At 39.0% G+C, this 144,179-nt stretch overlaps 3 protein-coding genes across 5 annotated transcripts; 2 read left to right on the top strand and 1 right to left on the bottom strand.

The window, feature by feature from the left end:
• Positions 1-26,177: 26,177 nt before the first annotated feature.
• Positions 26,178-46,424, bottom strand: CZH9orf85 (chromosome Z C9orf85 homolog). The gene is made up of 4 exons (XM_085213051.1): positions 46,255-46,424; positions 37,504-37,610; positions 31,499-31,612; positions 26,178-28,257 (listed from the first exon to the last, which is right to left on the bottom strand). Exons 1-4 carry the CDS (start codon positions 46,354-46,356, stop codon positions 28,041-28,043), a joined length of 540 nt encoding a protein of 179 aa, XP_085069177.1. The 5' UTR covers positions 46,357-46,424; the 3' UTR covers positions 26,178-28,040.
• A 78-nt stretch (positions 46,425-46,502) lies between these two features.
• Positions 46,503-63,071, top strand: ABHD17B (abhydrolase domain containing 17B, depalmitoylase). Of its 2 annotated transcripts, none has more exons than XM_085213050.1 (4): positions 46,503-46,685; positions 52,309-52,783; positions 60,518-60,697; positions 61,574-63,071. In XM_085213050.1, exons 2-4 carry the CDS (start codon positions 52,317-52,319, stop codon positions 61,791-61,793), a joined length of 867 nt encoding a protein of 288 aa, XP_085069176.1. In that variant the 5' UTR covers positions 46,503-46,685; positions 52,309-52,316; the 3' UTR covers positions 61,794-63,071. The 2 variants fall into 2 exon arrangements, with proteins under 2 accessions (XP_085069176.1, XP_085069175.1); XM_085213049.1 differs by having other exon boundaries at positions 46,504-46,880.
• A 19,582-nt stretch (positions 63,072-82,653) lies between these two features.
• On the top strand, positions 82,654-129,882 carry CEMIP2 (cell migration inducing hyaluronidase 2). 2 transcript variants are annotated; one of them, XM_085213018.1, is made up of 24 exons: positions 82,654-83,218; positions 94,678-95,014; positions 99,745-99,885; positions 100,422-100,983; positions 103,635-103,804; positions 105,163-105,351; positions 109,279-109,448; positions 111,925-112,134; positions 112,525-112,730; positions 113,277-113,346; positions 115,937-116,065; positions 117,098-117,186; positions 118,660-118,791; positions 119,291-119,326; positions 120,044-120,199; positions 120,309-120,486; positions 120,998-121,213; positions 121,923-122,131; positions 122,631-122,816; positions 124,008-124,227; positions 124,765-124,863; positions 126,027-126,175; positions 126,923-127,029; positions 127,653-129,882. In XM_085213018.1, exons 2-24 carry the CDS (start codon positions 94,690-94,692, stop codon positions 127,847-127,849), a joined length of 4,146 nt encoding a protein of 1,381 aa, XP_085069144.1. In that variant the 5' UTR covers positions 82,654-83,218; positions 94,678-94,689; the 3' UTR covers positions 127,850-129,882. The 2 variants fall into 2 exon arrangements, with proteins under 2 accessions (XP_085069144.1, XP_085069143.1); XM_085213017.1 differs by lacking the exon at positions 82,654-83,218 and adding an exon at positions 83,647-83,782.
• The last annotated feature ends 14,297 nt before the right edge of the window (positions 129,883-144,179 follow it).

Below are 144,179 nucleotides of genomic sequence, written 5' to 3'. Positions count from 1 at the left end.
ACATATTTGAACCTTTGAACCCTGAGCCATTTCAAGCCCCTCATTACAACAGCCTGTGGTTAGATGAACTTTAGATTAAGATACAGAATTTTTTTCACTAACTTGAGGAGAAAAGGGGAAGGTAGAAGAGAAAAAGCTACTCATGTCTTTCACATGGGAAATAAAATCTTTTTTTCTTAATAGAAGTTCCAAAAATGAATGCAACTCTTGTAATGCAATTCTTTCAACTGCAACCACAGAAGAAGTCTGAGTAAGACTGCATTTATTGGATTTATGGATGGTATGATGAATAGTACAATGAAGAAGGACCAAATAAGCATTGCATTTTTTTTTCTTCCTGAAAAAATCAACCCTGCATCCTTGAAGAAATGGAAGGAAAGTTTTACTCCTTAATGTACTTTCTTTCTCCTTCAGAACTCTAGATATAACTGCTTATTCTTTCTTCCCCGGTTAACATCTATATAGCAAGACATAGATATTTGAGGAAGTATTTTATATTTGAAATACAGTGTTTGATAGGTTAGGGAATGCTTTCTGCAGTAACAAATCACCTTCTAATTACTGAACATATAATATATGTTTCCAAGTCATTCTTCTATTTCACAGTAACATCATTTTAAGTGTAGTTTTTTGTTTGTTTGTTTGTTTGTTTGTTTTTAATTTAGCTAACAGTTTGAGAAGCATCAGTGGATTTCAATTCTGCTGTTGGTAATAGGGAAGGTTAGTCCTCTTATGTCTTATATCAGGTCATAAAAAAAGCTATGCTGAACTTCAAAAGGCCCTCAACATTGCATATGTACTAGATACTGACACTCACAGGCCATCTCACTTCGTAGGCTGGTGTTTAATGGAGCCAAGCTGACTGCCACTAGTTGAAACCCTGGCTTTGTATATCCAGCCAGTCCTCCTGAAGATTTATTAAACACTAAATGTTGCATGGATATTCAAGAATCTAAAGCATTTATATATATATATATATTTGGATCCTTGCCTTCCTTCTCAAATCAATATATTTTATTGGGTCATGAACTTGTTCTTCTTATTCAGTATAAAGAGAATGGAAAAGCACTTTGCCATTTACTATCTCTAACTAGATGGAAATCAGAGTCATTAATGCTGCTGTGATGTTACATATCGACTATCACATTCCATGATCATCCACTGTATACAGGGAATCTCTGTAGGAAGTAGCAAAAGAGACATTCTGCATAATATAAACCCTAAGTATTCATACATTATGCAAATATTTCAGTAATCCATATAGCACTGCCTCTATACAAAAGAATAAGCAGCAAAAATAAATTGAAAAAATCTTTTTTTGTTGAATAAAAAGTAGTTAGTTGGTCTTTCATCTCGACTTGGAAGTTAAAATAAATTGGCTTTTGCTTGTAATTTCCAGCCAAACAATCTCTTTGTATAAAAATTAAAAAAAAATACAATAGAAATAAAGGTTATATACCTCAATACGTGCTCAATTCAGTAAAATACCTTATTTATTTCTACACAAAGTTTATACATGACTGCTTTTGACATGTCCGACTGCTGATCTCCTTTGAATACAGCTGACCTATACTGTGTGTTTACATGACTAGCTTAGTCATATTTTAATAAATGTTCAAACCAGCAGGACTCAGTATGTGAAAGTTATTACCCTTTTACAGAGTCACGGAGTCACAGAATCACAGAATGGTTGAGATTGGAGGGGATCTTTGAATGTCATCTGATCCAATCTCTCTGCTCAAACAGGGTCATCCAGAAAAGGGTGACCAGGCCCATATCCAAGTGGCTTTTGAAAATCTCCAAGACAGTAGACCCAACAACTTCTCTGAGCAACCTGTTCCAATGCTCCATAACTCACACAATGTAGAAATGTTTCCTGATGTTCAAATGCAGCTTCCTGTTCTCCTGTTTGTGCCCATTGCCTCTCGTTCTGGCACTGTGCACTATTAGAAAGAGCCTGCCTTTGTCCTTTCTACAGCCCCACTTCAATTATTTATAGACTTTGATGAGATACTGCTTGAGCCTTTTTTTCTTTTTCAGGCTAAATAGTCCCAGGTTTCTCAGTCTTTCCTCGCAGGAGAGGTGCTCCTGTTCATCAGATGTCTCTGTGGGCCTTCTGCGGACTCTCTAGCAACAACTCGTCCCTCTTGTACTGGTGAGTCCAGTACACAACCTTGTACCCAAGCTGTGGCCCCACCTGTGATGAGTAGAAAGGAAGTAGTAACCTTGGAGGGGAAAGTAGAACAGTTCATGTCATTATTAAGGAACAGTGGGAGGAGTTAGCTCATAAATTCAGGAATATTGTCGTGCTGCATAGTCAATAGCAAATCCCAGTTGAGATCTTAAAGACAGATACTTCCTGTTGTCTGTTAAGTCCTGCGTTAGTTTTGTACTTATTTTTATTAGAAACGCTAAGCTTCTTCCTATATATATATCTATATATCCTATATATCTAAAACTGTTATCATTCCAGATTTAATTCTATAATAATGTTTATTTTTTATAATTTATTTTTTATGGTAACATAACAGGAAGGACTTCCAACTCTAAGGATTCTATAATTCTATGATTCTACTGACATCAAACATCTGACACCACCTCATAAAGTTCATGTAATATCGATTTCTGTCTTCAAGCTAGCTAGGATTCTTTAATTCAATCTTTCTTTAAGGGAAAGGCTTTTCCTTTTAATTTCTACCATTATTGTATTCAAAGACATCTCTTAGATGAAATGATCAAGATCTCTTAGTTTACAGCTGAATTAGAATTCTTCACGTACAGATACAATTCTCTCCATGCACCAGTATGATGAGAACACAATGATTGCTGTTAATTATTAAATATAACAGGAATATTTGACTTATCTTTTTTTGTTTCAATTCATACAATGCTAAAACTGTAAGTAGGTGTCCCAGCTATTATTACTGTATTGCTGTTTGTTGTTATACAGATTTTCAAACTTAAACTTTTTCATCAATACTCACCCATTTTTATTTGCTTCAGTTACTACAAGGAGAATGGTAATAGAGATCTGAATATTCCCAAAACATTGTATTCAGATACAAGGCCTCTGTAACTCAGTATTAGGCTCCTAACAGCATGTGTACTTCCAGAAAGAAGCATGATGCAGGGTGAGATGGAAATTTTTGTGCCAAGTCTCCATTACTAGAGATGCTATAGACTGCCAGCATTCAAAATGCTATAGTAAAGGGCAGAGCAGACAAGCTTTCTTTGCTACTGCTCAAGAGACAGCAGATTTGTGAACTGTGAATGAATTCAGTATTGTGTGTATGTACAGTGTATGACATGTATGATACCTTTGTTCATCTTACACTTTTTAGTAGGCAATGCATATTATCTTCAAATTTTATGGAGTAAATTACTTCCATTTGCTTGAAAGAAAGTGAAGAAAAACATTTCACCATTTTTTTTTTCCCAATTTCTTATTACCAAAGCACTCAGAGGCTAGATGGAAATGGATAAGGCCCATAAGCATGAAAATGCATACTAGTTGACCGTGTTTTCCAGAGACTGCACTAAGTCTGTTTTATGCTACTGCCCTCAAAGTTGCAGTGCTGTGGCTACAGACGTGTGTCAGGCTTTCCATCTGTTTTATCCTGCCTCGTGCAGAGGCCAAAGAGACAGAAACAGGTCCTTTTTTTATTTGTTTAACTGCCAGAAGGATAAATAGTTGCAACTGCTAACATAATAAACATAGAAACTGAATGGACCCAGAGCCATTTTGTTTGGTCAGCAGTGTGAGTTTCCATGATAACAATACCAAGAAAAGGTTAACTATTCAGATTTAAATAAATTGTTTTCATAAAGATGTATTTAAATAATCATCTACGGAAAACTTAGCGGTGTTCCCAAAAGATTTCATTTGTCTATATATACAAAAATTCAAACCCAGATCTGGCCAGATACTTCATAACATTCAGGTTTGTAGCAGCAATGCTCTGTTGACGAAATATAACAGTGCTTATCAGCTCATGACAAACTTTTCCGTGGTTTATTCTTCTTATTTACTGATCGTATTAATAAGTTGCTTGAATGAGAAGAATTGGGAAAAGGGAGGAGAAAGGAGATGATGGACAGAATTGAATTGAAATCATATTTCTAAATGGCTTTGCTCATGTTAATCAGTACAGACAGTTTTCTTCCATGCTTCTTCTGCTGGGGAAACTTCTATCATGCCCCAGCTACCAGAATTTCCACAGTAGTTGGAGTTTCGTACCTTCTGGAGAACAATTATACATAATGTGAGCCATCTGCAGTGTTAGCGTAATGTCAAAATCTGACCCTGCTGTCACTCCAGTGATAGCCTAGTTTTGTAAATGCCCAGCATGCAATCTAGCCTTTCTTGAAATAACCAGTTCAGTCTGCAGTACTGCCTTTATTATTCTGCCAGCATAACATTATTCTACATGAGGCCTTTTAGCACTGTTGTCTGCTTTGGATGACGCATGTCAGTGCTCATTTTGATGCAGTGTTGTGTCAAATGGCAAAAAAGTTTGGCAAAAATAAATCACATTGTGTTCCTGCTTATCTTCAGGTATCAGGAAGACTGCAAGTGACTGGGCTGGAACTCTGAGTGACACTCAGTTTGGTGCAGTAAGTCTGGTTCCATGAGTTGAACTATCCCAATTACAGGCCTGCAAATAATGCAGTGCACCCTCAACCTAGTTGCATTTGACTAAACTAACATACATCCCCAAGGACTTTGGTCTTGTTCAGTGAGAAGTTTCACAGCTAGATGAATGAATCATGTTGCTTATTGAAGCAACAGAGCTGATTCTTTTGAATTGCTGGTGTTATATATGTATAAACTGCATGTGCAAGTACAAAGAATATGAATATACAGCCATATTAAACATATTAAATTATGAAATAACTCTACAGAGCTTTCTAACTTTCCCAGGGAAGCACTCATTATAACGAAGTGTGAGAATTTATCCGGTAGATATTCTTATGGAGTAGAGAAGAGAGGCTCAACACATCAACTGATTCCAGAGGTGTGTCCCTCATCTGCAATGGTATCTTCCCTAAAATGCTTCCTCTTTTAAGCCATTTTTATGCAATTTTCTTACTTTCAGGCGGAACTTGAATGACTCTAGTCATACATGCATTTTTTGTCCTTGATGTAAAATCTTCTTGCTTTGCTTTTAAAGACATAAGTTTAAAAGTTCAGAGCACTTGCTCAGTGGGGGGGGGGGGGGTTGCACCTTGGAGGTTGGTAGCCTTTGGAATGGAGGTGTGTTTTGGTATCATAATGAGGTTACAATGAGCAAAGTTCACCCAGGGACATGTTTCTGATAATTAAAAAAAAAAAAAAAAAAAAGGAAATTGTTGGTTTAGGGTAAAACTGTGCAGTTTATCAGTTTTATGGTACCACCTAATTCCCATCCCTTCAATGTTACCACAGTAACATTGCTGTAACACTCTGGTGTTTCCAACTCCAAGGCTGCAGGTTGTGTTGCCTAGGGAACCATCATAAAACAGATTCTTTGCACACTCGCTGTACTCTGCACTGGAATTTTCCTCAACCCTGTACCATCTCTTAAGAGAGGAACATCCCAACAAGTCCCCTCCAATAGTTATTCCACATCCAGGAGTTAACCAGATACTTGCAAGGTCCTGCTTGAACATCTACATCCATGTTTCTTTAGAGGTATTTTTTATTGGTCATTTGAAACTGAACAAACTGAAAGCATTGTATGAGAGAAGGCATATGAAAGCACTATGAAAAAAAAACCAGACAAGTCTTTCTTTCAGGATAGGGTAATTTTGTCTGAGTCTCCTGTGTCTCAGCTCAAGCTGCTGCCTCTTACCTTCCCACCCCACACCACATACAGAGCTCGCTGCCTTTCCTCCATCCCCTCCTAATGATGCCAGGGCTGCTGCTGGGTGCTCCATGGCCACACCTGCAGCCATTTCCCAGCTGAACAGGCCCCACTCTACAGCTTCACCTCACGCAGCAATGGCTTCCAGTCCCACTGCCCTGGGACCTCCTCTCCCCTCCACCCAGTTTGGAGGTGTCCTCCACCCTAGTCTGCAGTGTCCCAGCTCTGATACGAGCTCTGGGGAGCCATGGCTGGTGCCTGGCTGGAGCAGCAGCAAATCATCCCAAAGTCTCCTCTTATCCACCAGGATTTTACTGCAGAAGGCAGTCAGGTGGGACAGGCATGATTTACTCTCATTAACTTGTATTGGTTGCTCCCAGTCACTGTCTGCTCCCTTATGTGCACATGGGTTCCTTGAACTGGGACTGAAGGGAGGCTGTCTGGCCTGTGGTTCCCCAGGTTGGCTTTTCCCTGTTTCTGAAGGCAGGTGAGACATTTGCCATTCTCCAGCTACGTGCAGCTCCCCTGAACTCCACAGCACTCCATTGCATACCCTCATGGAGGGTAGCAATACAAGGGTGTCCACTTACACAGGTCCCAGAGACATGTGTAACTCCAGAGCTCCTAAACAATCTCTGATTCAACCATCACCCCAATTGCTATTTTCTCTACTTCTTGAGCCATGTCACTAACTACCAAAGCCTAGCAGACCTTGTTAGTGATGACAAAGACCTTGTCAGTGTATGCTCTAAGTCACACATCCTATACTGTAATGCACTCACAGTTTGCTTGATCAGCCTTTTTTGACTAATGTAGCAGTAGAATCTCTTGTTGCCCTTAACATCCCTTCTAAATCTCAGATGCATCTGAAATTTGGCTTTTTTGACTCTATCTCTCCATGCCTTGGTAGCGTTTTGTAATTCCTCCTTTGTAGTTTCTCCTTGACTCTCATCCTGTCTGCTGCTTTTTTGCACTGGAGCTAACTGGAAGGTCCTACAGCTGGCTTCTTGAGATATCTTGTTTTCCTGAGAACTGAACATCCTTGTACTTGGAGTATGCCATTCACAAAGGCCAGCTAGATTTTCTGGGTTCCTTTGCCTTTTGTAGATCCTGCCTATGGAATTCCGCATACAAGTTCTTTGAATAAGGTAAAGCATGGTATTGATTTTCAGTATCTGTGCTCTGACACTCACATTCCTGCTTATTGGGAAGAAAAGCTATTAATGCCAGATACATGTTTGAGTCCTTTTTTAAAGGCTGGACCAGTGATAGTATCTGCAAAAGAATGCCATCTTCATAAGACTTGGCTTCATACTTTTCTGTTCCTGGAAGAAAAGAAGAACACATTCTGTTTCTGAAGAATTATTTTCTGTTTGTTCCTTTCTTTTTTCCTATAAAATCAGTCCAATTTGCAGTGAAAAGCGTGTCAAAAAGGAACATCTATGCAGAACATTAAGCCCAGTCATTATTTCCAATCAGGAAAATATAAGTGCATTTATTTGTCCTTCACAGGAAATTTCTGTGAAATAATCAATCGGCTAATTTTCTACTATTATCTCTGCTAAGTTTATGTAGGAAACAGATCTGTGCTTTATGCTTTCTGGAGTGTCTGACGTTATATAGCCACTGTTTAGGTAATGTTAATTTACTACAATTGAATAAAAGACACACTGAACTCATGTAATTTGTCAGACTGACATTGTCCTCTTTAGTTTTATTTTTAACACAAAAGCAGACAGTCTTTGGGAACTATCACTTTCCCCCTGTTCAGAGCTTTACGAATGAGCATGATCTTGCAGTCTTCAAACTTTGGCTTGGTTAAAGTAGAGTGGCAGAAATGTGGGCCATCTCTCTTTGAAGATATTCAAAAGCTGTGTGGACAAGAGCTTGAGAAACCTGCTGTAAGGAATCTGCTTGAGCACAGGTGTTGGAGCAAATAGTCTCCAAAGGCCTCTACCAACCTCAGTCTGTGATTCTGTTATATTGTATAATGGGGTCTTTCCAGGTGGCTTGGACCAGTGAGGTTAGAAAGCTGTGTGCAGTAAAACCAAGGATAATTTTTTCTAGTTACAATACATGAAGCACATGTTTCATGACACATGGGAGCTGTAGAAAATTAATGCTATCGATAAAAACTGTAAGGTGATGAGGAATTAGTTGCAGGAGAGAGAACTAAGGACTGAATTAATAGATCATCTTTCAGGCTAGAAAGATGTCAGCACTGGAACTAAAGTTCTTTTTCTTTTCTTTCTATTGCTTAATTTTTCCATTTAGCACTATTTCTCAGAAATTGTGCTTGCTGATACTTGATGACAATTAGGAGGAAATATGATTCTTAAAAACAGAAGTTTAAATTCAATATAGTTTAGGACTACATGAGAAGGAGAAGATAATGAAAAATAGAATGTTTATGAACTACTAAAGTACAAGCATGAAAAAGACACAAATGAGCATTGAATATGGCAAGAGATGTGTTTTCCAAGAAGAACAGGAGCACCTTAGTGATACTGTCTGGAAGGACCTTGACTCTACATACTGGTCATCAATTTCAAGAAGGAAATTCTCATACAGCAAACAAAATTTAAATTAGATGTATGGAAACAATTCTCAAGAAAGATGATCAAACATCGTAACAGCTTGCCCAGGAAGGATGGTCTCCACCCTGGAGACAGGCAAGCATCAACTGGGCATGGTTCTGAAGTGTTTAATCCCAGAAGACTTTGCACTGTGCATGAATTTGGATCAGATGGAACCCACCATTCCTGTCCAAAATAGATTGTGCTGTGCTTCTGGAAATGGAGACCATCCATTAAAAGATTATGACTGACTTGGCAAACTAAAAAGGCAGAAGTTGAAAGCTGTGATTTTGTCCCATTTTTGTCTATACCTGGCTGTTGACTGTGGAGCATCATGTATCACTTCAGCTGCTGCCTGCCAAGGAATCAGCTTAGTGGGAAGCATGAGCACAGAGCCCAGGGGAAAACAAACAGAGACAGCTGACATGGTCACAGCAGTTGTGCAGCGTGCAGGCCTGCATTACAGCCTTGCTGTTGCTAGTCACAGATCTCATGCTTTCTGCTGACCTTGGAGGCCTCAGGGCTCACACTTGTCAGGTTTGCAATGTCTGAACTTTCTGTGACAGGTAGCTTTGTTTTATTTGTTCACAAAAGCAATTTATTTGAGTGTTAATGACTAATTTGTTTTACTTCTGTATAGTAAAACTACAGTTTTATACAGATAATAGCAACAAGCATTTATTTCAGGCAGAATTAAGTATTTTCACCTCCAACACAAAGACACAGCATAGTGAAATGCAGGCCTGGTTTTATAGCAAAAGCCTTGAGAAGTAAGACACAAGATGTGGTCCAAATTTATACAGACATGAGCTTGGCACTGGGAACAAAACAAAACAAAACAAAACAAAAAAGCAGAAAGTGACATAAGTAAATAACAGCATACATTTGAGGTAGCAGGCTGCAATGGACCACTGAATACAGGTGTAAAAGACAGTAGTAGTAAACATACAAATTACCTCAAGTGAATCTTGCAGAGAGAAATTAAAAACCAACAGCATCAACCAGGAGGCTAACATCATCTGGTATTGCCCCTTCTAGGGGCTCAAAGCTATTGACTTCAAGACGCAGAGGAGCATTGGAAACATGAGCATAGCATCAGGAAAGCAAGAGTAGTGAATACAAACCATACATAACAGTTTCAATTGTACTATTACCAAGAATCTTCTATATGGAAGTTTCCAACTACAATATTATTCTTTCGTTTTCTGTAATAATTATATCTCCATGACTAATGGTTTTGAATTAGTCTGTTAAAATTTCCACCATCCTAGTTAGATTTTTCTTTTTTTTTTTAGTTTACTTGTACATAGGATATACTTCCTCTTTGGCCATAAACAAAATTTTGAGAATAAAGCCCAACTGGCTGCAAGGGCACAGTGGATGGACACATCTCAGAGAGTCATCATGTTGGCCACTGCAGGGGTGTTGTGGGAAATAGGGTCTTTGCTTATAGCTGTGCTGTAACGGTGCTGATGTGGTGCTTGGAGAGGTCTCCAGCATGACCATCAAGCATCAGCACCATCCAGCCTCCATTAGGCAACTTTTGCCTTTTTTTTCAGTTCTGGAAGCAGAGTCAGAGAAATGTCTCAATAAATCAGCATGATTGTACCAGTATAATTGTATTATTCAGAAAAAATTACAGTTAGACCAGCTAGGCTGATTACCAGCACTTCTGATAGCAATAGTTTTTAGAAACCAACTGCAAGATTAAATTACAATAATGTAACCATGGTAGTCAAAATATTAGTCAAAAAAACAGTTCATATTCTGTTAATTCCCTGAAAGATTTGGATATTGGAGCATAACACTGGAAAATAAATCTGTAAATGCTGATAAAACAAATTGTAAATGACATTGTTTGTGGGAAGAAGGTTTGTTCTTCAGACATTCCCAGAGGTAATATATATCTCTGATTCCTGACAACATAAGCAGTGGGCGGAGAGAGTGGTTAACCACCTGTGGTGTTATGTGAATTTTGGTGGCAGCAATTGTTACTATTATGTGAAAGTGGAAGGATGTAATGGGATTGGGCAAACCACAATTTGCTTTTATTCATCTTCAACTAATTAGCAATCCATCAACTGCTAAAAATCAAACACTAATCAAATACAGTGGATTAATTCTTATGTATCCTATTCCTTTTATGCTTCTTTTCTGGCACTGATGTTCACAGTCTTTAGATCTCTGAGATGAGAATGACCTGGCTAAAATATTTTGATGAAAGAAAACAGAAACAAATTTGGTTAGTTTGGTCCGAAAAACATTGTCCTTTTATTTTTGTAGATAAGAAACAATCCATTTTGGCACTTCCAGAAACATCTCATTTCTTTGCCAGAAGGGTGTTACCTATTAGATGGCATTTCCCTCAAAAAGTCATACCCTGAATGTCCTTGCCTTGCTCAGTCTCACAGTATGTCTTGCTGTAAGGCAAACACAACTAAGTTACTACCAGGTCTTGATGCTATAAGAGAGTATTCCTTCATTAAGAAAGGGTATTGAGCCATGCAGATGTTTCTGCTGAAGTGAGGCTGTGACTTAGATAAATGAATTTCAGACCAGTCCAGATCCAACCTGAGAAAAAATAAAGCTTTGCCTAATTTGAAGCTTATATTATGGTCAAGAGATTCCATAGAAAAGGAAAGAATAAAAGCTCTCCTTCCTACCAAGACACGTTCTCCAGAAATCTCCCACAGTCTAAACTCAGAAGAGCTTGATGAAATGCTAAGTAGAACAGGAGCATGTGGAGTTTGCTTAGAATCTAGCACACATTTTCTGTATTTATATCTTTTTTCTCTGACTCATTCTGTTAAGTGTTTTCTCATCAACCAGCCATCTATGTTTGGTGGAGAATAAGATACTCCCATTAATTCAAAGACTGGTGTTGTTCTTATGTTTTTAGACATCAGATACGATCAGGAAGTATAGTTAAAATATATTCCATATCTTAGAAAAAGGTATTTTACAGTTCCTAAAAATTATTTTCAGCTTTGTTCAAATGGAGGGAGGAGACCTGAGTCAAACACATTTGTCCTCTATGCAGAATGACTAGAACAGCTACAGGCTAGGGGATTTAAATTGTTATGTATTTGAGTATCATTTGAAATTAAGGGAATTGGTTACGATATCTTTTGACAGATGGCATACAACTGAAAAGCTAAATGACATGTATGTTTTCTATTCACGTTTCTGAATAATGAAGAATAAAGCAACCCTGTCATCTCCAAAGCAGTCCTTGCATTACAAACCAAACAAGAAACTGTTTTTCCAGGCAGATGGCTTCTCTCACCTGGTGACATAAATAGTGCTGTAGCTCAGTGACATGTGCTGCAGGAGGAAGGCTTAGCTGAAGTCAAGAAATGAACTATCATGAAGCAGCAAGTATTTGGAGAGATTACCTTCATTTGGGGGCTGGTAAGCTTTGGCATACTTCCAAAAGAATGAGAGCTCAATTTACAGCCGTTGTTTTAAACACCACTCATGCATTTCCAGTTTTACTCCAGAGTGGTTTTGTGCACTGGCAAGGGGAAGGGATGACCTAACCAGTTTGCTCCTGCTGCCTGCCCGACCACTGGTCTGCTGTGCCCACTCCGGCCAGCCAGTGCTGTGTTTGCAACACACATGGGGAGAAGGAAGGACAGTCTTCCTCTTTATCCTCTTTACCTAAAAGCCTCCACTCCCCCCCAAAAAACCACACTGATCTCCTTTCCTTCCCAGACACAAAATCCTTCCTTTCCAGTGAAGAAAAGATAACATGCTGTGTTCCTATTAGTTAAAACAATAAAACTCAATTTTTACCCTTGGTCCTGACAATATCCGTAACACTGCAAGCATTGTGTGAAATTTATAACTGCTTCAGGAAAAGATCTTATAGCTAGCAGGATCCTTTGTTCATTGCTCATCTTGCACCAAAATCCAGTAGTAGGCACCCTCCCTAACTCTGGTGTTAATGCATTTGCAGCCCTAAGGAGATGAACCATTTCGCCATTTAAATGCAATATAGATTAAAACAAGAGGAAACCTTGGTTTCCTTTTTTGTTTTTCAGTTCAGTCTATATTTAAATGCAAGCTCCCTCTTTGTCTGAGTCTTTGCTTTGTTTAATGAGCTTTAGTCCAGGGTGAATTTTTGCACTTTTCAAAAAGGGCTATACTGAAATGACTTGAATAAAATGTGTTGTGCATATATATACAAGAATATCACCACGAAACCTTCATTCTAACCTCATTCCCAAGGGTTTTTTTTTTTTTTTCCCCATCTTTCAGAATTTTGTAGGTAGTTAAAGACTTGAAGTATTCTTTGAAAAATTACTTTGGAAAATGGTATCACAGCTAATTTCATCATTGTATTTCTTCTTTCTGTCAAGGTAATTTCAGATAAGTGAGACTTTGAGAATAACTAACAGCAACTGAAAAAAAAAGGTGTGTGTTTGATGTTGAGATAAAAGCAGTTTTATACAAAAGCCCTTTTTTACACTTTTCCAAGAGTTATACAAGTCATAGTAAGAAGAAAAAGAAGGAAGGTATTTTCCCATAACTGGATCTTGGCCACTGTATTGATCCAAGGCCAGCTAACCAGGAAGAATGTTTGCTGCATTAGTTTTGTTTGCCAGAGCTGCATAATTGGAAACATTTGGGTGCATTTTCTATAAATGTTTTTATTACCTGTTATAAAGATCAGATATCCAATTCTCCTCTTGCTAAGTGAGAGAAACTTTGGAAACCAGCTCCTTCAGCTACCTGCTGCCCCCAGCTGCCGTCTCTCAACACTTCACCTTCCTCCTGCCCTCTACTCGAAAGATCCCTCGTCGCAGCGGTGCTCCTGAGGTGCTTTTCGTGTCAGGCACAAACCTACTGAGTGCCCACTAACCCCAGATGCCTGTCAAAAATGATTTGGCCAGCTTGAAGGGTGTACCAGTGAGCTCCATGTTTTGAGGCATCAGTACTGCCTGGGAAAGGAGCGCAGGCTCGCTGGCCATGCGGGTGCTTTTATCTTGTACTTTGGACTTGTTTGGTCAGCTTTTCTGCAATTTACCATCAGAATTCCCGTGTAGATATGAGATTAGAGATAATCTGTTGCATGATACAATAGCTCCAGTTTAAAGCAAGGATTAATTATAACAAGTTTTCTGTTAGCATTGAGTTGCAAAGTTTATTTTGGCAATGTAATTGTTTTGTGGGGTGAAAGAGAGCAAAACTGTGAACAATGACAATTGCAGAGTCTTTGCATAAGTTAAGCTTTTGCTATCACCATGGTTACTTACTTCTAAGCCAGAAACAGAAAAGGAACACACTGTTAATTTCCTGGAAGCAGCCCATCCCATTGAAACCATGTTATGTTTAGAGTCAGCCTCACCTGGCTTTTAAATCTATTCAAATGAATGAGCCTGCTTTAAATGTGGGGGAAAAAAAAAAAAGAAAAAAAGAAAAAAAAATACAGAAATTAATGTTCCTGAGCTCAGAACTAATAACAAGAGAAAAAGAAAACAAGCACAACCAGTTGAACCTTTTTTTTTTTTAAGTTGACACAAGAATCATTTGATTTCTTTTTCTTGTGATGAAATCTGAATCCAAAGAATTTTCTTCACCAAGTGTCGCAAACAGAAACAAACTACACTATACTGCACTCCAAAGAGAGAAGCTAAGATACATTTATTGATACACTAGTGTTATACATACTGACATATCAAAGCTTAATTGTAAATAAGGCAGTGACTGAATAAGATTTGAGGTGGCTGTATACACATAGATATTGACTGCACAGAGGGTAGGGTAAACACACTCATACAGAAGGCCTTCCCATTGAGTCACAATGTTCAATGCGGATCCCTTTCTTTTCTAAACTCCTTGAACCAGGCACATAAGGAGCCTATGTGCAGCTGGATCCATATGTAGTCCCAGGCTTGAGGCAATGGTTTATGTCTGAGGGTTGTGTGAGCACAATCTAAGACACAATCTTAGTGAAGCTAACAAAGCTTACAGTCAATCTAAGATGTGATCTTAGCAAGGCTGATCAAGCACAAAACAATCAATCAGTCACTTACTGAGGATCTCTGTCAGCAACTTGTCCTGACATTAAGGTATAAAGGATCTTTGTTTAGTCATAACCTCAATAAGCATCACTGCTCGAGAGAAGATCTTGTCTTGCAGCTCATTACCATGCAGGAGAGCTCAGAGGCTTTTGGGCTGCTCACAATTAATGGGATAAGATGATTGACTCGTAGTCAGATGTTGCTTTTTATGTTCATGCTCCATCGGTTCTGTAAGACCCTGCCCCCAACAGTCACCCTAAGTTTGAGACAGATTTGTGGTTGTTAATCTATTTTAGCAAGAGTCTTATCAGTACTGTTGTTTTGTCTACCTGTGCAAGGCCCTGTGTGCAAGGCCAACGGAAGGATGGAGCAGAGGGAAGGAGAGGTGGGAACACACTGTCATACCAGGCCACAAAGACTCTTTAAACTTGTAAAACTTCTGGTGCATGGGGCTTTTTCTAGGCCTTCTACAGTGATGTGTTCACTCTTGTGCCTTTCAAACCAGGAAAAAATTGCTAGTAAATAAGTTAACATCTGGAAATTATGATTAAGAGAGTGTTCATGAAGTGTGAATAAACAGTGTTTCTGTTTATTAATTTATCTCTCTCAGCCAAAAGAAGGACTTTTTTTTTCTCTTCTGTCACTTGCTCAAATTCTAATCAACTCACTCCTACTTAGGAAGAAAAGGAGGTGGTTATTCTTGGAAAGGAGCTTCCTCCCACCTTTATTCTTCTTGAACTTAAGAAATTCCTTGACTCCAATTTTTCAATAGCTTCTGGAAATTCCTATCCAAAAATTGAAAGCAATTGGATTGAAAAAGTTTTGATCAAGAAATTGAAAGTTTCAACCAATTCATGCAAGCACCAACAACTTATTGCAATTGCATCATCAGCTTATTTGCATGCATTGTGGGTACCTTACCATTATGAATGTCTGAAACTTAGTACTGAATAACATTGTCATCTTGCTTTCCTAGTTAGGAAACATTTTACAGAGGAGAACAAACTGCCTTTAACTATTAGTTGTCCGAACAGCTATATCATATAAACCATTTCCTGCTAGACCATGCTGGCAATATGCAGGTTATTGCTGCACAAAATGATGCAAGGCAAAAATGTGTCTAGGTCTGTAGAGAGATATATTTTCTTTTATTAGATAAATAAATCAGTGATCAACCAATAGGAATGTCTGCCATTTGATAATCAAAATTGGTTCTCTTATTCATATTACTATATTTAAACGAGGAAGAATGTGCAGAAAGGATTTTGCCGTCTTAAATCCCATTCCTACAAAGTCACATAATATTTCTTTACAAACCAAGACTTGCTCTATTCTCACACACTTGAGATGACAATTGTTATGTTCCGTACACAGTATATTTATGTGATGACCTGTCCTCCTACCTGCATGCCTTCTTCAAGACAAGAAGCACTGTGAATCAAACAGTTATCCCTTGAAGAAAATCTTGGAGAAATCAAGGGACCTAATCAACAGAACTGTCCATTTCAAAAACCATTAAGAATGGTGTGATACCACCAAATTTATTTTGTGATAACAAATATTTTACCTAATTTTCATATCAACAATTTTATTTGTATATCTAATGCTAATTTTGACACTCTTATGCTTTCCTCTACATAACAGAAGAGTTCTCAACAGCTGTATATTGCTGGTGTAACTAACCCAGTCACCGCATTAAGTACAGTTAATGCAAGTGACTCATGAGTGGAATTGAGAATAAAAATGAACATTTTGTCTGCTGTGCCTTCTCTGAAAAGCAAAACAGCAAGAAACTATCTTTTGTCTTAAGCGAGTCTTAGACTTTTTAATGGTTCAACTTAAAACACCTTCCAACATCTAAGAACACTGATGCCCACCCCCGATATGATGATACAAATATAGAAATACTTTTCTGCTGTTGCCATAGAAATGATTTTGGATCACAACATAAAATTATTGAGGAATTTAGAGAAGATTTGACTGATGCTGTTAAATTTAATCTACTTTGCTTTCAGTGCATGAAATTCAGCAGAAAGAATAAATCAACTCTCTCTGCATTAAGCCATCTAAAGGGGATGATGACGACTGTCAGGACAGTAAAAAGTTGTACAGATTGTGACAGTGTCCCTGCTATCCAGAAGGACCTTAACACACTCCAGAAGTGGGCCTGCAGGAATATAATGAAGTGCAAGGTTTTGCACTTGGGTCATGGTAACCCCAGACACATATACAGACTGCGAGAACTCCTTGAGAATGGTGGAGAAGGACTGGGAGTACTAGTGGATGAAAAACGTAAGATGAGCCAGCAATGTGCTCTTGCAGCTTGGAAGGCCAATGGTATTCTGGACTGCATCAGAAGAGGGCTGGCCAGCAGAGACAGGGAGGTGATTGCTCCTCTCTACTTTACCCTTGTGAGACCCCATCTGGAGTACTGCTTGCAGGTCTTGGGCCCCCAATACAGGAAAGTTGTGGAGCAACTGGGGAGAGTCCAGAGGAGAGCCACAAAGATGATCAGAGGGCTGGAGCACCTCCCTACGAAGACAGGCTGAGGGAGCTGAGCTTGTTCAGCCTGGAGAAAAGAAGGCTGCAAGGAGACCTTATTGCAGCCTTCCACTATTTAAAAGGGAATTATAAACAGGAGGGGAGTCTTTTACAAGGGTAGTCAAGGATAGATAGGACAAGAGGGAGTGGTTTTAAGCTCAAGGAGGAAAGGTTTAGATTGGATGTTAGGGGGAAGTTCTTTACAGAGAGAGTGGTGAGGTGCTGGAATAGGCTGCCCAGAGAGGTTTTGGATGCCCCATCCTCGGACGTGTTCAGGACCAGGTTGGATGGGGCCCTGGGCAGCCTGGTCTAGTATTAAATGTGGAGGTTGGTGGCCCTGCCTGTGGCAGAGGGTTTGGAGCTTGAAGATCCTTGGTGTCTCTTCCAACCCAAGCCATTCTATTATTCTGTGATTCTATGACTCTATGATTCCATGATTCTATGACAGCTGGATAGCACATGAGGGTGGTAGGAAAGTCTGGTCAGCAACAGCAGACAGTCTCCTTCTTGGAGATCTTTTTATCTGCCCCTCCCTGAAAAACAGAAAACATGGTTAAAATAGCAGAAACATCCCACTCCACTCTGCTGCCAGTTTTGCACCATCAGAAGATCCATCCTTTGACTCAGCTGCCATGGGACTTGGCTCAGAAGTGAGAATTTGCTTCAGAAGTGAATATTTATTATATGAGTTTGTTGGGTTGGAAAGAGGTTTAAACAAAATTCTGAGAGCTGAGGCCTCTGAAGCAATAGCTCTTCCTCTGTAACAGCTTTACATCAGAAACATGACTAGTTTGGATAAACAAGGTTGTTACCATTTGTGAGCAAATACTTTTGTGAATCACAACATTATGCAACATTATGCTAATACTCCACATGTACATGAAGCCTGCTCTGTAAAGAAAAAGTTGTTCTAAATGTGGACAGTTGAACAAGGCTCCATAGTCAAAATAATCCCTAGCACAATGCAAATTTTAAAAAGCAAACTTCGTATAGCATTAAATTTAGTACCAAACTCCCATTGATTTTTATACAGTTTGGATTTGTACCAGGAAAAACCATTCGTACTTCCCAGAACAAAAAATATTTTGCTGTACTGTTCTGTGAAGCACTATCCAGACCTGTCATACTAATTAAAACAACACATCAGTGAATGCTCTTATGCACAGGGCTTATTGTCAGAGAATATGAAATTAGTAATAAAAGGAATAACGAAAGAGCTCAGTAACTGGGCAGTAAATAGTTCTCAGATTTCTAATCTCAAGCACTTATGTTGCAACTTGTCCTGCTCATGACTACTCTTGTATGCATAATTCTCCAGAAGGCACACTCCCACACGATTCAGGAACTTCTAAAGCAGAAAATACAAACCACCTCCTTCCATAGACTAAAATATCATTCTTTGATTCTAAATATTCAAATGATGAACATACAGAACATTATGGATATTTTTTTCCAGAGCCTTCAAATACACAACTAATGTGGAATAGGACATTATTCATCGTTTTGTTGTTGTTCCTTTTGCTGTCATTGTTGACATCTTTCTTTCAAGAAAGGATTTGCTTTTCATGAATTTTATCCCATAGTGTATACAGCAACTAACTTTCAGTGAAATACAGGCATTTCATCAGTTTGATATACGTAGATCCCTGTGTGCATGCTCACAAATTTTCTTACAGATTTGCTAAATCTGTGTCTTGAAATGTATGTATTAACAATGCTACAGTAATCTGTATTTTTGGTACTCAGAACTGAGATTGCTGTAATGTAGAGACAATTCAGATAACATACTCAGTTAAAAGGCAAACTGGATCTGGCCGGGGAGGAATTGTCTTCATAGCAGCCCATATGGAGCTGTGCTTTGGATTTTTGTCTGATTCTCTCAGTAAGACACCAATGTTTTGATCATTTCTGGTTAGTGCTTGGATATATGAGAGGCTTTTACTCTTTCCTACTCTGTCACTCTGCAAGAAGTAGTCTGAGAGGAGACACAGCCAGGAGTGCTGACTCCAATTGGCCAAAGGGATGTCCCATTCTTTATGATGCCATGCTATTAATGAAAGCTCAAGGAAACGAGAAAGAAGGGAAGTTATCTTTGATAGTGTTTGTCTTCTGAAGTGACTTTTCACTTGATGGTGCCCTGCCTTCCAGGGAGCTGCCAACGAGAAGCAGTGAATAAATGCTTTGCTTTTTCCTCACTTGCTTCCCATCTTATGCGTTCAGTTAAGATGTTTTTTTCTTAATCCACAACTCTTCTCACTTTCCTTTTACTTTCTCCCCATCCACAGGACTTTAGAGCGAGTGCGGGGCTGCATGGCCATCGGCAGTTAGCCAAGGCTGATCCACCATGGGAAGGCAAGTGCTTATTTAGACAGAAGATAGCATGAGAAATCAATATTACTCTTTTTTCACTTCCTCTTGTTCTTGGCTAACTGAAGATTATTTTATTTTCTTTCTACCCTGACATACCCCTGCTTTTCTGCACTTTATCTACTAACAGCTCACAGGTTGTCCTGCAAACCAGCTGCTGAAAACTTACATGCTCAGTAATGTCATTTGGTAGCAGCATTTTTCATTTTTAGTTTTCTTCTGTTCCAATAGTTCTGTGCTGGTTTTCTAAGGCTACCAAGGAAATTCACAAACTGAGGTTAACATACCCCATCCCTGGAGCCGCACAAGGCCAGATTGGATGGGGCCCTGAGCAGCCTGAACTGGTGGGGAGCAACCCTGCCCATGGCAAGGGCTTGGGGGTGGGTGGGCTTTGAGGTCCCTGCCCATCTAAGCCATTTCTGTGATAATGTATATATCATTTATGCATTGATTTTATTTTTAAATTCACACAAGAGAAGGCTAGATTTCTGAATGAGTACCTTAACACTCATTTTAAAAATTCACACAAATTCCCATGTTGTCTATGTGCAGCACTACAACTACCAATGCAGAGCTCAGGCTGGGAGGCATGGCCTTTTAAGCCTTGCCTAAAAGCAGAGCTTCTGGCTCAGTTGTCTACAGTTGATCCCAGACCCTCTCCTGAGTAGCTGTAACCCCTCACTAGAAGTGCAGAATACCCACACCTTTCTGCACTGGTCAGGGAGAGCTGTATCATTGTGAGACAAAATCTGGTGAAAACAAGGCACTTTCAAGATACAGAACCTGGTGCCTTGAGGTCACCAGTTGTTTTAAAGGCCTCTATCACACTTGGTACAAAGCCAAATTGCAAGCCAACCTTTTCACTTTGTTATAGTGACACCTGGTGTCGTAAGGGAATTTATTCTAGAGAGGAAAGTTGACAGCAGCACACCAGAAATTCTTGCCTCTTTTCTCAGTGATACACTGCATACCACCAGCAAGCATATTTGCTGGCTTTTGGATTTAATATATATGTTTTCTTTTTCAGCACTGTTTTTCTTGTTCTGCATTCATTAAGAAAAAAATATATATTAGTATTTAAAAGGTTATGCTTCATTTTATACAGGCTACAAACAACAACAACAACAACAAAACAACCAACCAAACAAACAAACAAAAAAAGTCTGGTAAGGAATTGGTTAGGATTTAAGATTTTGGGATTCTACTGACACTCTCTTGCTGAGCTGCCAGCTGTGAAACTTTGCAGATCTTATGATGCTCATGTACCTGTCTTATCTCACACATTATACTCTGGATTAGGATCTGCCATTCAAGTTTGAGACCTTGTCATCAATAGAGTATCAAAGCACTCATGTAAATAAGAACATGCAAGTCAAACAAACATCAGTCAAGTCCAATGGACTATCTTGATGTTAAATCCATTAGAAAAGACATATTTAACCATCAGTGCATATTTAAGATCAGTAAATCAAGTTCTGTTGTCACACAGCTAATCTTTAAGAAGGGGCAAAGCAGTCCCAGATGGAGAGTAACATGACTTGGTGGTCTTGGTTATGAAGCAGCTTCGTGCAGAGTAGAACTTTGTTCATTAACATTAATAATGCTAGACCTGGCTTAAAGGGATGGGGGGGGAGAGTGGTTAGGGGTGGAAACACCATCAAATTACAATGGTAACTCTGTATTTTGCCACTGTTACAGCCTAGTTTCTACTTCAGGAACTGGATTAGTAATTCTTTTTAGGTGATTTCTGTTTGGTCTCCAGGAGAAAAATTACATTGCAGAGTAGCTTCTGTCCATTACAAAATTGCTTTCATTTTCACCTAAAATTAAGAGAGCTCAAACAGGAACAAGGTATTTCTTTCCTCGCAGCTTTCTTGCAAATCTCATTAAGAATGCCAGGAGGCAATAAACACTAACTTGTTGTCAGATCAATTATGCTAAAGCAGTAGGCTATTATTTGGATTAATTTCCACATGCATTACAATGATAGCTGGAACCTGTGAAGATGAAGAGAGTCGGCTGTGTGAACCTCTGTATTTCCTTACTCACAAGCTCAGCATTGTGTTTATTTCAGTCAGTGGCTTTTTCTTTGTTTTTCATCTCCACAGGGCATTCTGAACAGACCTGACTCAGGAACTTTGCCTGACACCCTCAGATATTTGGCAGAGATTCTCTTTTCCATTGAAAGGCTAGCAGCATAAACACTTAATTTTGTGTTCTCATTAATGGTAAGCCAAACTTCCCCCCTCAGTGGAGAGAAAAACACATACTTCTAATTCTAACCTCTACAGAAGAGAGGTCTGGGCTGCCACATCCTTGGAGTGGCAGGAGATAAGAATGGCCAATGAGACACATTTCTGAAGTGTGCTGGGTGAGCCCTTTTTCTGTCACAGCCAGTCAGCTGCTAATGGGATTTTTTTTGAATAATGCATATAGTTAGCCATCCCGGTGTTTTGGCTTCCACAGTCCTTAGAGAAAAGTTAAGCTGTGGGGGTGTGAATGGAGCAACTAGCTGAATAAAGTGATTCAATATGTAATTCTGTTCTGATGCAGAAGAGATCATAATGTTACAAATGATCATAACTATTTATACTCAAATGCAACCCAAGCTAATACAAAGACTGTAGAGTGTAAGAGAACTTTCTGCTGAAACAGTAAAAATTCTGTCATTCCAGAAATCACATAGCTCAGAGATGTCTTAATCCTTCATGTTACACTTTCCCAAAGAAGAATATTATGTTATAATGGCATCAGATCTTGACAAATCTAGACATTTATGCCAAATTCCTCATTAGTTTGCTCTTTTCAGAGCACAGGATTACACTTCCATAGCATATAAAGAATATATAAGAATATATTATGCCTTTTCTCCAAGTGATGCAGGTAGAAGCTTGTTCCATTCTGGGAGGTTCAATCATTAATTTCTTTTAAGAAAGACTCAGCCACTATTGATGAGTTGAGTACGAGACATTACTTATTGCCAGTAAAATTCTTTAAAATCTTTGTCACATAAGCAACAGAAAATCTGCCACTGGTGAAATAATTGGTTTTACCTTCCCATGGGTTTTATTTTTCCTTGGAAATGAAAGGTTTAGGGTTATTCTGCACTTCTTTACTATAACAGGAAATGCCATAGGGTCCTTTTATCTCTTCCCCAAGAAGTTCAGCTTCATTTCACTTTACATACACCTCACAACATCACTATTCCAAAGCAAGGAGTTCAGTTTATGGTTGTGGCATCAAACATGTTGTTGCTGCACAGAATAACCTGGAGAAACGTAGTTACAGCTCAAAGGCTGTATCAATTCTCATTTAAGCTAGCAATTTGCACAGTGCAGAACCAGACTGAGAAAAAAGGAATAAATAATAAGGAAGTCTGAGAGAGAGCAATTCAAACTGTCACGTAATCACCCTACAGTTCTTGATTTAACAAATGTTAGAAGTTTCACTATTGCTACACTTACAAGGATTTAAACTGTGGTTAATCTTCATAGTCTATTTTCACGCACTATGTCACACTTGCTCTGGAAGTATGTAGGAAACAGCAAGAGAACTGCTGGGAACGTAAGTATGACAAACCTCAGCCTCAGAAATGCAAGCTTTCCTAAAAAGAGACATTTAAAGTGAGTGCTACTATACAGGAACACACATAACCATTTCATATTTTTGTACAAAAACATGGTCTTCTTATTTTTGTACAAACACTTGGTCTTCTGTGCTGCAATTGAAACAGTACATAAATAAACAAATAAATAACCAAACGAAGAATTTGGTACTGCTTTCAAAGCCCTTTTAGTTATGTAATTACACCAAACTCTTTAACTTGGTTTTCTAAAATTCCGTCAGTGGTGAATGGAAATACGGATGGTACACAACTGGAATTCAGGTAAAATTCTAAGGTATTGTCTATGGCTAGTACTGTATTGTGACTTCAATTTGTGAAGTTAGAAATACTGATTTGCTAACTTATTTCTGTAGGAAAAACAAACAAAAAAAGCAAACCTCTCTGTGATTTTATCTTAACTGTTTTAAAGAATCCAACAAAAATATCCACTATTTGAAACTTGGCAAATATTTCATTTCTAGCCCACTACAGGTGATTTGTCTGAGAACACACTGTCAACCTCTACATAGACCGACCTCATTTCAAATACTAGTATGTTTTTAACTGTTTTGAGGACAAGAACCCCACTTTACATACTCACTGTTTGTGATGAGAGCATGTATATAGAACATGTATTTTTATATATAGCTTTGTTCTCTTAAAAGCTTTCAGATAAAAGGCAGGCAGAAGAAATTAAATGAAACATACTGACAGTGTGTATGACCAGCAACCTAAACATCTTGTTATTACGAAGGTCTCTTTATGCTACTCAGAATCCTTTCCTCATTAGCAGCTTAAGTCAGAGAGATGTTTCCTATAAGAAGAGGCAGTTTTGCATTTTCTGCCAAAGTCCATTTATTTGTGAAAATTCCTGAACAAAGAAAACACATGTAATTGTAGGACTAGAGGTTACTAGGTGGCTCATTTTTCATTACCTGCTATTTTTTTCCTCTATTTTCCTTGCTAATGCTATGATTTGCATCTCAGCATCCAAGTATGTGCCCATTATAGGGAGAAAACTACTTACCCTCTTCTTAATTAACCAGTAGTCCTATAAAGTTTCAGAGGCTGGTATTATATACTTTAGAGGAATATAGATCAATCCATAGACAAGAGAAAAACAGCCCAGCCCCAAGCAAAACTAGGAGTAAATCATCGGCAATGCTTTTTGTATCACGAGATACTTTAAAACACTTGAATATGTTTTAGAGATACCAACAAACTTTGACAAAAAAGATTGATAGAAAACAGTGCTAGGAAGCAGCAGCATCCATAAAGGACTCTCCTCATGCTGCAACGAATGCAAATTTCTCTGAACAGATCCATACATATGGGAATTTTGTTTTCCGGAAACCTGATGAAATCAACAATGACCAGTTCTGTGATAAGCATTTCCCCTTGTGAAGTGAGAATCATCTTGCATGCCGTACACACATATCAACAGTCCATTATCTAATTACTATCAGCGATGAGTCACACTAAATGAGAATTGATAACACTTGTAAGGACAATTAGTTAACAGGAATCCGCCTGTATCAGCAGCATCTCCGCATCTTCTTTATTCTTCAGATGACTAATTATTAACACCTATCATTCCCTTCTTCAGTAATGTATTAAGCATCTACCCACAATGCTTAGTAAAATTCCTGAAACCCCTGTCAGTCATCCTAGACAGATCACTTAAATATCATCTCAGTATACTGCATCATGGTGATAGCATTTCCCCTCTTGCTAAGTTTACAAACTCACAATATTCCTTGTAAAAGAAGTAGGAACCCTTCAAAATATCAGTTTAAAAAAATATTTTCAAAATCCAAATTGATTCCTATTGTGTAACTACCCTGGAGATTGTCTCAGAAAACATAAAGCCTTTTCAGATTGATCATAGAATGGCTTGTGTCGGAACGGACCTTAAAGATCCAACCCCACTGCCATGGATAGGGTTTACACCGACCAGACCAGGTTGCACATGGCTTCATCCGACCTGGTCACCTGAACACCACTAGGGATGGAGCAGTCACAGCCTTTGTAGGCAGCCTGTGCCAGTGCCTCACCAACTCTCTCAGGAAAGAATTTCCTTCTAAAAGTTGATCTTTCATGTGATTTTCTTACCAAAATTTTTTATCAAAGATCAGTATTTAAAGAGTTTCTATCTCTAGAGCATTCTCATTTCAACAAGCACTTCACACACAGACACACACACACATGCACAAACCTGCAATTCAGAACTATTGCTGAAGTCTTGTAAAATTATATCTCCCTATAATTCCAAATATATTCTGACTTCTGTGAAAAATTAACAAGAAAACGAAGACTGCTCTTTTTTATTCCTTTTTGAGGTATCTTCAGTAAAACTTCTTTTCCTTGTAACAGCAAACATACATGAACACAGAAGTTTTACAAGCTGACTCACACCACCATTGTATGCTGTTTTAGTTGCAGCAGTCATTTTCATTAGTGCATCTTTTAACCACAATTAAGACCAAAGACCCAACATCAAGAGCTGTCTCCAGAGAGTGTCTTTGTTAGCTAAATCCTGCCAGCCACCACTGTAGTTTTGCTTAATCGCAGCAATTTCATCATGGCCTTGTAGTATCAGTCTTGTAACATCTTGTCATACTAGTAGCATCAACTACCCAAGTAAACTCTGAACAGATGATTAGTTACGACATGTAAATATGTTAACTTCAAACTATTTTCTAACACCTTTTGTTTTGGTGTAGTGCTGTTGTTGCTCAACGTCTCTTCTTCCATACTGATAGATTTTAACAGTGACTTTGACAAGGCAGCCCTTCCCCTTTTCTTACTGCCAATTGCACAAGTTTTCCTATCATTTCAGGATTTCCTCTCACCTGTAGACAGAAAGCTAGGTCATTATTAAATTTTTCCAAGTGAAAGAATGTTTCCCCTCTCTGCAGCTGATGCCAGATTACTTATTAACTACACCCCAGAATCACCATGCATTTGCAGTGTCTGCTGAGGATGTTCCATGTTTACTCTGTCTTTACCAACGTCAACTGGCAGAACAACAGGCAATGTCACACAAAGACAGACGTCACTGCTGACCTGGTGGGAGGACGTATCTGTCAATGCAGTGTGACCTTCTGACCATCTTCTAGTCTCTTCTAAACACCACACTACTTCTCTCCTACCGCTAAGCATCTCTTGGTGCCCTGCAGCTTAACTAATCGACTCTTCAAGCCAAGCCATCACCAGTCCATAAATTTTAAAATGATGAATTTTTTATTTTTTTATTTATTGAAATTGACTGAAATAATCTGAGTTATTACAAAGCTAGTTGTTTAGCTTGTAAACAACATATTTATAGATAGAGGGAAGAAAGAAGGAGACTGTTGTTTTGGTCATAAACTCTAGTGCTTTATGATTGCAAATAAGCATAAAATGATATTGAAATAGTAAGTGTTACACAAATGTCTCAGTGAAGAGTTGTAAGTCTTGACATGTTAACAAGAACAGAGAAGACCATGATTTGCAATTGCTTGGTGCTCGCGGTTATCATAAAACACTTTGCAAAAATCTAAATATGCAGAAAATGGACACAGAAAAATTTCTTTCTTCAAAAGCAGAGGGCAGCACAGAAAAGAAACAAGAATTAAATCATGCAAATTACTAGTCCTTAGAGATAATTTTAAAAGGATGTTTTGGATGTTAGTATACAAACTTACAAGAAGTTCAGAAAAAGTAAATGTGATGTTTTAATGTCCCATGAAATAATACATAGAAGTGAAAGACAAATCTAAATAAAAGATGTTAAATAGCATAATACTTAAGACCTTATGTGTAGTGACAAGCACATAAGCAGTTAAGAAAAAAAAGTATGAGCTCAATGCTAGATGACTGATTACAAGAATTTTGCCGTTGTGTATTATTAACAATACTAAAAACTAATGCTGTCATTTCAATCTGAACAGGTTCTGTATTCCTGACCACTCTGTATCTTAGCACTCCATATACTGATAACAAGATTTTCTTTGAAAGTCAGCTACAGTAGACAGACAGACACAAATCTGGCTATCCCTATCCAAAAGAAATAAGTTTCAATATTTCCATATTTTGAAGGAAAACACAAGTCAAAGTCCCTCACAATTGATTTGAAGAAGACAGCTTTAGAATAATTTTTTTTTTGCTATGCCTGGTACTGCAATTCAGACAGATTGCCAAACAAGCTGGTTCATTTTTTAGTGGTCAGTAAAAACTATATTGTTATCTGTTCTTGCATTAAACCATTTAATAAACAAGAAGCACTTCTCCTGCATTGTTTATTAATGTGGCAGATGACATGAAACAAATCAAACCATACTGAATCCAGCAGAAGTTCATTTCAGTGAAGTTCTTCTTAGAGCTTAGTCTACATTGAAATAATCTCTATAAGGAACTGAAAATCAGGAAGACTATATATCCTGTTATGTAATAATACAACATTTGAAATTGTAACTAATTAAACATAATTGTATACTAGCATCCCTGCATGACACCTACTTGTTTTTGTATTAGAGGAAACTACATTATGTCTACATCTGAAAGAAAAGAAAGTGTGAAACTTGTATGAAAAATTCTAAAGTCTTAAGCTTTCTTTTTTTTTTTTTTTTTTCCATTTCAAAATATTGGTAAAAACAAGGTCACAAATATTAAATGGATATTGATGGCACTTAGGCACTCTTTCCATGGAAAAGAGACAGCTGGAGTAAGAAAAATGATTATTTGTAATGACCTCTGGAAGCTCATTGACAAAAGATGCAAGTTCTTCCCTCAAAATCTATTAAAATTGCTTTAACTTTTTTTTTTTTTTTAATGATAGTACTTTTTATTTTTTTTTATTTGAACTACAGATGTCCATGTAGTTTTTCAAATGGGAATACAACAGTTGTGTAATACTGGACTTGTATCAATAACACAGAGAGGAAAATCTATACAAGAAATAACTGTACTTAAAGATTCAAACTCTGTATCTTTTTACAAGAAATTCTGCTCTTACTCCACAAAACACACTGTGCTAATACATGAAGATTTTAAATATCAGAACAGGTTTTCAGAGTATAAGTCAGAGGAAAGCATCAGTCTATCACAATTGATTGTGTACAGTCTCTTCTAGAAGCTCAAGTTTTTGGATCTCTGTCCTTTCAAAATTCATACTTTTAAATCTTTCTTCAAGCCTATCAGAATCTTCTTCATTGTCTGTACTACTGAAGTTTGTGTCAAAATCCAGTTCATCCTCCAGTTCACTCTCCTGGCTGTTTTTAGTAGTCTTATTCTCAGTTCCATCTTGTCCTTTATCAATCCTGCAAAAATCAGTATTAGGTTAGCAATTATTACTTCTGGAATTTATAAGTATGTTAAATAAGAATGGGATGAAGGATACAACAGTCTACTTGGGATGGTAGAAGAGGGAGAAGGGAGAAAATAATCTAAAATTTATTTCATGTTGAGTAGACAGTAAGGGAAAAGAGATTAAGAAATAAAAAGGACACATATTTATGTATGATAAAATCATAGAATGACTTAAGTTGGAAGGAAACCTAAGGATCATCAAGTTCCAGCTCCCCTACCACAGGCAGAGTTACCAATCAGTAGATAAGTACTAGCTCTGGTTGCCCAGAGTCCCACTCAGCCTGGACTTGAACACCTTCAGGGATGAGGCATCCACAACCTCTCTGGGCAACCTGTTCCAGCATTTCACCACCCTCAGTGAAAAACTTCCCCTGACATCTAACATAAATCTTCTCTCCGTTAGTTTAAAACTATTTCCCCTTGTCCTATCTCTATCTACCTGTGTAAAAAGTTGACTCCCATGTTTATGATTTCCCTTTAAATAATGGAAGGCCACAATGAAGTCTTCCTGCAGCCTTCTCTTCCCCAGACCAAACAAGCCTGGCTCCTTCAGCCTGTCTTTATAGAAGAGTTCTCTGTCCCTCTCATCAGCACCATGGCCCTCCTCTGGACCCTCTCCAACAGCTCCACATTTTCCCTGTGTGCCAGGACTGGATGCAAGACTCCAGCTGGGGCCTCATGAGAGAAGAGCACCTCCCTTGTCCTGCTTGCCACCCCTCTTCTGATGTAGCCTAGGATAGCGCTGGCCTTCTCTGGTACAACTTGCAGCCATTTCCTCAGCTCCTGTTTGTTGCCTAGGAGAAGAGGCCAAACCCTCCTCATCACAACCTCCTTTCATGAAGTTGTAGAGTGCAATGAGGTCTCCTCTGAGTCTCCTCTTCTAGTTCAGACTGAACAATCCCAGCTCCCTCAGATGCTCCAGACCCCTCACCAGTTGTGTTTTCCAGGATCTCAATGTCTTTTTTGTAGTGAGGGGCCCAAAACTGAACAGTACTCAAGGTGTGGCCTCACCAGTGCTGAGTACAGAGGGATGATCACCTCCCTGCTCCTGCTGGCCACACTATTTCTAATACATGCTCTTGGCCGTCTTGGCTGGGCACACTGTCGGCTCATGTTCAGCCGAGCATCACCTAACACTCTCAGGTCCCTTTCCTCTTCACAGTCATCCAGCCACTCAGCACCAATCCTATAGCGCTGCATGGGGTTGTTGTGGCCAAAGTGCATGAGCCGGCACTTGATCTTGTTGAACCTCATCCCATTCCCCTCAGCCCAGCGATCCAGCTTATCTAGATCCCTCTGAAGGGCCTCCCTACCCTCAGCCTACCCTCAGGCAGATCAACACCACCTCCCAGCTTGGTGTCATCTACAAATGTACTGAGGGTACACTCAATCCCCTCATCTAGGTCATCAATAAAGATATTAAACAAGATGGGCCCCAGTACCAACCCCTGGGGGACAGCACTTGAAATGGGTCACCAGGTGGACTTAAGTCCATTAACCACTACCTGTTGGGCACGGCCCTCTAGCCAGTTCCTTACTCATGTAAAGTACACTCAGGGTATACCTGTCCAGGCTGCAGGCAGCCAGTTTCCCCAGAATACTGTGAGAGACTGTGTCAAAGTCTTTGCTGAAGTCTAGGCAATTACATCAACATCCTTCCCCTTGTTTACCAGTCTGTTCACCCTGTCATAGAAGGAGATGAGGTTGGTCAAGCATGGCCTGCCTTTCATGAACCCATGCTGGCTGGGCCTGATCCCCTGGATGCCATGTGATCTAACCCACGACAATTTGTTCCATAACTTTCCCTGGTATCGAGGTCAGGCTGACAGGCTTGTAGTTCCCTGGATCCTCCTTAAGGTCCTTCTTGCAGATGGGAGATCAGCAAGCCTCCAATCCTCTGGGTTCTCTCCAGATAACCATGGGCACTGGTAGATGACCAAGAGCAGCTTGGCAATCACCCCTGCCAGCTCCCTCAGCAACCATCTGGTCCCATGGACTTGTGACAATCCAGATGGAGGAGCAGCTCTCTAACCATCTCCACCTGAATCACTGAGGGTGCATTCTGCGTAGCATCCCGGACTTCCAGATCAGGGTGTAAAATGCCCTGAGGATAAGGTGCTGAGGAGCTCAGCCTTCTCCTTATCCTCAGTACACCACATGACACCATTCAGCTTGGTGTCATCATAAAACTTGCTGAGGGTACCCTCAATCCCACCATCTATGCCATTGATAAAGATGCTAAAGAATACCAGTCCCAAAGCAGACACCTGGACAACACTATTTGTGACCAGCCTCCACCTGGACACAGATCCACTGACCACAACTCTCTGGCTGTGACCATCCAACCAATTATTTGCCCACCAAATAGTCCACCTTTGAAATGTATCTCTCTCCAATTTTGAGATAAGGATGTGGTTGGACCATGTCCAGGCAGATGATACCAGCTGCCCTTCTTTGCCCCACAGATGCTGTCATTCCATCATCACAGAAGGTGACCAGACTGGTCAGGCATGATCTGCCCTTGATGAAGCCATGCTGGCTGTCTCAGACTGCCTGCTCATTCATGATGTTCCTTAACGTATCTTCCAGGAGGATCTGTTCCATGATCTTTCCAGGCACAGCGTATATATGTATGATTGTATATATAGATAGTCTGACTAACTAGTTAACTGCTGGTGAGCTCTCACAGACTAGTAAATTAATATAGGATGCTCAATAAAGGTGACTTATTTACTAAAAGAATAAAAAAAAGAGGAAACCACTGCTAAAAACAGTGGTAACTGTGCTCAATATCAGCCCATCTTTATTTCTGTTCATGATAACTGAATCATCAAATGACACACAAAAAGCAAACAGTAAATTGGCTTATGTATGTTTTATAATGCTCTATATTTAAATCTATTTCAAAGTACTTTGTTCCTAAGGAAGAAATGCAATCTTCTCTTTGGTATTAAAATAAAATGTCTTATTCAAGTAAGACTTATTTGGCCCAGCCTCACTAACATCAATAAGCATTCCACCCTGGTTTCAGCAGAAGAAAATGAAGCTGATGACTTCTACTGATTACTGTCAGGATTATTCAGAATCTGGCATGAAGCATAACAGTATCTTGTATAGTTTCCAAGCAAGCCTTATTAAAAAGGGGAAAAAAGAAGCACAGTACTGAAGCTATATAATCTGTGAGCTACTTACGGAATTACAATCTCTTTTTCCTTTCCACATTTGGCACAAACTTCTAGTTTACTAGCACATGGTCGACAAATAATGTGATAAGGATCTTTCACAGCTTTCTGGAGGCATTTCACACTGTGAAGAGAAAGAAAACATAATTATAACATAATTCTTTCTTTGATAAGCACTTATTAAATATTCTGTGTTGAAAGACGACATACATGACACAGAGAGCCTTCAAAAGAAGAACTTCTATAGTCCAGTTTCATTCTTTCATATTAAAACTAGAACTGAAGGAGAAATATTAAATAAAAAGAAAATTCTTACTTTAAAGTGACAAAACAAATCTTTCAATTCATTTCAATAGGTTTTGCTTTAAAAGCTGCGTAAATTATTCATCTGGCTTACCAATAAAAGAAAATAAAAATACAGTATAAGAAGGTGCATAGATTTTTACAGATTAAAAGGTTTCAATCAAAACAATGCAATGTCTTTTTCTTGAACTTCTCAAAATATAAACAAAACCAGTGCTGGACTTTGGTTTCTACAAATCCATGCCTGCAAGGAACTTTATCCTAAACAAAACCATCCTAATTTTCTAGATGGTTTTGGTTACTGTTTTCAAATATGGTAGAACTCTGTACATCAAATAATTTCTGAAATGCTACGGCTTAATGTTCATCTGACATTTCTAATGCCTTGTATTTTTGGTGAACAGAACCTGGAATTAAATAACCCACACTAGGCAGCTGTCTTAAAATAAGTCATCCTTGCTTGGTTCTTCAGGAACTCGAAGTCTATCAGGAAAGCTTTAGTACATAGAATACAGTTCTAAACACTCGATTTGTAGACTAACAGGCTAAAGACGAACATCAAGTATATATCAATGTCTTGTAAGACTCTAGCATGTCTACAACTCTTCTCAGTTGTGTCTCACTGTACAGAGACACTATTAATGCAAGTCAGTTTATCTTTAATAGTTTAATCTTTAATATTTAAATATCCAAAATAAAATTAACGGCTAAGTTGTAGTTGTACTAAAAATCATAATTTTAAAAGAGGTTAAAAAATATAAATAAATTTATATGCATAAGTCCTCGATTTCCATACTCTGTGATGTAAATATTTCAGTTTCTTAGCTTGAAAGTCATATTTTTAAAGTATGTAATGTGTTTATTTCATTTTGAAGCTTAACCAATTTAAATTCTTAGTAGCCTAGGTCTTTCAGAACACTGGCCCGTTTAGCCAGCATTGTATCCAATGGCTGTAGGAACAAAAAGAAATCACTGCAGAATTACAGAGTTAAGAATGATATGAAGTCTAATTTACTTGTTCAAAACTATGATAACATACTTAGTCAGAAGCAGCTGTCCTGAAAAGCTACTTTTTCTATTCCTCATGCTTCCCTGATTTACAAATCTTTCTGGATGTTTTTTTTTTTTTTTTTCTTACCTTTGGAGGTGGGTAGAGAGAAGACAAAACAATCAAGCCTGTCAAGATCCATCTAGATGACATCCCTTCCTTCTGCCATATCAACAACACCATTCAGTTTGGTGTCATCAGAAAACTTGCTGAAGGTGCACTCATTCCCACCATCTATGCCATTGATAAAGATGCTAAAGAATACCAGTCCCAAAGCAGACACCTGGACAACACTATTTGTGACCAGCCTCCACCTGGACACAGATCCACTGACCACAACTCTCTGGCTGTGACCATCCAACCAATTATTTGCCCACCAAATAGTCCACCTTTGAAATATATCTCTCTCCAATTTTGAGATAAGGATGTGGTTGGACCATGTCCAGGCAGATGACACCAGCTGCCCTTCTTTGCCCCACAGATGCTGTCATTCCATCATCACAGAAGGTGACCAGACTGGTCAGGCATGATCTGCCCTTGATGAAGCCATGCTGGCTGTCTCAGACTGCCTGCTCATTCATGATGTTCCTTAACGTATCTTCCAGGAGGATCTGTTCCATGATCTTCCCAGGCACAGAAGTGAGGTTTATCAGCCTGTAACACTTCATTTCTAGTTGGTGTGTCCTATATCTGGATCAGGAATTTATCCTCAATAGACTCCAGGATTACTTGTATCATGCCATGTTGTTTTCCCAGCAGATTTCCAGGTGGCTGAAATCCCCCTATCAGGATAAGATGCTGCAAGCACAATGCCTTTTGTAGCTGAAGCAAGAAGGTCCTGTCAACAGGTTCCTCTTAATAAGGTAGCCTGCAGTTAACCCTGACAATCAGATGTCCTTTATTGGTTTGGTCCCTGATTTTAATCCACAAGCTCTTAACCTGGTCATGGCTGTTTCTCAGAATCAGTTGTTTGCAATCCACTGTCTTCTTAACATAGAGGGAAACTCTAATGCCCCTCCTACCTTACCTATCCATTCTAAAAAGACTGTGGCCCTCAATCACAGTACTTTGGTTGTGTGATTGGTCCCATCATGTTTCTAAGATAGCAATTAGGTCAGAGTTTTCTAATTACTACACACCATGTTGTATGCATTGGTGTAGATCACTTCAGCTGGCCTTTTAACCACATTACCCTCCCATATGTCCCAAGTTCTTCTAGAACAAATCTGAAGCTTTCCCCTGCTTCTTCCTAAAGTGACAGTGTTTCCAGTTCTTCTCTGTCACTCAGTAGCACATCTCCTTCCTCCAACAAATTTAGTTTTAAGCTCTGACCATCAGTCCTGCCAGCTAGCTGCCCAGATATATTATTTTCCGTCCTGCTTAGTTATATCCCAACCAACATAAACATGTCCAGTTTATACAAAGGTGCAACCTAAATCATGGAATCAAAAGACCTTAGTGTGACACCACCCATGCACCCATTCACAAACTGGTCCATTCTCCTGCCTGGTTCCTAGTATCCAACCAGGAGGACTGAGGAGAACTGTCAACGGTTTATGGTCCGGTTCGGCCCAGTTCCGTGACTAGCGGGGCGGAGGGATTTTGCAAATCCATACCTCCAGAAAAGGGAAACAGGGGATCTCAAAATAATTAAAAGCAGCAGCAACAATCTGAGGAGAAACAAACTAATTTACTAAATATGGTATTGGAATGCAAGAAAGCACACTATAATAAAATGTAATTAGAATTTAAGCTAATAAATCAAATATAATGAGAAAGAGAATGTCCGAAATGTGGATAGGCTTCACCATAACACTGAGATGAGAAACACAGTCCGGTTGAGCAGCATGGAGGAAAGCCTGACTTAGAAGGGGAGGTCAGATGACCTACCAAGGCCTTATATCTGTTCCCCCTGAGCAGAAATGATAACAACACAGTGAACAGTCTTATGGGAAATGTAGTTCTTCTTCTCTTCTGGGTACCCGGAACTGGAGCACTAACACTTTAACTCCCAGTGGACTACACAATGTTATGATGTGGAATACCAATAAGCAAAAATCATAAAACCACGACAAGAACACTACCTGCGCTTCCACTCCCTTCATCATCTTCCCAAGGGTCTGTCATGGTTTTATGTTTTTTTGTTTTTGGTTCTCAGTATTCTGCATCAGAACATCATGTAGTTGACTGTGAAACATGTGTCATAATCAAACAAGCCAAGAGGATGAAACCACTCTGGGGGGAAGGGCGATGGCAAAAGTATAAATATGGGGAGGCATGGCAGGTTGATTATATCACCTTGCCACGATCTCGCAGTGGTAAATGTTATGTGCTTACTATGGTGGAGGCAACCACTGTGTGGCATGAAACCTATGCAGTACCCCATGCTACTGCCCAAAATACCATATTAGGTCTTGAGAAACAAGTCCTGTGGTGACATGGCACCCCAGAAAGAATTTAGTCAGATAATGGGATTCATTTTAAAAATTCTCTTGTAAATACTTGGGCCAAAGATCACGGCATTGAGTGGCTTTACCATATTCCCTACCATACACCAGCCTCTGGTAAAATTGAACAATACAATGGGAGGTGGTACATTTAAGCACTGGGAGAAGCATTTGGCAGAAGCCACCTGGTTAGTCAATACCAGAGGATCTATCAATCGTGATGGTCCTACCCAATTCGGCTCCCTACATACTGTAGAGGAAGATAAAGTCCCTGTTGTATATGTAAAGAACACGTTGGGCAGTTTGGGTTCTTCCAGCTTCTGGAAAGGGCAATCCTCTCCGTGGTACTGTTTTTGCCCAGGGACCTGGGTCCATCTGGTGGGTAATGCAAAAAAACGGGGATGTTCAATGTGTACCACAAGGAAACTTGATGCTGGGGGAGTGCAGTCGATAATTCTATGTATATGTATATAGACATGTGTGTGTAATGCATTTTAATCATTTTTCGTTTATTCATATATATAGTATATATGTTGTATATACATTAAGCATGATGTAGGGATGTAGAATAAAGGGTGGAATGTCATGGTTTTATGTTTTTTTATTTTTGGTTCTCAGTATTCCACATCAAAACATCATGTAGTGTACTGGGAGTTAAAGTGTTAATGCTCCAATTCCAGGCACCTATCCCTATACATTACAGAAGTCATGGGATCTGGCCCTTCCGGGTGGGGTGGTCTCTTACTGCCTGGCAGTGGGTGCGGGAGGGTGCTTTCCTGGCCGTTCCAAGCTTTTCAGGTTTGAATCGGTCTCGGGAACTCTCTCTCTCCTATTTTATTTATTAGTCTCAATTTCAATCAGATTGTATTATACTGTGTTATTGCATTCCAATATCATAGTTAGCAAAATAAGTTTTCCTCCATAGATTGTTGCCGCTGTTTCTGTCTTCCTCCCTTCCTTCCCATTTTGTGGGGTGAGGAGGGTAGAGCAGGGGCCTACTGCCCCCTGTCATGGGCGTAAATTAATCTAGTTAATTCCGTGACAGAGTCAAAAAGTCCTTTTTAACATTTTGTAATTTCCTAGTTGCAGCCTTCTGTGAGCCAGCTTGAAAGAGCAACAGCAGACAGCAGCCCTCCGACTTTTTCACACCTGGTAGACTCTTCTGGATGTCCCAGATGCAGGCTTCTGGCAGTCAGAAAACCTCTCAAGTGTTATCCAGGCAGCAAATGGGGGCCTCAGTGCTTCTCAGTGCAAAATCCCTAATCACTAAGATGCGTGGCCTATTTTTTTTAACTGCACTTTGTGCTCTTGCTGCACTCCCTACCTGTGTGAACTGTGCACCACACCCTTACTGCCATGCCATGCCCATCTGTGTGATCTATTTGTCACCTGTGAAAGTTTTTTTTGAATCCCTACATAATGGTAAGCATAACCCAGAACATTCACTTTGAAAACTAGAGACTTCAACATTTTTTCTTGAACATGAAAGGATGAAACTGTTTAAAAACAAAATATTTTTGTGTATAGTTTCATATTAAAAAGTAAAACTTCATGTAAGTAGCAGATACAGTATGAACAGATATTCCTTCTCTTTCAGACTTAAGAAAACCAAAATTAATGACACAATCATTCAGGAAATTATGCATGTGTTAACATAACCTGGTTCAGAAGCATGTATTTCAGAAATATGTAACTAAGAACAACATACAAATACAGAAGGAACTAGTGAGACAAAGCTGATTATTTTATGCACCACACCCCAGCTATAGTTTCCTTGAGTTCAGTGTTTCACTGCTGAAATGTTAGCTGCATCTGGAGGCACTGATGTAAGAACATCTACAGATGTGCAATTCTGACTTGCTACGAGATCTGAGAAAATCACATTATAACTGATTCAGTTTTAACTCTTTTTCTGGGAGGACACACTGACATGTTTTTGGAAACTTACAGGTTCAAAATGGTCATTAAGAATATTCAAATATTTTAGCAGTGGGGAAGGAAGCAGTTGCTTTGCTATGTTTTCTAATATTTAAGATAAAAGCATTAAAGAAATTGAAAATTAATACAGTATTTTGATTATTGCTGCAGACGCCAGACTGAAAAACATGATATACGAGTAGTATAAACTCGTAGCATCTGTGAGTTTCCAAAAACAGAATATTCTCCAGAAAGCTCACAAACAATACTGCCAGTGATTAAGAAAGTATCTGTACTCACCATTTTTTAGGTTTTGATAGTAGTTTATACTTGCTGAATTTTACCCGCCACTCCAAGATACCTTTACAATGCTGACACACTCCATCATGAAGTTTAGAATTTATTTTCTAAATAAACAGATAATAACTAGAATCAGAGAAGCTTTCTTATTTTTATGAGTATAATCTTGCTTAGAAAGCATTTTTATGCATCATGTGATTCACACTGTATTTAGAAAATTATCTGATCTTAATATAAGCATTTTATATACTTACCACTTGTTATTTTCTTCAGCAGAAAGAGTGGTGAGGTCACCCTCTACTCTGAGGTAGTGTTTAGTATTACTAACATAGTTACAACATTAACATAAATAATAGGTATCATATGAACTGTGTTCTTATGTTATTTATGGTATATTGTTATTTTATTATTATCATTAGTATGTCTCTAAAGTAGAAATGAACCCTGAAAAATACTGTCTTTATTTGGAAAAGATACCTCACAAGACTTAACATTTAGCTTATTATTGCTCAAGATACTTCTATACTGCACAGGCGTTCTTCAAAAGCAATGTCTCCTATTTTATGATGTTGGACAACAGTATCACAGTTAGATGCTGGTGATATGGCAGTAGAGATTGAAACTTCCCATCAGTATTCCATTACATTCTGTTGCTATGGGGCAGATGGCAGTTGAGGGGCAGTCTGACAAAATGGCATCCGACATGGAATGTGTATGAAGCGAAGGTGTGGAACTGAATTCATCCATGTGAAAAAAAAATGCACCCTCTAGCATCCATCGACATTTCCTGGATATCTATGGAGATCAGTGTTTTTGTAGCTGAGAATTTGCTCTACCAAATAATGTTTTTGTGCTCTTTGTATCACCATAGTTTCCATGGAAGTAAATAGGAGGCATTGCTTTCAGAGCAACTTGTGTACACACTTGAAATGAGTAGTCTCACAAGTCTTTTTTTAGACCACGGTAAAATGGAATTGGCATATTTGCTGGGAAACCATTCCATGTTTCTTTCACCATAAACTTCCCCTATGAAAATGTAGTACTCTTTTGCACTCGAGTATCTACGATAAAATTTAAAAAAAATGTCAAAATGGTCTTTTAAACTACAATAAATTTTCAAGATAACACCAACTTTACTGTAAGATCTTCTGTAACTTTTTGTGTTTAGATTGGCAATATGAACTATCAGCTGGTTGGTATGGTTTTGCACAAGACAAGTTATTCAGAGATAGTGAACAGGAACAAACCACACTTGCCTTAAAGACCAAGTAATGAATACTGGTTCACTCAACCTACTTCATACCTTCTCTAAACAAAAACATCAGCAGTAATTACAATCATTATGCAGTTTTATGTATGCATAACTATGAAAACAAAATTTTCACTGCAAATAAAAAATAATAGATTGTATTTTGAAACAGATTCAAAATGATATTCAAAAACTATGAAGTGGCCAAAACCACACTTATTGCTTAAAATATCCAAAAGTTCTTTGCGAGAGATTCTGCATTAATCAGTATCTGGCTTTATAATATTCTTTCAAAAATAAGTTAAAAAGTTCACCTATGCATACAGCAGCTACTGAAATAATTTCTTTTATGACCTTACGGAGCTTCTTACTACTCCAAGAAAGTCTACTTCAACTACATGGAAGTTTCAATTAGAAGAACAAGTCTAGCTTTAAGCACACAGTATCTTACTCCATGCCTAAAAAGGTATGTGGTAGAGGAAATACTACACGAGTGAGACTCTACTATGGAATTTGCTTTGTAGTGTTTCCATTTTCACTCAGCTTCACCTGTTCAGCTGTGGCACTTCTTGTCTGGAAAGTTAAAAGACAGAAAACTTCTTTCATGTAATTGAACACTGATTTAGCGTGTTAAAAAGAAATAAAAGACACAATACTCCCTCCCTTCAGAAAAAAAAAAAAAAAAAAAAAAAGTAAAATGCTTTAATAAAGAAAGCTCTGATGCCTGCTATGTATTGGGAATGAAGCTTGCCAGAAAACACAGTTACTCAGACAACACAGAAACTTTCTGAGAAGAAAGTCCATAAGTCCTCAGTAGATACTTGTGAAAATGTTGCCAATCAAACAGGTCAGCTTGATTGTGCTCATTCTTTCAAAATGCATGCAATTTGAAGATAAGCCTTCTTTTCAGTGCTTAACTCGCATAAAGATTCCAAGCAGGATAGCCTTAATAAGCTTCTAAAAATGTGCAAATAAGCCCCAGCTTCCCAGTTCTCTCTCTCACTATCCTAATTTGCATTAATTAGTAATGCAGGAGGGAAGACAGACACAAAGGTCACTTGTATTCACAAGCGTGCTTTAGTGTAATCAACTACTTTTGGTATTGTCAAGGCAGAACCCAATAAACTTCAAAACACTGCAACAGTTCACACTGAAGACAGCTGAAATAACTGCTAAAGAAGCTACTAAACACCTTCTTTCAAAACAAGAGTTAGCTTCCTTGCTGACAAAGACCTAGTTTCCAATAATGTGTCATACTATCAGTGCTGGGGACAGAACCCTGTCCCTACATGACACAGGGATTGGCTCAGCGATGTGTAACACACCTGGAATTTAGGAGGCCACGCTGAAGGCTGAAGGTGTGTGTGGCAGAAACAGTGCAGAAGAGGCAGGCATTACTTTCACCTCTCATTTGATGGAAATTCAAAGTCTATAGAACAGACATCTTATTTCAAATGCTACTGAATGATTCTTATGATACACTGAAATGCATATAATTATTATTAATAGCACTTCTTCCTCCCATCCTTCCCCTCCCCCCCCCAGTCTCATACAGCTCCTGAATATACAATAATCTTCCAGTCATTAATTTTTCATTTTATTTTTTTATAAAACTAAAAGGCAGATCATGCCGAATTACAAAGATGTCTTTTCACATTGCTCATAAGACAGCACTCAGAATGCTTGAAAATGCCTCTTACAGCAAGACCAAGGATATACATGCCAGCTTTGTTTCGAACAACCTCCAGAGTCTTATCTGAACTCATTCTGAAGTCCTCCCTCCAATACTCTTTAATTCACTGTTTCCCCACTGAAAAAGGGTTTCAGTAAAATATGACTAATACATGAGAAGCTCAAAAAGTAAAGTAATTCCATTTCGTAGTAACAAGTACATTATCTATATAAAGTCAGTCAATCTCTACCAGGTACAGAGCAGGTCTGTGTACTTAGATTGTTTTTACACAGTCAAGTTTCAACTATTCCACTTTCCTGGTTCAATCAGTCATACTCCAAACATTCAGGACAAAGCTATAAATTAAGTACGTTGACCAAAACACTAAGAGCTTAGACTCAAAAGTCATGAAGAGAAAGAAATTCAGTGTTACCGAATTTCATTTTTACATATCACACTGAGTCACTAAAAGACAATCGCATTTTGATGAGATGCCTATCACCCTGACTAAACAAAACTTCAGTGAGAGAGGCAATGAAACTGTAGATTCCCTAGGGGAAATGAAGAAAGATACAATTTAAATACAGAGGACTGTGCTGTAAGAATGAAGGTGGCTTCTGCAGAGACAGATTTTTGAGTTACAGCAGAAGTGATAAGTAAATACAGCAAGGCAGGAGAGCTAAGAGGCCAATTTCACTCCAAACGATGGAGTGCTTATCTGCCATTACAGAGATACAGTTACAAGAAATATGCAGGGATGCTCCTGCTCCTTCTGCCAAATGTACCACTTCTGTATTGTTCTTTTCTCAGATAAGAAATTTAACCAAAGTTAAGACTAGAGACAAAATAGATGAAACTCAAAATTGAGATAATTCCTAAAATCAGTAACAAAACGAACCACCATTCCCAAACTTTCCTACCCCTTTAATTTTGAAATTACTTTTGAAATTACTTTCAGTCATATTACTAACAGTTCTCCAACAGACATGTAGCTGACAAACAATAAGAGGACTCTAAAATAAGTAACAAAGAGTGTTCTCAAGAATCTAAGAAGATTTAAAACCTTTTTAAATAGGAAATTTAATACTTTTAATAAACTTTAAATGCTCAATTGCAATAGAAGCAAAACACTGTTGGAAGAAGCATGCTGTAAATGCTGTGGTATTACTGGTACCAGAAAAGGACACCAAATTTGACTGTAGCTACTGTACTTATAACTTCAGGCTGATCCAAGGCACCTGGACTTATCAATAATGATCTGTAGGACTACAAATTTAACACAGGAATTCAAAGAAAAATGCAGAATCTGCTCAGAAGTTAGCAATTGGAAGAAAGTCAATAGATTTTAAGTTTTAACTTTATCCTTCTAACAGGCACACATACAGCACAGTACCTTCCTCCTCTTCAGCAATGTCCTTTTTTTACTCAATTTTGGCACTGCAGATATGGGGTGGGATGGTTAATCATTGGCTCAGAATACCTGAATGAGAAATCAACTCTAACATCCTTCTACTAGCCAGCTGATTTAGAAAATCAAAACAGAAGGATGGACTGATGTAAAGCAAATTAAGCTGCAGATTTTCCCAGTTAAACCTTGATTTGTTCTTGTCTTCAAAATTTATCTTGCTCAGAAATAGTACCTAATTTTTATATCTTCCTATTAACTAAAACAAGCTGCTTTTCAAAAGCAAAGCAGACTTGATGAAGCCAATAAAATTGTGCAAAATTAAACATTTGGATCATTTTTTATTATTTTTTGATTAATTGAGAAACATGTAAGATTCAGTTCCCCTCACAAACAGGAAGACAAACTTCTATCTCAGCCATAACACGGAAATTAAGTGAAATAAATTTCTCTGTTGTTTTTTTTTTCCCCATTAATATTCACTCTTGTATGTATCTAACACATTTCACATATTCAGACTTCTTTCCTTTCAACCACTTAATAGCGTGCTTTTATCTAACAGTATACAGTCACAAAATATTCCATGTGCACATAATATACACACTGTCAGGTCAACTGCATCAATAAAACAACATCCTCAGTATGCTCAAGTAACCCAACATTAAAACATTTAACAACCTGCCAAAAGCAGTTCAGAAAGTATTAAAGTAAACACATGTGCCTACACCTACTAACTTGGCTCACAAAATAATTCCTAGCTTAAGCTAGCATTAAAGAAGCAGTCACAAGGAAGATGTAATAATGGGGTTTCAAAGATGCCTCACTGTCTGTCTGGAAGTTTCTAATTATGTGTGCATGCACGTGTGTTTTGATTCACTGCATTGACAGTAAACTTCTATCACACATCAGTGGCTTATTCTACTATAAATCAACATGGCATCAACGCTATCCAAAAACTTTCTTGTCATAAGAAACAGGAGATACTGATTGGACAAAGCTGAACACAACATTTCTGAGCGACTGCAGTCTCAGAAAAACAAGACTCCAGTTTCCCCAGCAAACTTCACTTGCTCACATACAGTATATACTGACTTTAAAACACATGAAATCAAAATCTTCCTTTTAAGCCCAATTCCAAATGGCCTTCTTGATCTCCAAGACATTTAGCCATTTTTCACATCAGCGAACAGGTTCATAACAACTTCATTCTCCCAGAACAACCACGTATCTCAGAAAATATGAGATTGTGCATATAATGTGTGTGTGTGTGTCTGTCTACCTGCAGTCTTAAGTATAGTCCAAAATATATGTTCAGTTTGCTTCTCTTCTACCTACATGAAAGACTGTAAGGTAAGCCTGAATTCACTTTCAAACTCAGAACAAAAGGAATAGCTAGAAAGCAGATTTTATCCTGCCAAGTTGCCCTATGTTGCAGCAAGACATACTCCAGCAGTGTTATCTGTCACTTCTATTTGGCTACCAGTGTATCTACATCTTCCTTTCTGAACTTCTAAGCCTCATTCATTGACTCAGCAATTAAGCCTCTTCCCAGTGCCTTCCCACAGTCTTGACCAGTGCCTCAACTAAAACAAATTATCTATACAGCCAGCTGAAGAAGTAGCTAGCATCAGCATAATGGTAAAGTTGAGGTTCAGAGCTAATAACCTCTGAAGTTTTGGAAAATCTGGATTATCATCTGGAGTGTAATTAATGAGGGGAAGAAACTGAGAAACAGATCAGTTATTTGGGTGTAAATATGAATCATTTTGTGGCCTACTATTTCATTACAATGGAGTTCTAAATGTTCCTGTTGAATACTGTTTGCTTTCATCTCTAAAATTACCTTTATTTCCAGTTTCCACACTGTTTTAAGTAATAATAATAATAAAGAATGCATGTTTATATAACATTATGTATATTCCTCAGCTTAATGTCACAAGCAGTGTTCCAGAATATACTATGTAAAGCAATCACCCACAAACAAAATTCCCAGTTTCAATAACTAACAGCGGTGTGTCTTACTCTGTCCAGCCCTTCCTTCTTCAGTTCATCCTAGCATGCAGGCTTTCCCAGCACTGTTGTAGGCAGCTACCCAAACATGTCAGAGGTAACATGCACTGTCTTCACCTCAACTAACCTATCCCAAAGTAATGCAGGCAGTAGGGCCTGGTCATTAGGGGAAACACAAGCATCCTTTCAGCATGTTCTGCAAGTAATTATAACTAGTCTTTAAGATTAGAAAATGGATGCCAATTCATTTCAGATAGAAGGTATAAAACTTTTCAAAACAAAACAAACAAGAAACAGCAACAAATTTTATATTAATACTTACTTTTATATTAATAAATAATTAACAAATATTATATTAATTTCCTCTCAGCTACCTCTTCACAGAGAAGACTAGAAATAGACATGAAAATAACTACCTCAGCTTCAACCACAGTACAACCTGAAGCTACTGTACTTGATATCCAGCATTGCTAATGCAGCGCACACATGCAGAAAGATATGAATTTTAAGCTAAAAATCATTCTACAGACTAAAGATGGCATTGAGCTGCACTGTGTACAACAGTAGCTAAAGACAGGCCACAAACTTAAAATAGCAGTCATTTACTGGAGATCCATCCTCTCTCAGCAACTCTCAGCATTCTAACCTAATGAGCCAGTAAGACATGGAAAGGAGGAATGTTCTGTGTCAGTCCACATGATCAAACTGCCACTATTTCTTCCTTTGTCTCATTCCAGCTTAGATGTCTGTGGTCAGTGTGATCACTCAGGACCACACGAGTACATAGAAGTGACAAGAGAAGCAAAGCTCCTTGCCAATATTCAGCATGTGTGGTATGACATTAGTCACCATCTAAATCTTGTTAAATCTCTTTTCAAATTTATTAAATGGTAGAATCAGGCCTAGTTATCATTATAATGGCCTCTGTGTGATCTTTATTAAAAGAAATTTGAATTTGTATACAAAAGTACATCACAAGAAAACAAACTTTCTTTCCCACTACCCTGTAACAGGAAGCAGCTTCTTCCCAGTATTCAGCAATCTCCAAGAACTGGCAGGTACAAAGAGCAAGAAAGCACTTCCATGGAAAAGAAAGACACAGTTCCACACTGAATTGAATTCCTACATTGAATCTTGACTGTGTTCAAACGATGTTTTTTTAAAATACATATTTATTTAAGTGCATGGCACTGTGGAGCCAGTTCATTCAGATATCAAATATACTAAAAAAAAAAAAAAAAAAAGGAAAAAATAATACCTAAATGTACTCTAAAGAAATCGTTTCAGTTACAAAACTGAACTCAATTTCCCTTTAAGGACCTTTCTGATTGACCTGCTCTCTAGGATATTTTGTAGGGGTATATATAGGAAAACACATTTATCTATACAATCGGAGATCACAAAGTGACTCAAACAATTAATAATACTGGTGATGCTTGGAGCAGGAAAACAGCCCATTCAACTTGCAGAACCAGTCCTGCAAACACTTGGGAAAAAAAAAAAAATAAAACCACAACCCTTTGGTGCCACTGTTTTGACTTACCAGTTTATTCCCCTCCTCTCAATTCTTTTTGACAACCTAGCCAGGTTATTTAAAGGGACACTGACATAATGATAACAGCACTACATACTCCCCCTCCAGAGTGTTCATCTTGTGTTTTGTTTTATTCACATTTCTTAGTTTCATCAGGCATTCTGTCGTAAGACCAAGCAGCTCACTGCAGTGGTGCTACTGCTCAGCACACTGAGTGGTCTTCATCCTCACAGCACTATTACGTTGCCACAGCTGTAAGTAGATAGAAGGCATTCCAGGAATACATTGTGAACCATTTCCTTTGCCTTTCCTGGAAACTAATTAAAAGACAACAATGGTCTTTTGAACAATGGTGTGAAAGTATCAGACCACGGCCAAGCATGCAGTAAAAGCACTGATGAAGCAGCAGGAGGAACCTGTGTGGAGCCATCTCTAAGCACACCGCCAGGTTTATTCAAGCCTTAAAGGCAAACATGAGTGCCTTCTCAGTTGTCTCAAAAGTGAGATTTGTGGCGTGCAGAGATCATAGCTAAAGTCTTTCAAAATCAACTCTGACAATGTTGAAATGTCTGAAATAAGGTGATACAGTCGAGATCTTCAATGTGAGCACCTTTCCAGAAGTCGCGCTGCTAACCCTGCAGACAACTCTGTGCTCACAGCGCAGAGGCTAATGCTTTATTTCAGCTTTCCTTTCTTACGTGGAAGTGATTTGTGTGGTTCCAGTCACCACACGAGGTCTCGGCTCTTGCCGCCCCGTCCGCCCCGCCCCGCCTCGCCTCTGACACCGGATGCCTCCCGGGCCTCCCTTCAGCCCTCAAACTTCCCAGCGGCGGGCCCAAGGAAAGCCCCGACACCCTGCCTAGGCCCAACCCTGCACCTACCTTCAGCCGCGCGCTGGTGTCGTACTTGTCGTTCTTGAAGGCGCGCGCGTTCTGGTGGCGCTGGGGCCGCCTGCGCGCCACGTTCCCCTTCTCACAGCTCATTCCCCCGGCAACCGCCGCTACAGGCCGCGCGTGCCCCGGAACCGCTCCTCCCCTGACCCGCCACCTCCCATTGGCGAAAGAAGCCGTCCATTAAGCTAGTCCGCCAGCGGCGATTCGCCGTCTAGTCTCCACGTCCCGCCCACCCGCTCTGAGGCGGATCCCCTGCGGTAGGAGCCGCGTTGCGGGCCGTGCTCCGATTGGCGCTCGGCGGCCGTTGGTCACCGCGCGGCCGGCTCCGCCCCGCTGCCCCTTCGGCCGCCGCGGCAGCCGCCGGGTCAGATGCAGCCGCTCGACGGGGAGAAGTCGGCGCCGCTCTCCTAAGCCGTTCGGTGAGAGGCTTCCGCCGGCCGCGCGTCTCCTTCCGAGTGCTGCGCGGGAGACAGCAGGCACCTCTGAGCCGGCGGCCGCCGCCAAGCCGTTACTCAGCACAACCGACGTCGCCGCGCCCGGCGCTCGGACGGCGGCGGTCGGGAGCGCGCGGGGTTACCGCTGCCCAGCGAGGGGGAGCCGGGAGAACCGCGCAGGTAGGGGTTGGGGGCGGCAAGCCGGGCCGATCTGGGGACGGCTGTGGTGGGGGGGAGGAGGGAGGAAGGAGGAAGAGAGAGGGAGGGGCTGCCAGGCAGGTGAGGCGCTCCGGGTGGCTGCGGCGAGGGACCGGGGCGGGCGGTGGCTTCCCCCGTCGCTCCGCCCGCGGGGTGCTGCGGGATGGCCGCTGCCCCGCTCACTCTGGGGGCGCCTTTGTTCGAGGATGGAGCAGCTGGCCGCTCCCGAGCTGTGCGTACCCAGGCCCCGAGCTCTTAGCGCCTCTGTCAGCGCTGCGAGCTTCTGGGAGCTGACTGGGGAGATGGGGTGTTGTGATGAGGCTGACTTACTGCGTTTCCTTGGTTCCTGCTGCTGCCGGCGAGGGCGAAGCTGGCCTTAGCCTTGCTCTCGAGCGGCGATCGCTTAAAAGTTTAACGCCTTCAGCCCAGTGGCAGCCACTCGAAAACACACGGTTTGTTTGTAACCAGTGTGTTCCGAACTCAGGTTCTGTTCTCATTATGCCTCTGTAAGGTTTGGTTGTTACTGTTGCTTGTTTGTTTTTTTGTTTTGTTTTGTTTTTCTCGAATGTAGTTGTTAAATTGTTTTTTTTAATTGTTTTTGTTTGAGAAGAGCTTGGAGGATTAATTAGTGACTTCACAGAATATCTTGGATTGTTTTTCATTACTGAATAAACTTCCTCAGTGTTATTTTCTGAACCTGCTGGATGTTCATTCTTAATAGCATTGTATAGGACGACTAAACTAATGTAGCTTACTTGTACACCGGTTTACTTAACGTTTTGTTCCTTCAGGTGTTGAACTGATACATGTTAAACTTGTATTCAAACCCTTCTTTCTGTAACAATGTACACAGATGTTAACGTTAGAGTTTCAGTAACGGTTTAAACTTCAGTTTTCATTGCTTTGCCTTCAGTGGAAGGGAGTGGGAAGCTACATTCAAGTGCGTTAATTCAGGACTGCATAAGGCAAAGTTAGGGTAACAATAAGATTTACAAACTGGCAGTAGTGCTTATAAATTTGACTTTATTCTTTTGAATTGTTCTTATGATGTAAGCAATGTAATCTAAATACATATTTACATTAAATCTGTAGAATTCTAAATATAAGATTTCTAGATAAGTGTTTGCATGGGCTGGGCTTTTCAGGCTAAGATGCTAATATATAGTAAAGTACTTTAAGATGTGAATAATAGAAACCAATCTGATTTACAGAGTAACAAGAACAGGAGTAATTGCTTATATGAAAGAACTGTTTGCATTATGCTAGGAATAGCAATATAAATATTTAAGGTGTACTTTCAGATTAGGTGGATTTTTCCCCTCTTCTGTCAGCCTTGATCATAAGGTTAATTGCTGAATTTGAATACTGCCTGTAGGCAGTTTTAAATTTACCTTTTTGTATGCTACTTTTTAATTATTGTTATTATTCATGAGAGAGTTAGATAAATTTCATAAAATGGTCTCCTCTTTCTTTTAAAGGCTCTTCTACAAAGAGTGGTCTTGTCACTAGAGTCTGTTTTGCTTCTTTTTGGAGCTGTAGTAAAATTCATGCATTAAATTTCCTTCCACAGATTTTTTCTATTATATCTGTAGCATGAAAACACAATATTCTTTATATTTCTAGAGGATATTGGCATTTCTCTTACTACATTCTTTTTGTTATTAGTAACTTCACCAGCATTAGGAACTATGTTTGCAGGGCAGCTCTGTCATCTTTACTGTTATGTTGTTGAAATGTGTTATCTTTATATGTGGAGATTCTAGTGTTATGAGGATAGATTTTCATCTTGCATACTCAAAAGCTGTTGGGTTGTGACCTGGATGTTCTCTGCATATGTTAGTCCCATCACACACCTATCCTTGTAGTAATTTCTGGTGGGAGTTGATTTTATCCTTGTTTTAGTGATAGAATGCATGTGAAGCATACTCATGCCTTTTCGTTATTGGTTTGGTATTTTTTTCCAAACAGTATCACCTATGATACTTAAAGTTCCATAAATTACATACCAGACTTATTAGAAGCCCAGAGGTTTCAGTAATATTCTTGATCTCTAGATGGGAAATTTGAACTTCTTTTGTGAAGACTTGGCAATGCTAAATGAAGATTTAATTAATTTTTTTTTTTTTTTGAAGTCTTATCTTAATTCCTGTGTTGGGAAGTCATTAGGAAATCATGTCGAATGTCTTCTTAATATTTAAAGGAAACAAACTTTAAAAACTTCACTGAAGTATCTAAGCCGTATACCTTCTGAGGAAGGATAAATGTCTGTTTTAATTGAAGTTATGACATCACGTGCATATCTACTAGGTTGAAATGCTGATTCAGTTGTACTTCTAAACAGTCATATCAGAATTACACTGTGCACCCTGGGGATTCTCACATCCTGGTTCCATTCCAGATCCAGAAGTAAAGGACACACTCATGTGAATACAATGAAAGACAAACCAGTTCCAGTATAATGAAAATATTTTGTTTAGTTGGAGGTATCCTCCTGAGGAAGACCAGTAGGTGTTCTATGACACGTTTGTTCAGTTAGTAATGCTAGGGATCTAATTTTTTTCTTCGGTTTTTCCAAGAAAAGACAATAGCAAGTATTTTCTTTAAAGCAAAGGCTGTTGCTGACCATGAGTCAAGTGGAGAATGGATCAGGAATAAGAAACTGCAGTTTCTTATGATTAAATGGACATTACATAAAGTCTATGTTATAGTCTGGTACAAGGAAAGAAATGATACTTTATCCATTTTCTTGCACATAATTCATTTGTCATATGTGGCAGCAACTCATATTTAGCACATCTAAGCTATGTTGGGGCCCTGTACCTCCTCAGCTGATTATCTGCAATTATTGCAGTAATGTGAATTCCACAGGCCAGCCAATATTACTACAAGAGATAGCAAATACTTGGTGTGAAATCTTATTTGTAGTGTTGCAAGGCTGTTTATGGTTATAAACAATGTAAACTCCTGTTTCAGTTCTTTCTGACAAGTAGATTATAAAGGAAGTAAGAAGTTTTGCAGTTATTTATGTTGGAATAGAATGCAGTGGTCTATTCCTGTACACAAGAGGCTGTTTGTACTTTAGTTTTGAAGGTACCGCTACATTTTTTCCAATGAAATGAAAATTCTTCCCCCCCATCGTAACGCACACTGTATTATGTAGCTTTGACGTTCAAATTTTCTAGAAAAGTGTGAAAAAATACTCAATTTAATAGTTTCTATAGAAATAGAGGTGTGATTGAATACTGAGTCATTGGTGGTGTTTGCAGAACTAAAAAAGCCCATTGAAGTATTATAACAATACTGTTGTTCAAAGACTGTGAATATGAGCTTTCTGATTAAGGTGAAGAAAGTGGTTCCTTTGGTGCTCACAGCCGTGAGAGACATAAAGCAGGAAATAAATATTTACCTATTCTTGTGAATAAGATGTTCAAAGCCTTTTGAGAGTCTCTGGACCTCTTCTGTAGGTCTTTTCCACTTTTCTTTACTTGCATGATGAAAGAAATGTCCAATAATGTCACTTGAAAGGGAGCAGATGAACAATTACAAGTTTAAGTGACTAATTTGCTTATTGCATTAATATACAAGTCTATTTCCTTAATTGGTAGGTCATATACTCCAGATCTGTTCATTAAGAGATAACTTCTCTTTTCATGGGAGATGATGGCCCCTTTCTGCCATCTCCCGTAACTGGTTATGTTGACAACTCATGTCTAAGAATCTGTGATTTCCCTCTGTTTTGAAGAAAACTAGAGACTTGGTATGAAAACACCCGACCAGTTTTGGGGGAGGAAAAAAGGACAACCAACCCATTGTTTTATGCTGCACAAGGAGCAGTAATATTTCTGAAATGCACATCTTCTTTATTAGACTTTCTTGCTGTGATTTAGTTCTCAAGAAGTATATTCTATGATTGTGTAGATCTATATGAATGTCACGCACTGCACCAAGGGAAGAGACCATTCATACAGTCAGAATAAGGCTAATTGTTCAGCCATCTGTATTCAAAAGTTCTTATGGTAATGCCCTATAAATTTTTTCTGAGGAGAAGTGTATACAAGTTAAAAAACAGACTGAAATGTGATTTCGATGTTGCCAGGTATCATAGTTAGCAGTAAGACTTTATTGTTGACTGACACAAGGGAATTATTGCCTGAAACCACAAAGGAATGTGACATCAGAAGTTGGCTTTCTGTTGTTGTTATTCCTGTTTTTAAGCTTGACTCTAGCTGTCAAAACTGGCACATGAAATTGTAGGAGAGTTTCCATTTGTGTGACCCAGTAGGAAGCGAGCATGAGACCTGTAGTAGAGCTGGGGTGGGAAAGTTCTTTGAGATAAAACATCAGATGTATTCACAACAGGAAAGTAAATACTTATGCTAGGTGTGCTGATGTACTTCATGGTTCTTGGCAGATTCTGTCATTCTCCTACCTTCAAGGGAAAAGTACTGTCACATTAAAGATTTCTTTCCTCTTTCTTCTCAGCCTTCTAAATTAGGAGAAGTCAGTTCTCTATCAGGGCAGCAATGTCGTTAACTAGCTTGCTTTAGGTCTGTGTCTATTTTGCTCTTTTTCAAACTCCCTCTCCCCTCCCACTTAATGTGCTTTGAATTTGTAGTATAGATTATATTGTTTTGTCAGTTATTTGTGTTACAACAGTATGCCTGGAGTGTTTTTGTTAAAACATGGGATAAGAAGTCATTTCTTTAAGATTGATAATATAACCCCAATTCTGATGTGCAAAATGAGAAACTTAGTTGATAACCACTTTAAGGGGATTGGAAATGTTGTCAGACAGAATGCAGAGCTAAGAATAGTTTACAGCTGGATTTCAGAGGGGTAAAGGTCTGCTTGCTAGGCAGTAGAAGAATCTCTTTTTGACCTTTGTGCACCTCTCATACTGATGATACTGTTTGCAAGATTTCGTGACTCAAACTGAGAATGTATTGTCATTATATGGGAAGTATAGTATCAGTTTGTGGTGTAGGATGAATCTGTGTGATCTTCATATCCTGCAAACACTGCAGTGTACTTTAATTGCTCTTTATAATGCCAATTTGTCAGGGGAGTGAGTGTTCAACTTCTGTTGCTCTGAGGTGAGTAGCCTCAAAAGAAACTAAAAGTCATGCTTGTTCTTGGCCTAAGCAATCATATTCCAGTTCTAGTATCTGGCAAGGCTTAACAGTTACCATTCTTCTGTAATAATATGCTAATTCTAAAGATGGTACTAATAACAAAAAGGTGTTGTATAGAAATTTAAGCATATACTTAAGCTTTTGCTTTGTTTAAACAATTCCACTAAACTTCAATGTTATTTTCTCAAGAGATTGAACTTACAACTTCAGTGAGGTCTTTCCTTTTTTTATGTCACTTTTTAACTAGAAACTGATACCATTCTCTCTTCCTGTTTCAGACTAGAAGATGAATAATCTTTCCTTCAGTGAACTGTGTTGCCTGTTTTGTTGTCCACCATGCCCAGGGAAAATTGCTTCCAAACTGGCATTCTTACCTCCTGATCCCACATACACTCTGATGTGTGATGAAAGTGGTAGCCGCTGGACTTTACATCTCTCAGAGAGAGCAGACTGGCAGTATTCATCAAGAGAAAAAGATGCTATTGAGTGCTTCATGACTAGAACAAGTAAAGGTAACAGGATTGCCTGTATGTTTGTGCGTTGCTCACCTAACGCCAAATATACTTTGCTCTTCTCACACGGAAATGCTGTTGATCTTGGTCAGATGAGCAGCTTTTATATAGGACTGGGTTCACGGATTAATTGCAACATATTCTCATATGATTATTCTGGATATGGTGCAAGCTCTGGCAAGCCAACAGAAAAGAATCTGTATGCTGACATTGATGCTGCTTGGGTGGCTCTTAGGACAAGGTAAGACATTACACCATGCTTTCTAAATCACTGTGCTTAATCTGCACTGGTAAATAAAACAGAAATGCTGTTTTTTGTGATTAATTTATTCATATCAAAGCGGACTGGTGATATCTTGTAACAAATGTATTGTTTGTATTGAGCAGTGTCAGTATTTAGCACTGATATACTTGAGAAACTGAAATGGATGAAGTTTAGTAAGGTGTCATCTGGTGTTATTTGAGTGTTTCAAATGTAGCCCTTACTGTCTTAATTAAGGATCCTCTTTGTTGGCAGTATTAGAGGAGAAGAAAAACCTACGGTAGATTCCCCAGTCACAGAGCTACTGGTATAATGGGGAAGAGAAAACAGAAGTTTATTTTTCAGATATTTAATGGTCTTTGAGTGTTCAGACTTCAATTGTTTCAAAATTCAGACTAGTAGCTACAGCATTTCCAGAAGGTAGAAAGATTTTTGTTTTATAAGGAAAGCTATTTTTAGCAAAGTACGGTGTCTGAGAGAGGAGGTAATTAATCTACACAAGTACCTTATGGTAGGAACAAAGCCCAGGAATTTGAATCACTGCTGTTAGCACATATTAAAACTGGACAAGGGAAAATAAAATCCCAAGATGGGAAGATGCTGTTTCCAGAGCCTGTGTTCTAAGCCTTTACTTTTAAGATGGTAAAACAGTAAGGTAAATATTGTAGACATGTTCTGTGATACAGGTAGGAGTCCCAGCTACCAGATAAATAAAGCCCCCTTCTTCAAGTTGTCATCACTTTCTTGCCATGAGTTGTTAAATTTAAAGCAAAACTCTAATTTCTGTAGTTTAAGTATTCATAAAACAAGATTTAAACTAGTTGGTAATTGTTTCCTTCCCCGCTCTCACCCCATCATCTTTGAACAATTTCTGTATGGAAACCTGGAAGGAAATACAGTGGTAATTTGAGTTCTCCCCTCCATTCTTGAACAATATCTTTCCTAATCAAATAAGGATATAGCTCATAACAATATCCCATCTGAATATATCACAAAATGGCCAGGGTTGGAAGGGACCTTAAGGACATGAATCTCCAACTCCCCTGCCACATGCAGGGCCACCAACCTCCACATTTAATACTAGACCAGGCTGCCCAGGGCCCCATCCAATCTTAAGGCCTTGAACACCTCCAGGGATGGGGCATCCACAACCTCTCTGTGCAGCCTGTACCAGCACCTCACCACTCTTTCTGTAAAGAACTTCCCCCTGACATCCAGCCTAAATCTTCCCTTCCTCAACCTAAAACCATTTCCCCTTATCCTGCTGTTATCTACCCTTTCAGAGAGTTGATTCTCCTCTATTTGTAAGCTCTCTTTAGGTACTGAAAGGCTGCAATGAGCTGAACAGCCATTGTAGAGAAGGAGAGGGGCATATGACTCTAACTGCATATTCCTTCCCTTTTACTTTCCTTCTTCTATTCAGGAATGATTCTGCCTTGAGCCTATTTGCTCCTGTGAGATGTTTTATGTCAAAACTTTGTGTAGAAATATTTAAGTATCTAGAGCTAGGATTTTATATTTAGGTATATAGTGCCCAATTTGTGGGTTTCTCAGACATGAACTTAATTTTTTTTCATTGACTAAAAAGTGATTATTATTACTAGTTTTCACTTTCTACTTTAAACAACTTTCCAGCTGGTTTTGCTTTTGTGTTTGAATGCTGAGTGGAATACAGTGAAGTTCAGTACATGACTCTGGAAGTACTAGTTCATACAGTATGGTTGCCAGTGTTCTCTTGAGCCCTGAAGCAGTGCTCAGCTGCTCTTTAGTAGTTAATATCAGGACCAGAATGCAATCTTTAAACGTTTGCTGCGGTGCTGATTCACTTTTCTAGTGTAGCCTGTTCTGTCAGTGTTACACTGGCATTGTCTTTAATGCTTTATGAAATCAGTGTTCTGTAAAAGCAAATTAGTTCTATGGGTTCTTTGTAGGGTAAATGTAATTTCTTTGAAGTTCCTTTTGATAGGAAAAGTCTATGTCTTGCAAATGTAGGCTTACAAACCATGCCTCACTGATTGTGTGATGGACAAAGAAAGAAATAGAGACGTTACATCTGTTGAAGGTTGATCACAGCCACTCAACTTCCTACGTTCTCTATTCTGAGAAATAGGATCACAGAATCCCACATTGAAAGATGTGGGAGATGGAGAGGTTGGCTTGATCTCATTGAGTCTTGACTTGCTGATAATGAGGTTCTGGAAAAGAGACAGAAGTATCTGGGGTAACTGAAATTCTCACGTGGACATAATTCTACAGTCAAAACTGCTGCTTGTGTTAAAGATGTGTTAGTTATTTATTGGAAGAACTTTCCTGATGGCCACTGCTTTCCTGCAGGGAGTAGAAATAGTCTTTTGAAGTAATATTCAGGGTGAAATCAAGATTAGTACAACCCCATTTTCTCAAAAGAGGTTCTTACAAAGATATGTGAATATTATCATGCATGTAGATGAATGTGGAGTACTATTTGGCAGTGAAGCAGAAGAGAAGATTGGATGATGCAGATGGAGATTCTGAATTGTTCTTGTTTATCTGCTTTTAATATTTCAGTTGGACTCAGTAGTTGTCCTTGTGGATGCTGACTGTTAAAGATGGCAAGGTGATTCACTGCCATGGTGTTTAGGAAAGATGCACAGTATTGCATATTCATCTTCATGGCACTATATAAAAGCCACAAGTGAGAACATTCTCTTTCTGACTGTCATAGCTACGAAGTGTTGAAATGCAAGTAGTCATTTTGGGATACGCCTATCTTCTGCTGCTCTGGTCTCTGAATGCCTTTGATGACACACTAGAAAGGGTGGAAAGGTTTAACCAGCCCCAGGCAAATGCAGGGCAAGTGGTGCTCATTCAGAAACCTGAAGACATGCCAAGGTTGATTCATAATGAGATTCTTCTTTAGGAAGTCAAGCTACCTTGTTGCTGTTTCCTACCATGGATCGAACAATATTCTAAAAGCTGAAGGATCTCACTGTCGTACTGATGTGTCAAAATGGATAGAATATCCACAACTCAAACTTAATTCAAATCTATTCTGATGATAGCTGAAATATTCTTTTGAAAATTGACATATTACATTTTTCATTCAAAAGTAGCATTCTCTTATACTACTATTGGCGCACATTAGGAGAAGGGCTATTTCTTTCTGTGCCTAAGCTTACAATATTTTTAGAGAGATTACACTTTTAAATTGATGAGCAAAAATGTCCTCGGTTTACTGTGATAATAATCTTATCAATAGAATGAATGTATGAATAGCATTGTAAGGTCTATAAAAGGCCAGTCTATCTTGAAAGAGATAAAGGAGGTATGTCTTGTTGTTACTACATGCATGATCAATGCACCTGCCTCTCTTAAAACTTGCTTCTTTCAGCCTCTCTGGCAATGTTATATTTTGCATACACAGAAAGGAAAGGTGCTACTGAGTTGAGGAAGAGTTTTCATCTTGTGAATTTAATTCATGGCCTGGAATGTTGATAGTTAGGGATGTTTGTGTCGTTCATGTTCTGCAATTTGCACCCATAATTTAAGGTGTTATGCACGTAATGACAAAAGGTTCTGAAATCTGCATTTAAAACTCCATTAGGATGTTCTCTTTATTTCATCTACACCAGGCAGTGCTGTCAGTTGGTTAAGTCAGTGCTGTACTGATTTAACAAACGGTAACCTATTTAGAACATCTATTGCGCCACTTTGTTAGTAAGAACCTAGGAGATATTACTGAAAATGAACCCTTTTAAGGTTGGTTGTACCTATGCTTTGTTTTGTAAAGGGAGCAAGTCTTCAAGATCAATGGCAGTACTTCGGAGATAATAAGATAAACTGCTTTCTGTCTCCATTAGATGTATCAAGAGCAAAATGGCAGATATTCCAGGGGCCCACATTGCACACCATAGTAACTTCTGCTTATTTTTTAGTTGTTAAAGGTAACTTTAATCTTACAAACTGCAAGATTTCTGTCATAGTAATGTGTATGTTAAATAAAAAGAGTAGAAAAGTAAGAGACTGTAAATAAGATCTTTTCTATTTGTCTCTGTCACTTATCTTAGTGACAGAGACAAATATAAAGGAAATAGTAAAGGAGTTTTTGCTACAGCGCTTTGTGAAGGTTGCCACAGAGGAGGGAAAAGAATATTTTGTGCTGTTTAGAACACGAGTTCTTTTATTATCAGAAGGTGAGAAGATTAGGGAGGAGTGATCAGGGTTGCCTCTATTACAAGGGACCATCATTTGTAGGCTCACAGAAGAGTAGATAAGGGTGACTAATAAAACCATGTGTTAGGCTGGGTTACTAGAACTAGGAAGTGGTGTAATTATACAGTTAGTGGTATACTGGCTTGCTCTTTCCTCTGTCCCTCCTCTGTCAAGTCATTACTTGTCCAACTATGAAGACAGCCTGCACAGAAGAGCAGAAAAGTAGCTGCTCTACTCCCAGAAAGGATTAGTACACTTTACTAAGCTAGTTAGTAGAACCCAATGAGGGCAACATGTGGCTGAAAATCAAAGTAGGAAAGTACTGTTCTTTTTGACAATATTACATGATTTAGTAGTGACACTAACCTATATCTTTAATGTGATGTGTGTGTGAATGTTAGCAAACTTGTGAGCGGGGTTAAATCTATTTCTAAAAGTACTGCTCATCAAGTTTCGTGTTTTCTGTGAAGGTAGCCCTTGGGTGTGTAAACTTAAAGGATAAATCAGATGTTGAAAGGAATTGAAATCTCAGTTGCTCTGGAAAAATAATGTTTTGGCAGCCTTTATGCTGCAGAAAATGTCTAGATTTTATGCTAAATTCAGTCCTGAGTAACTTGTCACTGAGGAAGGCTGCTTTCTCTGAGAATGTGCATTTCTTTGCTGCTGCTTTCATATTTTTTTTTCTGAAGTCTGTTATGGTGATTGTGGCCAAAAAAAATCCCTCACAGTTATCACCACCAACCAAAAAAAAAGTCAATCTAAATGATGTTATCTATGATTTCCTTAATAGACAGTAGTATGCATTACTACTGTGATCAGTGTAATGAGTTTTCAAAAATGCCAGCAGTTTTCAAGGCAAGTGTTTGAGCTCTTGTCTCCTGAATAGGTGCTTTCAGCATATAGCTCTATAACTTCCCCTTCCTCAGGATGGCCTGCCATTCTTAAGGGACTGTATTACTGTTGCATTTGCTCTTGATTTCATACTTTTCATTCTGGAGGAAGTTAATTTTTAGTTAATAATTCATAGCAATAAAAGAATCATTGAATTATGAAGTTATTAACTTATTAACTGTTCTCTCAAATTAGAACCTGGGCATTTAATAACTTTCTATGAAATTTCTTGGAATTTACCAGTGTAGGACTGCCAAAAGGAAGAGTCAATTAATTCTATGGATAAGGAATTTTCTAGCAGCCTTTTTCTCACACAACTCCTTAGTTTTAAGCTAGAAGGTGATACTTTTGAGAGAGGAACTGAAGGATGTTTGGACTCCTCTTTTTCTTTCAACTTTCCTTTTGAAGAGTAGGAGGTGAGGAAAGAGTGGAGAGGGGAAGGAGGAAACTAGAGAAACAGATACCACTTTGGATCTTTGGTTCTTTGGCTCTCAAGGAGCTTTTTGCTTACTTTTCACACCAGAATATTTGAAAGTCTAACTGCTTTGAACTGCCACTGCTGGTTATAAGTTTGACTATTTTTGTTTCCAGACTGTAAAAGCTGTTTGAGTGGTGCTGTGAGGCAGTCTGGCTGTGGTGCAGAAAAGGTTTACTTTAATCCAAATATAGTAAGCACTTTCCTGGATTTCTTTTTGTAGCTGATATTTGGGTCCAAAGAGGAAGAATAAAGGCAATGGAAAACATACAATGAAAAATGTTTATTTTTTGCTTTAAAGCTTTGTGTAGTAGTCTTTACCTTGTAGAGTCTGATACTGGTGAAAATGCGTGATGGATTTGCAAGGTGTTGTTCTGTGATAATGTACTGCTAAATTTGATGTCACACTTATAATACAGTGTGTCACTTATTTAGTGCGACTTTGTTCTGATTTGTAAAAGGGATAGAAGGACATTGTATTTTCAGAATGCAAAAAATGTGCTGTTTTAGAAGACTTATTCTGTTTTCAAGTGTTTCAGTATAGATAAAGAAATAGTGAAGACCTTACATCTTCTACATTTCAAAGCATTAATTCATTGTTTTGTAGTATGTTGGAATTCTGAGAAAGTCTTAATAGGAATGCTAGATGTTTGAGTTTTTTTTCCTGTGTCTGAGAACTGCTTTGAGATAGGGAGTTTGCCAGTAACAGAAAACTGATGATTAAGTCTTGGTATTTTAGAACTCTTACTTTGGTTGTATTCTAGAAACTCTTTCTAGGAAACATTAAGTTTTCTTGGTATAAATGGAGTCTATGCATGTCTGTGCTGAATGTTTTGTGAATTCTTGAAAAGTACTTGTTCTACAGACATTCGTTTATTTTATGGAATCTTGAACAATTTCTTGTTACCTTAATTTTTGTATTTTATGGAGTTATGCTCATGGATCAACTTGAGAACTCTAAGCATGGGTGTTAGCTGGTACAGATCTCTCACCTTTTGCTGAGAAGATGCATGTGTTTATTATAGAAAAGGTAATGGCTGAACCTTCCTTAACTTTAAATGAAAACAGTTGTCAGTTCCCCTAGGAATTTTGCCAGACATTAAAATTGCAGTATGCTATTCCATAGCACTGTTAGGCTAGTCTAGTGTAAATTAGAGAGCTAACAAACTTCTGATAATACATTAGAATGACTTATATTTTGTTTTTGAATGCAGTGCTGTATCTCTTTCTATTTAAAGTACTTCCTCTCTTACATAAACTACAGGTTTCCATGTAGACACTTCTGCAGATCCAATCTGTGATAAAAATGCTTTGTTGGTATTTTTCAGTGTGTCAGTACTTACTTTCTGCTGTGGATACTGTTCTTGCCAGCATAACGTCTTGCTCAGATTTTTCCAGTACTGCTGTGTTGCTTGGCAATCAGATCATCCTTGCATCCACATTACTGCAGAAAAATACATTAGATTTGATCTGGATAGGTGCAGCTAGATGTTTCAAACTTTCATCTACCTCAGTTACAGAAAAAAAGACACAATTTTTTTGTCTTGGGGGAGAGGAAATTGACTTGAACTATGTAGTGCCTATTGGGATATGTTAATGGTATTAGCTGAAGTATTTCTTTTTCTAACTATATTTCAAATAGACCAATCAGAAAGAAGCATCTTACTATTACAGAGAATATATAGTATTTTGGACACTGTCTGTAAGGGTATGCCTTATGTTTCATGAAGTTGAATGATGTCACCATCTTGCAGTTTTTACCAGATAACAGACAAGTAAAACTGACAACATGTTTTGCTTGCTTGACTATCCTCTAGGTAATGGTAACTATAAGCCTAGTTAGGCTCTAATTCCTGTTGTAGCTCCACAGAAGTTACCAATAAAGATACTTAACTAGTATACAAGTTGCAATAGCATTCTGAAGTCTATGTTTCAAAACCTAAAGCGTCATTCTTTCTTAAGGCAAGAAATGTGCTGCAAATACAGACAAAGTCTTCCTTTTACCTCAGCAATGATCTAATATATGCTTTCTTGTTCTAGCTTCAGTTTTATCTTCCCCAGGAATCTTTAATGTATGGAGATGGTTTGTTTGCCTTTTTACAGATTTTGTCTATTTCCCTTTATATGCCTTTTCATTAACTTATTTGATCTTCTAGGTACGGAATCCGCCCTGAAAATGTGATTATATATGGCCAAAGTATAGGAACAGTACCATCTGTGGATCTTGCTGCTAGATATGAAAGTGCTGCTGTAATCCTACATTCTCCACTGACCTCAGGAATGCGAGTAGCTTTTCCTGATACAAAGAAGACCTATTGCTTTGATGCATTCCCAAAGTAAGTTGTGGGATTCTTTTTGCATGTATTTTTTTTCCAATTACATAAGCTTTGTATTAGGGAAATAAGTAATATGATAAATTCTCAGAATGTTCATTAAAGGCTTAAAGGATAATTGGAGTAGATAAAAGCAAGAAACATTTTATTTGAAGGAGTCTGTAGAACTTCTTAAATCTTTAAAGTTTTTCACATCTCTAATTGTTGCTGTGGATATCTGAAGAGTGATTAGTTTTAGTGTAACCCTTAATACCTCCAACAATAAGCAGTTCTCTTCTGGTGAGTTGTTAAGTTGAGTAACTACAAAGGAACCCTTCTGCATGTTTTTCGTAAGTATTAAAGACTGAGAAAAACAGGCTGTAGAAAACTCCTGTCATATATTTCAGAACTATGCCACTATTTTACCCTCATGAACTGGTGCACTTGGTTCAAAGATCTGCTTGCAAGATCTAACTTTTTCCCCACAAGATCTATAACATAAAGAGCCAAAATTATTTTAGTTCTGAAAAGCATGGTTTTTTTAATTGAAAATCTCTGAAGTAGTAATTTCGTCAGTTCTATAACTGATTCAGTATATATTTCAATAAATATTTTTAAGCTTCATGTTTTTAACAAACATAGTAATGAATATCACTTTCAAATTGCTGAGTTATTCAATCCTACTAGCTTCTGGGAGTGTTTGTCCTTTCTGTTTAGCTTAAGCGTGCTGCTACAATTGTTTCCAGAGTGTCGATAAGATCTATTTCTATTTAAACAATTCCAAAATTAAATAGTTAAAACTAGAGTATATAATTAAAAAGTGAATTCAAGAGTCTCCAGTCCTTCAAAGAAGTTATAATAAAACTGACTGCATTCATAGAAACAATCTTTTTCTTACAGCATTGACAAAATTTCTAAAATAACATCTCCTGTGTTAATTATCCATGGGACTGAAGATGAAGTAATTGACTTTTCACATGGCCTAGCCTTATTTGAACGTTGCCAGAGACCTGTAGAGCCACTGTGGGTAGAAGGAGCAGGCCATAATGATGTGGAGCTCTATGGACAATATCTTGAAAGATTAAAACGGTTTGTGTCGCAGGAATTGGTGAATTTGTAATTTCCTTTGTATATTTACGTGCTTCTTCATTTCACTGCAGAACTGCACACCTTGATAAGTACATAACATAAAACCTGAAGGTTGTGTTTTCAAATCATATTGGTTGCCTTCATTAGATGTACAGGTAATGATTTGTCAACATAATTAATGAAGGTTTTGATGCCAGTATTATTAACTGGAATTGTATCATCAGTCAAGGTTGGCAGTTCATATTACTTTGTGAGGTTTTTCTTTACAGATTTAAAAAAAAACATAAGTACTGTATGAAATTTTAATTATATAAAATCAGATGCTGTAAAAGTGTTGCCAAATGCTCTAGCATATTAAAAACAAGTTTATAAATATTTTTTAAACATCTCAAAATGTACTGTGACTTACTCTGTTTCTCAGATGTAAATTTAAAACCAGACTTCTAAGCACTTGTCCTGTAAAAATGCAATAGCCATGCAATTCGAGCAATTATTCATGTATGTAATAAGAATGAAGCATCAATGGAAATGACCTGTGCCCTGTTATAGAGGGAGGGGGATCAAATTAGGTCTTTCCATATTTTTTATATCTTTTGTGCTTAGTTTTACTTCAGTTGTTCTGTTTTTGTCCTTGTGCTGTTTTATAACTTGAAAGGGGCAAATTTACTCATGCATCTTCTTAGCTGCCCTAATCTTGCCAAAATAATGTTAAAATAGTCATTGTTACAACTTAAAGATCATTATATGATTGCTACTGAGGCCACTAAGTACTACTTTGGAACAAACAGGACTCTTGGAACCTAGAAAGCTTTGTGGACAACGTAATTTTAAATGCTGATTGTATAGAGATGCAGTGTTTCAGTAGGAAAAACCCAGAAGCTTATTTAACTTTGTAATAAAATTTGAAAGTTTGCCATTTGTTCAGACTTACTTTTGGATGTTTAGTGTAAAAGTTCCTTGGTTTTTAGTATCGTATGGAAATTTTACATATTGCTCTCTCCTAGACAAGAGTGGGAGGAGGGGCAAGAATGTTGACATTTTCCTGTTAAGTCATACTAAAATAAACTTTGTAAGTTGCCTTTCTTTGAATGCATTTTACTTGAATAAAAATATGAAAAAAAATAACTATATGTAGCCTATTTGTAAAATGGGTAATCTGAAAGTACGCACTGTGCTTCTAATTTTAAGGCCTTATGTAGTTTAATTGTTCTGCTTGTTTTGTGACTCAGACTATTGTATAATTAAATGCAGCATCACATTGTGAAAACTTTCAGATGTGTTGATTTAACAGTAAACAATATTCTAAGTACTTGTTTGTTCTTCATTTCTTTTTTTTTTTTTAAGCTAGAAAAGGAAAAACTGAAAATTAGAGTAGTAACTTACAGCTAATATTATTGGCACGTATTTTTTTTATGAGCAACTATTGCTCTGACCACCTTCTCACCCCCATTCTCCCGAATTCTTACTGCTCCCAGATGTTCAACCTACAGTTTTCATTGTAACTTCATTATAAATATTGTTCTGTGGGGAATTCAAGGTTCACTTTGAAATCAGTTGTGAATTTCTCTTATGCTCTCTGGTTGTTGTTAAAGATATTTAAGCTCATGCTAAAACTTGGTGCCTTTCTGATCAAGCATAATTTAATATGTTCTGGACTTCAGACTGGCAGACTGGTACTCACACAGTAATATTGGTTGTTGATTTCCATCCTGGTCCAAGATTGAGTTAGAAATGTGCTTAAATAGATCTGGTGCAATTCAGCTGATTTACTACTTAAGCAGTTTGATTTCAGTTTCTTACTGGCTTTCAGCCACTCTGATTTTAATGGAAATATTTCCCTTGAGGAGATTTAAGGAATTAAGCCTGTATTCTGAGCCTTCTTCAGAAACCTGTAAAGAATGTAGAACTGTAGTCATACAGATTGGCTGCTAGTAGTGCAAATTGCAGGCAAATAATCAAATGTCATCACAAGAACTATCTGACTGTGCTGGTAAATATTAAAGCACCCTGTAACTGAAAGGACAAAGTAGGTGGTGTAGCCACTTTGCTGCTTGTGTCTCTGTGTTTTGTTGAGACAGAACAAAATGCTAGCAGTGTTTTGTCTTCAGTAGATGCAGCTGTGCCAGATTGCACTGGTGAGTAAAGATTCTGGTGTTTTCAGGACCTCTTATGCATAGGTAATTATTGCCAATTTGTTGTGATTTGTATTATACACCAAAGTTTTTCAGATTGTTTACTGAAGGCATTGAAATAGCTTTTATGCACAGCCAATATTGTATTGAGAGTTATGCTGTGGCAAGAAATGATTGGTATAAGGCAACTCTGAGCTACTGCAGCTTGAAAGAAAACATTTGACATGGTGGTTTGTCTTGAGTTTAAATTCTCACTTTGAGATTGACAATGGGCTGTTGTTTTATTATACATGCAGTTGTCTCATGATACATAAGAGTTGATTCAGCATTCATTAATAAGACAATGTTGATATTTTACAGAAAAAGAAAAGCGCATTTTATGTCCCACATGGTCTTACTCTTCTTTGAGCCAGACATTAGACAGTAAATTCTTTTCAGTTCTGGAAACTTGACTAATCAACTTTAAAAACAACTTCATTTATGTAAACTGTGACTGCTCTCTAAGGATGTGGTCTCCTGGAGGAGTATGTGCATTGACATGAAAGCCTATGCATTCTTGTCCCCAATTACAGTAATAATTAATAAAAAAATAAAACAAATAAAAAAATAATAAAAATTACATCCCCCTGTTTGGTGTCTTCATGTGGCAGAGAAGTGATCTAATGCATCTTCACTCTTATTGGTGAATTTCAAATTTGTTTTATTTTTACTTGTGAACTTTTTTCAGTAGAAAATTGTTCTTGTTCGCTTTTGTGCTTTTAATTGGATGCCATTGTGCCACTGGGCTAGTTACTCAGTTTCTCACTACTGGCTGTTTCAGGTCCTGTAGACATAGTTTCTTGGTGTATGGTCCAATGTCTTGGTCCCATTATTAGTGGGAGTAAGGGAAAGAGAAAGGAAGATAACATTTGAGAACAACAGAAGGAAAACATCCTGCATAAATAGAAGGCCAATCTTAAAAGTAGATCTGTAAAGAAGGACATGAGGGGAGGGCGGACAAGCTGACCATGATCTGGCAGCATAGAATAGCATCCTGGGCTTCATTAGGTAGAGAATTGCCAGCATTTCCATGGAGGAGACCTTTTCCTGCCATTTAGTTGTCTCAAGTTGTTGAGACAACTTGAGCACTTAACACAGTTTTGGGCAATGCAAGGAAGGTATGAATGTACTGGAGAATGTTTGTATCAAGGGTACAAGTGGACCATCCCTCACAACAAGAGAGCCTGAGAGCTAGACCTGTTCAGCCTGGAGAAAAAAATGTTCAGGAGGCTCTTATCCATGTGCATAAATACCTGATGCATGGGAGTAGTGACAACTGAGAAGACAACCAAAGAAATCACAAAACAGGGACATCAACCTTTACCTTTTTTACTTCTAACTTTTCATGGTGAGGCTGGTCAAACGCTGGAATTGATTACCTAAGGAGCTTGTGGAGTTCCTATACTTAAGAATACTTGGCTGAAGCCAGCTCTCAGCAAACTGCTGCAGCTGATCCTGCTCTGAGCATGCGAGTCAGACAAGGTAATCTCAAGAGATTTGTTGCAATATCACTTGTGCTGTGACTTTGTAAAGTATGGTTTGCAAATCCTTTACACAGTTTACTATAGTTGACACTACATACATTTGTGCCTCATCATCATACACCACCTCATAAATGGAGATTTGAATTACAAGAATTATCTTTACTGTCTCCCACTTCTGATGTTTGAATTTTCAGCAGCAAGAAAGCAACAGACTGCTACAGAAAAACCAAAAACCTGAGACCATTAGTGTTGATAGACTGGTAAGGAAACCAGTTCTAAAGCTTGAGACTAAACCAAAGACAGTGTCAGAACTTGCGTTATTACCTTACTACTGAAGGATATTTGAAAAGCTGAATGTTATATATACACGTAATCCTAAAAAGAGAAAAGTGCTTGAAAGATGCCTTGAATCTTCTTCTTGGTATTGCTGTCACAACTGTTATGGGACTTTTGTGCTAAGTAAGCAGTTGAAGGGCCCAAATAGTGATAGTGTTTTTTAAATCAAATTAGTTGGTCAAATTAGATAATAACATTTGTTCTAATTCACTTGAATAATGTTTCTAAAATTCAAATGGTAAGTAGTTTGTGTTCTCACTGGAGGAGTGAAAAAAGCTTTTTATGAGCTACTAACTGACTCAGGCTTGATTTTGTTAAATAGTCTGGGTAACAGTTGACAGTCTGGTCTTCAAAAGTTAGTATGCTTATTGAGCTGATATAGTGTTGAAAGAATATCATTTGTAAAGAAACAGTGTTTCCCTGTGAAGAAATAATATTGTATGGTGATGATAATACATTTTCCTCTTCATTTGTCAGGTGATATTTCTTGCTCTTTCTGTGGAAGGGAATAGAATTCTAGCTCATTTCAGATAAATTACCAAAGGAAATGCTTTAGAAACAGGGTAGAGTTATATAAAAACAGATTTCTTTGCCAGAGAGAAAGGAGCTGACCTCAAAAAGTATCTCGACTAGGTTTTCCCTTGAGTTGTTAGCAAGGTAACTTAGCACAATAATCTATTTCAAAATAATAGAAAGCCTCAAAATGGCTTTGCAGCCTAAGAAGAGGTTTTGCGGTTGATATCGTTATACTAATGGCAGTGATTTTACAGTGCCTCATTTCCAAATGTTTCTTGCTTATTTAAGACAATAAAATAAAAATAAGTAAATTCCTCTTTTTTTCCAAAAGGAGGAATCAAGTAAATTCCTTTTTTTTTCCCCCCTTTTTGATTTAGTATGTAGCTGAACTACCCGGGTGTGTTCATATGTGAATGAATTGTTTCTGATTATTGCTTAGTCATTAATCAACAGCTGAGTTTTCTCTTTTTCTATGCGGTTTGTGAGAATGTATACCTTTAATAGTTCTTCTATTTAAACTGGCACCTTGTCTGTAGGACTTTGCTAAACAATTAGAATAATAAGTAACTAGAAATGACTTCAAAATATAGTGTGTGTATATACTATGAGGTCCAGTGTGTTTAAGTATTTTATGAAATATGTAGGTGACTTGAAAAGTACTGCATCCTACTTATTTTCATGGAAACTACAACAGATGTAAAGAGCACAGTAACGTTATTTTGTAGAGCAACTTCTCAGCTACAAACCACTATTTTTCAACACGGTCACCACCATGAACTATGCATTTTTTTGCCAGTGATGAACAAGAGCCTGCATGCTGTACTTGTAACAGTCTGCACCAGCAGAAGTGACCCTCTATCACCATGGCAGAAATGCACCACCCTCTGCCTCACTGTGTTCACATTCACTGTTTGGGCTCCATAAATGTTCAGCAATTGTCAGTTAATGTCAGTGGGTGCCATATTTTCTGCATGGAAGAATGCAGTGACACGCCTCTGCTTCATATGCACTTCCGTGTCAGATGCCATTCTGCCAGAGTGCCCCTCTGATGCCATCTGTTGCACAGCAACAATGTGTAATGGGACATTTCTGGGAAGGTTCAGCGTCTACTGCCATACTGCAAACATCTACCTCTGATATCATGGGACAACATTATGAAAGAGGAGGCATTAATTTTGGAGCATCCATTATAAATGGAAATATTCACCTTTCTGTATACTGGTGTCAGTTCACAGAAGAATCTAAGTTAGAGATGGATATTATGTATGCATAGTTTCAAGAGAGTCAGTTATGAGTATTTATGACAGCCAAGAATTTGATTCTTATTCATAGCAAATGACTTAACAGTCTGCACTTCTCTTCTGTGCTTCTCTTTTATACTTCATAGGGGTTTGGTTTGGTTTTCCACATTACGTAATACGTAGTTCTAACTAAAGAAGCAATTTCAGTTACAATTATGAGAGCTGATCCACCCTACTTCCATAAAGCACAGACAGCTGTTTCATTTTATTGTATTGCAGTTGTATGCAGTATATAGACTGCATGTAGATCTCCAGCATATATATGCCTAATGAAACCTTTACATTAAGCAAATGTGTGAATTTCGGTTTTGTTAGTTATTCTGCAATGCCCTGTAATCTTACCCTTCTTTCCTTAGGTTTTGTCATTCCTACATGTGGGTCAGAAATGTAAGCAAGGCAGCAGCTAATACACAGGAGATGCTTACTTGCAGTAAATTCACTACAAATATAAGAAATGCCACTATGAGTTGAATCAGTTGTCTGTCTATCCCAGAATTCTGTCTCCAACAGTGGTAGTCAGAGATGCTATTTGGGAAGACCATACAGACCTTCTTAAGTTACTGAACAAGAAATGTTTAAGGATTCATCCAAACTTATTTTCTTTTAATATTTACTTATCTTCTATTTGATTATTTGCTTATGCCCTTTTAAAATTTCTTGGTGCTATTCTAGCAGTGGTGGCAATGAATCCAAGAATTTAATTGCTCTCTGTAGTATTAGTAATTCCTGTTCAAATCCATTTCCTACAAGCTGCAGTGAGCGTTGTTCATTTCTGTTTTGCAGGACTTGGTAAACAACAAATCTGTCATCATTTTGCCCAGCTTACTGCCAGCAGCTTTCTCTCCATCTTTCTTTTATTGTCCAAATGATTGCAGATATACCCTCTGTTATATCCTGCTTAAGAATTAGTTGGTGGAACTAAACAGAGAAACTGCATTGCTGGACATACAGGCACATGCTTTCAAATTGCTGTAGATAGAAGAGCGGATGTTTATAAACTGTAGAATTTAGCTCTTGTGCATTATAGTTCAATATTTTTATTAATATATATATTAATTAATATATATATTTATTAATATATATTGATTAAGGTATATATTTATTTTAAAGGTTGTTAGATGACATTTAGTCATCTCCTGATAGTGTTTCTTCAATGCCATCATTCAGAACAAAAATAGTGTGAGAAGGAGTATGTCAGAAAAGGAAGTGGTTAACTTCAAAAGCACCATGATTTTTAACACACTGCTTAAAAGCAGAAAAAACAAGTGTCAGCTTATATTTTAGAGATGAATTTAAGTGGTCATCTTTAACTTGTTAGTGTAGCTAGCTCATATACATACTGTAACACTTTGATATGATTTTTTTTTTTTTTTGACAAAAAAAAAAAGTAAGTAGATTCCTACAGTGACCCTTTTAATTTTAGGAGTATTTACAAAAATAAAAAGATAAATCACTTAGTACCTACATCAATATTTTCTAGCTTACACCTTCCTGTAGATGATGATTTCTTATGCCATGGCACATGTTAAAACATGAGGGAATGACTTTTTGAAAATGACAGCAGCAGAGAAGCAGCTAAATAAATTATACTTGAAGTAGCTGTGACTTTTGATTGCTAAGTCATGCGTTGCCAGCCTACCTGTTGTAAGTTCCCACTGTAGCAGTGCTGTAATTGAAACACAATGCTCTGGCATGTAATTGTTACCTGTTCAGTATAGAAAGTGTCTTTCAGCTTATGTTGTCTTTCCCTTCAGCTACAGCTCACAGACATTTCTGTGCAGGTTGTTATCTGCTCCCTTTTCTCACCGGTTGTGCCCTGTATGGCTGTCCCTCCACTGGTCTCGGTGCTCCATAAGCATCCTCCTAGGAATTTCCCAACCTGTTGCCAGCTGTGGCTGTGCCAGGGCTCACATGCTGCGTTTTGGCGGTGCACAGAACTGAGGCAGGAAGGGACTTGTTGCAGCACGTGCTCAGCTATTCCTGCTTTCCGACATGTGGTTTGCTGCCAAGAGAAAGGGTAGCCAGAAGGCTAGAGGAAACACAGCACCACAAAGGCAATCTCTACTCCTGAGCATTTCTATTCCCTCTCGTCATGGGGAAAGAAAATAACAGGAAAGAGAGGATGTGGAAAATGTAAGGTCTCCCTGGGGAAAAGAAAAAAGGTCAGAGCTGCAGGGTGGAAGGAAGTAGACAAATGTAAACAATGGGAAAGCCAAAAGATGGGTCTGCAGACAAAGCGAAAGGGGGTCCAGGTTAGGTAAAGGAGGGCAAAAGGTTCGAATGAGAAAGGAAAAAAGGGAGATGTCAGGAATGGAGAAGTACTATGGCAGAACCAAACAAAATGAAAAAAAAAAGAATTGGGAGGGGGAGAGGGGGGGTTTAGGCGGTGAGAGAAAAGGAAAGGAAAAGCAACTAAGAGCTTTTGTCTGTATAAAATATAATATTTTTGAAAATTAAACCAGTCCAGTTGTGACTAGAGAAAGTATAAGATAGAAAAATGCAAAATACACTTAGAAACAGAGAAGTAGAAGGAAAATGCAAGAAGAAGCAAAAAAAGAAGACAAAGGGGAATGAATTTACTTTTTTCCTGATCCTGTATTTCATCATATGTTGAGAGGGTGGATTATTCTGATTGAAGTGTTTAATTATGGTGCACCCTATACTTTTATTTGTTGATACCAATACTGTACTATGGAGATGCCACTGGTCTCCAAGCATTTTGCATTATGCATCCCTGTAAGAAAAACATCTGTGAGGTTGCACCCCTAATATATCTGTATCTATTAATTCATAATTAATAAACTTTGTAAATACCCTGCTGTACTGAACATGTATTATAAATACACAAAAATAAAGTTTTTAAAAGGGATGAAGTAAAGGTGATGTAAACTTAAATTAATTTATTAATGGTACAGAATACATTGTTTCTAAACCATACTTGCATGCACCCCTGTCCCTGATATTCTGGAATCACTAGGCTAGACCAGTAATGATAAAGCTTAATGATGAGATTATTCACATTTCTGGTGGCCTGGGTGACATCACAAGATGCAGAGCTGACTTGGCTCCTTATGGCAATGGAATCTGAGTGTCTGCAGTCATGCACAGAAACAGGCCCCGGTATAATTAGTTAGTAAATAGAAAAAAAAAATCAGATCATTCAATCTGATCAGATTTGAACTTTACAGATTCTTTTTTATTTTTACTAACTAGAAGGACCCAAAATTACAGTTTTCCAGAAATAGGCACAAGTCTTACTGAAGTCAGTGGTTACGACTTTAGAAGACTCCAATCCAAATTAGAGAATTTTAATCTACTTAGGATCTTTGGTATTCTTACAAGACTCTCAAGCATAATCTGTGAATTCAAATGAGTTTAAAAGCCCTTTGAAGTAGACTTGAAATCAAGCTCTGGTTGCGCAGATAAGAACAGATTAACTGCTCCAATAATAACATCATTTACATACACTGAATCTTAAATTTCCATTGTGTTTAGTGTTACATTAGTGAGAAATTCAGAATGTCCATGATAAATCATATTGAGCTTTCCTGAGAAGGATAAATCTGAAAACACTTACCTTCATTCTGTCATCTTTGTACTTGCTTTCCTGTGGAAATTTGTAAAAATTGTTATCAGGAGGTATAGTATCAGCTATAGGAAGACAAGCAAAGACTTTTATTTAAAGAACATTTCTTAATTTTTGTTTAATAAAATCTACATTTAATCTTTACTGATGATCACTTTCTTATGCCTAGCAGTAATCAACAGCAATACTGATAGGAAAATGAAAACGTGTTAAAATAACAGATAAAGGTATTTTTTAGATGAGATTTCAAGTAAAAGTTCTCTAGTTTTGTTTATGACCTCTGCTGACATATACTCGAATTGTCGGACACTGATGCATTAAATATACTAAGATGAAGAATCTTTGTTAGATCAGTCTAACTGATAGAGTTCATTAGAAAGGTTCTGGCTTTGATTTCTGTAGGAATGTAGAGAGTCTATCAATGCTAGCAGGAAGACTGGAAAATTACTCTTTGAAGGCAGATTTATACTTGAGTTTCAATACATAATCACAATTGTTTGGGTTTTGTTGTTGTTTTTGTTTTCCTGACTTGCTTGTCATTTTATGTGTCTTTATGAAGGAGTTCATCGGCAGCCATTAATTACTTGAACTCTAGACCTGCTAGAACCCAGAAGATGTGTTTAATCTTCCTGAGCTTGACCCTTCTGTTGAAAATATGGACAAAGATTGTAACAGTTAGAAAACAGACATGGGTTTGCACAGTATTGGCTTCAATATACTTCCTCATAATGGTATTGGGCAATTAGGCAATTCCTCTGTGCTTTTTTATTTTAAACTCATTTCATAAACACAAATCCGTCACTCTTTTCAACTTCTGACGAAGTAGTTGAGGTTGACTCAAAGATAAAATTGTCTGTATCCTGTTAGCTATCTGCCACCCTTTAAATAGTATTTAATGACTATAATGTTTGTGAGAGAATGGAAGCAGAATGATAGGAAGACAATACTGCATTGTGAAATAGAAATGATACTATTATTTGGATTTTTTTTAAATATACTTTCTATTGAGCTGTGTGTAAATAGTGTCTGATATTCAGTTCCAAATAGAATGCATTCTGTAAAGCTTTGTATGAGAGCTGTTTCCCTGAGAATGTTTATGAGTCTTTCCAACAAGGAAAGTTAGTGAACTCAAGCCCAGCCCAATCCGGTATCTTAAAAACATATGTTGGACTACAAAAAACATCTGAGTTTATCCCTCTCCCTGAAGACCAACAAACCCAGTCATGGTACTTCTGATTTACCTCTTGGATTTTGAACATTTAAAGGACATTCAAGTTACATTTTTAAGCACTGGCTGAAACAGGCTAAAAATACTTTTTTCAAAAAAAGAAAGAGTGGATTCTGATGGAACTCTAGTATTCTAAAGAGAGCAGTAGAAATTCTGGAAACATCAAGGCAAACACTGAATTAAACTTCAGGCTGATGGAAGAGGAATGGACTTCAAATCACCAGATATCAAGGGCATTTGGGTTTGCATTTCTCCTTCAGTGCTCCTACTTGTGAGACCAGTTCTGAATTCTAGGGTTTGGTGGTGAAGGACAAGGTGCCTGAGGTCATAGCTGTAGGTGCTTTGGGTTACACGCCGTGAAGATCGCAGCTTTGGCCTTTGTAACTCCAGGACTTCTCTGACTCTAAGATATTTATAATCCAGAGTAGATTTCAGTAGAGGATCAAATATGTTGGTGAGTGTCAACAACATGTCAAATGTAGCTACTTTATGCTTTAGATTTACCAAGACCATACTCAGATGCAGTTTTTCCATTACTAGAATTATCTAAATAGTTAGCAGCCATAAGCCATGGGGAACTTTTTCCTAGGCTCCCTTTCAGCTCCTCTGCAAAATCTGGGACTCGTCATCTTCTTTTCCAGAGTTCTTTTATTATTTAGTCTTGATACGGTAGCTGCCTTCTGCACTGTTCAGATCTCAAATGCTTATCTAACTTGGCTCCTAACTCAAGAGTAGTCTGGAGGAAAAAAAAAAAAGAGCTTCCTATGAAGTTTCAGGTGTTGACAGCTGCATATGAGAAGGTCAGTATTTTATCAACAAAGTAAGGAGAATGTTGTAGCTATCTGACTTCCTCATTGGTGAAATATTAGAAAATATGATGAGTGCAAGGAACATAATATATACCAAGTTGAAAGTGAAATTCTTTTAAAGAAAGCAGGCAGCTTCATTCCTAAGCATACAATTTCAGATTGCAAGGGCATTTCCACTTTAGTTCTGATTTGTAATATCCAGAGCAGTGGTGGCCAGATATCAGCCATATCAACTTTTTTCCCTCTCTACTGGAACAAATCAGATTTAATTACTAATATTTCCCTTTCAGATGTGATTAATGAACTTCAGGATTAGCACCTATGAGACATATAGGAGCTGTTCACATCTCATATCTTTTGTTGCACCAGTCAGCACTCTCCATCATTAAGTTGATATGCAGTCTGTATTGTGAAATGTAATAGTAGAGCTGCAGGCGTTCCAAGGCAGATATTAAGACAGCCTGAATATATTTCATAGAATGATAGAAGGGCTTAGGTTATGTTTGTATAATAACTCACAAGAAATTTTAAATGCATCATATAAATTGCAATCCCTTGGAGGATTATTAGTGGTGAATTAAATATTGAATTTTAGAGTCCAAATAGAGGCATACATTTCAAAAACATAGATCATTATTAATGAACAGACTTGTTGTATCTAGTAACATGCCACTGAGAATGTTTACTACACAGGACCAATAGATCAGATAGCACTGGGTGAATTTCAATGGCATTCTGAAATGACTGCATACAAAAATATTTATATCCATTATCTTAGTTCATCTCATTACCTCTCCTTCAATGTTTTGTTTTGAGGATGATTTTTCTAAACAGAAGGTGATTTATGTACTGACTGGCTTTCTGTCAGTCTGTGATTTGTATTCATATTTCTCTGATTTTGAAGAAGTATTGTCTCTTCCTGGTTACGTATGGTGGATAATACAAATCATGACGCTCACTGGAGGTAAGCTGTTAGCAAAAATGCAAAATAAATGGGGAAAAGCCTTCTGCTCTGCCTTCTTTCAGTTAAAATAAGTGCACCTTGAAGTGTACCAAGTTTAAAAAAAAGTGTCTACTTAATCTTTTTTTAATTTAAAATTAAATTTCAGCTATAAAGTTTCCCAACTTTGTTTTTCCTATTGTTTTATGACATTTATGCTCAATTCACCAGAAAGATGAAGTTGCTAAGTAGTGCGCATGTAGGATTTAGGGTTTTTTTCCATCCTGAAAAGGACATGAGTTGAAACAGTAATGTCAAAGTGTTAACCTCAGATAAGTTAAATGAACCAAAATAACAAATTTCCTGATAATCTCTGTAGTTGTGGAATAAGCAATCCCTTCTGCATAGGAAGACATTTGACTATAAAGCATCCTTAGTTTTGCATTATGTCAGTATTACCCTCTTATGTTGGTAAGATTGTAAATCTCTGAGGGTTTATGTTCCAGTCAGGAAGTGTGTCAAGGAGAGAACCCAAGTTTTAGCCAGACTCAAACAGCTTTTTGCTCTCACCAAAGCTGCTGTACTGAAGTCCACATCTTCTTCTGAACGTACAAGCAGTTCTCATCATACACAATAATGTGTTTACCAGGCATTTACATGTTTGTTTCTTTTCTTGACTCTTTTGTTCTTCATTCCTTAGGATTTGAGTATGGTTCTGGTTCACATTCACTAGGAAGGTTAGTCCAAAGTCTGCATGAAACCATCCCTGTGACAGGCCAACACAAAGCTGGTAAGTTTTTTAGGTCTCCCCAGAGATCTATTTGCTCAGCTCAGAGTGAGGTTCACAATCTCTGATGTCTTATGTTTTGTAAGCAAGGTAAATGCATGCCAGGAAACAGTGAAGTGAAAAACATCAGGGGAACTGGTTCTACAGTCTACATGAAGCCAGCAGGACTTCTGCTCAGTGTCTATTGTTGTACAGTCATTACTTCAGATTGCCTAAAGACTTGGTTGTGTGGGGTGTTCTTGGTTGGTTGGTTGGTTGGTTGGTTGGTTTCATGGCACTGTGTTTTTATTTTGTTTTGATAGAACCAACTGTAGTGTTCTTTTCTCAGGGCTTAAGTTATGGCTACCTTTTCATCCCCATAGAGCCCCTGGCCTAATTCAGATGTGGAGAAAATTGCTTTGTCAGATACACACTTTTATTGTATTCTCAGCCTGAAGATTCAGTTGAGAAATCATTGTATAAATCTTTGCTCTCTGAGTTTGAGATGCCTTGAATATTGACGTTTACGTTCCTGGCAGCATTGTTTTTGTTTGTTTTGTTTTTATTATTATTATTTCCTTTGGTCCTCTTACTTCATGCAGCTTACTCCACAGAATTTTGTGGAGATAAAACTTAACTATAAAATGTTGGTATCAGTCCAACACATACATTTGGTTTGCTTAGTGAATGTACTTCCACAGCAGTAAAAGAAGCTCTGAGGGAAGGGAGTGGGACCAAAAAGTGGGAAAGGAACAATAGGTTGGTAGCAAAAAAAAAACAAAAACAAAAACAAAACAAACAAACAAAAAACCTTGAAGGAAAATTAAGGTCACCAGAAGAGAACTTTCTAGATTTAGTATTGTCTAGCCTTATGTGTGCAAAGAATGGCAAGCTTAGGCCGAGAACTGTGTCTTGTCTTGTGCATGTTACATACTCAATGAGGTACTCCTCACAGACACACTCAATTGTTTATCTTAACATTAAATGGCAGCATTTGAGAGAAAAAAAAAAAAGTTATGTTCTGTTTTCTTGAAAGAGCTTGTGTGCTGTGAAGCTTAATTTTTTTATTATTCCTTTATATGAAGCTTTTCAAGAATGGATGTTTCTCAGCATCTGACTTATTGGAGCTCTCTGGAAAACGAGTTTCTAAGTGAACTTTCAGTTTTCCCCTTCTACACTCATAAACTGTATTGAAAAGCATCTCAGAATGTTAGGTGGCACTGATGTTTGAGCCTCTGTAATGCCCAAAGTCCTCCAAAGTGTATATTGTTGAGTTGAACTACATGATTTTAGAGGTCTTTTCCAACCTTAGTAATTCTGTGACCACAGGAAAGAAAATGTGATCGTGAAACAGCAGAGTTCTCTAGCTGACGCTGACAGCATACACTGAGTTACCAAAAGAAGAAAGTTGACTGATTGTTTCTTTGCAGCTGCAAAATAAAACCAAGATGTGAGTTAACTGGCTTCATTTCTGACCTGATTCAGAGTAGGAACTTAAAAATAATCTGAAGGAGAGATACCTCTTAAAAACTTACTTGTTGTGGTGACATGTGGTACTTAGATGTTGACAAATCTTAAGGAAAATTTATGGGCACATTTGGGGACTCTGAATAGTTACTGTTTGGGAGTAAGACGCTGGCATTACAATGAATGTCACTAAGCAAATATCAACCCAGCATTCAGGTGGGTGGAAGGCATTGAAAAATGAGATTTGTTTATCCAAAATGCTCATATTCTGGAGCCTTCTGCAAATGGTCTTATAATAATTAAAAAAAAAAAAAAAAAGGTTATTGCAAACTGGCAAAAAGATGATAAAGCTCACTAAGTATGATGATACAGCTTTCAAGTAAGGAATGAGAAAACATATTCTATTTATACATTTAGATTGGAAAAGACGTGAGTACAAGAAAACTTGTTGTAGTGGTATGGAAAAGTAATGACTGTTTCTTTCAGTATAAGAACTTAGTGGTATGGAAAAGTAATGACTGTTTCTTTCAGTATAAGAACTATGCAGTATAAAATGCGATGAGTAGCAATTGCAGCAAGAAGTGTTCTCACAAGAAGCAGTTATGTTACAAGACATCATGGATGGTAGCATCTTACATGAGTTCAGAAAACAAGAGGTTCCTTTAGTGGCTGGAAAATGGAAGTGTGCCACTGGCTGGGGAGTAGACGACCCCCAAAGGCTGCAGGAAGTAGACAACAAAATGTTTGGGTATTTTTAGTTAGCACTTTCTTGTACCCCTGTCATCTCTCTTCACCAGCCATTGCTGGAAACAGGTTGCAGTGCTAGATGGACCTCTATGCTGGTACAGGGTATCCTCCTTTATTGTATGTTTATGGGTTCTTTTTTTTGTTTGTTTTGTTTTTTTTAAGAAAAACCTGTGGAGTCAGGAATGGTCATTACCTTTCAACACAGAGTCTTGTTTTAGGAACTGACTTTTTAAAAGTGGTATGTTTCAGGAGATTATTGAGTATCTCAATTTGATTGAATTTTCCATAATTTGAAGTAACGTATGTTCTGCAGTGTAGCAAATGCACTTCAGAGAATCAAAAGATTCGTTTCTGATGGACAAATACTTTTTGTTTTCTCATTTGGCTGTCATTCATGGACACTTTAATTCCTGTTTTTGTAAAAAAAAAAAAAAAGAAAAAAAAAAGTCACGATGATCTCTTATGCACAAAACCCAACCGATAACTTTTCCTGTAACACTGATTAGCCATTGTATTTATTCTCTCCCGAAAGGAAAAGGGTTCAGTCAGCCACTTGGTGACACGCTGTATTGACAGAAAACTGAAAATTTACTGGAAACAAAAACCCTCCAGTATTACATATGATTGCTGATTCAGTACAAGGTAAGCAGAATTCTACAGTATTACTAAAAAAGTATGTCTCTCTTTACACTGCTTTAGATATCTGTTTTAAAAAAAGAGTATAATTTTGGGTACTATGGTCTGAATGCATATTAGAGTTAAGAGCCCAAAGCTGTGCACAAAGATTTGCAGCAGCAAATCATCTTGTCTTGCATTGCATCATGCAAAGCCATACTCTAAACATCAGTTTGGTGCCAGGGAAGCACACGTTCCCCTAAGGTTGCAATATACCTGTTATATTTTCAAAGATATAAAAAGTATTCTTACCTGAATATATTTCTTCATGCAGGAGATGGGTTACATTCAAATGGAGGTTTTCAGAACTTCTTATGTTTGGTTTAGGGAACAGTCTGGAAGCATTACAGCTATTTCTTTTTCTCTCTCCTTCTTTTTCTTTCTCTTCTTCTTTCTCTTTCTCTTTCTTTTTCTTTTTCCAGAAGTATTTATTAATGTTTTTTAGTTATCTTATGTACCAGAGCATTTCTACTTGTGAAAATATTTGTACTGTGCCGTTAATCAGATATGTAATAATTAACAGTAGAAGTACATCACTTAAAATGCAATTATTAACAGTGGAAGCCAGATTTCCTCTTTCTCCCAGAGCGAAACAGCTATGTCTTTTTTCATGTATCTAAATTGTTTGTATATTTCTGCCAACGACAGTAAACATCTGTGATTTAAGCTCTGCTCTTCCTCTTATAAATTTCACAAACCAAACTCATTCCCTATTTAAAATTAAAATTAAAAATCGCAGGACATAAGTTTATGGCATAGAAATATTATATGCATAATTCTGCATGCAAATTGCAATAAAATGATAATGTTAAACACATGAGATGGAACACAGTCACAGATATGTCAAGCAGTTTCACTGAAGTCTGATAGTTCATAGGAAATTGTGCATTTAATAATTTTTAGTCTTCCTTATGTATTATGAAATGTCTCTTAAGAACTCATAATCCATAATTTGTAAGAATTATAACAGTTATGCAAAAATCTGCATAATTCAACTTTTGGCATAAGAGCAAAGAACTCCAGACATGACTCTCCTGGGACTGAGTAGACTAGTAGTTTGCTTCTGTTTCTTGGCCAAACCAGCAGATAGGAGCAAAAGGCCCTTCGGGTTATGTACCTAGTAGCTCATTTAACAATCAGTTTTCATTAATATTTCTGATAAATGCAAACTAAATTTACTATTGTAAATTCATAAGCCAAATTTACTATTGTCATTACCTATTAATTTTGGCATATGTATCAACTCAATTCAAATTAAAATAAATACTGAAATGACTTGAAGGTGAGCACCTTCAAAAGAAAGCCTTGTCAAGGAAAATATTTTTAATACAGAAGGCAGTCAGACCAAGTGTTTTGAGTCACGCTGATCAAAAATATAAACACATTTTTGGGAGAAAAATATTATTTTTATTTCTTAGTTTGAGACTGCATGGTGTATAGATTTGCTTGGGAAGGAAATGGAGCTTCCACTGACATTATATTAAAAATAAGTACAACATGAATTTGATGCATTTTGTCTTTCAACAAACTGTACATTAGGAGAAATTTAGAAGCCACATCTTTCATATTTTCTTCCATGCCTCTCTCACCACTAGAAATATAAGTTAGCCTGTTCTCACTTGCTATTCACATGTGTCTTCACTATTTCTTTGAAAATCCCTGTCTGTTAATCCTCCTTTCAACCTCCAGTGCAGTCTATGGACACTCCATTAACAGGAACTTTGAAATGAATTTACTGGTTCTCCATTAGTGCTTGAGTTACAGACATCAGTTTTTTCTTGTTGGTTTAAATCAGTTTATATTCCCTGTATGATCTAGAATCTTAAAATTCCGATGTATTTCTCCACTGTAAAATCATTGGTAACAGCTGAAGTGAAGCAGGAATACAAGAGCCAGGATTTAGATTAGATATCAGTGAAAAATCGCTGAAAGGGTGATGAGGCCCTGGCACAGGCTGCCCAGAGAAGCTATGACTGCCCCATCCCTGGAGGTGTTGAAGGCCAGACTGCATGGGCCCTCAGCAGCCTGAGCTGGTGCCTGATTTGGGGGTGGCAGCCTGATATTTGAGGTCCCTTCCAACCCAGGCCATACTGTGAATCTGATAGAACTCAGTGATGGATCTATTGAGGAAGCTTGGGGGAGGTTGGTGAAATCCTCAGAGCCTCCCTGAGGCCATCTCCTGTCAGTGTCACTGCTGTGAGGGAGAGTCACTGCCACTGAGAAAATAGGAATTTGTGTAAGAAAGTAAAGACTAAACCCAGACTTCTAAGTGAAAGTATGCCACATAGTACTAGTGTTTGTTGTCTGTTTTTAATGTTATTAGTTTCAGTAATAATAAATGAACCTTCTACTGAGTTTCCTCGTGGTTTTTCATGGATCTGAAAAAAAAACATAAATTGTGTGTTACCAAATCACAGAATTCTAGGGGCTGGAAGGGACCCCTGGGGATCATCAAGTCACGCCCCCTGCTAAAGCAGGTTCCACACAGATCCAGATGAGTCTTGAATATTTCCAGAGAAGAAGACTCCACAACATCTCTGGGCAGCCTGTTCCAGTGCTCTGTCACTCTGACAGTAAAGATGTTCCTTACTGTATTTCTGTTTGCGGCATTTGCCCCTTGTTCTGCCACTAAGGCACTGCTGGAAAGAACCTAGCTCCATCTATTTGACTCCTGCACTTTAGATATTTATAAGCATTGATCCCTTCTCAGATTTCTCTTCTCCAAGCTGAATCCTAGGCGTCTCAGCCCTTCCTCGTAAGAGAAAGGGTCCTCCAGACCCTCAGCATCTTTGTCGCCCTCTGCTGGACTCTCTGTAGGATTGCTGTCTTTTTTGAACTGAGAAGTCCAGAATTGGACACAGTACCCCAGATGTGTCCTCACCAAGGAAGAGGAAAGGGGGAGGATCATCTTTGTTTTGACATGCAGGAGCAAAAAGGCACAGTGCTTCAGTGAGCAGGGGAAGATTGAGGTGGAAAGTCAGAGGGGAATGTAAAAACATTAAAACATGAGAAACCACAATTAAGCTGTTCCTTGCTAAAAGCTAGTAACAAATTATCCAAGCATGCAGATTAAACTCTTTTGTCTTCTTTTTTTTTTTTTTTTTAAATTGTCATTGTATTTTGTTAACTATTAGCTTGGCAGCTTTTGTGTTACTTCGGGAATTTCACTTCTTGTTGCCACCTGGTATGTTAAACTCCCAGAGACATAATTTAAAATGCATGTGTTTAGTATGATAATTGAAAACACGGCTACTATATGGAAAAGGTATTACCACAGAGTACTTGGGATGTATGCCAGGAAGACTTAAACAAGGAAAGAAGGATGTGCATTCCCTTTCCTGTCTGCAGTACACCAACAACTACATTTCTGAGTCACGGGGATCCAGGTGGGAATGCAGAGATAGGACATGACTTCAAGCAGTAACTGGATACGTTCCCCCAGTCTATTGGAACTTCTTTTTGCTTAGAAAGACAAAAGGCAATTTTTTTTTCTTTCTTTCTATGAGATCATTAGACCATAGTCACTCTATTGATGGCCTCTTCCAAGTCTGTCTTTTACTATTGTTAAGCTTTTGGTTACATATTTGACACAAGGATTTGTTTACATCCAAAGCAGATGAGGAATGAGGTCACACTAGATGTAGGTGTAGTCCTTCACTGTGTCACTTGGCTTTGATGCAGAGATTCACAGTGCTCAGGTAGTCTCAAAGTCCACTCTTTCATAAAATTCAGGCATAGGTATTGTTACTGCCATTGCAAGCACAACTTTTACAAATAATAGTTGTTGGGTGGCAACACCATCCTGTAAAATCTTCTGTAAAAACAGAGGATCTCTTATATTTGCCTAAGATTAACTGGATATGCGTGTAATGCATCATACAATACACTGAGCTTCAGACTACCGTATGCACATACAAGTGTTTCTACCTTGCATCCCCACATAGGATGTAACAAGAAGCACCTACCCAGATATAATTGAAAGGAGATCTCTGCACACTCAGGGCTGTGAATTTGGGTGACTAGTCAGTGTGTTGTAATTTTCTATACAAGCATACAGCACATAAATGGCTCCTTCTGAATTTGGACTCATAACTTCCCAGTGGATAAGTATCACTCAATGTTAGTGAAAAACAAAAGCATTGTGTTTTTTTTTAAATACACCAGTGGAGAAGAAACCATCTGGCAATGTCATCTTTATATAATTGTGTGTGTGTGGAAGTACTGCATTAAGTGAAAACAATTTCTAAAGAAGACAAAAGGCTTAAGACTAAATACATTCTGGGATTTCCACAAATCAAATTGCATGAATGTTTTGTTTCGATTGGCATTCCCACGGAACAATTAAGCATTATTTTATACTAGATTATATGAAGAAGGGTAACTGAAAGAGTGTTAATTACTAGCACATGCACTGACAAGCACAGCTGTGTGTGTGTGTGTGTGCATAAAATGGATACCCAGGGCAGTGCTGATTTCTTTGCTTTAAGGGAGGGATTTGTTTTGCACCTGAAATGTTTGAATTTCACATTAAGCAAAGATTAAGCGCCTTCAGTTTCACTTGTTCTTCAAACCTAACATCATTGGCAAACTTGTGCACGTTCAGTTTGCTCGTGCCTTTGTCGGTACGAAGCGACGATTTACGGGGTATTTAAAAAAATGACAGCAGGAGACAAAGGCGCGATCAAAACGAGATGAAAACGCCTTTATTCATCCACCCACGGGCTTCCTTCGCCGTGGCTCCGCGCGAAGGACGTGTCGGGAGCCGTGCCGGCCCGTGTCCGAGGTCCGGAGCGGTCGGAGCTGCCGCGATGCGCGGCTCGGTCGCTAGATGTCTCCGCACGCTGCAAGCAGCGCGGACAGGATGTGCATGCTGTAAACAAAGAGGAAATCGCTAGAACTGAAGTTAAGCGGCGCAGCGTTTGTAGAAGTGCAAATGACTTATCACTCAGTTTCCAGCTGCCTGGAATTTTCCCAAGGAAATAATTAAGTTGGAAAATGTTGGCTGTATTTCCCAAATCCTTTCATTCAACGCATTTTTTATTTTTTTTTCCTTCCTCGTTTTCTGATCTGTAGTGAGTTTGGCCCAACTTCAGTGTGCTGGAAGCGGTGGGAGGTCCCAAACTTAAGAGAGGTCCGTTGTCAGATCCACATCAAAGCCAACAACCTGGGCGGCTGCGCTCCCGGAGCTCCGCGTCTCCGACAGAGCTAAGAGCTGCTGCTCCACTCGCCGCCTGCCTGCTGCCTCAACCATTGCGATACTCTTTGGTGTTGAACAGCTGCAGGCACTGGTTCCTTGAAATCATAACTTTTTTGTTTTTGTTTGACTATAGTCCAAATCAGATTTTGAAAGAAAGAAATTCCCAGAAACCAGAATCAGATTTTCCAGCCAGCTCTTTTCCCGGACCAGAGGCTGCCCGGGCTCCGATTCCTGTAAGTAACTTTCTTCTCCGTTCTCTTTAAGCGCAGTATCGATACCGGCTGCCACCTTTCTTCCGGGCCGGGGGGGGGGGGGGGCAGCATCCCGTGGACCCCTGACGCTCCCCCAACAGCATCTCCCAAGCTCGCTCCACTTTTCCCTGCGTCTCAGCGCACGGCGCGGTGCTGCCGCAGCCGGGGCTCAAAGGGCGGCTCCGCGCTCAGCCCCGCGCCGGGCGGCTCGGAGGGGGCCGGGTCGGGTCGGCGGAGCGGCGCGGCGCGGCGCGGGTGGGGCGAGGGGCGGGCGGGCTCCGCCGCTCCTCCCCCGGCGCGGGGGCGGGGGAGGGAGGTCCGACAGCGGCGCGGCGCAGCCGCCTCCTTTGGGGTCGGGGATCGCTGCCCCGGCGAGGTGGCGGGGCGGGGGGAGGGTGGCTACGGCCGCCGCCAATTGCGTAAGGCCGGGAGCCGGGGCGGGAGCCGTGGGGGGAGGCGAGCAGCCGGAGCCGCCCGCCCGCCCGCGGTGTCCGGGGCGGGGAGCGCCATGCCGCCGCCCTGAGCGCGCCGCCGCGCCGGGCCCAGGTGAGCGAGTGCGTGCGCGGCGCCGGGGCCGAGGCGGAGGGAGCCGCCGCCGGGCGGGTCAGGGCTGGCGGGCGCGGGGAGCCGCGGGGAGAAGAGCAGGACCGACTGCCGCCCACTCTCCCTGGCTTCTTTTGTTCCCGGGAGCGGCGGCGCGGCGAGGGGGGAAGGGGAGGGAGCGGCCGGGGCCCGTGCTGAGGCTGGCGTTGAGCGCACGCTCGGTGCCGCGGGGCTGACAGGTGTGGGCGATGTGCCCCGCGGTCCGGCGGCAGGTGCTGCCCGGCGCTGCCCTCCGAGCGCTCCGCAGTGTGTTCACCCCGGGCGGTGGGGCGTCCCGCAGCGCAACGATGGCAGTGCCGACTGATAGGCGTCCCCAGACGTCTGGGTTGCTATGGGCTGCCTTTCTTGCTTGTGATAACCCAGGCGTGTTTTCCTTGCCCGGAGGCTCGCAAAAAGCAGTGGGAGTTGTTTTTCTCAATCCTTCTGCATGGTGTGTGGAGCCAGACGTGCTCCACATGCTCGGGGCGCGTGCTAAAGGTGCTGCCCTTGTTTGTTTCTTAAAGGTGGACTGGGGGCACGGATTTTTTAAAACCAGAGAGATTACACGTGCCCCTGTAGTTACAAAGATGAAACTATACCCGAGGCTTTACGAAGATAATGCGAGGAGGAAGATAAGGCAGTTCTAGGATAGCTTCAGTCAGGCTTTGATGCAGCGCAGGACATCTGTAAGAGCGCGTCTGTGTGACTGGTGCTGAATTGCCCATGGGCAGCGGTGGGGTGGAGGAGAGGTGAGGACCATCTTTGTTCTTGCAGAGCGCGAAGCTCGCAGAGGTGCTTTGTCTGCAGGGATCCTGCGTACCGCCTCTGGCAGTGTGAAATCTGCCGGGCTCAGCGTTGCCGGCTCTCGTAGCTCTGTTCCAGCACCCAGCAGAGCGTGTGTCTTGGGCCAGATCTGGGCAAAGCATCATGAAGGGTACATTTTATATAAACCGCAGGCAGTAGCCCTGGCTATGAGAGGAATCCAGGAAAGAAAAAAAACTTAGAAGGGAGAAGGAAGAAACAAACAAGCGAACAAAAAAAAAAAACAGAAAAAGGAGGACTGGCAATCTGGATTCATCAAGGATCTGCAACAAAGCATCTTTTTAATGTTACATGTATTGAGCACTGTTAGAAATGTGGGTAGGTATTTTTTTGGTGTTAGACTGTAGATTTGTTTTAATCACTTGAAGCCCACCATATTTTGTGGGGTTGGTGGTGGCTGGAGTTGGTGGGGACTAAGCATGGGGAAAACAACAGTGCTGCTTCTGGCTGGACCTGTGAGATTCTCTGAAGGCTGTGGCTGTCCCATGACAGGAACAGGTAGCATTTGGTGACACAGATCACACTTGTTCCGAGCTGACGAAGCAGGTCATGGGGCAGGGGAACAAAACGGTTGTTTTTCCTGTAAGGCATGGTTATAAAAATAGGTACAGCATAATGAGATCTGCTCATCCGGGAGCAAACAAACCGTGGGGCTTATGCGCTCTATAGCGTGAAGTTCTGAAAATTCCACGTGAGGTGTACATGAATGGGTTGTACATGGAAAGGGATTGGGTGTTCCTGCTTTGGTGAGTGACAGTAGGGAGCACTGGGGCAAATGATTTTCAGTCCAAGTTAAATGCCCAATAGTAGCATTCTGATAATTAAAGAAATGCATAGATGCCCATGCGCTGTAGGCAATTGAGACTAGAAACATTCTTCAGCTGCAGAAGAATACAGTAGAGTAACTTACTGATTTGATTGAGAATGAGTACTGGGACTGATGGCTGATGCCCATCCCACCTGTAACTGTGAGGAAGTGATGCTGCAGAGCACTGTCTCCGAGCTGCAGCACTGCTTTATTCTACCCCGGCCACCTGAAGTTGGGGCTGGGCAGGGTGCACCCTCCTTCACTCTGGGCCAGGGGAGTTCTGCAGCCTTCTTCCCCAAGGGGCTGCTCCCACCACCTTGCCTGCTTCTGTTCAGGATTGAAAAACTGCTGACAGCAGTCAGTGGGAGGGTTACTATCTGGTGGGTCTCTCTGTGCGTTCAAAAACTGTGTTGGGAGCACAGTCTGAAGCATATCAACATAGTTTGTTCATCGCATTAGCAAGGCAATTTTTTAAAGTCACCAGAAATATACATCAAAACAAGATTAAAATCTATAACTTATGAAGTACTGTTCTAATTTGGAATCAAGTCACAATTAGACTTGATCCATTTCAAGCTTCTTTGTAATCAAAAGGATTTCACTGCTGATGTGGTGAAGACATTTTTGGCAAGACAAATGGGAATGAACTGTTTGTAGATGTAGGTTCGGAAATCCACAAAAGCATTTTCTTGGAGAAAGGAAATAGAGGAGGGCAGTGGCAAACGTTGATAAAAGATATGAGGGAGAAAAGTGATATACTTGCCAGAAGGGAAAGGAAATGCTCAAGACGTTAGAAAATATGTGTTTTAAGACTTGTAACTTCTTGTTCTGTCAAGTAGATTGACAAAAGGGAGTGTACTGATAGTTCTGCTATCTTTTTTGGCGCTGTGGGCTAAAAAATGTAGTGCAGTCCTGCAGAATGCCTGGCTTCACCTGGCAGGGTGTTGCAAGGTTTGGCTGTTGGATGCAAAGTTCTTGGAGTTCCCTGGAAAGGAATTTACCACAGTAATCCAAAATATGAATGCAGCCACCAGCTCAGCAGAACACATTCTTGGTAGTGGATTAAAGTCTTTGTTTTGTTTTTTGAAAACTTGCTTCTCCTTTGATGCATGGAAAAAGCTGGGAAAATGATGGAAAAAGTTTTTCTTTTCTGAAATTGTCTCTTGCAAGAGTTTTATGTCAAATAATCTAAATTACTGTGCATGGTTCGCCAGGCTCTCAGCTTGTGTATTTTTGTGATTCCTGTGGATACCTTTTATCTATATTGAAAGCTGGCATCCGGACATGTAGTTAGGTTACTTCACATTATCCTGGCTGCACAAACTCTTTTCAGCATGCACTTGGAGCACGACTACTGCTTCCAAAACCACATGTATATCTGGTGTCTGCCCTGCCCTTCTGCTGAAAGCCTCCATTCCTGCAGCAAAAATGGAATCCTTCCCATGCTTCACCCACTGCATGACAATCTGATGCATTAATTTAAGCTACCAGGTAGAGGCATATATTTTGTGATCACAGTGTCAACAGTTATATTGGCTGATCTGAGGGTTTTTGCTTTTCTAGGGAGAGGCCTCTGATGAGAACAAAGTGGTTAAGTAAGGTTTTAAAACACTGTAGAAGAACAGTGCTGTCATGGCAGACTAATGTCCATCCAGACAATTACCTGATGTCTGACAGCAGTGAGTAATAGATGCCACAGCTTGCAATTGGAGAACTTCCTAAGCTCTTTGTACAGCAGTCCTTGACTGGCTTCTCATTTGTACCCCACTACTTTTTGAACCCATATAAATTCTTAAAATCCAAAACTTGCAATACAGAGTCGGGTTCAGAAACCTCTTCTAACTCCTCTCACTCCCCTTTCTTTTTCCCATTAGAAGAGAGTCATTTGTATTCTCTGTGCTACTCCTCACTGTGTGGACCTCTGTCATATATCCTCTTAGTCATTGTTTAACAGGATGAAGGATCCTTTGGGGGATCAAATAGCCTAGAGGTGCTGATGTCAGAGCTGTTTGCTCAGTGGATGTGATTTGGAGCCCTTAGCTTAATCATCTTTTAATGCAAACTCCTTGGCTTGTAGAAATGCGAGGCAGTTCTGAAAGAATGTGAGTGTGCAGCTACAGTACTTTAGCTGTGGGGTGGCAACTTCTTAGCCAGCATTGTTTCCTCTGTAGCTGATGGATGGCTAAAAAAATTGCAAAGAGAATTCTTCAAGAAAGCAGAACAAGGGATGGCATATAACATACTGAAATGTGAGTTTGGAAAAAAAAAAAAATCGTAGAGCGCTTTAGCAGAGAGAGAAAGCAACATGAGGAGAAAGAAAGAAATGCATACACAGCTATAAAAGAGAGCAGGCTATGCTACTGAGTAGTGCTATAGATGGAATTTAAATATGAAAGGCCACTGATTATTAAGTGCTTCTAGCAATTCACTCAGGAGTTTCCTGGAGCATGTATGTTTATGTCTACTGACCAAAACTGAATGTGGGGACCAGACCTTCCTCGCTCCATTTTATATTTTGTACTGTCATACCTGTTCATACATGTTTATTGGTTATTAAGGATTTTTCAGTCAGAGCGCTTGACAACAAGGAGTTAGATATCTAATCTTGCCTTCCTCTGGAATGCCGGAAATAAATTTTGTCAGCCATTTAGTGATTAGCTCCTGAGCTGGAATTCGCTCCTCTGAAGTCTATTAGAGATTTATTTTTTCTGATATCCTAAGATGTAGTAGTTTTCAGTGATGTTTATTCTTCCAGAGACTACAAATATCTGTAAATACAGCTTATCATTAGCACAAAAAGTAATTACTTTACTTTGTTTTTGCTTTTCTTCTGCTACCATCCTCTTCAGGTTCCCTAAGGTGAATGCTGCAGTTCAGTTACTTTCACATGGACACTGTTGACTTGAACAGAAGTATTTATTTGCTTAGAAGTAGGCTTGTGCTGGGATGTGTTGCTGAGCTGAGGGAGACCAAAGCGTTCTGTAAATAAAGCCTCACAACATGAAGCCAGGGACCATATTTTTTCCCATGTTACAGACTCAGGGCCCAAATGAACTGTGTCTCACACAGCAAGCCAATGACAGATGTATGATTAAAATGCAAGTCTCCACTTTTGATACCCTACGCTAATTATTACAGCTTTCCTTTCTGGAAATGAGGAACATGGCAAAAATTCATGTTGTCTCTCATAGCAGGCATGCAGTATTGCCACCGCACTATGCAGGATCCACTGTAATTGAGGCACTGGTAGATTCAGAGGGATACAAAATAATAATAAAAAAAGGTCTCTGAAAGATTTCTTCCAGCCAAACATTCTATTGTTTAAACAATAAATGGAAGACAGGATAGAATATTCCAATCTGCAAACAATTTATAAAGATTAACCGTGTCGAACAGAAACAAATGGAACAAAATTGAAGTCACTGTAAGCATTAGACTATGTTTCAGATACATGGACCACAGGGACCACAGTGGCTCCTGGGTTTTGTTTCTTTGATTCTAAAGATGTTATAAATGTCTTAGAGCTAAAAGTAGATGCGTCTTGGCATGAGTTAGGAACAGCTGAGTAGTGTTTGAGGGACAGTATTTGGTGTGCAGGCCCTGAAGAAGACGAACATGTCCCTGCAGTCTCAAAACTATGTAAATCCCTAAACTTGTACATGTGCTTTCTCGAAAAGTTGTGCATTTCGTCTGCTATGTCATATGCTTTCCTGCCAACTATGTACATGAAATGAAGTGACTGCTACAGAGCTCATTCGCACAAGTTATGGAAAATAGACAAAAGCATGTCCAATTATTATTGGAGAAAAGAAACACTTTTCTTGTAGAGAAGGGGGGGGGAGGGAGAAAGGCAACACTTCACCTCTAATCTATTAGCTTTCATCCTTAAGGGTCATCTATCTACTGAACACTGCCAGAGGCAAGAAATTAATGATTCCTCTCTATGCTGTAAGGCATTTCTGTCCAAACTTTTGGCTTGCTTGGGCCTCATTGAGTGAAGAGGAATTGTCTTGGGGCACGTACGAAATATGTGATACAGCTGATGCATGTAACTAACAAAATTATCTTGAAAAATATCTTTTATTAAGGCATAAAAGAGCACCACGAAACATGAAAATAGTGGAATATTTGACCTTGTTTTTGTGAGCCTAATGCATCAATCTGCAATGGCTGCAATTCTTGAGCTCTGAAGGTGTTCATCAGAAGTGTTAATGAACTTTTCCTGTACTTCACCTTTGAAAACTGTTGTTTGCAATTGTACATACTGCCGAAAGCATTTTGCACATTTTCTGTGTGACAAAAAAAAAAAAAAGAATAAAAATTAGTATTTGCTGCACAGGAAATTAAGAAAATCTGAGTCAGTGTTATTTACGTTGGAGAAAGTTTTGTAATTATTACCTTATTTATATTTCAATTTCTCTTTAACTGTTGCTGTTTGTCCTCTAATTTTCTTCTGAAATTGCTAGGCAAGGAAGTAGACTCAGTGGTGATAATATTCAGCAAGCAGTATGTGACAGAAGTCATCTAGAGCTTTTACAGTTTAAGTCAAATGTGATTCTTCAAGCTCTTGCAGAAATTGTAATTTCCCGCAGTTACTGAACTCTGGTAGTACTTTACTGTATGCTTATGCTTTTTAGCTTTTGCACATCTTGGTGAAAAAGCAGGTTCCTATAAAGATGCTTAGTGTTGTTAGAGTGAACAGGCTTAATTTTGAAACAAAGCAACAGAAGACAGTGTGGATCACAGAGGATGCAGTTCCTGGGGTCTAGGCTTTTTTCTTAAGGGAAAGTTTAAGTTATGTTGAGCTGAGGACTTTCTGAAGTGTTTGAAATGTTGTCCTGAAGTCCGTATGTCTGTAGCAATTTAATGGCCATCCTGGAGATTTGTGAAGGTGTGTGTGCTGTACTTGGCAGAAATTTACACCATATTCTGTTTAGTAATTGTAGCTCATAAACCCTCCTGGGCTATTGGCTGCCCTTTGGTCTCACACCAGTCAGGTCTCTGTGCCAGAAAAGCAGCAGTGACCAACGTGGCACTGTGTTACAGGGGGAAATACTATTATTCTACAGCGTCTGTTTTTTTCCCATCCTTCCTTGGTCCTTTACTTAACAGCAATTCCATACTCTGAGATTAAACAGTGTGGTAACAGATCAGCACTGCAACTGGTAGCATTTCATAGCCAAGAACAACGGAAGTGGAATTTCTTCTAACTTCCTTTCTGTTTTGTTCCTCATACCTATGGACATCCTTAAGATGTCCTTTAAAGGAAACATTAGCATCTTTGCCTTGTATGAAAGTTAGCTTACTTTGTTTATAGAGTTTTGAGAAGATGCAGTGACAAGGGAGTTTAACAGCAAATCTGTCATGCTTTACTATGCTGCTTATTTAACATCTGAAGTATGAAATATCATGGTGTGTTTCTCACTTTTTGGGTGGAGTTAGATAATGTGAAAAGCTCAGAATAGTCCAGTTCCTGTTCAGGAAAATAGCCCCATTCTGAGTAACAGATAAGCACGGCACTTGCTTCTGAGCATATGCTCATGCCTCAGGAGAACCCGATGTTATCTTGTGATTGCATGTACATTCCTAGTTTTTTTTTTCCCTTAGGCTCGTATGTGTGTGCAGGAGAAACAAGTGAAGGAATACGTGAGGGCCTTGGAGATGCTGCAGCCTGCTTGGTGTGCATTAGAGTTTGTTATCCATGCAGCTCAAGTGTTGGTAGAAGCAAACTTGTAGTTGCTCTTCTGAGTTTCTGTACAAAACAGACTTTCTTTTAAGGGTGGCTTGTACTAGATTGGCTAGCATGATGAATACAAGAAGTACGTTACCTGCTCAGTGATGTGGCAGTAGGGGAAGGAAGCAGGAATCTGGGTTGTGCAGAGAAGTGCTCCTCTTTCAGAAGGATGGCATGCAAACACATCCAGTTTTCCAGCTCAGAGGTGGTAACAGGAATGTAATGGGCCAAAATGACAGTCATCTTCTAACTGCATTAGTGTATTTCAGGCTTCCCTGGTGCAGTGAACTGGAAACCCAAACCTGTCTGTATCCCTGAGTGAATGATGATGGTGAAAAATAGATTTGATGATATTGTGTAATACTCTGTTGAAGGCTGAGAAGATTGAGAATAGTGAAACAGCAGCCTGCCTGAACAGCATTGCCAAGAGCAGGTTTACACAGACAGTTCTATACCACTTTGGTAGGTAAGCCAAGCAGCTGTGTATTGTGCAAAAACTTGTCTTTCACTGAAATCATGCTGCAGCAAGCTACAAAGCAAAATACCACAGTGACACAGTGCAATTGCAATAGGTTTGTCAAAGTGGTGATTTTCTTGCCCATGGCTGTGGTATCAGGGGGAGACGCGCATATCTCAGAGCTCCTTCATTGAAGTTTTATGCTTCTGTGGGACTGCAAGGTTCTGGAGGTAAGTCAGTTCTCTCTAGTGTCTGTGACTACACATGGAATCCTTGGACCTTTGATACCTAGAATTTTTTGCTTTTTGTTTTTTAAAGGAGGACAGCATAGGCACAGGTCACGGGGGAAATGCCAAGCCTTTGAAGGTGGAGAAAGAGTTATTAAAGTGAAAAAACTCCAGTAAATGGGAACTTAAGTTTTTTTTTAAAGTTCTAACGTATCTTTCTTTCTCCTCCCATGCGTTTTACTCAAACTATCTCTGTACACCCAAATAACATCACTGTCTAGGGCATTACAGGCTTATTTGTGTGGTGCCATCTGAAAACTTTCACAGTGGGTATAAAAAAGTCAGTAACTTGAATCAGATCATCGAGCTCGTCTTAATTTTAAGGAGAAGTCAGCAGCTGCTCTGGGGGAAGAAGATCTTTTTCTCAGCTAGATAACTTGAAATGGCACAGGAAGAGGGAAGGAAGTGTTGAAATGGTTACACCTCGTGTAATGGGAAACTATATGGTAAATCTCTTGATTGTGCTAAATATTTTGTTACATTTGTTTCATAATTTTGTTTTGTGATGTGGAAGATTGTGATTCTGAGCTCTCTTTTCCACCTGTTCTTGGAGTGACTGGTGTTTCCACTCAAGTGGGATATAAAACTCTTTCACAGTTTGCAGAGTGAGCCTTGCAAACAAGACTGAATGCTTTAAAAAGAAAATATTCTTGAAATAGTACACAAGCATTTTTCAGTCTCTGTTGTAATGAATGACTTTTTTTCTTTTAAGTGGTAGCAGTATTTAAAGATGCCTTCACTGACAAAATTATGGTGAAGTTATGCTGTAAAAGTAAGTTAGGCTTTGTGTATTTTGGATTTAGTACAACTGAGCAATTAAATGACTTAATAAGTCCATATGTTTCATATTATAATGACACCATATGGTCAATTTGTCATTGAGACAGGTAAACACCATATCTGAAAGTTTTTAGCCACACTTAAGGAGTTTGGGGCCCAAACCATTAAAAAAAAAAATCTCAACACTGGATCAGAATGTTCTTTATTTAAAAAAAAGTGTTTTAAGTATTTGTTTCAGTTAGGCATAAAGACTGTCTTTGAATTAAATTGAAAAGCTCCTTCTGTATTAAGTTTTTAGCAGCATTTCTAAAAGACAGAAACTGTTAAGATTTTACTGTTGAAAGATGCCTAGCTGAGTTTAAAAGTGTGTGGTGAAAGAAGGTTGTTACACAGTGCTCATAAAGCGGTGGGCAGTGAAGTCTGTGCAAGGGATTAGGTATGGGAAACAGCTTCTTAAAGAAGAGAATGGTGAAAGGCAATTTGCTGCAACAAACAGGTGCAAGGAACATTGCTGGAGAATTTGGCATAAGTTTTGCTGTGGGCTGGCTGCTTCAGTTAATGTTTCAGTGCCTTTATTGTCATTTTGCATACATCTGGCAATGCATTGTCTTCCCTGAAAGGGTAATCCAGCCTGTTCAATAACAACAACTCTCTGGCCTTGAAACAGTGAAGTGTCAGATTTTACAGCATGTGAGACAAAAGACTCCTTTACTGTGTTTCAGAAGATTGCAGTTGTAGTGTTCCTCCTTCACCAGTGTGCCTGGCACTTGAGAACATGGCTCAGACTTTCCTTTGTAAATGAAAGAGAGTATCTTTATGCATTTGGAGGTTTTTGTTTTTGTTATTGGTAGTTCTTATTTTCATAATTCGTTTTGTGATTTCTAGCTTCCACTTAAATCCCCTTCAGAATTTGGTTTCGAAGATTGGGTTTCAGTGAACTGAAACTTGAGCAACCTTGTCAAAAAATCCTCTATCCCTAAGAAATGTCAATTAAAAATCATGCTAGCTTTGTGAATACTCCTTGCTGTGCAACAGATTTGACCAGAAAGCTTAAAAAAGCAGTTGAATGCAGTTTTGGATCCCTTAAAGCAAGCAGAAAAGTGCAGTAGTTTAGAACTGTTGGCTGGAACAGGTCAGGAAGGAATATTTTCTTGTGTTTTTTCTTGCTGGCTGCTTCAGGAAAAGGTAGAAACAACACAAGTAACTGGAATAAAAGTCTTCAGTTCTCAGTGGTAGGTAGAGAGCCTTGGAGCAGTGGCATTACTTTATGCCCAAGCCCAGATATCTCAGCTTTGTGGAATGACTTTGCTACAGGAACAATCCCAACACATCTTTACTGGCAACCAAATCCTGCTGTGAGCGGACAGAGTCTGTAGACTCCAAATTGCCTCAGTTAATAAAAAGTGTTGACTAGGTTGCATCTTCTCAAGTATAAATAAAATTGTCTTGTATTTTACCTATTAAATTTACATGCTTCTTGCTGCTTTCAATGTGAAATGAAAGCTTGTCTCCTTCAGCTTCCCTTCCATAAAGGAAAACAATGAGGAGCTTGTTCAGCTTCTACATGGAGAAGAAATATGTTTGGGCATTCTTTGCATAACTGTGGAGAAGAAAGGAATTGCTAGCTTTCTCATTGTTCAACTTGTTTCTTAATTGGAAAATGCAAGTCAACTGTGACAAACCTCTGAAAAATACCTAACGTAAATGGTTTGTGCTGTGCTGTGTTTCCTTACCAGATTCTTTCAAGTTTAATTGTATTCAAGATATTTAGTATGCTATTGTTTCAAACTGTTATACTGTGGTAAATGACCGGTAGCTATAGTGTGATTGATACTGTAAAAGAGACACATTAAGGAGAAGGCATGTGGCTTAAAATTGCTTCTTTTTTCTTTTTTCTTTTTTTCTTTAATGTACTGTATACTGAAAGCCTCTCTTTTATTTTTTCTCTGTCTGTGTGTGTGCTCGTTGCAGTGACTTTGTAACATGCAAGACACTGATGCCAGGGGGAGTTCCCCTGCTTTCCTTCCGCCTCAGAATGGGAGCAGTCACAGGTCTTCTGGGTATGTCCCGGGGAGAATTGCCCCTCTTCGTCCCCCACCACCTTCACACAGCCACGTGTCAGCTGAATTTACCTCTGCGAGACAAGAAGCCCGGGCCATGTTCACATCCTCATCACCAGGACAGCACCGACGCCAGGCAGAAGCCAACAGACATAAAAATACTCTCATTTGCTTTGCTGTTTCTAGCTTTTCACTTTTTGTTGCACTGGGGATTTTTATGGGAATAGCTTCGAAATATGCTCCAGATGGTAAGTTCTTACACAAACAAAATCATCCTAGAAGTTGAAGCCTCTGTGAACATAGTGCATTAGTTCTGCATCGGAAATACTGTTAAAAATGGAGTGTAGAAATAGAACACATTGTAGCTTTAATGTGAAAGGAAGATGTACTTGGAGATAAGTTCAGTTCCTTTTGCTGTTTTCCATGACACTTCTTGTATTTCTGTTGTGAATGATCGACTTGCTTAATTGAAGCAAAAAAGGCAAAGTAGTAAATAAAGACATAAAGATGAGGTGAAGAAGTGTGAGTATTATGTAACCATAATTATTGTACGTAGGATTTTGGTGTTTGCAAAAGATAGGTGGAATGAAGTGCTGTCTGCTTAAGCAGTAACTAAGGAAAACAGTAGAAGGGCATTCAAGTAAAAGATGTAGAAGTCTATGAATTTATATCAAATGGTTTATTTGCTTTATTAAGACTGAGAAGGGAGCTCGCTGACCTCTTAGCCCTGAGCTTTCAGCTTGTCTTAGAAAGCAGTGCAACTTTCACAGAATTTGGAAATCATCTCTCAAATCATCTGGCTGTAAAGCACGAAGAGGTGGTGTGATCCACTACTGTTCACTAACTACAGCCCTACTGCCAAATACTGCTAACTACTGTGACATGCAGTTAAAGGCTGATAGTGTCCTTTGGAGCACAGGTTGTTCAGTTTTGTTTTTTTGAGGAAGAAAACAGGTTTCTAAAAACAAAATGATTTTTTTTAAAATTAATTTGAAAACCATTACCTGTTGCAACACAAGCTGAGACTGCACAGTGTCTTTTGGAGTAGTACTTCTGAGGTTTATGTTTCCAGAGTCAGTGCAACACTAGGTAACAAGCAGTAGGTAACAAACAAAATAATCGATGTTGAATTTCAGATGGCAGTATGAAATGGATGCATACATTTTAACTGGGGCACTTTTTATGATGGATTGCAGACATTCTTCTCACGTGAAGTTAGTGAGTTTTCCTAACAACTGTGGAGGAAAAGAAAATAAATTTTTAGGAAGTAGTAAATGGAAGATTACTGCTATATTGTGATCTAGGTCTCTGGTAATGTGAGCACAGACGTGCAGTAAGTGCTCCGTTTACAAGTTGTAGAGAAGGCTGAAGAGAGATATAGGGTGTTGACACAGAAGTACTTTTGGAGGAGAAAAAAACAATAACAAAACTTCTCTCCAAAACAAGCATAACAAACCATTCTTCTATGATACCAAGACTGTATACCATATAATTAATTAAGACTGTAGGTTTTGTGGTTGTTTCAGTAGAAGTGGGGTTGTGCTTCACAGACTATGTAAATTAATACTCCTTCTATGCTTTAGAAACTGATAATGTGCAGGAGATGAGTTTTCCTGCTTTTTAAATGCAAATTGTTTTCTGAGTGGGATTTTTTGTATGTTTTCCTCTGCTGTTGTTCATTGAGGCATTGAGTTCTTTAGAATTCCTGCACTGAACTTCTGGTCAGCTAGGAGTTGATGGATCAACAAGGATACGGGGGATTTTGCAGTAGACAATTTTTTTTTATCTTTGCTGTAGTGACATGCATAGAAGCTGAGAAATAACCTACGGATGTGACTGTTCTCCTCCAGTGTCCTGTTGCCTCTCTGTGGATGTCCAGTCAGCTTGCAGCATCAGTTGTTGCACTGTGTCTTTCTGAATTTTCCCTGCATTGTCTTTTAAAAGAGAAACCACACATCTGTAGAATGTGTAGGAAGCCCTCATCCAAGAGAAACTTCATCTAGGCACCAGAGAAAAAGTGACAGAAATTTTCATTTTGTCACAGTGTTACTGCAGCAGTTCCGCCGAAAGATTCTTGATGGGTTGAAATGTTAATGTCTTTAGCTTCATCCTCACACATGTGGTATTAAAGCCAACTGCTCCAGTTCCAGCTTGGTGTGCTCTTGCTGAGGGCTAATTGGAAATCCATATTGTTAGTGCTTTTAATGGCTGTTTGAAAGGTAGTGTAAGGAATGTGAGACTTAGTAGTAATTGCGTGTAAATCCTAAACCTCCGGCATACCCTCCCCACAGGGAAAATGATACTTGTCTGCATTTCTGTTCCTGCCTGTCAGCTGGTTTCTTTTTCCTCCTTGCTTTTATCTTCCTGTCATCATCTTTTTTTTTCTAAGGAGGCCTTAACACATGTAGAGTGCTGGAAATGCAATTTCCTTCCCCATTTCCAGAGGCTTGTGCTACAGGGTCAAGAAGAGAAGTAGGGGAGATTTAGGGGAAAAAGTTCTCTTTGGCCTTCGCAGTTCTCAGCTGGAGCTTGCCCAGGGTAAACAGGATCCTCAGAAAATTTACCTGCCAAAGTGTGATAAACTTCGGCTCAGCATAATATAACACTGATAATTTTTTCCCAGAGGCCTTAGGTACTCCAGACTTGGTGGCTAAGCAGGTAGAAAGCAACTATTTAACTGTGTTTTGAGAACTGTTTCCTGTCTGTTCTCCTGCCAAACTTCATATCCTTTCCCCAGCACATGAAAGATTCTAGAATTTTGGGGGGGCAAGGTATTTTTTGTTTGTCTGTTTTCTTTACTGTATATAAAAATATCACTTTTTCATCATTAACCCTATTAGAAATAACTAAACACTAAGGACAGCTAACCCCTTTTTACAAAAATGCGGTTAAGTAGAGGCTTGACTTGAAAAAAAAATAAAGCGTGAGTGGTTAAATTTGGCAAGGCTATAGCTACTTAATGTTTTCTGTGTTATGCTTCTGCTTCCGTTTAACCTTAACTGCACAGGCAATTACTGTGGTCTCTAAAATCCGATCAGTAATTTTGTAGGTAACATATGGTGAAGTACTAAATATTTGATGTTTCCCTGCAACCCACTGCAATTACTAAGGGAGAATTTCTGAATGCTTTTGCTGAGCACATCTGGTTCACTTGCCAAAAAGTTGATCCGCTGTGCTTCAGAAGCATGCTCATGTTGCAGGAGCGCCCGTTTCCAATCCCAAGGGCTTCATTGCTCAAAGATAGAATAAGTTAGACTCTGATTTTATTTTATTGAGTTGCTGTGCTGTACCTCATCTTTCATACTCAACAGAAAAACTTGCAGTTACTAAATCTTTTTCCCCTCCATGAATCATGCTAAACAGAAATTAGCAGGTTGCTGACTCATGGTTTCCCCGCACTGCCCTTTGCTACCAGCCAGGAAGTGCGTGTCTCTTCGCAGTACATGAGTCAGGCAGCAGAACTGCATTTTTTCAGCATCTTGCAAGACAGCAGTGTTTCTTGCTTTTCAGCTTTCCCTCATGTGTTGAGTTTCACTTTTTCAGTGCTGCCTTCTTTGGCTGCATCCTCCCTTCCCCCTCCCCCCTCAAAAAAAAAAAGAAAAAGAAAAAGAAAAAACAACCACTTTTGTTTTCATATTACTACTTTAGATGCCTTTTGGCCTCATGCAGTTCTGCTATTTTTTTTTTTTTTTTTCCACTGGCAGTCAACTCTTGGTTTCTGTGGGTTTCCTGGGTTGGAAAGGATTTGAAATGTGGAGAGGGAGAAACAGCAAAAGAAAACAACTTTGTCAGCAGAACTAAGGATGGCTTGTATTAAATCTGTGGGTAGGTTTCTCTTTCTTTAGATTTTGCAAGAAAGGCTATTGCAAGTAGCCTTTTTCCCTGAGCTTCATTTCAGATCCATGGGGCTTTTTCTCCAGAAGATAAGGTTTGAAAAGGCTATTGAGACTATTGAGCTTCTAGCCTGCTTATTTTTGGCATTTTTGGTTGTGTTCTTTCTCAACAAAAATATTTGCTGTCTGTCATTTTGTAGGAAAATTGAAAATCCAAGAAATATACTTCCTGTTTTCATAGTCCCTCTTGTGCTGCTGCATTACTCACTGCTTAATATTGTAAAGGGACGTGTTTTAAGTACCACACTGCTGTAGCTACATCTGAAGTCACTCGACCTTGTCACTTCTTCATGTTACTTCTCCTTTTCTGGCCTTATAATATGGCACCACTGCCTGTGTGGTGCTAAACCTTCAGCAGGATTTTGAGAAGGATTATGTACATCTCAGCTCTAGTGTGATTCAGAGCCTGGTATTTAAAGTAACTTCCTAAAAAGGACAGTAAGTTTGGATCCAAATGCCTCGCTTCCCAGGAAACTGCTCTAAGTAGTAAAGCATTACACTAAATATATGAAGATTGTCTTTTCTCTTTTCTCCCCTTTCTTCCATACTGGCAAATCTATGCTGAAAGAAATGATCGAGATGCTCAAAAGCAAGAGGGGATCAGCCTTTCTCACACAGGTGCTTTTAACTTTGAGGGAGGTGAGATGGTTCTGTGCCTCACCACCATGTTAGTATTTCAGGTATGATGCCTAGGAGTCAGAGTAACTGCTATGAATCTAAGACTTTGTCACTTGCCTCATCTACTGTAGATGATGTAGAAATTTTTTTGCAAAGGATGCCTAGCAAGGGGTTAAAAGTGCAGCATATATTGACAGTTCAATCTGCTTGTGATCCTCAGTGATTTAATTTTGTGTATAATCCCTTCTCAACCCCTGGAAGCTTTACCATTGCTCAGTTACCTTTTTGGCTGCATTGATTTAAATGTGAATACCTGTTGCCGCGGTACTGTAACTATGGAAAGAGGTGGGAGTCCTTTGTGGGTGACTGACTGCCTTACTCACATTCATCATCGTGCTTCCAACATTGCTGTCATTTTGTTGGTGAATCTAACTTTGTAAAATAATGAATTTGATATTATATTGCAGAAAACTGTCCTGATCAGAATCCTCGTCTGAAAAACTGGAGCCCTGGGAAAGATCCTGAAAAGAAGGTTATCATCAAAAAGGGAGATTTGTTTCGTCTGAACTCGGATGCTACAGTACATTCTATAACCATACAGGATGGAGGTATGAAAAGGCAAGATGAGGAAAATGCTTCATCTCACTGCATAGCTTGTATTTTTATGCTTACATGAAAAATGTATTGGAATATTGACATTGAACAATTCTTCTGCTTCCACTTTTCTGCCTTCTGCCAGGCCAGTTATATGTTAAAAAGCTGAATGAACACTATCAAGTCTGTCACTGGGAATAATGTTATGGTTTTCTATATGATATAGTAAAATCAGACTTGCATAGTAGCTTTCCAGGTTTGGAATCTGAATATGTTCTGATTGGAAACATGGTATGCTAGCCATTTTAGAAAGGCAGTATGAAAACTAGGGACAAGCTAGCCATACACTTAGAAAGATGAATCACAACCAGTAGAAGTTATTTTCCTAAATATTCGTAAACATATTTATAAGCTTAGTTACTTACTTCATTGGTGTGGAAAATAAATCTTTCTTAATTGTTCTGTTGCTCTTATTGCAAATCTTAATTCTTTGAGTCTATCTCAGAATTGATTTTACTTATGGAAATATATATATATTTTTTTCCTTTAGGGTTACTTGTTTTTGGTGATGATAAAGATGGTTCTAAAAATATTACTTTGAGAACTCGTTTTATCCTGATAAAGGATGGTGGAATGCTTCATGTTGGAGCAGAGAAATGCCGCTATAAATCCAAAGCAACTATTATTTTGTATGGGAAGTCAAATGAAGATGCTGATGTTCCAGAATTTGGCAAAAAATTTATTGGTGTGGGCCCTGAAGGAACGCTGGAATTGCATGGGCATCAGAAACTATCATGGACTCTTCTGTCAAAGTCTATGAATTTCTCAGGGCTGGCCTGTGGTCATTATGCATTTAAAAAAAATTTTTCCCGAGGACTAAATGTGAGAGTGATTGATCAGGACACAGCGAGTGTTTTGGAAGTGCTGAAGTTTGATACTCATGAGTTTTCAGAAGAAAGCTTGAAACTCCAGAACTTACTGAAGAATAGAAGTCCTGGTCGCATTATCGCTATTGCTGTAGGAGATTCAGCTGCTAAAAACTTACTGGAAGAAACTAGAGTGACTATTCAAAATCTTCTGGGAAGTAGGTTTGTCAGAGGACTGAGTTACAGGTAACTAATTTATTCTCCCTTTTATGTTGAGTAAAGATTAGATACAGGTTCTGCCTTTTGTGGGGGGGAAAAGGGGGCTTATAAAACTTGGACAGTATCTGTTCTTACAATACTGACTATCCTTTGAAGATTTTGTGTAGTGCTACAGTTGCAATATTCAGCACAGTGCTTTGATAGAGCAAAGACTGCAGCCTGCAAGCATTTTCTGTAGGTCTCATTACTTATTCGTAATTCCTCTTTCACTTTTCTTCATAGAAGCTAAGAGTGGGTATAGCAAAGGACTTTATTTTGTTCAAATGCTCAGATAGAAAACAGTTGTCTAGAAAAAGCTTTTAATGCATATGATGTTATATTTGAGGGAGCATGGGAGCTGAATACAAGGAAAGGACTCTAATCATATATTAGATTGCATCTTGTCCCCTTCACTGATTCTGCAAGGGAATGATCTGTAAAAAAAGTATTCTATTATTGAAGTACAGTTGTCAGGTGTGTCTGTATCTTTTGATCATTCTTTTATGTTGTTTGGAGCTGAAATGGTGGGGCTCTGGAAGAAACACAGTCAGTGTTTAGAAAGCAGGAAACTTAACATCTTGCCCATGCTGACCCTAGCTTTGTGTTGTGCAGGGTTAACTGTGCATGTGGATAGTGCATCAAATCTACTGCCAGCCAGTCCTTCAGTTTCTGTTAAAATGGCTTTGTGTAAGCTGGTTCTATTTTTTAGTATGTTCCAGGAAATCAATACCTTAGTTTTTCTCTACTGTTTTGGCCCTCGCTATCCCCTAACATCTGGATTTGAGTTGCTTTGGCAGAGCTGGGCTGGGGCGTTAGTCAGGATGGCACGTTCTGACATTACTTCCTCTAGGGGCATGTTTATGGCAACCACTGTGTAAGCATGTAGTCATGGGGGCCCTGCAGTGGGGAGATGGCCTGCAGTGCCTTTGAGGCAGTTTCGCCAGAGGGACCAATGCCTCAGCATCCCATAGGTGCCTCCATCTTCTGGAAGCATGAGCAGGCAGTTGGTCGGGTGCTGGGCAGCCAGTCTCTGCCTCACCTGGAGCTGATAGTTCTGGTGTTCGCCTCTACTGGTAACCTCAATGCTGGTGTAAAGTGAAAGAACTGTTTAACCTTCGGTGTGGAGGAGGAAGCTGCTTTTTTTTTTTTTTTTTTAAATATTCCCTTCAGAACTGTTTCCTGACTGTTTTCACTTGTTGATAGAGACTCTGAGTGCACATGAGCACGTCCCATTTGTTGTGGGAGATGGGTGAGATGCTCACCTGAGTGCTTGCTGAGGGAAAACGGGGACAATTAGTTAAACTTCTAAAACTAGTGAAAGGGTTTTGAGCTTTATAGAACCATAGATGCTGCATTTGAAGGTGAATGATCCATTCCACTGTTCTCCACTTGTGCATCCCCATGCAAAATAGTGTGCTTTAAAATACCTTTGTATTTATTTTAAATGTTGATATATGAAACACTCAGATTTTTGTCAAGGCTACTTAAAATGTGGCCCAGTACATACTATTTCTGTGAAGATGTTAATGCTGAGCACTTTGATTTGGCCTTTTAAAAATAATGATTAGTAAGAACACAAAAGGACTGAAATAAAAGGCAACTGAATTGAAGGTTTTAATATCTGCCTTTGAATCAATCATTGGCGCTGGGCTGCAGTCCAACTAGCTGTTACTGTTTTCATTTTATGTCAGTGATTCAGTGTTAATGATGCAATTTTGTTCAACTTTTTAATAGATGATTACTTCCTCTGCACGTAATTACAGCATTACAGAGCAGTCAAGGACAACAAATATTCTTGTTATTTGAACTTGATGGCGGCTTTCTGTGGTGTTTGGTTTTCCATTTCCAAAAACTTGGACTCAGTGAGCAGAGCTGTAGAAAGTGAAGAGATATCCAGGACAGTTCCCTGCTCCTCACGGGTGCTCAGCCAAGTGTTCAGCTGGGGGAAGGACTCTTGAGGGAAAAGAGAAAAAAAAACTTGTCATGAGCCTTCAGAAACGCTGATGATCCCTTATGCAAAGGTTGTGCAACAGAATACAGTACTTTTTTTTTTTTTTTTTTTTTTTTTGGAGGGGTCCAAGTGTCTGCGATATTTCAAGAAGTATTGCATGCCAGGGGTACTGATCACCAGCAGCAGATGCTGGCCATGTCTCTCTTGATGCAATCTTGGTCCCCAGGGGCTCCTTGTCTCCTATGTGCAGACACTGCTAGCTCACAGCAGCCCTGTGATGGGAATGGGCTGTGGCAGGAGAGTCAGCGCTGGCTCAACATCTTCCCGTGCTCCCTTAAGCCCGCCTGTGAGCAGGGTCCCATATCACTTCTGGCAGTCAGGTCTTGTGGTTCCCTTTTGTGTTTTGTATGTTGTACTAAAAAATGTGTCTGAAAGTTCTCTCAGTTAAGAGCTATAATACTTGTCAGTTTGCTTATAGGACATTCAGTTATCTAGGGTGATGCATGTTTCCAATGAGGTATGTCCATCTTAGTTCTTCATTTTGAAACTGTGGTTTAAAATGAAATTGGGAGTGCAGGCCAAAGGATTGTAAGTAACTTCTTCACACCTTGTCTCATCTTGTGCCTGTTGGTGAAGAATTTAAGAGCAATTATATTTAAACACATACTTTTTTTTTTTTTTTTTGCAGGCAAGCCTGGGCTTTAGTTGGTGTTATAGGTGGTGGGAATTCTTCCTGTAATGAATCAGTGCGAGACTATGAAAATCACAGCACCGGTGGGAAAGCTCTTGCTCAGAAAGAATTTTTCACAGTGGATGGTCAGAAGTTTGTTGTGAGAGCTTACAGTGAATGGAATGATGGTAGGAAAACGTTTACCCCTGTGGATAGGGAAAAAATAAATACTGCATATGCTTTTTTTTTTTTTTTTTTTTTGCTAGAGCAACTGGTTACAATTTAAATTTTTGATTTAAATTTTGATTTTTGCTGTAAGTTTTGCTTCTTGCTGCTCATGTGGCCGGATTTTTGGATGAAGTATGAGGACAGCATCTTAGTCACAGTTTTGGTCATTACATGCAGAATGCAAGTAACATGACAATTAGTTAATTATCTTCATTTCTAACGTATTATTACTGATAAAAGTTCTTAAAATGTGCTGAAGCAGATTTTTTTTTCTTCAGTCTTTTTTTCTTTTTGGTCATATTTTTTTTTTATTTAAGCTTCACTGATGATTGTAATGAGAAAATTGAGTAGGAGCCAAAATATTTTTTCTCTGTTACAATCCTATGTTGTTATTTGGTGCCAGACTTTGGTTCTCTCATCAATTTGACAACTTTTTTTTTTTTGTATAAACCCTGAAAGAACTACCATGTGTATGCTTTTATCCTTTTTTTTTTTTTTTTTTTTTTGGTGTGTGTGTTTCTGTGTTTCAGAGATCTTTGTTCTGCATTTTAGTTTTACGGGCAGTCATCTATCCCTGTTTGTTGAATTATTAGCAATATCCTATTTGTTTTAGAAGAATTTAAAATACATATATTTTTTTCATTTCCTTGGGAACTTTTATTTTTTTTTAAGTAATTGATCTTTTTGATACTATCCTTCTACTTTTCATTACAGCCTTATGGAATTATATTGACTCATATTTAAAAGTAATAATAATAATCCATAGATGTACATTTTGACTTGCTGGTGCTGTAGGGTTGAGCTCAATGTTGAGTTCAATAAGTAAGCCAAATTGTGATTCGAATCTTCCTATGCATTAAATAAAATAGGAGAATGTTAAATAAAAGGAGAACTGCTGAATTTAAAGGCAGGGAAACAGCATACATGTGCAGTATAACTTGCAAAACTGTTTTATTAGTTGTGCTTAGAACAAAAAATGTTCCCCTAGTCTGGCTTGCTAAGTGCTTGACTACATCTACAGTGTTAAATGGCAGAAGATCACCACTTGAAGGAAGTAGAGCAAGCTGGGCCTACACACTGTTGGTATTCGATATATTATTGTGTGGTATTTTATTACTATTTCATAGGTTTTACTGTCATGGTTGTTTCCATTTCTTCCTTTTGTTTTATTTAAAATCCACCAAAAAAGCAGGCTGCAATGGTATTTCACATTGGCATGTTTCAGAGCAGAATTGCACATGGTGGTATTGAGCTTGTAAAATCTCATACACTTGCATTGTGATAACTCTTGCTTTTGTTTTTTTCCTTTTTAAACTAGGTGTCCCGATTTCAGGCTTCCAGGTGGAACCTGTTGGTGGAGTGATACTGAATCTCCTGGATGACGTTAGTAGTTGGGAGCCTGGAGACCGAATTGTGGTTGCAAGTACAGACTATTCAATGTATCAGACAGAGGAGTTTACCCTTCTTCCCTGCCCAGAGTGTACCAAGCACCAGGTCAAAGTCAAAGGTATGGCAAAGGTCGCCCTCTGAAGAGTTGTGTGAAAAAGTTGTTTATAGCAGTGCAGCCCAAATAATTCCTTTCAGCCCAAGTAACAACAGTCTTTTTATCTGTCTCTGTATTGCTTTGTTGCCATGTACAGAAGCATATATTTGCCCTTTCTACAAAATACTCTGTATAATGTCAGATCTGCGTCTGACCTATAAAGATTACTGCACTAACTTTTCTCTCCCCTTTCTTACAGTCTCAGTGAATGCTTTAGGTTTCTTCAGGATTGGGTTATGCTTGTCTACTGTCCTTTTGCTCCTTTCTGTCTTTTCACTGATTCTCTTTATACAAACTTGAATGGCTGCTGTGGTCATCACTACTTTTGTCATCTCTACTGCCCTTTTCTTCTAAAGTTTTATCGTTGTATATGTTTTTTTTCTTTTATTTGAAAAGAAGAAAACAGCAGTCTTCAAATCTCTTTTCCCCTTCACCATCTTTTTTACCCATGCACCAGTAAAATGATTATGAAACAAGTGGCTCTTCCAAGTCTCTACTCACACAGGATATCCCTAACTAGTTGCAATCTGTTTTTCCTTTGGGTGTGATGCGCACAAAATGGTCTTGCATGTTGTTGACCATTTCCTGTTTTATTATCTGACTCAGTCTGACTTCATAAGAGCCTCCCATGGGGATGGCTCTTTCACTCTGCAGACATCTGTGCTTTCCTTTTGTCACCCCGTAACCCCTCTATGTGCCAACACCCTCCTTCCCTGACAGTCCATCAGCCTCAATCTGGAGCTTTTTTCCTTTCTTCTCTTCTGGTGAGCTCTGGGGTTGGTTTTGCAACTCACCAACCACTTTTGGTAGCAGCTGATGGGTGCTCTTCGAGATGTGATTTTGTCCCATTCAACCTCTGTACTGTGTGACTTCCTCTTATCTCTTCTTTCTCAGCTCTCAGGAGTTTTCTGTGTACTCCCTCAAATTTTCCTCTTCCTCTATCTTTGGGATTGCTAGTTTTTCCTGTTGACTTAGCAGCATTGTTAGCTTCCCACAACATTTGCTGGTGAGGCTAAAATATGTTTTCCTGCTTTGTGAAATCCCAGATAAGGTGAACTCGGATATCTCAGCCTTTTCCTTGTTAGACATCAGAGATCACCAGCGTGCAGGAAGCTACAAAGCTGACTTAGTGCCATTGTGCATGACACTTAATTGCTTTTGTTCTGATGTTTCTCATTTGATACGCATTAATCAGTACTACAAAGTACAAGATAGTTCAAGGTGCAGGCTACTATGAAGTTTAAAAAAGTTTTCTGTCGCCACTGTATAGGAGTATGTCCAAACTTTTTTGTCTTGGAAATCATGCACTGTGAAAAACCAACTACTTTTAAAGAATCTTCATTTAAAATAAAAGAGGATCAAAAAAATTTACAAAATTTGCAGTTTGGCTACAGGGTGATTGCATTTTTTCTTTATGAAAATAAATGCTGTATTAACTGTTGAGAGAACTTTAAAAGATTCTAAAAGACCATCTTGCTGATCTTTTTTTACCAATATCCCATATTAAGGGATACTGATTGTTTTTTGAGCAACATGAATTTTTGGTGAAATGATAAATTTTACTTACTAAAGAACACACCATCTTTTGAAATCTTTTATGTTTTCCTTTTTTTGGAATAGAAAACAAAGCATTGTTTAATAGGATGCTTGATTGCACTCAGTATACATGTTATTAATATAGGGAAAAAACAACAGGCAGACCTTCAAATAGATAAGTACAGTCCCAATTGCAGACCTCTGTCTTTTTTTTTCTAAACAGCAGGGTAAGTACAACAGTATTGGTATTCTTCACGTGGTATCTGCCAGTTTAGCTTACATCCTTCTATAAGTTTTGAGAAGGGGTAGTGAAAAACTTGAAAAGAAATAATTATCTTCTTTAAATTTGCAGATAATTTTCTTGGTTTATGTAGGAAAATAGCAGATTGATGATTTCTTTGGAAGAATATTTTAAAAATAGAGTATCTGTGGTTATTTTTACCTAATTTTAGTTTGTGTCCTCAAATTAGCTATACAGACTTTTCTGAAGATTCTTGGCCTTGTTTACAGGTCTCTAATTTTTGTTTCTAGCGGATTGGGCAGCCAATGTTTTTTCTTCTAAAGCAAATCTGCATCTGTGTTTTTTTTTATTAAAGCTTTTCTAATGTATTGTTTCTTAATTTTTTAGGGTTTTTTTTTTTTTTTTTTTTTATAGTTTTCATCCATTTGGTCCATTCACGAAGTATTGGGCTGAAATTAACATACACCTACAAATAAAATGCTGGTTTTGTTTTAGGATTAGTAGTTGTACTATACTGAAAATATGTAGATGGCACCTTGTTTGATAATGAAACATGTGAGAGCATCTTTGATTCCGTGCTCTGAAAGATGCCCAAGTATCACTTCGTTGAGCTCAGTCAAGAAAGGACAATTTGCTTGTTCTTTGCTAGGTTAATGTTTATCATCTGCCAAATTATATGCTTTTTTTGTGCACGTTAGCATAAGAAAAGATAATAGAGCATGGTGTTTGAGTTATGACAATGTATGACTTTTTTGGTGCTACTATTAGTTTACTTTCAAATTATATAGGTTGCTCTGAAAGTAATGCCTCCTATTTATTTCCATGGAAAATACAGCAGCTACAAAGAGCACAATAACACTGTTTGATAGTGCAGATTCTCAGCTACAAAACACCATTTTTCAACATAGTCACCACCATTAGTCATGCATTTTCTTCAGCAGTGAAGAAGAGAATGCTCTCCGCACTTATAAAAATCTGCACCAGCAGAGGTGACCCACAGCTGCTGCAACAGCATCATTGCTCAGAATCTTTAATTGGCTCAAACAGACGTAAGTCAAAAGACACTAAAGACTATGTGGTGGATGTGGTCAGAAAGTCCAAGCAAAATTGGTGAGGCGCTCCATGCTTCAGACGGGTATGGGGCCTAGTGCTATCATGTTGTAAGATGTCTTCTTTGAGCTGACTCACGAAGTTTGAGCCTTCAGCTTAGACAGCACTGCAGTGTAGTTTATGGTTTAACTGGGTTACAGAAATTCCTGAAGGATGATCCTTTTCCTATCCCTAAAGGCAGTGCACTTCACTTTGCCTGCTGAGAGCTGTGTCTTGAACTTCTGCTTCTTTGGTGAATTCATGCTACCACTCTGTGGACTGCCTTTTTGACTGACTTTACTGGTGAAACCATGTCTTGCCACTGGTAATACTTCAATCCAGGAAACTGTCACCTTCAGCCTCATACTGGTTCAGCAAGTTCTAGCAAACTCACATACGTTATTCTTTCTGTTCTTGTGTGAGAGTTTGTTGGTTCATCCTGGCACAAACTTTGTGATATTTCATTGTTGCCGCCATTGTTTCCAACGCACTGAAGCTGATATTCAGCTTAGTATGGAGTTTCCTGGTCATGATTTGATGGAGGCGCTCTTTGTTTAGTGGTGTGACAGTTTGCATGGCTGTCTGAAACATGACTTGTCTGTCATATTGCTGTTGCCACTGCTGAACCACATCACCCACCACCTCATTAAGTTCACATCCACTGTTTGATCTCTATAAACATTCAGTAAGCATCAATGAGTGTCAGTGGGTGCCATCTTTTCTGCACTGAGGTATTCAGTGACACACCTTTGCTTTGTTTGCACTTCCGTGTCACACACCAGTTTGTCTGACTGTCTCTCTGCTGCCATCTGACAAATAGCAACGACATATAATGGAATATTGATGGGAAGGTTCAACCTCTACTACCGTACCACCAGCATTTGCCTCTTGACATCATGGGCAAACGTTATAAAGTAGGAAACATTACTTTCAGAGCAGCCCTTGTTTAGTGTTTATGACAATGATAATGACAGTCTTTTTTTCTTCTTTTTTTTTTTTCTCCTCTCAAAACTGTTTTTGGACAGAAAAACCTCAATATCCCCATGTGGGAGAAGTTATTGATGGAGTGGACATGAGGGCAGAAGTTGGAGTTCTCACAAGGAACATCTTAATCAAGGGAGAGACAGAAAATACCTGCTATCGTGAAAAGGAGTGTCAGTTTTTCAGCTACGATACGTTTGGTGGACATATCAAGGTTTGAAAAACATTAAGTAGCTTTCTTTCATTTCAAAAGTACATTGAGAACAAAAAAGTCAATACTAATCTTGAAGGCATTTGAAAACTTAAAGAACATAAATTCATACAACTGCTTTTCATAGAAAGGACTTCATTCTCGCTTTCTCAAAATTAATTTAACTCTACAGCACTGAAGCACGTTATATAAATGATATATATTGTGTTTAATGTTGCAGAAGCATGCACCATATCTTGCAACATCGTGTGGTGGTGGATAAGCCTTACAAGTTGCATACCTGCATGTTCAACTTAAAACATTTTCAAACTTGATCTCCATTTTCTGTCTTTTTTCCTTTCCCTGCCTTTCTCTTTCCCCAAGTAATGAGCACTGACTCAATCCTAGATATCCACATCGTCTCCAAAATCAGGCGGTAGAGAGGCGTGGTGAGGAAAAAGACTGAGTTGGACTATGATGGATTTTTTAATTTGACTTATTTATTTTATTTGAATGTGCCAAGCTTACGTAAAGCAAACTGCTGCTGATTTCTTATATTACCATAAGCATAAAGAAAGCTGAATGAAAGTAGTATTGTAGAAACTAATACTGAAACTCCTATTCACTTAAATGAAAGGATGGAGCAGCAGTGTGTCAGCTCTTTGCTGCTGGAGAAGTTTTAAATGCAAATGTATTTGTGCTCATTATGTGTTGGTCACAGTTTAAATCTCCCTTTTCAATAGATTTGGATACAGATTTTAGTTTTATAGTGGTGTGCATAATAGTGGGGAAGAAAATGCACCCTTTCCCTACTGTGTGGCAGCTTTTAGATGAGCTTAAGCCATTCTTTTATGTTTCAGATAATGTAAGAAAAAAAGATAAATGGCAAGCTGTGAGTCTCATTAAGTGTGATCTTGATTGCCACAGGGGCGCTGGGCAGCAAGGCCCCTCAGATGCCTTGCAGGCAGAGCAGAAAACAAATATTTTGAGTCACTGAAGTTAAACTGTTCCCAGGAGTCTGCTCAGAGAAACTGAGTGTCTGCTGCTAAGCCTGTGTTTCAGCTCTGGAAGCATTTTCAGCTTACATTAACCTTACGTGCTCTAGTGGTGAGACCCTGGTCAACTAGCAGATGTTGAGGGCCTGGGGGTTCAGTCTGCTCCAAGCTAGCCATGCATAGGAGTGAAATGGGCTGGGGACAGTAGGGAGAGGCACTCACTTGTAGTTTTACCACATATTCTTGTCTTTAAGTGCTGAAGGTCAGATCTCAGGAAGACATGGTATAGTCCATCTCTCTGTATTTTAGGCAGGCAAATTTAAGCTGTGCAATCAAATAAAAGAAAAATAACCTTGTCCTTCCTGAAAAGGCTACAAAAAGTAAGAAAACACACTAAATGTTCCATCACTTTATTGCTCATTTCCCTTGAGGGTAACCTATGCTTATGAAAAGCATTATTTTTTTTTGTACAATATCCAAATATCCAGTATAGATAAATTAATAAAATAACAACAAAACTCTCTCACCCTTTAGCTTCCTGTATTTTAGTACCTTGTAGTTCAACTTTTGTACTCAGCTTCTCTTTTCAGGTTGGAATAGGTGGAAGAAAATACTCTTGCTTTCCCCTGTTAGTGCTCCAGCCCCATTGTAATGCCTTCACTGCTTGTTGTTATTTTCTTTTATCATATATTACATTGGATTAATGTGAAGTTTCATGATCTGTGCTGCATCCTCATCTCAAAGATGTTGATTCTTCACTAGAGTGCGTCCAGTTTTAGTTTATAACTGGAAGTGTGCTAGAGTACATGGTGCCTGAGGAGGAGTTGAGAGAACAGGGCTTATTCAGAGTGAGGAAGGCAGAGAGGATGAATCTGCTTGCAGATGTCAGGGGCTGGCTCAGGGCTCAGAGTACGTGCCAGAGGTCCTGGAGGTGCATAGTGGTAAGACAGTAGACAGTAGGATCAAGCTGCAGCAGGGCTGTCTTGAGTATTTCTGTCTTTGTAGATATTCTCTGATGTGGTGAGCTATCATCTTTAAGCTGGCCCTGTATTGTGCTGTCAATTGGATCAGGTTTCCTGGTAGGTTCCCTGGACCCTCTATTTTATAATTTTATTAAACTTAACTCTGTGCTGGATTGACTGCACGGGTACAGCTTCAGTACAGTCAGGACCTAATGTGACTTCAAAGACATCTGTTTACTCAAATGATTTCATGGTTGTCAGTAAAGAATATCTAACGTGCCTAAGAAAGTAAAGTGTGGCAATGTACAGACTGGTGAAATTTCCTGTTTTTGTCATGTGAAGATTTAGTTTTCACTCTAGTTCATGAATGATACTATTTTCTAAAGTAGGATATAGAACAGGACAGTAATCGCTGCCCTGTCTCTCTTAGAATTGGATTGCAATAACTGTGCATCTGGAATAGGTGATGTATTATCTTAAATTTCCACTGGTTAACAAGCAAGTAGTTGGTTAATCATTCTGGACTTTTCATTATCTTTCTAGATTTTGAAGAATTTTACATCTGTTCATCTCTCCTATGTGGAATTAAAGCAAATGGGCCAGCAGCAGATAGGAAGTTACCCTGTTCACTTTCACCTTTGTGGAGATGTGGATGAAAAAGGAGGTTACAGTTCTAAGACTTACCTTGATGGTCTTTCCATTCATCACTGTTTCTCCAGATGTGTGACTATTCATGCAACTAATGGCTTACTGGTATGTGCTAGGAGAATAAAATAGGCTGTGTTTAACTAAATCTTAAAAAGAACATGTAGAACAAAAAGCAGTTCCATAACTTAATGTTTAAATGCTCAGGAGTGATTTTTTTTTTTTTTAATTGTAATGAATAAATACTCAAGTGCAAACAGTGACTTATTTTTAACAGATCTTGTCCATTCTGCTTTTTAGATTCTTGAAGGCAACTAAGCTATCCAGGCATTCTGTGTTTGTAGGAGAGAAATAGAACTCCATATTTGAATCATCTGAGTCACTGATACTGGAACTTCACTCTGCAGCTGTGCCAAAATAGCAAAACTAAATGGCACTTGTCAAATAAATCTCAGTAAATGCTATTGCTACTGACATAATGGACTTGTGTTTCTGCAGATAAAGGACACCATTGGCTATGACACACTAGGTCACTGTTTCTTCATAGAGGATGGCATTGAGCAGAGAAATACTTTCTTCCACAACCTTGGACTAGTCACAAAACCAGGCACTATTCTTCCTACAGATAGAAACAGCACCATGTGTACTGGCATAAGGGATAAAGTGTATGGAAGTTACGTTCCCGTGCCAGCCACAGACTGCATGTGAGTATTTCATTGTTAAAAAATTAAAACCAAACCAGCTGTAGCAATTAAACTGCTCATGATCTCTTGATAAAATACAGATGGAATGTTTTTTTTTTTTGTATGATCCATAGTGAATGTGGACACCTTAGCTGCAGTTCACATGGCAGCGTTGTTCAAAGAAATAAAAACATTTGGTCTTTCATTAAAGAGAAAACATAGGTTGATTTATAACAAGATTTGTTGTGTCTTGTGATACTTGATAAGTTGATTTTTTTGTTTAAGGCTGCGTCTTTATTTCTGTGAAAAGGTACCAGTACCAGTAAGCTGTCACCTACAGCTTGTCTGCATAACACTAGTGTACTGTAGAAGCTTATTAAAACTCTTTATAGTTGCATTGAGTGTCTGAACTATCCTAAAATATTTTGCATTGAAGTTCTGTGTGCTTGTGTGGGAAGTAGTTACTTTACACATCAGTTTAGCTTTTCTGACGGTTACTACAAGAGTGAGTTATTTCTGTAGGGGCTAGAGCTTTTTCCATCTTAACTTCTTTTCTGAATATTTCAGGGCAGTTTCAACATTCTGGATTTCTCATCCCAACAATCATCTTATAAGTAATGCAGCAGCAGGTTCACAGGTAAGGCGCATGGATGTAACGCAATGCAAACTACTTGTGCCAGTCATTCACTGAAGACAAAATGCAAAAATGCATACATTTTTTTTCTTTTTTTATTTGTGAATATGGCAGCATACTGGCATTACAAGTGCCAGTCAATTACAAGGCTTTGTCAGTGTGGATTAGACCTCCCCCTTTTTTAATTAGTAGATCTATCAGTGGTCTCAATATGTATGTGTTAAAACAAATACCTTTATTTCCGAGATTTAGTGTATTTCTTGTTAATAATGTTTCTGTACCTTCTGTAGGCCATGCCAGGTGTTTACTGTTTCACTGCTCTGAAGGACTTTGCCTTTATAGCTTCAGTCATTGAAATGAAAAATAGTTCACTGAATAAGAAAGTGCAGAAAACCTTTCATCATATCTGTCTTTTGTCACTAGCTTCTCAGGAGTGATTGCCGGTAATGATTTTACCAACTGTGAACATTTGATTTTTTTGTAGCCCTTGTTCAGTTCAGGTGCTTGCAGAGTATGTTGAACTATTCAGTGCAGATTGTGAAGGATTGGCAGGGATCTGTTCTGCTTATAAAGCAGATGAGAGGCTGAGACTCAGGTGGTTCCACGTGGACTGTTCTAAATGGGTCATTGGCTGTAGGGAAAGGAAGAACTTTTTGATGCTGGAAGTAGAACGTGGGTGTGCTAGCATATTCTTAGACATAACGCATTGTTAACAGTACGACAAGACTGAAAATATTTAAGTGTGTTGTAATGTCTGTAACACAAAAAATCACAAAACTGCTGCTGCTGCTTCTTGTGAGCTTTTAATTTTTTCTTTTTTGTGGGGGCAAAACTGTCTTCTTGTTGACTGCCTATGGCTAAGAAGGGCCTGACTACCTTACTGAATAAAAACAGTTCTCTTCACAGCACAGTATCTTTTCATTTTGTCTATCTACATAAAGTTGCTTTACCTGGCCTTAGTGTTGCTGGATAGGTTACAGAAAATGGGTTGCTTGATCAGATCCTTATTTCTTTATCATCATCTGCCTCTGTAGAGAATCCCTTCTTCTGTATAGTAGTGTGCATTGCCAGAGTGTTTGTGTAGGTTATGAAGTTCTGCCATTCTGATATATACGTCTCTTGCATTGGCATGTAAGGTCTGTAGCTTCAGTTTCAGAAACAAAATGCTTCAACTGTCTTAATATAAACACTGCACTGTAGAGCTTTTGTGGGTATAAAGTGTAACAATTCACAAGCAAATAATTCCATTGCTCTCTCCAACTTCTTTATTACAATGGAGCCTATTGTAAGGGTGTTTCAGCAGTTCTTTTGTTTCAGCTATATGAGAGGGGAAAAAAGCTCTTAAAAGCACTCGCAAGCACTGAGGAAAAAAAAGAGCTTTGAAGTTTATTAAACTTTTTCTGAAGCATTAAGATGTGTTTTGGATAAAAATTGCTTGATTTTGCCAAGCACAGAACTGTATTTAATTATATGTGAAGTAAGATTTTATGTGGAACATGTGCACTTTCTTTGGAATTGTTAATCACAGAAATGTTGAAGTATGTAATGGTTACGGGTGGGAATATGTTACTCAGAAGCAGAATTTCCAAGGCTGTTTGGAAAATCAGTATATTCTTGGAGTGATTCTTCTAAGCTAGAATGAATTGACTTTATCCATATTTCTTGAACAGGAAGGTGAAGACTATTTTTCATTATATGGAACATACAGTATGTGGTTGTTTTTTTTTTTTCTTTGCCACTTTTATAGTACTTTAATACTCCTTATGCAGCTGGTTTTTGTTGGTTCGTTTTTAAATTTTCTAAGGGCACAGAGCAAGCAGACAACGTTTTTTGTATCTTTAGATACCTGCTTTATGGGTGCTGTTGCTGCACTGCTTCTTTTCAACCCAGATGGGGTTAGAAAAGGAACTTCTTTGGGTCTGCTTTGGCAGATAACTCCAGCTTCTTTAAGAGCAGGGATGTTGAAGTTGAGGAAATGAACTGATGCTGAAATTATTACTGCATGTTATTGGCACAGAGATCTGAACTGGCTGGGCTTCTTGATGTCCCTATTCACTTTCCTGAAAGTGCTTGTGTTGTTTTTTTTTCTGGCTGTCATTACATTCTGATGTGAATATAGATGAACAAATCTTAAAGTGGAGCAGTAAGGATGAGAGGAAGACTTTTGAGTGTTTTTCTGTAAATAGCCTGATTTACTTGCAAACAAAATAAAATTGATTATTTGTGTAGAAATGAAACACAGAAATCACGGAGGAAAAATAACCTTTTTTTTTTTTTTTTAATTTGAAATATTAGAGGACCTGAAATGTATGGTGTTAAGTGATCTAACTGAGAAGAAAACAATTTTTAATGCATCTTAATCACTACAGTACAGCTGTATTTGTGGTCCTCTTCACTGCAGAATACTTTGAAGACTATTTTGATAAATAATTCCTCAGCATACACTTGGTGTGGACTCTGCTGTTATTTTTTTCCTTATTTAAAATCTCTAACTCCTTAACATATACTTATTTTGTGATTAGATGTGAATATGTCAGAACTGATAGTAGTATCAGACTCTCTTCTGAGTTACGTTCTCTCTCCTCATTTGCAGGACGCTGGAATATGGTATTTGTTCCACAAGATTGCTACAGGAGATTCTCATAGTTTAGGTATTGAAACAAAGTCAGAGCTCACACCCCTAGGAATCTTCTATAACAACAGGGTTCATTCTAATTTTAAGGTAATGTACTACCTTAAAAAATTTTGAAGGTCTTCATTTGTAACTATTTTACACAAGGATTTGTCTGCTTAAATTTTAAGGTGCTTAAATAATTTGCTTGAATTGCACAGCTCTGTCTAGGTATTACAGTGTGTAATCTGTATGCCTGTAGCTTTTTACTGATTTGACAACTGGGTATCTAGATACCAAGAAATGATGCACTGCATTGTAATAGTCTGAGGCTGTTGGGGCACTTGTTCAGACTGGAATTAAAACACAGTGAATACAAAAGTGCATTGTGGAGGAAAAAAAAAAAGTTATGTAGCTCATTATCTTTGAGCAAAGATAGCTGTTCATATGCTGAAAACGCATATTTAAAGAGGTGAGTCCAGGACAAGGCCTGAGGATCCACTCATGTAGCAGCATTCAATTCTGAAGATAATTTGGATCACAGGTAACTGCAGTTGTATATGTAATTCAGGTTCAACAGCCTCAAACACTTCTTTTTTTCTTTTTTACTTTGTCAAGTATTCATGCTGAATTATTGAGATTCAAGTTGATTGTCTGGGCTTGATGATTGTATGGGCAGAAGTCAGCTTTAGCAGTGAGCTCAGTTGTGTTTTAAATTAAAATACAAAGCATTGTTGCACAGCACGATCTATTTTTTTTCTCCATTAGCAACATTTGTGAGAATATTTTGCATTCACCACAAGGTTGGCTTCCAAATTTTCCAGAAGAGCATCTGGAAATAAGTGTAAAACCTCAAATAGCTAGATGTGAAAAAAGTTTGAAATGAACTTTAGTGGTTTTCCATTACTTTTTTTATTTTTAACTCCAGGCAGTGATTTTCCTGGGATTTTCAGTTCTTTTTCCAAATTTGCATGGAGAGATCCTGGTTCTCTATTAGGCCAACCGGAAAGATCTAAGAGTCTTTAATAGAGTGTTTTGCATGTAATGTAATCTTAAAAATACAGTATTTGTTGTCTTATCAGTGTTGGGCAGTATGAAATTTATTCTTTCCCACTCTCCCTCTTTTTTTTTTTTTCTTTAAAGGCTGGTTTGTTCATTGATAAGGGTGTTAAAACTACTAATGCTAGTGCTGATGATCCCAGAGAATATCTTTGCTTGGACAACAATGCAAGGTAAAGAATATTAACTTCCATCTCAGTGAAAAATGGTAATGTTCTGAGATTTTTTGTGCCTTCACAAGAGGGGAAAAAAAATTTAAAACACTGCAAATAATAAGTGAGCAATAAGTTCCCTCTCTTTTTCCTCATCTATGCATCTCTTTGGGAGCAAGAAAGCACAGTTTGCCTGAAAGAATTGGCTTTTTTTTTTTTTTTTTTTTCTGAGCCCTTGGCCCTGGGTAGTTTTCAGCTTGCTAGAAAACATAATTTTAATCATGCTCTGCTATTAAGCTTATAGTATTTTCTGGAATTGCTACTAAAAGTCAAGCGCTATATTAAAATCTGCATCTGATTTAAGGCTCAGTTTTAATAATTATTCAGAAAAAGCCTACCAGCAGTAAGTAATAGATTCACTTGCCTTTCCTACTTCTGAATGCTTCCCAGTGTGTCTTCTGGACTTGGAGGTCACACTTCAGTGGTATGCTTTTACTGAAGATTATTTGCTGGGGTATTACAGCCAGCCACATTATCTTCAGCTTACAAAATGAGACAAAATAGTGGAGAGTCTGGGAAAATTTCAGGTTATCCTGTGTAAAGTGACAAAAAAAATCAACATTTTGGTGTGGCAACCAAGAACTACGATTGGAGATACAGTTATAAGATTATTTTTGATTCAACCTTGTTTAGGATGGAGATAGTTAAGTGACAGCTGCAGATACAAAGAGGAAAGTTTCAGAACTTGGTAATATTTGATACTTCTTGCATTGGAAACTAACAAGTTGTTAGTGATGACTGTGACTTTTTAACAGAAGTTGTGACATTTTGACAGAAATCCCACAGGTCTTATGCATCGCCATCAGGTAGTCAAGAAGAATTTACGAGAGGTAGAATGCCATGTGAGAACCTATAGCATGTTGGCAGGTTATGAAGATCATATGTAAAAATTTGAGTGTATGAGACGGGGTTCATCTTTGACAGCAGCCAAACAAGTGGTGACATGCCCTGCCCTCTGAATAACAAACATTTATACAAACCTCTAGCCTTTTTTGTCTAGTGCGGTGGCATACCTATGTATCCCTCAAAGTAACTAATTGCCTGCATTAAACTGTGACGTTAATGCTGGAATAGAAGTGGGGAGAAGATAGTTCGGAGAGGACAGTGAGAAAAAGCAAGAGAAGAAAGGAGATGCAGATCAATTAACTTGGCAAGATTCAGAAAAGTTCTTTGAGAGTTACTGGGAAAGAGAAATTCTGGGTTCCCTCTTTGTGGCGCAGGAAAGATACTTTTCTGGAACTAGTTATCTACAGATGCATATGGTTCAGGCTTCTCTCAGTCCCAACATGAGGCAGAGTTGATTTTTACCTATAAGGTGAGAGTGCATATTTGTCTTCCAGATTCTCTCAGCCCAACATATTTGAGCCATATAAAACAAACTGTATTTTTATATCAAACATACTTTTTTTTTTTTTTTTTTTTAATCTGCTACAGGTTTCGTCCTCATCAAGATGCAGACCCTGAAAAACCCCGAGTTGCTGCCCTGATTGATGGATTAATCTCTTTCAGAAACAATGATCATGGTGCTTGGGTCAGGGGAGGAGATATCCTCATTCAGAACTCTGGGTAGGTATCCAGAAGCAAACAACTGCATGTTGTTAAGAAGCTTCCCCTGAAGCTGTTTTTATGAAAACATATTGCAACAAGGTTGTAAAAGAAGATCGATGCTTAAACCTGGGAACTGCTGTGTTTCCAATACTTTTACACCAACCCATTGCTTTAAATTTATATATGGCAGATGATAAACTACCCTAAATAAAGGAAAGAAACTACAAAATAAATAAAAAAAAGTGTAGAAGTTGATTGGGACTACTAGTTTATACTGAGATATCTACGTTTTCTTTTAAGCTTCCAGGTTCCTGCTTAAAAGATATGAAAAGCGGTATTTTCTGTCTGTTATTTTCTTCTTTTAAAAATGTAATTTTTGTAAGAATTACTCAAAAGTTTCTCGATTCTATTAATGCAAAGGTTTTCTTCAGTGCATATCATGATGTAGAATAGATATTAGATAGGATAGCCCAGAAGATGTGACTGAAGCTTGATTTTTATGAACTTTTTTTTTTAGGTTTGCAGACAATGGAATTGGTTTGACATTTGCCAGGTGAGTATTTAATTACTGCTATGTTTTCTTAAAAGTTTAGAAAAACATCATACATAAGTCTGTCAGTAAAAATTAATAGGTATACTTTTTTGAGACTTTATTTTCATTATTAGGTCCATTTTCCAGTGGTGTTAAAAAAAAAAAAAATATTATTAAGGCTGCAAATTGACATGTCTGCTGAAGTTTGCTCTTTGTTCAACCTATGCTTTCTTTACACAGCAATTTGCTACCTCTTCACCAGAAGGGTTATGTTTACACAAGTATTTTTTGTATGGCGTGAAGCCTTGGGCAGCTTTGATTTTTTTTTTTTTTTTTTTCCTGAACTGTTCAATGCAAGTAAAGGGAAATGAATGAACGGTTAGAGTGGGCAGAGCCTCATTTCAATGAAAGGAAATCTAATAACTTGGGTAGAAAGCCAAAACTGTTACGCTTAGGTTGTGACAAGTTGGTTCTAGAACTGTGGAAGTGGGCTATAAATAAGAGTGTTGATTATCATAGGGAAGTAGAAAATGTAATGTACAGTTCTGCACAAGGATTTTTATCCTTTCAAAAAGACTGTTAATGATTAAATTTATTGTTGTTGATACTACAAATAAGAATATGAACTGGTTTGCTTTATGAAGACTATTACAAAGTAGGAGTAGAACCATGCCTTGCTGTTTTAATCTACTGGAGAGTCTTGGCTAAAATCTTTTATCTCTGACATTGCTTTGATAGTGATGGGAGCTTTCCGAATGATGAAGGTGCCAGCCAAGTGGTATCTGAGTCTCTGTTCATAGGGGAGAGCAAGAATTATGGGTTTCATGGTGGTCAAAATAAATATACAGGATCTGGAGGAATAGACAACAAGGTGCGCACTCTACCTAGAAATCGGTAAGTACGTCATGAGTGAAGGAACTAGTTTCTCAGAAATGTATATTCAGGCTTAGGCTTGTCATGATTTTTGTCACAGGGTGCTGTAAATATTTGCTTTTATTAACAGGACATTTCCAATTAGAGGTTTTCAAATTTATGATGGGCCTATTCACCTCACTAAGTGCACATTCAGGAATTTTGTGCCAACTCCAGACAGATTTACCAGTGCAATTGGTTTCTTGATGAAAAATCCTTGGCAGATGACACCAAGAAACAACATTTCTCTTGTGAAGTTTGGTCCAAATGTAAGTTCATTAGAGGTATTATTTTGCTGTTGTGGGTAGATTAGTTTTCTTCTTGCTTTATTTTAAGTAATATTTCAAGGGCCCCTATAGAAAATGTTATTTTTTTGCATGCAAGCCTACTCCACAGTTTGTCTTGGGTGGAGTCCATTTGAGATTTGTCTCCCAGGCAAGAAAAATAATACGTAGAATAAGTTGCATTAATTATCTCTTTTTTTTGACTGATAGTGAAACTGGAAAGAGATTTTGTAAGGTCTGGTGTATGTTTGATAATGAATTTTCAGTTGCAGTTATGATATATTAAGACAAAATCAAGAGCTGGCCTGAGCCTAGTACTGAAAAACAAAATGTCTGTTATGCAGGATTGCATTGCTCTTGCCACAAGTTTTTTTAATCAACTCTTCTCAAATTCCTGTATTTTTGCAGAATTGAGAGTATTAGTCTGTACGTCACCTGGTGTAAAAGAACTATGTTCTTTTTTGATAGTTTTTTGCATTTTGATTGTTGTTGACAGGTTTCTCTGAAAGCCTTCTTTGGAAAACCTGGTCCCTGGTTTGAGGAAGTAGATCTGGATGGTGACAAGAACTCAATATTCCATGATCTAGATGGTTCAGTGACTGATTATAAAGATACGTATGTGGGCAGAATGGATAACTACTTGATTCAACACCCCAAATGCATTAAGAATACAGAATGGAATGGAGTGATCTGCAGTGGGACCTATGCACAGGCTAGTACTCTGACTTCTACTGGAGAAACATCTACAATGTGAACAAAGTGTGTGGAAGAAAGGAATTTTTAAAATACTTTCATACGTAAATTACAATTTTCAGCTGTTTTTCCATACAACATTCCCTTCAGGATGCAAACTAGATTGCAGTATTTATTTCCAGATAAAAAACAAATGCATATGTTGGGAGTATATATGCCAGGAATTCCATGTTGAAGTCCTTTCTGTTTTGTATCAGAGCCATTTTCTTCTGCTGGAGTTTTGTGTTTTGTTCTCAGAGTGGGTTTTAAGATTTACTAGTTTTTCTTACCTTTTTCTTATTGGAGCACACCTTCTGAATATAAATATCATACAGGTCTGATTCCTTTTCTGTATGAGATTGGTCATGTACTGTTTTGAAGCTGTGCTTTTCCCCCTCTCCCCAGTGTTTTTTTTTTGTTGTTTGTTTGTTTTTTGTTTTTTTGTAAGACAAGCAAAATCTACAATAATTTTTCAAATAGGGATCTTTTTTGAAAGAAAAAGGGGAAACAGAGGGGATTGGACTTGATGATTTCTTCCCTTCCAACACCTACTATTCTATGATTCTGTGAAATATTTGCAAGCCTCAAATTGTTCTGCTGCAGTAATATACAGTCTGTCTTTCACTGTTTCATTTAATGTTTTACTGATTAAAGATTGCAAATCTTTCCTCTTCCTTCATATCATATAGGTCTATGTTCAAACATGGAACGGACAGAATCTTTCCATGGCTATTGTACGAGATGAGTACCCATCTAATCCCATGGTTCTTAGAGGTATTAATCAGAAAGCTGTCTTTCAGCAGTACCAGCCAGTAGTGATGCTTCAGAAGGGCTACACAATACATTGGAATGGAAAAGCACCAAATGTCACGTATCTTTACCTCATCAATTTCAATAAGTACGTTTTCTTTCTTTCATGTCATTGAACCATAAGGTAACAATGAAGTAATGTGCTGCAGAATTAGCGTGCTGAGAGTTTGTAACTATCAGTGAAAATGGATTTTTGCTTTTTTTTTAAAAAATTACAAATATTAAAGTGTGAAAAGCAGGAGATGAACCAATAAATAATGCACCTAAAGTAAATTTTATATTTAGTGCAGTGTCTTTAAAAAAATCATTTGAAGAAGAAAATATACCAAAAAGTGAAGTTTGGCAAAATTGAAACTGTATACTTTGGGGTACTTGATCTTACTGTCGGATAAACTAGATAAATGTCTGAAGCATAAAATCAAATGTTTTCTAAGGATGTACTAGTTACTGCAACAATTAGTGAAAGAAAGTGGGGAAGAAGGATTGAAGGGTTAGAAGCTTTGTGTTCCTGTTAATTATGTTTTTGGAGTGACCTGTGTGCTGGTCATTGTCAACTGAACTGAATCATACACTTGTTTTCTTTTCAGGAATGACTGGATTCGCATTGGTCTTTGTTATCAACCAAATACTGATTTTACTATAGTTCTGGAAACCTTTCAGAGGAAGTCATCTGCTCTGTCGAGTAAGGTAGAACGCTACACACCTGTATCTTCAATGCTGGAGCTTGAAAAGAATCGATCAGACAAGAAGTTTTATTTTGACAACAGTACTGGGTAACGCCTTATAACTTGCCTGTGATGAAAGATTTTAATGATAATAGACATCATAATAGCAATGAAAGGAACTGATTAACTGATTGAGACACTTGTGCTAGTGGAAAGCTGTTACAAAGGATTCCAAATCCTCTTTGAAAGAATATTGTTTGTGACTTTGAACCTCCAAAATACAGTGGTTGCTATGGGCATACATTCTCAAGAAGGCTGCTGTTACACAGATATTTTGTATCCCACATCTAGGGAAAATGTGGTATCTACAGCGTTGCAGAGGTGTCTTGCAGGAAGTAAATACCCCTCTTCAAAGAAAATTTGTACGTTCTTGTTAAACTTCTGAGAACTTCTCTGTGACAAGACTGTTTTGGAAACTATATATTCCTGAAAATCCACTTTTAGCCTTGTGGATAGTATTTATAAGTCCTAATTTCCATTTCAAAAGTTTTCGTAACAGAAGCCATTGAGATCCTTCTGAGAGGCTTAAGGTGTGGTCAACATTTACTGAAATTAAGTCCTACATACATTACTTGCATGTGTTAGAATTTTGTTATCTAATGTGGAAATAAGTGATTAACACAAGACTTTGTTTCCTTATCTGGAAAATGGGCAGATGACTGTGCTCTAAAGATTGTTTGTTTCCTTTGTCTAAGAGCTACAACAGTAATAGCAGTTACCACTGATAACAGTTAAATATATAATGGAAAAGTCATTGGTCCTTTTGCATTGGTAACACTCTAAATTGCATTTCCAGGCATTTGTTTAAGATGCAGCAGCGTAACTACATTGTCCAGTGCTGGTAAATACAGATGAATATCTGAACAGTTGTTATTGGTATCTATAAAGATCTACAATTATGGAAAACATATATGCCTTGCAGTTTGTTTTATTGTTTCTTACCTTCCTTCCTCTATTTTGAGGAGTGGTTGTTCTTATCAAAACATATGCATTCATAGCAACATCTTACTTAATTGCTAGAGATTTCAGATATGTCAGTAGAGACTTTGTAATTCTAGTAAACTGTAAATATTTTGAAAAAGTTTCAACAATGGTACAGAAGTAAATACCATAGTTTTCTACTTCTCAAAATCATGAAATGTACCTTCTAAGGTTTAGCATAAATACTTATCTCCCTCCTAATCAATTTATTTTCTCTATCTCTCACCTCCCTTTTCTTTTTTCTTTTTGTGTGCGTAGATTACTGTTTTTATTTCTTCAAGCCAAATACAGTAGAGATGGTCACAGTTATTGCTCATCTCAGGGATGTGAAAGGATCAAGATTGTGACCAAAGATTCAGCAAAAGGGGTCAGTAACTGCATGGCAAAAGCTTACCCAAAGTACTACCAAGGACCAGCTGTCATAAAGCAGATGCCAGTAAAAACTACTGTACCGTGCACAAAGTGTGGCACGACTCAGGTAAAAGAAAATAAGCAAAAACTTTTATCATCTGTGTAGTTGGTGTTTCATATTACTTGTGTTAAAGGCATAGTTTCAGTTTTTCAGCACAGAATACAACACCTATCAATTTGCAGTACTCATGTTCTTTATTTTCTGTGCTCAAGAAGGTAGGGGGGCTGTTGTAGGTTGAAGGAAAAACATTGCTCCATATTTGTGCTTTGCGTCCTGCTCTACATGCGACAGAGAAGACATGACATGAGTAGAGCTACTCCGTCAACTGTGTACCATGTAGGAAGGCTTTCCTGCAGAGATCTATAGTTCAAGACATACTGTTAGCCAACCTCTTCTTTTTTGGATTTTTCATATTAGCATAAACTTGAAATTGCATTATGTGTTTTCTCTATATACGATGAGAAAAATACTGGAATAAAATGTATTATACTGTTCATATGTCATATTACTTTGGAATACGAGCTATCTATTGCAAAACATGACATGATAAAGTGTCAGTGACATACACATATGTATACTTAAAGTGTTCTGTTTGATATCCAGATGGTATTCACCAGCGATCCTCACAAAAACTACCTCCTTGTGCAGATTAATTTATCTGGTAAAAATGAGTTAAGCAGAGGTCAGCAAGCATTTATTTCCGTGAGTATTCCTTGTAGTTTTCTTCTATCTTTCTTGCTCTGTAGGTCTTAGTATTGGAACTGTTGTACTGCCCTACATAGTGCTAAGCTCACTCTTCTTTGCCTTCTTTTGTGTTCTAATTGCAAATCCTTTGCCGCTGAAGAGAAAATTGTACCAACAAGGAATAACTTAAAAATCTTTGAATTCCTGATGAAACCTGTATAGTTATATCAAATCGTTCAAGACATTAAGTTTTGCTAACCTAAAAAATGTCAGTTAAAAAAGAGCCCATAGTTTTCAGTATTTGTTCTAGTGCAGTCATGGTGAGTGTGAAGGAAGTGCTGGAACAGGTTGCTAAGATGTGGTGGATGCCCCGTGCCTGGATGCATTCAATGTCAGGCTGAACAGTACTCTGAGCAACCTAATCCATCTGTAGATGATATAATTGTAGAATCATTAAGGTTGGAAATTACCTATAAGTTCATCTAGTCCAACAGTCAGATGTCCCTATTCATTGCAGGAGAGTTGAACTATATGACCTTTAAAGGTCTCTTCCAACTCAAGTGATTCTCTGATTCTGTGTGGTATTGTATAAAATGTTCGCTTTTCTTCTGTTCAGATGCTGAAGTAGACCTGCATGTGATGCTGAGGATAGCATTGCAGATAGGCTCACATCACAAAGCTTTAAGTGACTTGTGCTCTGCCAGGTCAGTGTGTTAGCTTGGTTTTAATAGTGTAACTCTGAGTTCCTTAGGCAGAAAAGTGGTACTTGAGTGCAGACTTCTACAGGAGTCTTACTGTATCTAGAGCAGTAGGAGCATAAGGAGACACTGGGACAAAATCGTGCATCCACAGTGAATAGTTGACTGTGCTATTGACAAGAAGTGCAGATGGTTCATTATCTGAATGTTAGCTCCCCAAAACAGGTAGTAAATCTCCCCAAACGTTGACTGGTCACCACATTGAAGCTGGTGATTGAAGGCTCTCATGCAAGTTCAGAAGTCTCACTGAAAGTTTCTCCTCAAGGGGGGAAAAAAAAAAAAAAAAAAAGGAGAGATGACAGTGGTAAGTGAGCATTTCTAAGCAGTACATTGTGCAGACGAAGGTTAGCACTGAGCACAGTATAACAACAGTTGAAGTCATCGTAGATTTATGAATTTTTTTTTTCCTCTCCTCCCATACAGGTCAATAACACAATGTTTTCCTTCAAGGATAATGGTATATTCGTTGTTGTAGTTGATGCCTGCACTGGCACCGTGTCAGGAAATAATTTATTTTCCGGAGCAGACATTAAGCGTGTAGGTGGCTATTTAAAGTCTGAAATACCACAAAGGTACGTGTAATGACCATTTATTTCCAGTATGTTCTGCAAGCTGTATTTCTGCTCTCTAACAAGATTTTAACTAATAATGGTTATGTAACAACACTGAAAGTGAGCAAAATGTGTATTGAAGTTGAGGAAAAAGGAAAAATATAACAGATAACTTTTCTTTGCTTGAGAAAGCAAAGCCACTCATTAAAATTCTCCAGTGCTGCATGCCTTTCACTTCAAAAAGAAACTGAACCTCATGTAGTAGCACCTCTTTGCTTAAAGAGGAATAACTTTTGCTTTAGTAAGAGTATTTATAGACTTCTACAAACTGTGACAAACTGTATGACAAGATGTCCTACTTGGATTAGGACTTTTGTCCAGATCCAGAGTAAAAAATATTGTCATTTAAAAAACATAAAAAGAAATAAAAAAATAAAGGAGATAAAAAGTTAGTGTCTGGAAAATCCATTTTCTGGCATTTTAATTTTGGGTCAATAGTTTAATTATTCCTTAATATACAAAAATCACTGGAAATTTTTATTTAAAAGGGTTTGAGTTAAACTTAGGATATGTTTTTTTAATATTTTTCCAAGCGTATGCTCTTCTAGATACTACTTTCCAGAGAATGTTGTCTTATTTCCATGTACAGCTTTAACATAAAAACTCTTGAGAAAGTGGGCTATAAAGACATCCAACTGTAAAAGTATGTAGGATACCAGGAAAACTTCATTTGTAACTACTGCTGTCTCTGCGCTGTTTCTATTGCAGGTCTGTAGTTCTACTGAGCACAAGAGGCGAGGTAGAAATTCCTAATAACTTAGCAGAAGCCTTAAAGTTCTTGGGGACAGCCAAACCACCTTATCTACAGAGCAATGGTTAGTGAAATTTTGTGCATTTCTTTGAGGTTCCCCCCTAATTTGTGCATTCATCTGCATCATGGATTTCTTCTGGGTCCAGACGTTGCTTCATGTCACCCAGAGGAAACACGTATGAAGCATATTGCAAGCAAGGAGGTGACTAGCAGTTCTCTGTAACTTGATTATAGAGAAAGCCTGGGCTTTTTTTTCCGAAGCCTTTATGTTGTGTCTTATGCAGCAAATCTGAGGGACATGCACTCTACTTCTAAACAATCCCCTGTGCCAGTCCAGTATTTCCTGTTGCAGTGGTGTGATTGGTATTTTGAGGGATGATCAATTTTTATGGACCCCATGGGGCAGTTTTCATCTCTTCAGGGCTGTGGCACAAGTTCTATGTGAGGGAACAGTTTTTATAACTGTTGTGATGATTCTGTTTTCAAATTGAAGATTTTAGAGAATTTAATATTGAATAGTAACTGAAAATTTTTGAATTAATGTATCCCAATTTGGTACCTGTGCCATTAACACTGGATCACTATACTGAGTAAATGGCAGAAGGCAGATTTTGGAAGAGTGTTTCCCTCTTGCTGACCCATGTGTTATAATTAGACTCCTCTAACACTGCACTATTTTTGTTGCAGGAAGTGTGGCCTTCCTGGGCTTCAGAGGAAACTTTAAGCCATCCTGGATTAAACTGTTTACCAGTCCTGCTGGTCATGGGCTAATTCAGATAGAAAAGTATATCCCTTTGCAACTGGAAGAATATGGCTGTACCAGAGCAATCAAGAGTCGACGGAAAGACCTCGAGCTTCTGAACAAGGCTACAAGATCTCATTAAAGACTAAGCTGTACATAAAAACTGGGGGAAGAAAATGTGAACTAACTTATTTTTAATTTATGGCATTTTAAACTGTGTTGTTATCCAAGGAAATCACGTTATTATCTGACAGACGTTTGCCATCTTGAATGCCAGTCTGTGCACCTTCTAGTTGTACAAAATATGAAAGAATTTATTAGTATTTGTATAAACAGGTTTCAGAGATTTTTCAGATGTTTGTATTTACTGTAAGCAATATTTTTTTTCTGTTTAATACTCCTTTTGTATTTAAGAGAGTGTTCATAAAAGCCTTAAATTTTTGATAGCTGGTGTTGGAGTGCTATTTGAATTACTTGAAAGATTAACAGGTCTCTCTAAACAGCTTGAATTGGTCATTGTAACTTAGTTTACTTGCATTTTCCCTCTGCTGTATACATGTTTTCCTGAGAGTTTATTTAGCAGGAAGTTCAGTTACATTCTCAAATTACTTTCCCAGGTGTTTAAAAAAAAAAATTCCTATTACGCTTGCAGTTGTGCTCAAGGAGTTTTAACTGCAGTAAAATTTTTGATTTGCTGTACGAAAGGTGGAGAGGGGGAATTTGGAGACCTAGCCTGGGCTGGGTGGGGATTGTGTACTGTGCAACAGAGTTTTTATGAGGCCATGTGTAGCAGTGTGACAGAGCAGAAAATGACTGCCATTCTTCAGGATCGCTGTTTACTACTCGCTCCAACAGGAGTTACTAGTAAGAGTTACTTCATCAATTAATTTGTCTGTTAAGACTGGACACAGCTGGACTTTTTCTTTTAAAGCTCTTAAGCAGAAAGGCAGAACTGAGAAAATAGTCATTCTCAGGTTGTTATGAAGCTGAGCTTCTACTCCTGCTGTGATTAAGGCTATTGCAGTTTAAATTTTGAGTGGAAGGTGTGCTCAGTTCATTCTGTCATGCTATCTATTTTGCCTTAACTTTTTTGATTTTTTTATTTTAACCATATTGGTAATTTCTTTTATTAGCTGTCTTTGATCTCTGTTGGGTTTTGTTGCAATTGTTTTACCTCTTCTACAGGTAGTGGGGAAATCGTTTAGAAGAACTGAGATGCAGCTGCCCATTTTCAAGATTCTAGTCTTTGAAATCAGATTTCAGAGACTGTAAAGATGCATTTCATAATAGGGAAGAATAGGTGCCACAGAGCTGAAAATGTAACTATAGTTCTAATAAAACTCACGTCGTTCCTTGTTACTGTATGTGTTCTCATTCATTCTAGCTATTGTTATATATGTACCATCCGGAGATGCTATGTGCTTTGAATTTAAAATGGAGTGGCTGTTGAAAATGAAGTGTTCACTTGTCTTCTCCAAAGAAGTTGAAAAACAGGGGATTATTTTTTTGTGTGCTTTAAAGGAGAGGAGGCACAGTAGCAGACCTATTATACTATTCAATTAAAATATGCTACCTCAGTGCTACCATTAAACTGCCTGATCCTAATACCTTTTTTTCCTAAGTAAGAAAGGAGGGGAAAGGAGCACAACACGAGATGAAGTTAACATACAGATGACTGATATTATTTTTATTGCAAAACCAAGCCAAATGGATGATTATGTATTTTGCAGTTGTTTTGATGCACAGTTGGTATAATGCTTAAAAAACAAAAAGTGTTTTGTGTGTGTGGTAAATTTTTAAGACTAGCTATAATGTTTGGTATTACTAATTCAGGACTATGTGATTTACTTGCTCTGAGTGCAGTAGGGTTAGTGTCTGGGGATTGCAATGATTCTTAAGACTTCCACTGTTCTGATCTTCTGATCTGTGGGTCGTGCTTAGCAGAGAAATGCCTTTTGGATAGTGACTTTCAGGCTTCTGAAGTTGGCCATTGTTTGAGATTCTGCTGTTTTAAGCCATCATTTGTAAAAACTGTTCTTGGAAACCTCAAGGCCACTCAAGTGTAAGGAGTACTGATAGACAATTGGACCTGAAGTTGAACTGTCATCTTTTGTGTGAACTTAAGCATTTGATAAATAGCATAAATAAATTTTTACATCTGACAAAGTAATAAAAGCTTGAGTCTCTTCTGTTCTTGCATCAAGTAAGTTTGTATAATATATGTTGTCTAAGCACTGTAAACCATTTTATTTCAAACAGTTAACCTATGTGGTTTATGGTGTGTGTTCTACCCTTCAAAGACCAAGTGGGAATACTAGGAATAGAGCTGCAAATGGTTGCAGAACCAATGGGCTTTTTCCCGACCTCTGTGGGCTTAAAGTCTTAGCTGCTGCATAAAGAGCCATTTCAGTGTGGTGGGGCACTGCAGTGTTATTATCTACAGTTGCCTGCCGAAGACAAGGCTGAAGGGCAGCTCAGTCACGTGTATCAATACCTGCAGCAAGGAAAGTAAATAAAATGAGGCCAGGTTCTTCTCAGTGGTGTCTAGTGACAGGACAAGAAGCAGAGGGCACACATTGGGTATACGAGAAATTCCACATAAACAGAAAACAAAACAATTTTCTGTATGGGTGATGAAGCACTAATATGGATTGCAAGAGAATCTGTGGTGTCTTCATCCATGGAGGAGCAGATGTAGCTTGACCTTACTTTAAGCCCTGCATTGGACTGGGCTGTCTCCAGAAGTGATTACCTGCTTGTGTCCTGCAGAGGCTTTGTACAATTAAAAATGTCAATGCAACTGGCTTCTCTTTTCCAAATACACAAAATGCCACAGCCTGCAAGACCATCACCATATGCTGTAAGACAAGCCTGTGGGGAATAGGATCAGGCTGGCTGAATACAAGTCTTCTGATGAGAATTAGGGGGGGTGGAAAGAAAAGAGAAAAAAAAAAAGTGTATGCCACCTTTGGTAGAAGGGGCAGGCAACTTGGGAAGAGTGCAAGGATACTGCTAGTATATACAGAGAGGAAATTAGGCAAAGGTCCAGCTAGAGCTTAATCTGGTCACCATTGCGAAGCATAACAAAATTTTTTTTTTTGTTACAAACAATGAACCACAAATAGAGGATCTGGGAGAATTTCCATCTCTTATTGGATGTGGCGGGGAGGATGAGGTACTCAGTGCCTTCTTTTCTTCTTAACAGTCAGACCGATTATCCTCAGGGTATTCCTGAGCTGGAAAACAGGCATGGGGAGCAGAATAACTCCCACCCATAATTCAGGAAGAATCAGTTAGCAATATGCTACTCCACCTAGACTGTCTCAAGTCTATGGGGCCAGATGGGATCCATCCAGTGGTACTGAGGGAACTGGCAGAGGTGCTCTCCAAGTCACTTTTTATCATTTATCTGCAGTCCTGGTCAACCTACAAGATTCCAGATGACTGGAGACTTGCCAGTGTGATGTCCATCTACAAGAAGAGTCAGAAGGAGGATTCAGGGTAACTACAGGCCTGTCAGCCTGACATCTTCATAGGGGTATGTCATGGAACAGCTCATCTTGAGTGCAATCAAAGAGTATGTGTGAGATACCAGGCGCTCAGGCCTAACCATCAATTCATGAAAGATGGGTCCTTTCATGGCCAACTTGATCTCCCTCTATGACATGGTGACCTGCCCAGTAGGTAAGCAAAAGGCTATGGAGACTTTAGTGAAGCCTTTGACGCTGTCTTTCCCAGCATTCTTCTGGAAAAGCTGGCAGCCTGGGGCTTTTGCCTAATTTTCTCTCTGCCTGTACAAGCAATATCCTTGCACTCTTTCACAAGTAGATTCTTTGTTGGGTAAATAACTGGTTGGAGGGCCAGGTCCAGAGAGTGATGGTGAATGGACTTACATCCAGCTGGCAAGTGGTTGTGAGTTGTATTGCCTAAGGGTCAGTACTGCGGCCCATCCTGTTTAATATCCTTATCTGGATGAGAGGTATGAGTGCACTCTCAGTAAGTTTGAAAATGACACCAAGTTGGGAGGAAGTGTTGATCTGAGGGTAGGATGGCCCTCCAGACGGATGTGGACAGGCTGAATAGACTGAGCCCAATTGTATGAGGTTCAACAAGACCAAGTGCTGGGTTCCACACTTTAGTCACAACAACCCTATGCAATGCTACAGGCTTGGGGCAGTGTGGCTGGAAAGCTGTGTAGAAGGAAAAGATCTGGAGGTGTTAGTTGATTGCTAGCTGAACATGAGTACTCAGGTGGTAAAGGCCAACTGCATCCTGAATTGCATCAAAAATACTGTAGGGCACAGGAGCAGGAAGGGGATCATTAGCCTACCATCAGTGCTGGTAAGGCCACACTTTGAATAGTGTGTTCAGTTTTTGGCCCTTCACTGGGGGAACTGGGATTTTTTAATCTGTAGAAGACGAGGCTCAGGAGCGGCTTTATCACTCTCTACAACTCCCTGAGAAGGGGCTGTGGCAAGTTGGGGGGTTAGCCTCTTCTCCCAAATAGCTAGTGATAGAATGAGAAGAAATGGTCTCAATCCGTGCCAGGATGGATATTAGGAAAAATCTATTCTCAGTAAGTGGTGATGCACTGGAACAGGCTGCCCATGGAGGAGGTGGAGTCACCATCCCTGAAAACATGTTCAAGAAATGCGGAGATATGGTTGTGACATGGTTCGTGGGCATGATGGTGAAGGGTTGATGTTTAGACAAGATGAACTTGGAGGTCTTTTCCACCCTTAACATAGGACTGAGCCATGTAATTTTCACCTCATGCCTGAAAATCACAGAGACCTTAAAAAAGAAATTTCTGTCTTCAGACCCCATCCAAAATTCACTGGACTTGCCTTTTCAGGATCAGGCTCTGTATAGAAATTTATTTCTTTAAGGAATGAGGAACATTGCTATTCCTTACTCAAATTTTGTCTTTTCACAATTAAAAAAAATACGTAAATCAATTTCACCAGACTAGAGAAAGGAAGGGGAGTTTAAAATTCTAGCACAGCATTCAAGAGATTTTTAGGACACATCTGGGTGCATGTTCTCACTCTGAAGGCATTCTAGTTCTGCATTTTATCTTGTAATTGTTCTAAGGTTTCAAAAACAAACAGAAAACAGCAAGAAAAAAAATAAACTACTTGGAGCAGAGATCAGATAAATTTACTATCAGAAAGACAGTCTCTCTGGGCAGTACACAAAGGGCTGGAGATTCTAAAGTATTGAGATGATAGCAAGGGTGTGCTTTAGGAACCTGTTATCTTAATTTTGGGCAAGCCTCATGGTGCAATTTCCTCCACTTCCTCTTAACGTCTTTTCAGATTATGCACAAAGGATACACGGTGCAGTGATCAGTGACAGGAATAAAGTATGTGTCACAGCTATATTTGTTTGAGGTGAAGCTTTGACATGTGTCCAAACATCTACCAAATCAAAGAATCACTAAATGCTGAACTTCAAAACTGCATACTGAATGTTGTGGGCCACCTTGCATTTCGCAAGCACTTTTTTCTTTTCTTGTGTTTACTTTCTTTTCCTGTGTTGTGTGTTAGTTAAAGTTCCAATACAGTACACAGCGTTGAAGCATGTAAGCTCACCTTTGGATTTGGCTTGAGAATATTTATGAGTTTTTAATTATCTGGCTTACAAGCAGTATAATTTTCAATATCAATTATAACTTCCTATATAAAAAAAGGCTTTTCTGGGAGTTGACTTGCATGACTGGGAATGATGCAGCTGGCAAGTCATAGAACTATCTCTCCTATTTTTTTATGTGAAGAAAAAAACTGCAAATGTAACTTTGGATACAAAAAGAATGATTCTGCAATATATTATTCTGGGAATTTCCTAAGATCTGCCTAGCCTTTTCTGATACGACATCCTGTGTCTGCTCTTCTGTCCTTCCCTCAGTCTGTTCTAACAAAAAAGTCATGAGTCTTGCATTTTTCTTGAAATGTTTTTGGTGTACTAGTGGGAAGTTTGCTTGGTCAGATCACAGAGATCACAGAGAAATCTTGAGGTAACCATTCTGTTTAATCTTTGCCCTTAAAGGATGAATCTTTCAACTTTCTCAGTCTATTGTATTTAAAAGTACAAAGCAGAGTTAATTGCCAGGCCTGCAAGGCAAATTCTTCATTTCATCTTTGGCCAAGTTGAAGAGGGGACAGCTGAATATCCTGATTTATAACTTCTTTCTGAGGAAACGTTTTTAGAACATGCAGTGGCCTGTCTTCACATATTATTTATTCAAAATGGAACATAAATACATAGTGCTATTTCAAGATTATTTTCTTGTGTTCAAGTTTACAAGCAATAGTACTCAGGCAGAATTGGATTTTTAGAATGGTTAGAGAATGGTTAGAATGGTTAATTTGTTTTCTTCTTGTTGTTTGTTTGTTTGTGCTTGCGTAACACTTTCAACATATTCACTGGAATCATTTCAGGGTATGTTCTGTAAAACTGGTGGCTTTCAGAGATGGATCTCAGATGGTGACGAGTCATCTTTATAGAGTCTGCAAGGTTCTTCAGCAGAAGATGTTTCACTCCATCCATCTGCAGGGTGTGACCTATGATCTAACAGTGTTGAATCCCTGGTGCAAGTGATGACTGTGGTACATGTTCTCAGTAATAGTAGAAAACACCAAGTTATCTGTAGTCTCATTATTTTTGTTTCTCAGAAGTGATCCTATGATGAACATCACTCAGTAATAAACACTGCACCCTTCTGCTTTTTAATGATCTTTTTAACAGTCTACCATAAATTTTCATATGGCAGCATGTCATGAATATAATTTTTCTTTTCAGTGTTCTCAATTCCTGTATTGATATCAGATTTTTCTGTCCTTCACAAGAGTAAGATAGAAAGGACTGGAAGATACAAGTATATATACTCACATGAATCGTGATGGTACAAACAACTGCCACTTTGGTTATTTGTGCTAAGTGGCAGATAAATGTAAAATAAGAGCTGAATCAGGGTTTAATAGTTGGGCATGGACAGAAGCAGTCTTTTTACCTTAGAAGCCCTAAGTACCTTTCACCCTTTGCTTTGGAGAAACGGAGTTCCCCTCATCCATTCCCTCTCATTCCATAAGGCATGTGATTCTGCTCTGGTTAATTGTTTTGTTCCCTTAGAATTTTTGCTTTTTGGTATTCCAAGTATTTTGCTGCCTGCGTTTTTTCCTGAGGAGTAGGTCATACCTCTCCTATTTTCCCACCATTTTTATCTATCTAGAAGTACAATCTAACTCCTTCATCAGAATCATTACCCAGAACATACTTTTTCCTTTAAATGTTATCTTCTTGAGTCATGTTGTAGCAATGTGTTTGACACTGGATGAATGTCCAATTGCATAAAAATTGCATTTTCAAATAAACTTTGGAAGTTGGGGCACTCCACTTTCAAACAAGGAAATAAAGGCACACAAGTTTTGCAGAAATGTTACTCTCCACTGCCAGTTTTGTGTATGGTGTTGCCCAGTGAGTATCAAACAGGACCTTTGTAAGCAGGAGTTCAGGAGTCAGAGTGGACTTAGGTTATCCATAGATACTGTGTTGAGTGATCTTGATTACATGCCTTGTGGGAGAGCATATGTAATTACAGCAAGCATCATATGAAGATTTGAAATGCTGATGTCTATTTTTTATAGGAATAATTAGCTGGGGTTTTTGTTGTTTGTTTGTTTCTCTTATGATTCTTCAGTTTTATTACTTTCACACTTGAGATACTGTGTACTCTTTTCCCTCACCCCAGTGCAGTCCTTTACAGACTCCATCATTCTTAATAGAGGCACACAAACCAGTTTCTAAAATGAAGTTCACACTAATAGGAACATACCTAGCTGTTACTGCTGATACAAACAGCAAATTAGGGTCTTAAGAAAACACTAAGTTTGTATGTGTGTGCCACACACAAGTATATAAATAACTATTAGACATGTTTCTCAAAGTAGACCTCAGAACTGCAAAAATATTTTTGTGTGCAAACAGTCCCCGTGTTTCAGGATCTGTGAAAAAGTAAATGATATAGATACTTGTCAGAGATCTGTACTGAGTTTGTTCAGGAAAATTGTTGCTAGAGGGTCTCAGAACATGAGGTGTCAGGATGTAATTTAATAGGAAAGCAAATCCTCTGTTATGGGGCACAGTGCGCTGTGAATGTGAGTCAAAGTCATGTATTCCCTGTCACAGATGGGTCCTATATACACTAAAAGCAACACGTGAACCTACATCTATAGTTAACCAAATTCTGATTCAGCACTTAAAATTACACTCAAGCACTCTATGTGTCAATTCTAAACATTAACAAATCTCAGAAATGTTATTAAGAAAACAAAACAAAACAAAAACAAGTTGATCAGAGATGTGCTGTTTGCTAGGATATGCTTGTAATAAGTGAGATGATATTTCTCATTAGGCAGAGGCAATACAGGTACAGGCAAATCCTTGGGCTTTACAGAAAAACCATTACAAGACTGACATCTTCACAATTTTTAGACTCGTCATTCCATGAATGTTCAACCTACATAAGCTTAAGTAGAGTCAGAGGGTAAGTGTCCTAGGTGCATTTATTATTTTTTTTTGAGATTTTTTTGCAGAATTCATTTAACATTTTTTTCCTACAGTGAGTGTTTAATTTCGTTTTTCTTTCTTTAGTCTGTTAGCACTTGCTCTAAATTCTACTTCTGACTAACCAGATTTTTTATTAGATCTGTAAAGCTCATCCTTACACAATTAATGAACAAAACTGCATGCAAAGGAAGTGTTAATGAGATTTTTCAGACCAAAAAATGTATATATCTCTCCCAGTGTAACAGTGGGGAGGCAGAGTGTGGTTTCAGTCTGTGCTCATTGATTCTTTTGCAGATTTGTCTATATATTTCCTAGCATTGCTATATTGGCAGCAGTATGTCTTATTTTTTATATGACAAATAAGTTGCATGGATACAACCCAACAGCTTGTTCAGAGGGTGGGAAGTCAATTACACTGCTACCAAGTGAATGCAATCCACATGTACATGCATCTGGGGAACCTAGACCTAGTGTGGTGTAGAGGCTGTCTCAGACTACTTGCAGGGATCGCAGAATGCCCAGTATGAAACATCTGTAAATGCTGGTGTGATTTTTCTTTTTCAGGCAAAGTATGCCACAAACAGGAGTGGGTTCTCATGCAGGAAGCAGCTCTTCCATAAAAGGGGCCAGGGAACAGAGTGTATTAGGCCAAGGCATTGGTTGAGTAAACAAAACTTATACAGTGGCTACTGATTTCCTTCCTCTCTCATGCCACAGCATAATTTATTGCAGAGCTCCAGAGAAGTGGGTGTCAGCTTTGATTCAGAAAAAGAGAAATGCGCGTTCTTGTTATAGCGGATAGTCAGGTCAAAAAGCACCAGCTATGGAATAACAAATGCAGGCAGTTGAATATATTTGCTATCAAAATAAATTGCTTTGAGGAAGAAAAGGGAAGTTCTTTTAATAAGGAAATTGTTCAGGAAAGGATTAGCGTGCGGCTAGAGAGAGTCTCAATGGAAGGAAGTTTCACTTTTGTACCTTCCTTCAGCAAACATTCATGAAGCAAGAAATGCTACAAAGTGCCAATCCACAACCTGCCCCAACTGGTTTTACAGGCCTTGACAGCAGATGTAGAAAAAAGCTGCAAGCACACACTCTGCAGAGAGGGAATAATCGCAAAGCATCACTGGGAGAAGCAGAGGTATTGTACCTGTCTAGCCAGAGCCAGAAGCCACTGAGAGAGAGGAATTGGCTGAGCAGCCCAGGAATAAGAGATTCTGTAGCCAAATCTTTTTCAAGTGAAACATTTTGGAGTTCAGCTTTGGAAGCACAGCTTTCCCTGAGTTTTGTTGGAAAACTAGTTTCCAGACAACGTGTCAGGCTTGTGCTTATTTGCAAGAGGTGTTTTGGCAACTCTGGACAAGCCTGCAGCAGTGAGCTGTAAGGAGTCTGGGAGCAGATGGCACTGGTAGGCAGTTTGCGGCACTGGTGTGCAGGAGACCCGTGTCACATTGCTTTGCTGCTAGCACCTGTCTGTCAGAGATTACAGCATCTCCCTGCAACAAAGGATGTCCTGCCATCACTTTAACTAATCAAGGCAAAGCTGCAATAATAAAAAGGAGGTCACTTTAATTAATGGGTTAATGTGAGCCTCCAAATTGGAATTCTGTTGGAGAGAATTAGAATAACCTCTGGGTGAACTTAGTTGGAGCTATCTGCTGAGTTCCACATACAGAAATGTAAAATGTGGGTTGCTGTGAGCACAGATGAAACAGTATCTTGAGTGGGAGCATAGGGAAATCAAGAAGGGATTAAAGAGACAACAGGAATCACTGAAGAAGAGATTTTTCTTGTCTCTTAGCTCCCACTCTGTCTTGAGTGTTGTTGCAGATGTTCCACACTGAAAATCTCCAACAGATGTCCATCCTCAAACAAAACCCTGTGGCTTAGCTAAATCTGAGGCTGAGCCACAGCGATTCTCAGCACGACTATGAACCATGGTTTAATCAACCAGAAAAAGCATTCCCAGACTGCTCTGCATTGTATCCAGTAATTAAAAACACAGCAACAAAACCTCAGGAGCTGCTGCCTCTTGATGAGTGATGGCAACAGCGCTCTACAGATCAGGAGAGACCAAGCATGGCAGCAGGCAGCACTCTGGTTTTCCTCTCTAGTTGGAATTTCTTTAAAAGCCCTGCACCATCAAAGAAACAGCCATCCATCTGTGGACTCCAAGGAGCATATATACATGGCAGTGGAGACTGCTTCAGCCTTCCAGCACTAGCTTGGAAATTACAATCATAGACAGAGGACAGCGACTGCACTGGGCTAAGTGGTGCCCATTGATAATTGCAATTGAAATTGTGCCACAGCAGACCCTCAGCTTCTGCCTGCAGAGCTGTTCACTCCCAAACCAGTGCCTACATAACATCCCTAAATACTGCAATACCTAAATGCTCAGGACCCATGCATTTCATGGCACAGCATAGCAGGAAGGACCGGGCCCATCTCTGCCACAAGTCCCCTCTTCCTTGCCTGTTTCATTTCTCTTGGAACATTTTTTCTCCAGACATCGAATGTCTAATTAGTCAACATTAGTTCAGCCTTACACATCCATTAGAAAAGTTAGTTCTCCATTAGTGGAGAGAAAAACATTTCTCTCCACTCTTAGTCACTGTGGTTTACCACACCCATTAAGAAAAAAGGCGGTCAGCAAAATGAATGCTCATTATTAACCCTTCTTCTGCCAATGAAAAGTGAAGTTAAACACAAAATCAGAACAGATGTATGCCTTGGATTGGAAGGGACCTTAAAATCAGCTAATTCCAACCTCCAGACATCTAGAAAACATTGATAAAAATCAAGTTTTTTTGTAGCAGCTAATGCCTGTTTTGAAAAATTACCACTATTCTTTCCTCTATCTATATAAGAAAAACATGTTTCCACTGACTTTTACATCTCCATCTGTAACATAAGTAATGCTTCCAGAGGTTTCTATCATGAGCAACACTGGGCAGTTTACATTGCAGAGCCATAAGGTTGGAATCGCAGTGGCTCCCTCCCTCCCCTCCCCTCCCCTCCCCTCCCCTCCCCTCCTCCCTCCCCTCCCCTCCCCTCCCCTCCCTCCCCTCCCCTCCCCTCCCCTCCCCTCCCTCCCCTCCCCTCCCCTCCCCTCCCCTCCCCTCCCTCCCCTCCCCTCCCCTCCCCTCCCCTCCCCTCCCCTCCCCTCCCCTCCCTCCCCTCCCCTCCCTCCCCTCCCCTCCCCTCCCCTCCCCTCCCCTCCCTCCCTCCCCTCCCCTCCCCTCCCCTTCCCTTCCCTTCCTTCCCTTCCCTTCCCTTCCCTTCCCTTCCCTTCCCTTCCCTTCCCTTCCCTTCCCTTCCCTTCCCTTCCCTTCCCTTCCCTTCCCTTCCCTTCCCTTCCCTTCCCTTCCCTTCCCTTCCCTTCCCTTCCCTTCCCTTCCCTTCCCTTCCCTTCCTTCCGTTCCCTTCCCTTCTCTTCCCTTCCCTTCCCTTCCCTCTTCCCTTCCCTTCCCTCTTCCCTTCCTATTCTCTTCTTTTTTTTTTTTTTTTTTCACTTGGGGCTTCATATACTTCAGCAGAGGGCACTGCGACCTTACTGACAACTCAATCTGTTAATTGGGCTACTTATGGATGGAAAAAAATACAGCATTTTCCCTCAGCATCTGTCCATAAACTGCAGGCTTATATGTGCAGGAATTACTTATTCTTCATTTTAATCACTGCCTCATTACTATGGCTGAAAGGCTGGACATAAGCAAGAAAAAACACTTCAAGTAATTAATATGTTTAGAAAAATACAAAAGGAAGCTGTTCTTTCCCTTTTTAAAGGAGAAAATTTGGTAAAAGGGGCTGCTGAAACTTTTTTCTCTCAGTCCGATCTCTGATGCAGGGATTTTAACAAAGGCTGTATAGCAGCTGCTGTATATCAGAGCACATGAAACCTTCTTCTGAACGCTCAGACCTCCTGTATGTTAGTACCTCCTGTACTAACCACTGCAAGCACAACGTGCTGTTCTGCACCTGTCACCCACACAGGTCAAAGGCACCGAGCACACTTCTACTGCAATGAATCCTTGCAGAAGCTGGGACAGAACGGCACGGCTCCGACCCTGGACGCTGAGTCCTCACACTGAGCCTTGGCATCTGGCTGCGCTCTGGGCTCCCTCCTGGTAAGAAAACACTGGCAGTGCTGGCAGCAGGGCTGGTGGCAGTGTCTCTGCCAGCATCACACTGACCTGCACCCGCGCGGTATGCAGGGCTGACATGCAGGGGGACCCCTGGCCGTGCTCTCCATACTGTGCGTTGAGCCTTCCGGATGGGAAGCAAAGCCACTGCTGCTGGCTGTACCGCACTGATTGCACTCATCGTGCTGCTGCACAGAGCGGGCCCCTAGAGGAGTGGAAAGAGACCTCGCATATCAGCTTAACTGTTGATATTACTTCATAAGCAATAAGCCTTCTTCTTTCAGGTGTGCCTATGTATACATGTGGCTACTAACTATTGAAAAATAATGAGGTAAGGATACAGAAAAGAGAATAATGTGAGCTGGTAGCCCCGTCCTTTGAACTGTCCGCACTGAGCAGATTATATTCAAACTTTTCAGATGCCATTTTATCCAAATGGAGGTGTCTGCATTCCTTGTGGATCACACATAACTGCATCAGTACTACGGTTGCTTGGAGCTCCCCGGATGGGAATGCTTATTTAAGATGTCTACATTTGGTTTTGATAGTTTCAGATACCTCTGAGGAAAACTGATTTTTCTTCTGAGAATGACTCTCTTCCTTCCCTCCCTCCTCAGACTAAGCCAGCTGTTGTTACAAAGCAGCAAACATCGGCACTTACTACCTGTGCAGGACTATAAACCTGGGTACAAGAGATGCTTTGATCTATACATATTATTTGCAATTTGAGGAACGTGTGATCTATTCCAAACATTTGACCAGCTGCTGTTTGGTATGATCCACAGAAAAAAAGACATCTTGTACTGAAAGGCTTCTGGGAATGTCAGGCTCGTGGTTTGCAGCATCTAATGCCAGTTCTGGAAGCAGCTAATACTTTCGTATTTCCTCATGAGCATGCAAAATACCTACAAGTACAATAACTGTGTACTGTTTAGAACTAAAAGTTTATGGCAGTGTTGCCCACCATCGTTTTGACAGGCTGTCCCACTAGCAGTTGTTTTCAAGATCCCTCTAAAGAGACAAGTGGATTTTTTGCAACATGTTAAGTAACAGGCCTACCTGCAGCTACTGTTTCGCCCACCATACCCAGAGGAAGATTGTGTCAGTTCAGTTTCTCTGACCCTTTTTGTCTCTATTTTTGGGTAGACATGACAGCTGAAGCAACAGGGACACTCTGTGACAATGTGAGAACAATGCCTTCTTTTTTAATTCTGTCTTTGCTTTGAAACGTTTCCACCCTTGCTGCTGTCAGAAGAGTGGCAGGTGTCACTGCGTGGCTCTGTTGGTCTGGTGCAGTCTTCCCTCTCTCCCAGCCATGCCCTCTGGGGCCAGGATATCAAAATCAAACAAAAATAAAACCCTGTTGTATCCCAGCATTTCTTCTGGATTCCAAACAATGCAGCTTCCACTGTGTCCCGCTGCACAACTGCAGACATTGCTGGTTCCTAACCCTTGCCCCTGGACTCCCTACGCTTTCAGTACAGCTCCCACTTACTCTTTGAAATGTTTTTGCCATGTGAAACACTCGGGGAAGTCGTATCCTCCGGCTTATTTGCCACCCCTGTGCCTGTATGAAAAAGGAAGGCATGGAAAACAGGATTAGATGTTTAACTTCTCGAGAAAGATCTAGACGGCTTGACGAGTTGTTCTGCCAGAGTAATAGTCTTTCTACCCCATCGGATCATTACCTTTGCACTTCTCGTGGGTGAGATGGCACACCCCACCCTGGCAGCAGCACCCTCTCCCCTAGCAGCCATCGCAGCCCGGGCAACGGTAGCCTCCTCGCCCAGGCGTGTATCGGAGCCGGGCGTGGCCTGGGATGCCGAGGGCGAGCCGGTGGCTTGAATCGGGGAGACGCAGCAGCCTTTCTCCCGCAGAGGAGGAAACGTTGCCCGCGATTCTGCGCTGCGGGAGGGGCCTGGGCTGCGGGCAGGAGCGGCGGCGACAGCGACGTCTCCGGTGCCACCAGTTGCAGTAATTACTGCGGTGTCTCTGGATATGCGAATTCGTTTAAGTCGTCAATCCTGCTTGGTCATTGCCATCTGAGCAGTTTAAGGAGTCCTTCAGGGCTTGGTGTACTTCCCCCTGCAAATATTGTGGACTGTGATCACAGCTAAATTCCGTTTTTCGAAATGGCATGAGGATGCTGTTAGATGGTGGCTTATTTAGCACTTATGCATAATTAGGGTCTGATATCTGCAACACTCTGTGAAGAAATCCACCGATTCTTGCAGATTTCTTTCTCATCTCTGACTTCTACTTTGACCAGTATTTAACACAGATGTGCAAATTTGTCACTAGCTTCCTCAGCAGTATTTTTTATAACAGATTATTGTAGCATCTGCTGCTGTGTGTACACACTCTGTTCAGCTATTAGAAAGCCTTTGGAGGATAACACATGCACTTCATTTTGTAACATAATGGGAGCTAGCTGAAGATAGCATACCTGCTTTCTTAATGCTAAGGCATTAGCAAATATTTGCAGACCCTGGATATTGCGATCTAATTTGACAGTGCTCTCAGCATGGATTTGCTCTCTAAGTAGAGCAAGTACATAGTAGTCAAAGGAATATGAAAACTTGGTGAATGTGGACTCTGTGTAAATAGAAGAGACTCCTCCATGTTGAAGCCTGGAAACTTCGACCCGAAAAGAGTGGCATAGCGAGGAGGAAAAAAACCTTGAGTCAGCCCAACAGCAGCTGCTTACAAAAGTATGTCCTTCAAACCCCCTAGTTTACAATCAAAGCACATGTCTAACCCAGCAGGCAGCACTGTATTATAAACGCTAACACAGCCTACAGCCAAGAGCAGCAGACCATGTTTACCTCAGAACCTCTTTTTGATGCCCTGCGATGCTGGTGGCATGAAGATCTCCAGGCATATTCATAGATTTAATTTTACCAGAACCTGATCAAACAATGGCATTTTGAAATAAAATCTTCCCATGGGAAAGGCATGCGTTTGAGACATGTTGTTTCCTAACTACTTTGTTTGTAAACTATGTGTTTCTGCTTTTCACTTACTGTTTTTATATTTCTAGCAGCAGCAGTCTTGATGGTTGCTTTAACCAGGAAAGAACGATCAGACAAGTGGTTATTACCATATAAACATTTTAAAACAAGTTCTTTTCTGCAGACAAAAGGTACTGTTCAGATACTGAGATACTGCCCACAAGGCAGACTAAGAACTGATGCACAAATGGGCAGATCTTCAGACACAGATACTTAGTCTAACACATGCTAGAGTTAATATTATGGTAGAAGTTCTAGTCTAAGGTTACCCTTGGTCCTCCTCAGCCTCTGCTCAGCAGCATCTGTCTTGTAAGCTGGATCTCTAAAAGATTCCACAACATTTTAACTTTTGGTAGTATTTTTCTTATCTGGTCCACTGTGACCTGATAACTACTGCCCAGGTCTATTGCAGGATCCAGCACACAGAATCATAGAATCATAGAATAGCCTGGGTAGAAAAGGACCAGAATGATCATCTAGTTTCAACCCCCCTGCTATGTGCAGGGTCATCAACCACTAGACCAGGCTGCCCAGAGCCACATCTAGCTTGGCCTTGAATGCCTCCAGGAATGGGGCATCCACAGCCTCCTTGGGCAACCTGTTCCAGTGTGTCACCAATCCAATCTCCTTTCCTTTCTCTGTGCCTCTGCTTTCCTTCCAGTGCTGCAGGAGAGCCTGCTATTAACTTTGGCTCTCAGTGCTCACACAGCACTCATTGCACCTTTGCTTTTGGGTCCCCATGTGCTCA

Source organism: Meleagris gallopavo, chromosome Z, assembly GCF_905368555.1.
Source record: "Meleagris gallopavo chromosome Z, MGAL_WU_HG_1.1, whole genome shotgun sequence".
In the NCBI taxonomy this organism is placed as follows: domain Eukaryota; kingdom Metazoa; phylum Chordata; class Aves; order Galliformes; family Phasianidae; genus Meleagris; species Meleagris gallopavo.
The sequence above is the reverse complement of the archived record's forward strand: the minus strand, read 5'-3'. Positions and strand labels throughout refer to the sequence as shown.

Excerpts from the sequence above, each read along its gene's own strand:
- CZH9orf85 (XM_085213051.1), bottom strand. The coding sequence starts at position 46,356 with ATGAGCTGTGAGAAGGGGAACGTGGCGCGCAGGCGGCCCCAGCGCCAC. Across the intron at positions 37,611-46,254 it reads ACACCAGCGCGCGGCTGAAG|AAAATAAATTCTAAACTTCA; the intron begins GTAGGTGCAGGG and ends CTGTTTATTTAG. Across the intron at positions 31,613-37,503 it reads CTATCAAAACCTAAAAAATG|TGTGAAATGCCTCCAGAAAG; the intron begins GTGAGTACAGAT and ends TTCTCTTCACAG.
- ABHD17B (XM_085213050.1), top strand. The coding sequence starts at position 52,317 with ATGAATAATCTTTCCTTCAGTGAACTGTGTTGCCTGTTTTGTTGTCCA. Across the intron at positions 52,784-60,517 it reads TGGGTGGCTCTTAGGACAAG|GTACGGAATCCGCCCTGAAA; the intron begins GTAAGACATTAC and ends TTGATCTTCTAG. Across the intron at positions 60,698-61,573 it reads TGCTTTGATGCATTCCCAAA|CATTGACAAAATTTCTAAAA; the intron begins GTAAGTTGTGGG and ends TTTTTCTTACAG.
- CEMIP2 (XM_085213018.1), top strand. The coding sequence starts at position 94,690 with ATGCAAGACACTGATGCCAGGGGGAGTTCCCCTGCTTTCCTTCCGCCT. Across the intron at positions 112,731-113,276 it reads GTGCCAGCCACAGACTGCAT|GGCAGTTTCAACATTCTGGA; the intron begins GTGAGTATTTCA and ends TGAATATTTCAG. Across the intron at positions 120,487-120,997 it reads TTGTGAAGTTTGGTCCAAAT|GTTTCTCTGAAAGCCTTCTT; the intron begins GTAAGTTCATTA and ends TGTTGTTGACAG.